The sequence below is a fragment of the Panicum virgatum genome, chromosome 9K, assembly GCF_016808335.1.
Source record: "Panicum virgatum strain AP13 chromosome 9K, P.virgatum_v5, whole genome shotgun sequence".
NCBI lineage: Eukaryota > Viridiplantae > Streptophyta > Magnoliopsida > Poales > Poaceae > Panicum > Panicum virgatum.
In genome coordinates, this window is record NC_053144.1 from 35300380 (window position 1) to 35444558 (window position 144179).

Consider the following 144179-nt stretch of genomic DNA (forward strand, 5'->3'; position numbering starts at 1 on the left):
TCCATCCCGGGCGCGCACGCCAAGGCACCCCGCCGCCCTATAAATAGGAACCCCTGTGCCTTTCCCCGTCCTCCCATCCGCTGCCGCCACCGAGACACCCTAGCTCCGCCCACACCCCTCTGCTCCGCTGCATAGACTTCTCGGCGCCGCCGCGAACCAGCCACGCCACGGCCTCCCAGCCTCGGCCAACCACCGCTGGAGCTCCGCCCCGCGCCCAAGACCAAGCCCGAGCTCATTTGCCTCGATTCGAGTCAGCACCTGCGCCGAATTTCGGCCCGACACCGCCACTGGTAAGATGTTCCGCCGGTGCAATTTCACGCCGCCGTTGAAACTCCGGCCGCCCTGATCCCCGTGTACACCTTCGCAGCGACATCAAGAGCCGACCCGAGGGGACTAGAAGCCTGGGGCACCGCTGCATCGCCTCCGTCCCCGAGCACGGCCACCGCTCCGCCGTCAGTCTGCGTCGCCGGCCGTCCTGCGCTGCGACTCCGCCCAACCAAGACCCTCGGTGAGCACAAGCACGACCCCTTTTCCTTTTGCACTTGTGGTCTTAGACTGTAGGCCGCATCCGAGCCCGGAACACGCCACCCCCGGTGAACGCCATGGCCCAGAGCCGCCACCGCCGTCATATCCTCACCCTAAGCCACCCCGAGCCCAAAAAAGTGCCACGGGCGGATCACGCATGACGCGTGGGTCCTCCCCGACCCAAACCCCGGTCGAAACGACCCCCGGAGCACCGGTTTTGGTGAACTCCAGCGAGTCCTGAGCCGCGCTGCCGCGGGATTCGTCGCCGGTGGTAGCGCGCTGCCGCCCCGCGCGGCCAAAGCCCCAGGACCGTCCGATTTGTTTCGGACGCACGCGATTAGATCCAAAGGCCATCAAACCCGAGCCATCCGATCCAGATCTGAGCGCCCAGATTCAAAGATAATGGTTCGGCCTGACCTTTTTGCTAAAGAACCCCTGCGCTTTATGGAAATTAACCCGCCGTCTTGAGCTGTGTAAAAGTATTTACAGTTCAGTCCTAGTTTTCATGTTTTGAACCCTGAGCTTTTTAGATTTAGAACCCGCCGTCCTGACTTGACGTTTTTGCAAGTTAGACCCTAGAGTTTTAGTTTAATTATGTTTAGGCCCTCGATTTTTGCAGAAAACCCCCTGGAACTTAGTTCTTATCGCAGATAAGCCCCTAGAACTTGTTTTTGGCCTAGAATATGCGTTTTAACTCTGTTTTAGGCGTTCTTTATGTCCACGCGATCGTTGTAACGCGTAGAATAGTCTTAGCTTAGTTTTTCTTGCTGTTTTTATGTATTGATGTACTATTTCTAAGTTTTTGTTAGTGTTTGCTTGTATGCTTATTGTTGTGCATTGTTTTGGCCATGTGTTCGTGAGTAGACGCTGATCCATCTGAGGAGCCCCAGTACCAGTACCCGGAGCAGCCGTATTCCGAGCACTTTGAGCAGCAGCAGGAGCAGTACGAGGAAGGCAAGTATAACATGAACAACCTATCACTTTTAAATACATTTACATACTGCATTTTAATACTGTATGCCTATAAGGATTTCCTAGCCACTTTATATCCTTTATATATATCCTTTGGGTTGCATTTTGGTTAGTTGTGCTAGGTGCCGCGCTATAACACACTCTAGTCCTTTTTAATTAATTTGATTAATGGTTTACTTGAACTTAATTATGAGAGTGGCCCTCTGTGCTTCGTGCTTGGGTGGCTCACGTCTCGTTAAAATATGGTTTTTGTAGAAACATGGTTTAGGGGGCCAGCACGGTGCTTAGTGCTTGGTTGGCCACTCTCCATAAGGACCGGTTCATAGAGCGACAACCTGGGACAACAGCTCTACCACAAGACTGGAATGGGACGGTCTTGGTGTAATAATTAGGTCTTTTTGGTTTGGAGTAACTTACCTGCGGGGCAGGGGTGGTAAGCTTCTATGGCCCTCGTGCTGAGTGGCCTCGTCTGTGCTTCGTGTCTTGACGCCCACTAGACCTGCTCCATAGTCGCCGATCCACCCTCGCGGTTACTCCCTACCAACGAGATTCTTTGTAAAGGCCTCGTAGTGTGCTTGCTAGCCATCTCACCTAAGGAAGTGTGATGAACAACTAGCGTAGCTCACGACTTGTGGATAAAGATGTGCAACCTCTGCAGAGTGTAAAACTGGTATACTAGCCGTGCTCATGGTTATGAGCGGCCCAGATCCTCCTTTTGATTAGTGGGGTTATGTTCCTTTGATGAGGCAGGTTTCCCCGGGTGGCTTGGTTTGGTTTGGTACTCAGTAGTTTCTGAATTAATTCTGATTAATTACTATGTAACTGGGTTAATGGTAATTCATCAACTCGTAGTAAATAGCTTTAATAAAATTTTGCCAACACTTAAAAGCTAATGCAGTTGAGTCAGCCAACCTTAGAGCCTCATAGTTTGTGTTATACTTGTTGAGTACAAGTTGTGTACTCACTCTTGCCTCTTCTCTACTTTTTTCTCTTGGTTACGCTACTGCTGCTTAGTTCCTGCCGACACGAGGGAGTTCGCTCAGCGCTACCAGGACTACGAGGACTTCTAGGCGTTCGTCTCCCAGTCGACGTCCCTGTGGCGCCCTGCTCAGCTTCGGAGAGTTTTATTCGTATTTGTACTTCGCTTCCACTGTATCAGACATTTTTGTCATTAATGTAATAAATAACATTCGTATTTCGATTTATTATGTCTTATTCGTGATATGTGCTGTGATATACTGTTCATTCTGTTGTATATATGTGTGACTTGATCCTGGCACGTATATGATTGCTCGGTTTATGTCCTTTTATAAATCGGGTGTTACATGGACCCACCTCGTGCTGCAAGTGCCTGGCGCGCACCACGCCGACCACCTGCCAGCGCCAGCGCCCTAGTGTGCCACAGCTCGTGGGGGCGGATGTCCTCATCGGAGCGGTACGGGAGCCGGCGGTGTGAGGGTCACCCACGGGGGCCGAGATGTGCCGGGATGAGGCCATGAGGGTGGTGCGGCACCGGGATTGGGGGCACGTCTGGGGCATGAGGGAGCGGCGACGGCTGCCGGGACGGCACGAGGGTCGCCGACGGGAGGCCGAGACGCACCGGGAAGAGGGTGGTGCGACGCCGGGATTAGGGGCGCGTCTAGGCCCTGGGGAGGAGGGATCGGTGACGGCAGAAATTCAAGCTGGGCATGGGGATTGTGGCGCGTCCGGGGAATGGAGCGGCGGCGGCAGGGATCCAATTGGGACAATTTTGGTGGTGCGGCGTGGGGGGCGAGCTGGGCGTCGTGGGATCAGGACGAGGTGGGGCCGTGGGGGCAGAGGGGCGAGGCAAACCGGGGCGGACCGGATGAGGAAGACCGGTTGGAAAAAACCAGGAGGGGCGGATCGGGTGCGCAGGAGTCTCGGGTATGGAATAGCTTATTCCATACGCTAGGTACTCAATAGACCTACTATATATATACATATATATATATAATATTATATATATAATATATATATTATAATATAATATTATATACATATATATGTATATATATAAGGGGGTGTTAAGAATGGAGACACACCACAAGTGCAAAGCTCAAGCTCCTCTCTTGTTTTAGCTCTATATGTTAGTGGAGTCTAGGTGAAGTTTAGTAGTCATCGGGTCCCCGGAATTGCTCAGAAGTTCTGGTATGGGTTCATCTCTAGTTCTCTTTTGTAGTTCTCGGTCGTTTGTAATAGACTTAATCTATGGTTACCGATATCTGCATGATTTATATACTGAATTGTTAGACATATATTTCATGATTTGGTTGCACTATTGCCCTGTGATTGAGATGGTTAATATATTAGCTTTAGAACTCTGGCAACTGCTCCAGTATTTATATGTTTGCTCTAGTATGATGTCTGTCCATCCGGAGTGTGGGGGATCCACGTGGGATACTAGAGTATCATTTATTAATGTAGACGTGGTGTCTAGATCAATCAAGTGTTGCTGAATGTCGCCCATTCTCATAATTTGTAGAGGTAGTCGGCAGGTGGTGACAGCCCTGTCTGTGGTCTAGTAATCCTCCATGTTCGGATTGGGGGTAGGAGGTCCATAAAGAGCCATATGGTTTGGTCGGGCTTCTCCTATCAAGCTAGTAGCGATCTCCTTGTTGTACCAGTTTAATCTAATGTTAATCTGACCATAAGATAGTATAGATATAGCTAACCTAGTACTTAATACCCGAGCTGCTAACTTCTACTTTTCTCCCTGCCTTTAGAATATTTAGTGTTGAGTGCAAACTTGTGTGTCACACTACCTCCTATCCTATCATTTATCTTACCCCTGTTTATGCAATTGAATATCCAATGAAGATTACACTATGTGGTTTCCCCCCTATAGCCACGAAACGTTTAGGCATCACCACTAATTTGGGTGCAATTGGGGGGGGGGGGGGTTCTATGGCACCGAAACAGTGATTCAGTTGTAATATGCATGCCTATTACTACACATAAATTGTGTTACAATATTTATGTTTTGTGTTGCAACAGGGTGACGCTAATGCATCCATTTTTAGGTTTTGTGTTGCAATTGGTTGGGAATACTGCTACACCATTTCCGAGTTGCATTAGCATATCGTGTGTTGCAATAGAAAGGTGCTATGGCGACCATACTAGCGTTGGTTTCTTCTGAACGGCAATATAGCAACGTCTGATTTGGGTTGCAAATTTCTTGGTGCGTTGTTGCAATACATAGGGGGCTATTGCTTCCTTTCTTGTCTCAAGATGCAATAGCATGTACGCATTGCCACAAAATTTTGTGGTTGCACTAGTTGTCGTAGTCGTTGCAACTGTATCAGACTTATTGCAATGAGGTCTTCCTTGGTTGCACTTAAATTTGTCTATCGCCACGCTATTTGTTCCTACAGGAGAGCAACGATCAGATTGGGACTCATCCTTGATCGGGGCCCAATCTAATTCCAAGTCTTCGATCTCCATCGGGGGACAGCGCAGGTCCTCCACGATGTCTAGATCTCTATCTGGATCGGTGACACTAGTACGGTTGTCTTGATCTCGTATATATATCCCCTGCATATATATGCATATTGCTAGATCATGATCTCTAGCTCGTTTCAAACATTCATGCAGATTAACGGCATCACACGAAGATAGGAGTTGGATGTGCTTGCCTCGACATTTAGAGGTGTGGAAGAGGAATTTCCGATCTTTTATTGAAACCTTTGGCACACCATCGCGAGGTCTTCCATCTGTTGCGTGCCCATGTACTACATGTCAATGCATGATCAGATATCATAACGTGTTTGAGATTCAACTTCATTTAGTGAGTAGAGGGTTTGCTGATTGTTTCATCAATAATGAAATCGAAGGCCAAACTAGTTCATCAGCTGAGGGTCGTGTGAATCATGATGTCAGTCCTGATCTCAATAATATTGAACCTGAAGATGCACAACCTACAGCTGATACATCACCTTATTTTGGAGAAGACGATGAAGATGCATGTGATGACCGTGCTGCAACTAATACTCTGATTAGAAACATTATCAGTGGCTCTATACATGGACAAATCATAGATGCTGAGGAGCCCAAAAAGAATGCAGAGATATTTTTGAAACTATTAGAGCAGGCAAAGAAGGAATTGTATCCAGGATGCAAAAATGCAACTAAGGTCTCTTTTATCGTGGAACTTTTTCAGATAAAGTGCTTGTATCGAATTAGTAACGCAGCATTGGAGGCCATACTTAATCTATTTTCAAAGGTTCTCCTTGAAGGCCATTGTCTTCCTGACTCCTTGGATAAAGTGCAAAGGGTGGTTCGAGACCTAGGCTTGGACTATGTCAAGATACACGCATGTAAGAATGATTGTGTGTTATTTTTTAAGGAATACGCAAGTCTGGAGACATGTCCCATTTGTAAGGAGTCAAGGTGGAGAGTTGTAGAGAAAACCTGTGATAATGACAGTGCAGATGGTGCTACTACTGTTAAGAAGCGGTTACCAATTAAGATCCTATGCTACTTTCCTCTTATTCCTCGGCTGCAAAGAATGTATATGTCGAAGCGCACATCAGAGGAAATGCAGTGGCACAAGAAAGAATTGGTCAATGATAGAAAAATGCGTCACCCTGTTGACTCATTGGCATGGAAGCACATGGATAAAGAATATAGCTGGTTTGCAGAGGAAGGTCGTAATATTAGGCTGGGTCTTGCTTCTGATGGCTTCAATCCCCTTGGGATGCAAAATGTTACATACTCCATATGGCTTGTTATCCTAATACCTTACAATTTGCCTCCATGGTTGTGTCAGAAACAATCTAACTGGTTGTTTTCAATGTTGATACCTGGTCCAAAATCTCCTGGAATGGATATTGATGTATATTTGAGGCCCCTTATATTGGAGCTCAAGGAGCTTTGGGGAAAAGGGTGTTACAACATGGGATGCAGGGACTAGGAAGAATTTTAAATTGCATGCTCTTCTTCTTTGGATAATTAATGACTTCCCAGCTTATGCTATGCTTCCTGGTTGGAGCACGAAAGGAAAGTTTGCATGTCCATACTACCACAAAGATACTGAGTATTTGTGGTTGAAACATGGGAGGAAGCACTGTTACATGGGACATCGACGTTTCTTGCCCCCGGACCATCCATGGCGCAACAACAAGGTCAGCTTCAACAACAAGGTTAAAACCAGGGAGGCACCAGTACCACTGACTGGTGCACAGGTACTTGAGCAGTTTGAAAGTTTTGAACAAGTGAAATTTGGAAAGACGACAGCATAAAAAAGGAAGCGTGTCGAAGACAAAAGATGGCACAACTAGAGGAAGAAGAGTATTTTTTTAGCTCCCTTACTGGTCTTCTTTGCTCATCAGGCATAATTTGGACTTCATGCACATTGAGAAAAATATATGTGAGAGCATATTACGCACTCTGCTTGAATTGGAAGATAAATGTAAGGACGAGGAGAAGGCCCGGCTTGACATGGAGCATCTATGGATATGACCAGATCAACATCCTGTGATTAATAATGATGAGTATACCTTGCCACCATCCTTGTACAAGTTAGATAAGGAGGACAAGAAAAGTTTGTGTGCATTTCTATATGGAGTGAAGATGCCTGATGGGGTTTCCTCCAATATAAGAAGATGTGTTGATGTAAAGTCATATAAGGTGTCTGGCTTGAAAACTCATGATTACCATCTAATTCTACAGAAACTGTTACCCTTAGTGGTGCGTAGGATTTTGCCAGAAGCTGTTGTCATCGCATTGATTCAGCTTAGTAATTTCTTCGATGCACTATGTTCCAAGGAGCTGGTGGAAGCAGACTTGAACAGACTTAGCAGTTCAATTAGAGAGGCTGTTTGTCGACTTCGTGTTGATCGACATGAAAGAATTGTTGTGAATGAGCCACCATCTGGATTGCAAGAGGAGAGGACAGACTATCGAGATCATTGAAGGAAATGAGATGCTGAAGATGAGGCACTACATAATTTCTAATTGTGATGAAGCTAGACCATGGATCGAGTAAGATACGTTACTCAACATCATTACTTTAAAATTTATATTTTAAACTAACAGTATTATTCATTTCTACGCAGTGCGCATTTGGAAGAACTGAAGAAATATGGATCACGAAATCTTAATAAGCGACACGAGGATCAATTTATAAGATGGTTCGAAGGCAAGATCAGAGATCTACATGCGAAAGGGGAAGTAAGTTTAGAGATGTTTGCACTTGCTCAAGGACCGGACAGTCGAGCTCGTACATTGCATAGATGTCATATCAACAATTGGCTGTTTCGAACCGTTGACATTGAGAAAAGCCTCGTAACACAAAACAGTGGTGTGCTTGTCAAGGGCGACGGTACTAATGGCAATATGAAGTAGTATGGGGTGATTAAAAGAATGATCTCACTAGAATTTCCAGGACAAAAAGAAGTTATTTTGTTCCAGTGTGACTGGTTTGATGTGCCTGCTGCCACTACCAACAGAGGCAGAGGATACAATAAGGATAAATTTGGGGTTATTGATATCGATACTACTCGATACAGGTATAAGAATAAACCCTATATTCTGGCGGCACAGGCAGAACTTGTGACACTTCAGGTGCCTAGCCTTTAGTGCATAAATGATTGTGTGAAATTAGTGTTTTCTTTGTTTGATAGTTAAAAATTTTCAGTGTGAAACTAGGGGTATAGTTGTAATTATGAAAAATTACAAGTCCCTGTTTGCAAAAGCTTTCAACTTAGGGAGCAAATTCAACTTTACGAAGGGCCTTTTTGCAAATATGCTAGTAATCATTACCTTGGCAGCTTTATTACAAGTCCCAAATTTGTTGGATTTTGCCATCAAAAAGTGTTTTTCTTTTATTAATTCAAGTTCATTCAAACTTTTCAAAATATTTCAAAATCCTTTGATCTAGTGAAAATTTGCACAACATGAAAGTTGTAGATCTTGAAAAACTGAACAACTTTCATTTTGGGCACTTTTACATTTGAGCCCTAAAATAGCAGGAAATTTTATTTTACAATCAAACCCCTAAACCTTTTTATTTTTGCAAACCAGTCCCTGCTGTCGTCTTCTACCTCCAGCTTCACTGGAGTGCTAGCAGGCCACCGCCTCCGTGGATTTCTACCACTATGGTTTAGCCCCGCCGCCTCTGGAGCGCCGCACAGCCTCCTTGCTACCTCCTGGCCCGAATCCCTCCGCTGGCACCCCTCTCCCTTTGCCACGCCGCGCCACCGACCTCGCCGCCCCTGTTTTCTAATTCCAGCGAGCTCACCGCCGCGGGAACTGCCCTTCCCAACCCCCAGCCACCTCCACGTGCCGCACATAACGCTCCGCCGCCCGCGAACCACCTTTGCTGGCGCCAATGCCCCGCGCCACGGCACCCGAGCACCTTTCCTGCTCGCCACATCACCGGCCGCCATGGACACACCAGTGCCATTGACGATTTCGTCCCTCTTCTGGCCAAACTCATCCTTGGGCCTTCCCTCATGCTCATCCCTGCTTTCTGTGCCTATATAAAGCCCAGGCTGAGCTCCTTCGCCGCCCATCATCCCAACTCCGGCGAACCCGGTTCACCGCTGATCCGCCGCTCCAGACCAACTCCGCCCACTAGAAACCTCTAGTTCACTTCACCTTCACCCCGTGAAGCTCCCCAGCCTCCCATCCTCACCGTTCCTCTGCCAGAACACTCTTGCCGCCGTTCAACCTCGCCGCCATGCCCAGCTCCCCGCCGACGAGCCTCCTCCGTTCATTCCCCGTCCCATCCAAACCTACCCAGAGGTTCATCTCGACCTCCTCGTGCTCCCTAGCCCCTTGGCCCTCGCCATCGGTGACCCACGCCGCCGGGATCGGCCGGAACCCCCTCCCTTGCCGTCGGCCATGGGTCAAGGACCCAATTGCATTGATTTCAATCTTTCTAAGGACTTTTCTGCAAAAGAATCTTTCTCTTTTTAGTTCTTTTCTTGTGAACTTTGCAAAATCCTAGAAAAATGTAGAAAATTCCGAAAAATGTGAAATTAATTTTGTTGTGTTCCTTTTAATTAGCTCTATCATCTGAAGTGATGAATTTGAAAAATTCTCTTGTCTTTTTAATTCTAAAAGTAGGATTCATTTAATGTCCTTTTTACTTATTTCATATGTTCCAAAACTTTTCTCTTGTAAGCTTTAAGCTATGTGCTATGTCTAGACCATCTAGCTCTTTATAATTTTTTACAAAACCTTTACCAAACTTTAGCTTATCCTTTAAAAATTTCTTTTAATGTCTTACTTATGTTCTTTAGGATTTCCTTTTAAAAATCCTTTTTATTATTGTGTGGAAATAAAAACCCGCTTTTTCCATGCTATTTTATGGAATTCATTATGTTCACTTTTACTCTATAAACGATTGCCCAATAAAATAAAACTTTCAAGTTTATTTTTAAATGTTTACTTTATTGGTTTAAACCTTTTTAGTGAAGGAAAGCTATACTCAAGCACTTCACTAATTTCCAATCATTGCATTGCATATAGAAACAACATCGTTAGCCGACGGAACTTACGAGATCATCCAGGAACCCGACGGGGATTTCTTTGAAGCTCAGGCCAACGTTGTTGAATTAACTGAAGTCCCGAACTCCGATTCGGAAGAACTCCAACATACTGACTCTATAGACACTTCTACAGGCAAGCCCCGGTGCAGAATCCCAGTATTTTAAATTATGCAATTTATTTATTTGTGCATTGAAGTTATTGGATTTGAATGAAAACCTTAGATGCATAATTTTAGGTACCTATTGATTGAACACTAGAACCTGAGTCTGACTAAATGCTATGCTAATAGGACCGGAAAAAGTTGAGTGATTGCCTGTCACTCGCGAGCTTTATAGGAGTTGATTGTTTACTTACTGCAATCACTATAAGGATCATGGATGGATTTGGTTACAAGCTTCATATTGAAATCTGTCTGTGTTGATAAATTTGATAAGGCCGCAGTGCGTGGTAGTGTTGGTTAAGCATTTGAAAGTACTAGCCACATGCCGTAAATATGGTACGCGGCAAGCCTAGTAACTGATCGGCCCGGCAAGTGGACATACCTTCCACTCTCTCTTAGAGATAGGAAGTTAAATTATAACTAAAGTTTATTTTATGTTGCACAATAAACCATTTGTGCAGAGAAGAGCGGTTCTCTGTAGTCGGGGAGAGTGGCGCTGATCCACGACCTAGAATGAGAAGCAAACGGTTGCTTGGGAGTGACTCAACAGTGCTCCAAGCGTGTGTGTTAGGTTTACCTTGCAAGGATTGAAATTCGGTTCAAACTGTTCCGCCTCTCACGGATATTGAGACTGCTTAATCTGTTTGCCACATAGAGTAAGAAGTGAAACAAAGACGATACTTATTCTTGTTGTATGCAAACATATCCTCTACCATGCTTGTGTAGATAGGTGCTTACCTAGACTAGTTAATTCAACTAGAATCTGAAAGTTAAAATTTGAAGGTAAGGATCTACTCTTTGTTGCTTTTCAGCAAAAGAAACCCCAGAGCCTTCACAAGCTTTGCATGTCTAGTTAAAGGGCTATGTTATTCCCTTAGACGGGTCAGTCTTGCTGAGTATTAGCATACTCAGACTTGCCTATGACTTTGTTTTCAGGAATGTTTTGTGAGGACCAAAACACTAGTATGACTTGGCCTAGTGTTTTACCTACTGGTTGGTCTATGGAATGGGAACCATCCCCAGTCGGTAATAACTCGGATGAATGATGTCGTGATCGGGCTTACCATGACATTTACCACACGACGGTTGTGTATAATTGTGTTTCCCTTTCCACGGCAGAACTTCTCTCTTATAATCTGTTTCTGTAAAACTTCCCTAGTTTCCTTTGGAATAAAACTTGTAAAAGCTAGAGCTTCGGCTTGCTAGCTTCAAAACTCTGATGTAAATTATACTCCTTACCTATGTGATGTAAAATATTGTGGAATTGTTGTATCTCTGACTCGGCTTCGTGCGGGGTGTATACTTGTGTTACGATCCGATATCAAGTGGTTGCATCGGGATATTACCTGACAGACCAATGATTATACCGGTTGAAGTGCGTTGTGCACTCGAACTGGTATATTTCAAACTGCTTCTGCCACAGCTGGTATCAGAGCAGGCAAGTATACTCATGATGGTACAACAAACCTTAGAAAGGTTTTGAATAAAAGATGTGCTCCACAAAGTGTTTACAAAACTGCGTTGGACTCGTTAAGGATTGTACTTAGATCGTAAAGCCCTAGGGTGATATTTATATGGGTATTATAAGGTGGCGACTAGATATATATTCTATGTGTTTTCTACAGGAACACTAACCATGTTTGATAGGTTAAGAGCGGTTAGGATCTGTCGGCTAGATAATATAGGGAGAGACGTATTTATGCCACCGAAATTAACCACGTAAGACCAAAGGTATTTGGCAATTATTTTTGGTTGCGAGGACGATAGGACGTGCATGCATTGCTAAAACTTAAATGATATGCTTGAATATCTTTTAAGGATTTCTAGAGTGCTTGTTTGGTTTAATCTGGTGAGTGCCTTGATCTAAAACCTAGATTTAGTTGACCTTAGGAGAGGTTAACTACTTGAGTCTAGATCAAGTTTTGCACCCTTGATCTTTTGTTTAAGGAAGTTTCAAGTGATCCACTAGTCTTGTTTGTTGTTTGATCATTCCTGGATTCTTATGAAACTTCACATTTCAATGAATCAGAAGCACACCTTTCTGCCTACAACTTGTTATTGCTCTTCAACTCTAACATCATTCTACCCTTGTCCACTACGTCCCGACAATATTATGGACTCCTAAACTAATAAAGAAGCTTGCACACTATAGATGGATCAAGAGACACACAACAGTCTAGAAGGTTTTGGAAATGCTAGTGAGTCGTCAACCCCACCATCGCCAACACTGCACAACCTAGTGGAATTAATAGCTACCCAAAATATTTTGCTTCATCAACTTTTTCAAGGACAACAGACAATTCAGCAGTTACTACAACAACAGCAGCACCACCAATGGAGAGAGTACCCTATCTACCAACCTCAGGTTGTAAACTATCAAGAGCCCGATGAAGAGACAAATGAAGAAAAGGATATTTACTCGGAGTCCCTTTTGCCTCCATCACAACTCCCGATGAAGCCTAGGGAAATGGAGACTCGAAATTCCAACTGTAGTCTAGACCCCATATATTTGACTAGATGGGAAATCACATGCACGGAGTTTCTCCCACGTCGTTAACATCAAGCTGTCAAAACTCCTAACCTTGATACAGTTTTCAGAGCAAGCACTCTTTCGTCTATCAAGGAAAAGATGGACCAAGATCGATACCCTACACACGAAGATGATTCAGTAGGTATGCCAGTAATGTTGCCTTTAGATAACAACCAACCCAGAGGTCTGAGTGACACAAACCACTGCGTCAACTGTGGAAGTCCTAGCCACTTCTTTCGATACTGTTCCCGGGCCAAAACTCAAAATCAAGGTCAAAATCCTATCCAAATTCCTAGGAACAATAGTAAAAAGAAGCAGATAGAGCGCAGAAGACAAAGGAAGGAGCACAAAAGACAGTAGAATGAATACAAGAAGCAAATTGATCTCATCAGACTAGAACAAACCAATTTGATTCCTCTTGCAGAACTTCCTGCCGGTACATTAGTAAGGATAATTGGAAGAAACCTCCTTTGCTTTTCTTGTTCAATTAACTAACCTTGAAGATCGAAAATGGTGTATGGAAACATCACTTGTTGTAGCATAATAGTATGGGAGTAGGTTGTGACTTTTGTAGTATATCCACCACCATGACTATGAAGCTTGGAATAGATGGCAATGTTTTGTGGAAACTTTGTTATGCCTTACATTTTGAGCAGCATGTGAGATGTGCATGTTATTGCAATCAACATCATTCTATTTTCAGCTGTCTTGTTTTGTATTATACCATTTGATAATGGAAGCAAAGTTGAATTATAAATTAATGAATATCTTCCATGATTCAGATGGTAGGCTCAACGCGTGGTACCCCAGAGGGATTTAGCCATGGCCAGGCTAGTGGATCTCAGCAACCTCCACCACCACCTCCTAGTCTGGCAGAAGTCATGGCTTTACAAACCGAGCTGATATGACAACTAGTACAGGTGCAACAAAACCAGCCACGCTCTCAACAACGAGGACGTGACGATTATAATCCCCCGGCTGCTGGATACCAGGAATTCTTTGGTACTCAACCCCCATTGTTCTATCAGATGGATGATCCCCTGGACGCAGATGCATGGCTTCGGACTATGGAGTCAAAGTTCGCTCTACTGCCAGTACCATGCTCCGAAGCTAATAAGACCCTCTTCGCCGCCTAGCAGTTACGTGGCACTGCCCGTATCTGGTGGGACAATTATCGCACCACGCTACCTGTTGACCATGTAGTCCACTAGGACGAATTCAGGACCGCCTTCAGGGCGCATCATATTCCCGAAGGACTCATGGATCGGAAAATGAATGAGTTCTTGGCATTGACACAAGGAACCCGCACGGTGCTGCAATACGCATAGGTTTTCAATCACTTGTGCCAATACGCGGGCTATCATGCCGATAGAGATGCCAAGAAACGGGACCGTTTCCGTCGCGGTCTCAGCACCAAGCTACAGGAGCGCCTCAATCTTGTCTGCCCTGACAGTTTCAATGAGCTAGTGAATCTAGCTATCACTCAGGACGATTGCATAGCAGCGCATCGTGCTGAGAAGAAGCGGAAGGCACCAACCGGACCCTCTGGTGTGAAGCCACCAAGGTATCGCCTAGTGCAGAATACCATTCCCAGGGCCCCACAAAGGAATTCGCCATCAGGCAGATGGGTTTTCAGGCCACTCCAGCAGCAAGGAGCTGTTAGACTTCCTATGCTTCAACAACAACAATCTAGGCCACAGCCAAATAATCAACAGCAACAGTTTGGGCCAAGGTCAAATAATCAACAACCCAACCGTACAAGTGGCGACAATCGTTGCTTCATTTGCGGAAGTTTCACGCACTTCGCCAGGGCTTGTCCTTGAAATTAGAAGCCTGTCCAAGGTCAGAATTCTAAGCAGAACAACCAGGGCAAGGGTAAAAAGCAAGTCATGCAAGTCCGGCAAGGAAAGATTAACTTCACTACTCTTGCTGAACTCCCGGAGGGCAAACCAATTATGACGGGTATATTTTCTATTAATCATAAGCCAACAGTTATACTGTTTGATTTTGGTGCAACGCATAGTTTTATTAGTGATAAATGTGGGGCAAGAGTAGGATTGGAATCTAGTCAAGCCACGGCACAAAACATGATTACCACACCAGGTGGTAAAATAGTTTCCAATCAAATTCTTAGACTTGTGCCAATCCAGATGGGTAGTAAGTTGATTAAGACCAACTTGATTTCTTTAAGTCTAGAAGGTATGGATGTTATCTTGGGTATGGACTAGATGACTCAACATAAGGTACTGTTAGATATCTCTTCCCGAGCTGTTGAGATCAATTCCCCCTCTCAAGGAGCTACTACCCTTTATCTTCCACAACAAGAGTGCATTACTCCTCGTACCTTTGTGATGGAAGGTGTCAAACTAGAAGACATTCCGGTAGTGTGTGAGTATGCAGATGTCTTTCCGGACGGTTTGCCCGGACTACCTCCCGATAGAGATATTGAGTTTGTGATTGAGCTACAACCAGGCACAGTTCCTATCTCTAAATGACCCTACCGAATGCCACCAAAGGAGTTAGCAGAATTGAAGATCCAACTTCAAGATCTCCTGGATAAAGGTTATATTCGACCAAGTGCTTCACCTTGGGGTTGCCAAGCCCTATTCATGAAAAAGAAGAATAACAGCTTGAGGCTATGTGTGGATTATAGACCTCTCAATGAGGTGGCAATTAAGAATAAGTATTCTCTTCCCCGTATTGATATCTTGTTTGATCAGTTAGCCGGAGCCAAAGTTTTCTCCAAGATTGATATTCGTTCTAGTTACCATCAAATCAAAATCAAGCCATCTGACATACCGAAGACGACCTTCTCTACCAGATATGGACTCTATGAGTATCTAGTTATGTCTTTTAGCCTTACCAATGCACCGGCTTATTTCATGTATCTAATGAATTCGGTGTTTATGGCAGAGTTGGACAAGATTGTCGTTGTTTTTATTGACGACATTCTGATCTATTCCAAGGATGAGGAGGAACATGCTAACCACTTGCGAGTTGTTCTTCAATGACTACGGGATCATCGCTTGTATGCTAAATTCTCAAAGTGTGAATTTTGGTTAGATAGTGTGAAATTCCTTGGACATACTATCTCCAGTGAAGGCATATCCGTTGACCCCAGCAAAGTCCAAGAAGTAATGGACTGGAAACCTCCTACTTCAGTCCATCAGATCAGAAGTTTTCTTGGCTTAGCCGGATATTATCGCCATTTCATTCCGGACTTCTACAGAATAGCCAAACCTATGACGGAGTTATTAAGAAAGGAGTGAAGTTTGTTTGGGATGATAAATGTGAAGAAGCATTCCACACTCTTCAAGCGCAATTAACCACTGCTCCAGTGTTAGCTCAACCAGATAACACCAAGCCCTTTGATGTGTATTGTGATGCTTCTGGCATCGGACTTGGATGCGTTCTTGTGCAAAATAACAGGGTAATTGCTTATGCATCACGAGCACTTCAAACTCATGAGAAGAACTATCCTACTCATGACCTTGAGTTAGCGGCAGTGATCCATGCTCTTAAAATTTGGAGACATCATCTTATGGGAACTCATTGCAATATTTACACTGACCATAAGAGTCTCAAGTATATCTTCACACAAGCTGATTTGAATATGAGGCAAAGACGATGGCTAGAGCTCATCAAGGATTATGATATTGAAGTACATTACCATCCTGGTAAAGCAAATGTGGTTGCGGATGCACTCAGCCATAAGTCACATTGTCATTGCTTAGAAGCGGAATCATACAACGAGACTCTATGCAATGAAATGAGGAAGCAGAACCTAGAGATGGTTCCACAAGGAAGCTTGAATGACATAGCTATTCAACCTATGATTCAAGATAGTATTGTCTCGGCGCAACTGCATGATAAAGGTATCCAGATCATTAAACAAGAGTTAGCTCGAGGTGAAGAAAAATACAAGTGTTTTCATCTGGACCACAAGGGAGTTTTATGGTTCGACAATCGCATTGTTGTTCCTAAGGACCATCAACTCCGAAGGCAAATTCTTGATGAAGCACACCTCTCAATGTTCTCCATTCATCCTGGTAGCACAAAGATGTACCAAGATTTTAGACAGAATTACTAGTGGACCAGAATGAAAAGGGAGATAGCTAAGTATGTTTCTGAGTGTGATGTTTGCCAGAGAATTAAAGCCAGCCATCTCAAGGTAGCGGGTACACTTCAACCCTTGCCAATTCCATCTTGGAAATAGGAAGACATTAGTATGGACTTCATTGTTGGCTTACCCAACACATCCCAGAAGCATGACTCTATATGGGTGATCTTTGATAGACTGACCAAGACTGCTCATTTTCTCCCAGTACATACTACATACTCCGCTAAAAAGAATGCAGAAGTCTATCTTGATCAAGTAATTCATCTCCATGGTATACCCAAGACAATCATAGCTGATCGAGGAGCATAATTTGTTGCACGTTTTTGGGAACAGTTACAGGATTCTCTTGGAACTAAGTTGATTCGTAGCTCTGCATATCATCCTCAAACGGATGGACAAACCGAAAGGGTAAACCAAATCCTTGAGGATATGCTTAGAGAATGTGTCATCCAGTATGACAAGAACTGGGATAAATATCTAGCCCTAGCAGAATTCTCATACAATAATAGTTATCAATCCAGTTTGAAGATGGCACCGTTTGAAGCATTGTATGGCCGAAGATGCCGAACTCCTTTGAGTTGGTCACAGACTAGAGAACACAAAATTTTTGGACCCAACCTAGTAACGGAAGCAGAGAACAAAGTGAAAGTTATTCAGGCAAATCTTAAAGCCGCCCAATCCAGACAAAAGAGCTATGCTGATAAAAGAAGAAAGCCATTGCAATTTGAAGTTGGGGATCACGTATATTTACAAGTATCTCCAACTAAAGGTGTTCAACGGTTCGGCTTAAAGGGAAAGTTAGCACCTCGCTACATTAGACCCTTTGAGATCCTTGAAATATATGGACCAATGGCTTACCGAATTCGACTTCCTTCTCGGTTAGCAGCTGTCCATGACGTATTCCACATCTCTCAACTCAAGAAATGTGTTAAAGTTCTTGAGCAACAAGAGCTAGAAATAGAACCGGATCTGTCCTATGTGGAATATCCAATAAAAATCCTCGATAGCAAAGAAAGGAGTACCAGAAGGGAGAAGGTCAAAATGTACAAGATCCAATGGAACCATCACACCGAGAAAGAAGCTACTTGGGAAACCAAGCACTACCTCCAGCAGAATTTCTCTGACTTCCTTAGAACGAATTCATGTACCTAACTCCGAGTCCAATTCTATTCTGGAATCTTGGGACAAGATTCTTTTTAGGTGTCTAGCCTTTAGTGCATACATGATTATGTGAAATTAGTGTTTTCTTTGTTTGATAGTTAAAAATTTTCAGTGTGAAACTAGGGGTATAGTTGTGATTATGAAAAATTACAAGTCCCTGTTTGCAAAAGCTTTCAACTTAGGGAGAAAATTCAACTTTATGAAGGGCCTTTTTGCAAATATGCTAGTAATCATTACCTTGGCAGCTTTATTGCAAATAAGTCCCAAATTTGTTGGATTTTGCCATCAAAAGGTGTTTTTCTTTTATTAATTCAAGTTCATTCAAACTTTTCAAAGTATTTCAAAATGCTTTGATCTAATAAAAATTTGCACAACATGAAAGTTGTAGATCTTGAAAAACTTAACAACTTTCATTTTGGGCACTTTTTCATTTGAGCCTTAGAATAGCGGTAAATTTTATTTTACAATCAAACCCCTAAACTTTTCTATTTTTGCAAACCAGTCCCTGCAGTCGTCTTCTACCTCCAGCTCCATTGGAGTCTTGGCAGGCCGCCGCCGCGGTTTAGCCCCGCCGTCTCTGGAGCGCCACCCAGCCTCCCTGCTACCTCCTGGCCCACATCCCCTCCGCTGGCACCCCTCTCCCTTTGCCACGCCGCACCACCGACCTTGCCGCCACTATTTTCTAATTCCGACGAGATCGCTGCCGTGGGAACTGCCCTTCCCAACCCCCAGCCGCCTCCACGTGCCGCACATAATGCTCCGCCGCCAGCAAACCACCTTTGCTGGCGCCAATGCCTCGCGCCATGGCACCCAAGCACCTTCCCTGCTCGCCACATCGCCGGCCGCCATAGACACACCAGTGCCATCGACGATTTCATCCCGTCTCTTGCCAAACTCATCCTCGGGCCTTCCCTCATGCTCATCCCTCCTTTCTGTGCCTATATAAAGCCCAAGCTGAGCTCCTTCGCCGTTGTACACCATCGCCGCCCATCATCCCAACTCCGGCGAACCCAGTTCACCGCCAATCCACCGCTCTAGACCAACTCCGCCCACCACAACCCTCTAGTTCACTTCACCTTCACCCCATGAAGCTCTCCAACCTCCCATCCTCGCCGTTCCTCTGCCAGAAAACTCTTGCCGCCGTTCAACCTCGCCGCTGTACCCAGCTCCCCGCCGACGAGCCTCCTCCGTTCATTCCCCGTCCCATCCAAATTTTCCCGGATTTGGTTACAAGCTTCATATTGAAATCCGTCTGTGTTGATAAACTTGATAAGGCCGCAGTGTGTAGTAGTGTTGGTTAAGCATTTGAAAGTACTAGCCACATGCCGTAAATATGGTACGCGGCAAGCCTAATAACTGATCGGCCCGGCAAGTGGACATACCTTCCACTCTCTCCTAGAGAGAAGAAGTTAAATTATAACTAAAGTTTATTTTATGTTGCACAATAAACCACGGGTGCAGAGAAGAGTGGTTCTCTGTAGTTGGGGAGAGTGGTGCTGATCCACGACCCGGAATGAGAAGCAAACGGTTGCTTGGGAGTGACTCAACAGTGCTCCAAGCATGTGTGTTAGGTTTACCTTGCAATGATTGAAATTCGGTTCGAACTATTCCGCCTCTCGTGGATATTGAGACTGTTTAATCTCTTTGCCACATAGAGTAAGAAGTGAAACAAAGACGATACTTAATCTTGTTGTATGCAAACATATCCTCTACCATGTTTGTGTAGATAGGTGCTTACCTAGACTAGTTAATTCAACTAGAATCTGAAAGTTAAAATTTGAAAGTAAGGATCTACTCTTTGTTGCTTTTCAGCCAAAGAAACCCCAGAGCCTTCACAAGCTTTGCATGTCTAGTTAAAGGGCTATATTATTCCCTTAGACGGATCAGTCTTGCTGAGTATTAGCATACTCAGACTTGCCTGTGACTTTGTTTTCAGGAATTATTTGTGAGGACCAAAACACTAGTATGACTTGGCCTAGTGTTTTACCTACTGGTTGGTCTATGGAATGGGAACCATCCCCAGTCAGTAATAACTCAAATGATTGATGTCATGATCGGACTTACCATGACATCTACCCCATGATGGTTGTGTATAATTGTTTGATAGTCCAGGTTTTTGGGGTTTAAAATTTTTTGTGTTGTTATAAAATAGTTTTGCAAAAGGCCAAAATTTCAAAATTTATGAGGGGTTAAAATGTATATTTTGTTTTTCACTTTTACCCTCATAAAAAGGTATATTTATACTTAGGGATACCCTTGCAATTTTAAAAATAAAGTTATGTTTATTTACAAATGAAAGTTTTGACGGATTTGAAAATATTTCAAAATCATTTGATCTAGTGAAAATTTGCCCAACAGGAAAGTTGTAGATCTTGAAATGTTACACAACTTTCATGTTGAACACTTTTTCATTTGAGCCCTAGATCAACGGGAAACTTTGTTTTACTGTTAGACCCCTGAGTTTCTGGAAAATTACAAAACCATCCTGCCCACCTTCTTTTACCTCCGCTCTCTGCAGAAACAGGGGCCTCGCCGCCGTTTTGCCATCGCCGACGTTTCCCGCCCACGGGCTCGCCACGCCGCCTCAGGGCACCGCCTTGGCCGCTCCACGCATCGCCTACAAGACCCCGCTGCCCCTGCTGCCCCCTGTGCGTGCGCCATGACCGCCACACCCGCCACCTCGTTGGCCCGCCGGTGGAAAAGCCAGCCCCGCCGCTGAAGCTCGCCCACGACCTGAAGGAGCCTATCCCCTCCCTGGAGTGGCTATCCTTTCCCTTCCCTTGGCTATATATAGCCCGACTGGCTTTGATTTCAACATCCACCACCGCCGGCCACCATGTGCACCGCCACTCGCCGGCCCGCACGCGGATGCGCCTCTCCTCCCTTATGCTATCCAATTTGAGCAGCCCACAAGCTTGTTCTCACCCCATTGAAGCTCCCCAGCCCAACCTTTTCCCTCTGCCCTTCCGGAATACCGCCAACCACCGCTACCCGCCGCTGGTGAGCCCTGGCCGTCGCGGGCAGCTCATCTTGGACCACCCCGAGTCCCAATAACGCCACCCATAGGTGCAGCTCGCCTTTCTCCTCTTTTCCCCCCTCTCCTCCCTCACCACCGGCCCGCCCCTCGCCGGAATCAGACCAGCCAGGAGCTCCCCTGTCGCCGGCCATGGCCAAGGGCCGAATTTCTTAGCCCCAAATCTTTTGAGGGCCCTTTCTGCAAAAGTTACAAAACCCTTTCCTTTCCATTTTTTGAACTTTTGTAACACCCTAATTTAAATTTCAGCATTTATTAATAAATTTAATTGTCTTTATTTAATTTTCTAGAAATTTATTTGCTTAGTCTTGCATTTAATCTAAAATTTTGTTCCTCAAGTAATTAAAATTTTTCCTAGGTTTACTTTTAATGTTGCATTCATGCTGGAGCATTGATTTATTTGTTTGAGTGTTAGAGTTGAATTCAAATTCAATTTTGAATTCAATTAGAATTTGAGTGTTGGTTTTAGAAATAGAATAGAAAAAAAGAATAGAAAACCCAAATCTAGAAAACCAAAACCAAGCCCAACCCAGTTCCCTTGGCCCAACTCGCGGCCCTCTTCTCCCTCTACCCGGCCGCCCCAGTTCCTTCCCCCTCGGCCCGCCCAGCACACGGCCCGCTCCTCCCACCGCAGCAGCCCAAGCCGGCCCACACACCCCCGCTCCACTCATGCTACACGGCCCAGCGCAACCCGCCCGCTTCGCTAGCGCGACCCATCTGAGCCGCCGGCCCCACCTGCCAGCGTCCCACGCCCGCCCCCCGCGTCGCCCGCTCAGCCCGTTCGCAGTGCGCCCCGCCGCTGACCCGTGGGCCCCGCCTGCCAGCTTCGTCTCCCCCGCGCAGCGCTCGCGCAATGGATCCCGTGATCCCCGCCAGGGATCTCGCCGCGCCTTTCACGGGGCACGCACACCCAGAAACCCGGCGCCCTCTTTAAATGCCCCAGGCCGCACCCCCCTGGAACCCTATCCACCCCACGCGCCGCCCAAACCCAAGCATCTCGCCGCTCCGCCACACCATCGCCGTGCAGAGCCCCTGCGCCGCCGTGCCAGCGCTACTCCGCCGCTCCACAGCCAGCCCGAGCCACCGTGGAAGCTTCGCCTGTGCCCCAGGAGCTTCCCTAGGCCCGCAACCGCGACCCCGACCCGTGAAGCCTTTGGATTTGCGCCGGACACCGCCAGAGGTGAGCCGGTCCGCCGCCGCAATCCTACGCCCCTGGTTCCATTCCGTGCCTACTGACCCCCGTGGCTCCCACGCAGGGATCTCGCACACTGATCCGCAGGGCTAGGAAGGCCGAAGACGCACCCCTGCGACCAGTCCGCGACCACCACACCACCGCCGCCGCCGGACCTCGATGTCGACCCCGCTCCGCTACAACTCCGACCCGATTCGAGCCTCGGTCAGCACCAACCCGTCGTCCTCTTCCTTTTACACTAGGTAGCTCGGCCTGTAGGCCGCTCTAGTGCTTAGTACACCGCTCGCCGGCGAGAGCCGCCGTGCCGAGCCGCCGTCGCCCTTGCCCTCCCCACTCCGGGACTTCCCGAGATCCAAAAAGACCCCAGGTGGACTACGCATGGCACGTAGTCCATCCTAGGCCAGACCGCGTGCCAATTAGAGCCCGAGAACATTGGATTCGCTTACTCCGGCGACCCCTCCGCCACGGGAACGCGCCGCCGGCGAGCTCCGCCGCCGCCCGCGCCCCCAATTGTCCTCAGCCATCGGATCCGAAAGCGATGGCCGCGATTAGATCGTTCCCCGTTTAGATTTGAGCCGCCAGATCTGAATCCAATGGATCAGATCTGAAGATACCCCTTCGCCCTGCACGTTTTGCATAAGAGCCCCTATTCTTTCCTGTTATCAACCCGCAGTCTAGCCTTAGTCAAAAATAATTACAGTTAAGTCCCGGTTTTTACCCAAACCCCCCTGACCTTCCTAGTATTAGTACCCGCCATCCAGAGCCGTCGGTTTTGCACGTTAGCCCTTAGATTTAATGGTTAATTATGTTTAGGCCCTCGGTTTTTGCAGAAAACCCCCTGGAACCTTAGTTTTCTTGCAGTTTAGTCCCTGAACCTTGTTTTTAGCCTAGAAAATGCATTTTAGCTCCGAATTAGGTGTTCTTTATGTCCACGCGATCGTTGTAACGCGTAGAATAGTTTTAGACTAGTTTAATGTGCTATTTTTATGTATTGATGTATTGTTTCTTAGTTTTTGTTAGTGTTTGCTTGTATGCTTATTATTGTGCATTGTTTTGGCCATGTGTTCGTGAGTAGACGCTGATCCATCTGAGGAGCCCCAGTACCAGTACCAGGAGTAGCCATCTTCCGAGCACTTTGAGTAGCAGCAGGAGCAGTACGAGGAAGGCAAGTGTAACATGAACAACCTATCACTTTTAAATACATTTTCATACTGCATTTAATACTGTTTGCCTATAAGGATTTCCTAGCCACTTTATATCCTTTATATATTCCTTTGGGTTGCATTTTGTTTAGTTGTGCTAGGTTGCCGTGCTATAACACCTAATGGTCCTTTTTAATTAATTTGATTAATGGTATATACAACTTAATTCTGAGAGTGGCACTCTGTGTGGCTTGAGTGGCTCACTTCTCGTTAAAATTGGTTTTGTTAGAAACCTGGTTTAGGGGGCCCGCACGGTGCTTACTGCCTGGTTGGCCACTCTCCATAAGGACCGGTTCATAGAGCGACAACCTGGGACAACAACGCTACCACAAGACTGGAATGGGACGGTCTTGGCTTACTAATTAGGTCTTTTTGGTTTGGAGTAACTTACCTGCGGGGCAAAGGGTGGTAAGCTTTAATGGTCGCTACTCCTCCGGCTGGTCTGTGCTTGGTTTGCGCACCTGTGCTTCTACCCCTGTGAGGTGGGCCCCATCATCGCCGATCCAACTCTTCGCGGTTACGCCTTACCAACGAGATTCTTTGTAACGGCCTCGTAGAGAGTTCGCTAGTCATCTCACCTAAGGAAGTGTGATGAACAACTAGCGTAGCTCACGACTTGTGGGTAAAGATGTGCAACCTCTGCAGAGTGTAAAACTGGTATACTAGCCGTGCTCACGGTCATGAGCGGCCCAGATCCTCCTTTTGATTAATGGGGTTATCTTCCTTTGACGAGGCAGGTTTCCCCGGGTGGCTTGGTTCGGTTTGGTTCTCAGTAGTATCATATTTAATTTTGATTAATTACTATGTAACTGGGTTTATGGTAATTCATCAACTTGTAGTAAATAGCTTTAATAAAATTTTGCCAAGACTTAAAGCTAATGCAGTCAGTCAGCCAACCTTAGAGCCTCATAGTTTGTGTTATACTTGTTGAGTACAAGTTGTGTACTCACTCTTGCCTCTTCTGTACTTTTTCCTCTTGGCTACGCTACTGCTGCTCAGTTCCTGCCGACACGAGGGAGTTCGCTCAGCGCTACCAGGACTACGAGGACTTCTAGGCGTTCGTCTCCCAGTCGACGTCCCTGTGGCGCCCTGCTCAGCTTCGGAGAGTTTTATTCGTATTTGTACTTCGCTTCCGCTGTATCAGACATTTTTTGTCATTATTGTAATAAATAACATTCGTATTCGCTTTATTATATCTTTTTACGTGATATGTGCTGTGATATACTGTTCATTCTATTATATATACGTGTGACTTGATCTTGGCACGTATATGATTGCTCGGTTATGTTTTTTTATAAACCGGGTGTTACAGAGTGGTATCAGAGCCGTATCGACTGTAGGACGAAGCCTAGATAGAACTGGTCGAGTTGTAGGACTTCTTCTCTCCAATCCTTGCTTGCTGAAACTATTTTACTATTATACCCCATGAATTCTATGACTTTTACCCGTCTTGCCTTGATTTCTCTCTCTGAAGAATAGTTTTCGTAGATTTTGGCCTGAATCAGTCATCTGACCACCATGGGTAAGCTAGGTGACCCTTTTATAATAATACGATAGCACGCTCTGCAACGCGTCGTGTTAGTCGAGTCGTGTGTTAAACTCGGCTAAGTTGTGAAAATTGTCTGCTTGTTATTATGCTACATGTTTGATTTGGATTTTTGAATGATTGCATAGCTTAGTAGTATAAATTTGTTTAAAGAAAATCACTCTTATGTTAAGTTAACTAATTAATAAAATGGATTAGATCGTTGGAGGTAAAACAGTCCACTCTATCTTGTCTACTTTATCATGGCTGAGTCTTTTTCCGCAAAGAGTTATCATATCCATCTGAATTTATTCCTGCAATATCCTTACTCGTGGAATCTTTTGTCCAAAATCAGATGGTGAACACCAGGCATGGTTCTGACCAGCAGGGGCAGAACAACCAGGGTCAGAACACTCAGGGGACCGGGATCCCGATTCCTCCGCCTCTGACTCCGGAGCAGTACTTCCAGCTCCAGATGCAGATGATGGCTATCCTGAACAACACGGTTCAGGCTCTTCAGCAGGCTCACACTCAGCCTCCGCCTCCTCCACCACCGCAGCCTCGCGACAGGCATGCCGAGTTCCTGAGGGGTCACCCGCCGATGTTCTCTCACACGTCCGGCCCTCTTCAGGCTGACGACTGGCTCCGTGCAGTGGAGCGCCAGTTGGACATCGCCCAGTGCGATGATCGTGAGTGCGTCTTGTATGCAGCAGGATTGCTGCGAGGGGCAGCTTTGGACTAGTGGGAGTCCCGCCCAGTTCAGGACCGCGAGGCTCTCACTTGGCTCTAGTTCCGGGAGCGGTTCCGCAGTCACAACGTCCCCGCGGGCGTTATGAAGATGAAGCAGAAGGAATTCCTTGCACTGAAGCAGGTAATCTTAAATATAATCATTCAGCGGTTTCTTTTGAGCTAATGCCCCTTGTTCTATCCTTATGAATCTTGAGTTAATCTTTCGATATCTATCTGTCTTTGTCACTTCAGGGGACTATGTCGGTCACGGAGTATCGTGATCGCTTTCTGCAGCTTGCTCGCTACGCCCCTGCCGATGTTGCGGATGACCGCAAGAAGCAGGAGCACTTCATGGAGGGTCTTGAGGACTACCTCCAGTATGCGCTGCTCAACCTCCGCTTCGACGACTTCAACCATCTGGTTGACAGCGCGCTCAACACTGAGCGCAAGCACATGGAGATGGAGGACAAGAAGAGGAAGATTGTCCCCGTTGCTTCCGGCAGCAACACTCGTCCTCGCCTTCAGCAGCCTCAGCAGTACCAGCATCCTCAGTACCGGCCTCCTCAGTAGTACCAGCAGAGGCCACCGCAGCAGTACTCGCCTCGACAGCAGCAGCAGGCGGGGCAGGGCCAGAGGTTACAGGCACCTCCGGCTCATGCTGCTCCACCGGCACCGCAGGCTCCACGTCCGGCAGCTCCTACCGGACAGCAGGCTCAGGGACCCCCTCGCACCTGCTTTCACTGCGGCCAGCCGGGGCACTACGCCAACGCTTGCCCCCGGAAGGCGCAGGCGGGACAGCAGGAGCACCCAGCTCAGCCCAGGGCGCCACTTCAGGGCAGAGTGAACCACGTGACGGCCGAGTCAGCGGCCGAGGCTCCCAACGTGGTTATTGGTACGTTCATGGTTAATTCATATCCAGCTACACTGCTTTTCGATACTGGTGCTACGCATTCCTTCATTACTCAGTCTTTTGTCAAGCATCATGGTATTCATACTAGCACATTAAAGAGGTGCCTGTTAGTATCTTCACCAGGAGGACAGTTGAGGTCTCACACTTACTGCCCGAGAGTCAAGTGTTTCCTTGAGGGGAGTAGAGTTCTGTACTGATCTGATGGTGCTAGACAGCAAGGGCATTGATGTCATTCTGGGAATGGAGACTCTGGCCAAGTGGGGAGTCCGGATAGATTGTGCTCAGAGGACAGTCTTGCTATCAGCTTCCAGTGGCCAAGAGGTTGTTATCAGTGCAGTGGAGCCTTCGGGATTTCTTCATCAGATGAAGGCTAGACCCACGGACGGTATTCGCGTGGTGTCTGAATTCCCGGATGTCTTTCCGGATGATTTGCCAGGTATGCCGCCTGGATGCGCGATTGAGTTTTGTATTGATCTCTTGCCTGGCACAGCTCCTATTGCAAAGCGGCCCTACCGTATGGCACCTATAGAGCATGAAGAAGTCAAGAAAACTATTGATGAGTTGCTAGCCAAGGGCTATATCTGTCGCAGCTTCTCTCCTTGGGCTTTTCCATTGTTGCTGGTAGATAAGAAGGATGGCTCGAAGCGAATGTGTGTTGATTATCGGGAGCTGAATGCAGTTACTATCAAGAACAAGCATCCACTGCCCCGTATTGAGGATCTCTTCGATCTGCTTCAAGGTGCTCGTATATTCTCGAAGATTGATCTTCGCTCGGGTTATTTTCAGCTGAGGATCCGTCCTGGGGATGTTCCGAAGATGGCATTCACATGCAAGTACGGGCTATATGAGTACACGGTCATGTCCTTCGGCTTGACTAATGCCCCGGCTTTCTTCATGCATCTGATGAACATGGTTTTCATGGATTATCTGGATGTCTTCGTGGTGATCTTCATTGATGATATTCTGATCTTCTCCAAGACAGAAGAAGAGCATGAGGAGCATCTGAGACTCATATTGCAGATACTGAGGGAGCATCAGTTGTATGCCAAGTTCAGCAAGTGCGAGTTCTGGATTGATGAGGTTCCATTCCTCGGTCATGTTATCTCTCAGGGAGGCATTGCTGTTGATCCGAGCAAGGTAAAGGATGTGCTCGAGTGGGAGACACCGCAGACAGTAAAGGAAGTCAGGTCATTCTTGGGCCTAGCTGGATATTATCGGAGGTTCATTGAGAATTTCTCCAAGATCGCGAAGCCTTTGACTTCTTTGCTGGAGAAAAATGTGGCTTTCATGTGGACTGATGAGCATCAGAGGGCCTTTGATGAGCTGAAGAAAAGGTTGACTACGGCGCCAGTCCTGACTCTGCCAGACCAGACGAAGAGGTTCACGGTGTATTGTGATGCTTCGAAGGATGGTCTTGGTTGTGTTCTGATGCAGGAGGGCAGAGTGATTGCTTATGCTTCACGGCAGTTACGTCGGCATGAGCTGAATTATCCCACTCATGATCTTGAGTTAGCCGCAGTTGTGCATGCTCTGAAGATTTGGAGGCACTACTTGTATGGGCAGCGGTGTGATATCTACACTGATCACAAGAGCCTCAAGTACATTTTCACGCAGAATGAGCTGAACATGCGGCATAGAAGATGGCTAGAGTTGGTCAAGGATTATGACCTGGAGATTCACTATCATTCGGGCAAGGCCAATGTTGTAGCAGATGCTCTGAGCAGAAGAAGTTATGTCAACATGGCCGTGGCTTTCCAGATGCCTCCAGAGTTATGCGAGGAGTTCGAGCAGTTGAGTCTGGGCTTCTTGCATCATACTTCCAGTGCATCATTTGAGGCAGTACCGACTCTAGAGGCAGAGATTAGGCAGCATCAGAAAGAAGATGAGAAGCTGCAGGAGATCCGTGAGTTGCTCAAGAAGGGCAAGGCTCCCCATTTCAGAGAGGATGATCAGGGTACCTTGTGGTACAAGAACCGGATCTGTGTGCCAGATGTGAGTGATCTCCGGAAGTTGATTCTGAGTGAGGCCCATGATACAGCTTACTCTATTCATCCGGGCAGCACGAAGATGTACTATGATCTGAAGGAATGTTTTTGGTGGTATGGGATGAAGCGTTCAGTGGCAGAGTACGTGGCTATTTGTGACACCTGTCAGTATGTCAAGGCTGAGCATCAGAGGCCAGCAGGTCTGTTACAGCCTTTGAAGATTCCAGAGTGGAAATGGGAGGAAATCACTATGGACTTCATTGTTGGATTGCCTCGTACTCAGAAAGGGTACAACTCCATTTGGGTAGTAGTGGATCGACTGACGAAAGTTGCTCACTTCATTCCAGTGAACACTACTTACTCCGGTGCTAGACTTGCAGAGTTGTACATCTCTCGGATTGTCTGCTTGCATGGTGTGCCCAAGAAGATCATATCTGACAGAGGGTCTCAGTTCACTTCTCGGTTCTGGGAGCAGCTCCATGATTCGTTGGATACGAAGCTCCATTTCAGTACGGCTTATCACCCTCAGACAGATGGGCAGACAGAGAGAACCAACCAAGTGTTGGAGGATATGCTGAGAGCTTGTGCCATTCAGTACGGTACTAGTTGGGATAAGTGCCTGTCATATGCTGAGTTCTCATATAACAACAGCTATCAGGCCAGTCTGAAGAAGTCCCCCTTCGAGGCATTGTATGGCAGAAAGTGCAGGACTCCTCTCTATTGGGATCAGATTGGTGAGAAGCAGCTCTTTGGCCCTGAGATCATAGATGATGCAGAGCAGATGGTTCAGGCTGTGCGAGAAAATCTGAGGATTGCACAGAGCAGACAAAAGAGCTATGCAGATGGCAAACGGAGAGACCTGACTTTCAGTGTTGGTGATTATGTGTATCTGAAGGTGTCTCCGATGAGAGGAATCCGCAGATTCAATGTCAAAGGGAAGTTAGCACCTCGGTATGTGGGACCATTCAAGGTGCTAGAGCGGAAAGGCGAAGTTGCTTATCGCCTGGAGTTACCTCTCAGCCTCTCAGGAGTTCACGATGTCTTCCATATATCTCAGCTGAAGAGGTGTCGGCGAGTACCCGAGGAGCAGGCACCACTGGATGGAGTAGATGTGCGGGAAGATCTGACTTATACTGAGCATCCGGTGAAGATTCTAGAGACATCAGAAAGGGTTACTCGGAACAAGCGCATCAAGATGTGCAGAGTTCAGTGGAGTCACCACAGTGAAGCTGAGGCTACTTGGGAGCGAGAAGATGAGTTAAAGAAGACATATCCAGATCTCTTCGCTAGCCAGCCCAGCTAAATCTCGGGGACGAGATTTCTTTAAGGGGGTAGGGTCTGTAACACCCTAATTTAAATTTCAGCAGTTATTAATAAATTTAATTGGCTTTATTTAATTTTCTAGGAATTTATTTGCTTAGTCTTGCATTTAATCTAAAATTTTGTTCCTCAAGTAATTAAATTTTTTCCTAGGTTTACTTTTAATGTTGCATTCATGCTGGAGCATTGATTTATTTGTTTGAGTGTTAGAGTTGAATTCAAATTCAATTTTGAATTCAATTAGAATTTGAGTGTTGGTTTTAGAAATAGAATAGAAAAAAGAATAGAAAACCCAAATCCAGAAAACCAAAACCAAGCCCAACCCAGTTCCCTTGGCCCAACTCGCGGCCCTCTTCTCCCTCTACCCGGCCGGCCCAGTTCCTTCCCCCTCGGCAGCCCAGCACACGGCCCCGCTCCTCCCACCGCAGCAGCCCGAGCCGGCCCACACACCCCCGCTCCACTCATGCTACATGGCCCAGCGCACCCCACCCGCTCCGCGCGCGCGACCCATCTGAGCCGCCGGCCCCACCTGCCAGCGTCCTACGCCCGCCCCCCGCGTCGCCCGCTCAGCCCGTTCGCAGTGCATCCCGCCGCTGACCCGTGGGCCCCACCTGCCAGCTTCGTCTCCCCCGCGCAGCGCTCGCGCAACGGATCCCACGATCCCCGCCAGGGATCTCGCCTCGCCTTTCATGGGGCACGCACTCCCAGAAACCCGGCGCCCCCTTTAAAGGCCCCAGGCCGCACCCCCCTAGAACCCTATCCACCCCACGCGCCGCCCAAACCCAAGCATCTCGCCACTCCACCATGCCATTGCCGCGCAGAGCCCCTGCGCCGCCTTGCCAGCGCTGCTCCGCCGCTCCACAGCCAGCCCGAGCTGCCGCGGAAGCTTCGCCTGTGCCCCAGGAGCTTCCCCAGGCACGCAACCGCGACCCCCGACCCGTGAAGCCTTTGGATTTGCGCCGGACGCCGCCGGAGGTGAGCCGGTCCGCCGCCGCAATCCCACACCCCTGGTTCCGCTCCGTGCCCGCTGACCCTCGTGGCTCCCTCGCAGGGACCTCTTACACCGATCCGCAGGGCTAGGAAGGCCGAAGACGACCCCTGCGACCAGTCCGCGACCACCACGCCACCGCCGCCGCCGGACCTCGACGTCGACCCCGCTCCACTATAGCTCCGGCCCGATTCAAGCCTCGGTAGGCACCACCCCATCGTCCTCTGCCTTTGCGCTAGGTAGCTCGGCCTGTAGGCTGCTCTAGTGCTTAGTACACCGCTCGCCGGCGAGAGCCGCCGTGCCGAGCCGCCGTCGCCCTTGCCCTCCCCACTCCGGGACTTCCCGAGATCCAAAAAGACCCCAGGTGGACTACGCATGGCACGTAGTCCATCCTAGGCTAGACCGCGTGCCAATTAGAGCCCGGGAACACTGGATTCGCTTACTCCGGCGACCCCTCCGCCGCGGGAATGCGCAGCCGGCGAGCTCCGCCGCCGCCCGCGCCCCCAATTGTCCTCAGCCATCGAATCCGAAAGCGATGGCCGCGATTAGATCGTTCCCCGTTTAGATCTGAGCCGCCAGATCTGAATCCAACGGATCAGATCTGAAGATACCCCTTCGCCCTGCACGTTTTGCATAAGAGCCCCTGTTCTTTCCTGTTATCAACCCGCGGTCCAGCCTTAGTCAAAAATAATTACAGTTAAGTCCCGGTTTTTACCCAAACCCCCCTGACCTTCCTAGTATTAGTACCCACCATCCAGAGCCGTTGGTTTTGCACATTACCCCTTAGATTTAATGGTTAATTACATTTAGGCCCTCGGTTTTTGCAGAAAACCCCCTGGAACCTTAGTTTTCTTGCAGTTTAGTCCCTGAACCTTGTTTTTAGCCTAGAAAATGCGTTTTAGCTCCGAATTATGCGTTCTTTATGTCCACGCGATCGTTGTAACGCGTAGAATAGTTTTAGACTAGTTTAATGTGCTGTTTTATGTATTGATGTATTGTTTCTTAGTTTTTGTTAGTGTTTGCTTGTATGCTTATTATTGTGCATTGTTTTGGCCATGTGTTCGTGAGTAGACGCTGATCCATCTGAGGAGCCCCAGTACCAGTACCAGGAGCAGCCGTCTTCCGAGCACTTTGAGCAGCAACAAGAGCAGTACGAGGAAGGAAAGTGTAACATGAACAACCTATCACTTTTAAATACATTTTCATACTGCATTTAATACTGTTTGCCTATAAGGATTTCCTAGCCACTTTATATCCTTTATATATTCCTTTGGGTTGCATTTTGTTTAGTTGTGCTAGGTTGCCGCGCTATAACACCTAATGGTCCTTTTTAATTAATTTGATTAATGGTATATGCAACTTAATTCTGAGAGTGGCACTCTGTGTGGCTTGAGTGGCTCACTTCTCGTTAAAATTGGTTTTGTTAGAAACCTGGTTTAGGGGGCCAGCACGGTGCTTACTACCTGGTTGGCCACTCTCCATAAGGACCGGTTCATAGAGCGACAACCTGGGACAAAAACGCTACCACAAGACTGGAATGGGACAGTCTTGGCTTACTAATTAGGTCTTTTTGGTTTGGAGTAACTTACCTGCGGGGCAAAGGGTGGTAAGCTTCAATGGTCCCTGCTCCTCCGGCTGGTCTGTGCTTGGTTTGCGCACCTATGCTTGTACCCCCGTGAGGTGGGCCCCATCGTCGCCGATCGAACTCTTCGCGGTTACGCCTCACCAACGAGATTCTTTGTAACGGCCTCGTAGTGAGTTCGCTAGTCATCTCACCTAAGGAAGTGTGATGAACAACTAGCGTAGCTCACGACTTGTGGGTAAAGATGTGCAACCTCTGCAGAGTGTAAAACTGGTATACTAGCCGTGCTCACGGTCATGAGCGGCCCAGATCCTCCTTTTGATTAGTGGGGTTATCTTCCTTTGACGAGGCAGGTTTCCCCGGGTGGCTTGGTTCGGTTTGGTTCTCAGTAGTATCATATTTAATTTTGATTAATTACTATGTAACTGGGTTTATGGTAATTCATCAACTTGTAGTAAATAGCTTTAATAAAATTTTGCCAAGACTTAAAAGCTAATGCAGTCAGTCAGCCAACCTTAGAGCCTCATAGTTTGTGTTATACTTGTTGAGTACAAGTTGTGTACTCACTCTTGCCTCTTCTCTACTTTTTCCTCTTGGCTACGCTACTGCTGCTCAGTTCCTGCCGACACGAGGGAGTTCGCTCAGCGCTACTAGGACTACGAGGGCTTCTAGGCGTTCGTCTCCCAGTCGACGTCCCTGTGGCACCCTGCTCAGCTTCGGAGAGTTTTATTCGTATTTGTACTTCGCTTCCGCTGTATCAGACATTTTTTGTCATTATTGTAATAAATAACATTCGTATTCGCTTTATTATATCTTTTTACGTGATATGTGCTGTGATATACTATTCATTCTGTTGTATATACGTGTGACTTGATCCTGGCACGTATATGATTGCTCGGTTATGTTATTTTATAAACCGGGTGTTACAACTTTCAAAATTCATAGAAATTAGTAGAAAAATCAACAAAATGTCAAATTAATTTTGTTGTGTTCCTCTTGCCTAGCTTTACAACTTTGGCTAATAAAGTTTGTTTGAAACTTTATTTTGTGTGCTCTAGTTTAATTGTTAGCAAATAATTGTTTTATTTATATCTTTTTAACCATAGCTTTGTTTGGAACCTAGCATCCTTTTGCCATGTATAGTCTTATATAAAATTTGTGGCCCAAATGCTTGACTTTTGCTTGTTATTTCATGTGTTTTAATTTAAATGCTTGGAAATTCAAGCTTTATTTATATCTCATGTTCCAATACTATGTTGTTTGTGATCTTTGGACCATGTTTTGTCCATGCTATGGGTAGGACTGTATAAATTTTGTAGGCCTAATACTAGCCTCTAGCATGAGTTCTTAAATATTTTTGATATATGATGCTTGATTCATGTTTATTTTTTGAGGCTTGTTCCTGTTAGTTTTTGTAGCTGAAATTTTTATGTCAGCCTCTACTAGCCATGTGTAAGCTTTGATAATTTTTGCAATAATAGTAGCTCTGTCTAACTTGAGTTTTGAATTTATTCTTGAGTTCTAGGATTAATTCATGCCTACTAGTGCTATTTCTGTTTCTGTTAGAATAAACTCCATGTTTGAGTTTGATTTATATACATGATCTTTTCTTTGAACCTTGAGTTGATGTTTGATGTTTGAACCCTAGTTAATAAATTTCTTTTGAATTCAACCCACCCCATGTTCCTGATTAGAACTACCCTTGCCTTTCCTTGATTTCAAACCATGCTTTCTTAATGTAACTAATTTTGTTATTTTATAAAATTCCTTGTGTTCCCTTTTGCTCTATAAACGATTGCCCAGTAAAGTAACACTTTTAAGCTTGGTCTTAAACGTTTACTTTATTGGATAACAATTTTTAGTGAAAGAAAGCTATACTTAAGCACTTCACTAATTCCGAATATTGCATTGCATATAGAAATAATGTCGCTAGTCAACGGAACGTACGAACTCATCTAGGAACCAGATGAGAATACTTCTAAAGCCCAAGTCAACATTACGGAAGATAACGAAGACCTGAACGTGAACCCGAAGCCCAATAGTGAACTGCATGAAGTCCGACCAACATCGCAAAATTAACTGAAGTCCTGAACCCAGATTCGGAAGAGATAAAGCTTACTGACTCTATAGACACCACTAAAGCCAAGCCCTGGTGCATAATCCCATTATTTTAAATTATACCACTTATTTACTTTTGCATTTAAGTAGTTGGAGTTGAATGAACACCTTAGATGCATAATTCTAGGTACCTATTGTTTGAACACTAGAAACAGAGTTCGACTAGATGCTATGCTAATAGGACCGGTAAAAGTCGAGTGATTGCTTGTCACTCGCGAGCTTTATAGGAGTTGATTGTTTACTTTCTGCAATCACTATAAGGACCATGGGTGGATTGGGTTACTAGTTTCAACTAGTTTCATGGTGGAAATCCGTCTGTGTTGATAAAATTTTGCTAAGGCCGTAGTGTGTGGTAGTGTTGATTAAGCGTTTGAAAGTACTAGCAACATGCCGTAAATATGGTACGCGGCAAGCCTAGTAATCAATCGGCCCGGCAAGTGGACATACCCCCCACTCTCTCTTAGGGATAGGATGGACAAAATGAATGAGATGGAAATTATGTTAAGTAGCGCTACAACTATGACTATGAGGGACGAGGTGTGGTGCCCTATAGTTGGGGAGAGTGGCGCTGATCCACGAACCGGAATGAAAGGCAAACGGTTGCTTTGGAGTGACTCAATGGTACTCCAAGCGTGTGTGTTAGGCTTTACCTTGCAAGAATTGAAATTTGGTTCGAACTGTTCCGCCTCTCACGGATATTGAGATTGCTTAATCTCTTTGCCACATAGAGTAAGAATTGAAACAAAGATGAGACTTAATCTTATTGGATGCAAATAATTTCTCTACTATGTTTGTATAGATAGGTGCAAACCTAGAATGGTTAATCCAACTAGAATCTGAAAGCTAAAACTTGAAATTAAGGGCCTACTCTTTGTTGCTTTTCAGCAAAAGAAACTCCAGAGCCTTCACAAGCCTTGCATGTCTAGTTAAAGGGATGTTATATACCCTTAGACGGGTCAGCCTTGCTGAGTATTAGTATACTCAGTCTTGCTTTTAACATTATTTTCAGGTAACTCTTGGAATGCTTGGTGAGATTGACGTCACGTACGGACTTCACCATGATGTCATATATTGATGCTAAATATCATTTTCTTTCCGCTATTTAAAAACTCTGAAGAACTTATCTACTTTCCAATCTCTGAGGTATCCTTTTCAAATTCTCAAACTCAGTTTATAACAATATTTACTATTGAAGTTGGTGTTATAAAATTAATGGTTATTGTAATCTCTGGGCTCACTTTCAAGTGAGGTATGTTGTTTCGATCCGAAATACAGTGGTGTTATCGGGATTTTACCCGATAAACTGTCAGATTACTCCGTTGAAGTGCGTGTAGATTTTGGTTAGGGCACTTTAACTGGATTAATTCTGGCGGTTCTACCACAAATTGTGTTTTCCTTTCCGCGGCAGAACTTCTCTCTTATAATCTGTTTCTGTAAACTTCCCAACTTTCCTTTGGAATAAAACTTGTAAAAGCTAGAGCTTCGGCTTGCTAGCTTCAAAATTCTGATGTAAATTATACACCTTATCTATGTGATGTAAAATATTGTGGAATTGTTGTATCTCTGACTCGCCTTCGTGCGGAATGTATACTTGTGTTATGATTTAATATCAAGTGGTTGCATCGGGATATTACACGACAGACCAATGATTATACCGGTTGAAGTGCGTTGTGCACTCGAACTGGTATATTTCAAATTGGTTCTGCCACAGAACTGGTGTTTTATGTGAATCTGGTAAAGAAACCTGGTTGGAGCAGTGTTATTGCATTGAAACCAAGGGACTTGTTCGCCATGCATGAATTAGAACTTGAGGACTCAATTGATGTGGGTATCGAAGGCATTAATTTACTCACTAGATAGTAGGATTTGACAAGTTGGACAAGATCGGACAAGGAAGGCACAATCGGGGATGTCTTAGTTATTAATGAAACAAACCGGGTTCCCGAAATGCGAACCCGACTCGTTGTATTATCGTGATAGTCCCTGGATCAGTAGCTATCACATACAGAACTTATTTCAATCAAATATCACAGACATATCTCATGTTTACAACATCACATGGATTTAATTATTACATAATCCGAAGGATTGAATTACGAAAATCAGAGTACAAGCTCCTTGGGCTAAAAGAAAACAAACAGAAAGCGGAAACGGTATCTAGTCTTCTGGGCAGACTTCATCTTCATGAATTCTTTCCACAGGCAGCTCGGTGAGTAGCTCGGGCCATCCTTCACGTCTTCCTCTATTGTCATCTTGTCGACTCCTTGACTCGGATCCTTCATCTATCAGGCTATCCCCAAGGACGGGATAGGTTCACGTCACCATCCGTATGCAAGCTTTATGTGGATGCAAACGGTAAAGAATAATGCCAAGGATAGTCTATATTTTCCTATGCAAGCAAATATATAAGTCTTCCAAAACACCTTTCAATACGGGCAGCTCCGGCATCCCGGACTCCCGGTATCCTATCTTCCTCTACCAAGTATCTCAACCCTATTTTGGTGCGGGAACTCCCTCTCCCCGCACCTCAGCTGCTATCCGAGCAGGAAAAGTGGTACTAGAGGGAGGTAGAAAAGTGTATGTGGATCTAACTACATTTGTGGGGCCAGATCCAGAGTTGTACATGACCGAGTACGCGGCTATACATATAGTTTTCACCCTGCAGGGGTTGTACACCTGTACCCACTCGCCACGAATCCGGCAAGGAGCGACCCGACCTTCTCCGAGGCACCAGTCAACGAAACTAACGGCTACGGCACCATCCTGCTCCCAGTCTGGGGCGCGTCCTCCCGCAGTAGGTCGCCCGGGGCTATGAAGCAATCTAGAATGGAATCTCCATGAATCCTGCAATCGGGGCGATAGGGTCCTGCCCTCTCCCCCTGACACTAACACTCTATCCTCCTACAGGTATGATGCCGCGCATAGCTAGCTCGGGCTGGGTCCCCCCTCATAAAGGATAAGTGGTGTGCATGTTTGACATAGTTCCATCACTAGGGCCGCAAAGTCAAGTCCTTCATCCAGCCGAGGCGAGCGTCTTCGTCCAAGTTAGCATTCCGTCAATACGGTCTACAATCGATACCCATCACAAGTATCTCCTCTATAACTACACCTCTACTTTGTTCCCACGGGAACGGTCTAGCACCTGCCACAGGTGCCCTTCACACTACTACAAAACGTTGATTTGTCCCGGTTGGGAAACCGCTGTTGTCCCGGTTTCCCAACCGGGAACGCCTGTCCGGGACAAAAGGGGGTGCCCTTTTGTCCCGGGTGTGGCAACCGGGACAAAAGGTCTCTTTTTTTCATGTTTTTCTTTTCTCAATTCTTTTTCTATTTCAATTATACTTTTGCATTTAATTAAACTTATGTATTGGAATTCAGTGTGTATGATCTCCACTAATATATACATATATATAGTTACTTATATAATATTTGTCCTAGATAGTTTTCATATATAAATTAATTCACTTATATATATATATATGTATACACATATCTATACATGTGAATTCCTTTACATATGAAAATGTCTAGGACCAATATTATATAAATATATATACACATATATATTATTGGAGTGCTTATATATATAATACATACATACTCCATCATATTTGCATAGGTATATTCGTTCTTAATTACATAGTAGAATTCGCCTTTCGGAAATTTAATACATACATACATACTCATAAATAGAAATTTAATACATAGACACACATATATATTTACATAGTTATATTTGTTCTTAATTACATATATACGCGTATATTGTCATATTTACTGTGATTGTCAATATTAGATATTCCATCATAGTAGAATTCGTCTTTTGGATCGAGGACTTGCTCAACAATAAATCCGGAGAATTGTTCTTGAATCGCCATAATCTTTTCCTCCGGTATGAGTTTATCGCGCATCTCCCCGACCTATGGAAAAAGGGGATAATTAATTTCGACTAATTAAAATACGAGTTCAAATATTAACAAGTTTTTTTACTTACTTCCTCCTCCCAATCTGTCCAGCCCTTTGGAGGACCTACCAGACCATGGATGTTCTCGCATACATAGTATGCGCACAATACAGTGCCTGGTTTCTGCCTCATACACTTTAAGAGAGAAGAAATTATCAGGTATTTACATGAATATATAATAAAACTAATGAATCGTGCAACGAATCATCCAAGCGCGTACCGGAAAATCTGTCTTGATCTTCAATTCCTTGTCAAATTTGCCTGGATGATTTTTAGCGAATTCTTTCCAAACCCTGTGCATGATTAGAACAATTATAGTCAAGTAACAAAGTGATTCAAATTATCGGTCATGGACGGAGTAGTGGTAGAATTACTTTTTCATCATGTTAAGAAGATTTTCGTATTGTTCTGGAGGTCTCCTCAATGAGTCCATAACCACGAGTAGGCTCTTCTCGGGAATTATGACAATTAGGACAAAGTGTTCACTGCAAGATTATACGGAGGCAGTTCTTGGTAGTTAAGGTTTAAACAATTCGATTATAGAATAGAAAGAGTTAGACGGAAGGAATCACTCACGCAAAGTTGTAAGGAAACAATATCATTTGCTTGTTGTGATGAACGCTTATGTACTTGAACAAGTTTTGGAATATGTCATTGGGATTGTCCCGTAGAAGCCTCCAATTACAAGTAATTGGGTCGATGAAGCCGAGGTGAGAGTATCCCTTTCTTCTGCAAGTATGTATCTCCATTCTACATGATACCGAATAAATCAAGAGATCAGTATGTTGAGATCATGCAAAACAATACGTAAGGAGAGTAAAATACTTACAGAACCCACAAGCCGACCATAGAGATGTCGAGGGCCTCCTGATGGAATAGTTGGTAAATTTCTTCCCAGTTTATCCATATAATGGCCTCCCCCGTAAGAAATCGTCATCTTTAATCTTTGCGCCCTGCATGAAGATGCAATCGGCTATCGCACGCATGTAGTGCTGGTGCAGCTTATACATTTGCGTTGGAAGCACAGACACTACTTCGGGGGGTACAAGAGTTTTGCCGATCTCAAACGTCCATTTGACGACCACATCGGCCTTTGGAATATCTTCTCCCCCTGCAATCTAAGCGGCCGTCAGGTTTGATTCTTTCAGAAATGTAACAAAGTCTTGTTCTTGTGTCGTCTGTCCCACTACGAGAGGCTCTATTGATTGTTTCTTTTGGGCTCCGAGCTGTGGAACGTCAGACGACGACGACTTTGATTGTCTCTTCTTTTTCTCAGTAGTTTTGATAATTGTGCGTTCGTAGTCTGAAGGGGGGGTCTCTCGGAATGAATTTTCTCTTATTTGCTTCGCACATTCCCTTAAAAAATTTCAAATCTATCGGATTTATGACTTTCTCGGGCTCCGGCTTTGGCTTCGGCTTGAAGTGCTCTTTAACTCTTTCTTGAGTTATCCGATCGCATTCTTCAAGGCTCATGTCCCAGGGTTTAATAGGAGCCTCCTTGGTTTTCTTCTTCTTTTCCTTCTTCTTTGGAGGCTCCCTAGCTGGTGCAGCTACCTTCTTTGCCGGCGGCCGTTTCTGCTTCTTTGCCGGCGGCGGAGGGGGTGACCATGGAGGCGACGGTGACGCTTGAGCGTTCATCGGCGCATGAGATGATGGTGATGGAGAATGTGCCGGTGAACCTTGCCGAGACAGTGCTGCCCTTGGGGAGTTTTGCGGAGATGCCGGTCTTGGAGAGGCATGCTGAGATGCCGGTCTTGGTGTTTGATCATCCGACTTTAGGACAATGTAGCGCTTATCCCATAGGATGTAGCCATGAATGGCTTCTGCTAGTGTCCTCTCCCCATCGCCTCCAGGAATATCAAGCTCGAGCGTCTCCCAACCCTGGCACACCTGCTCCACGCCAACTCTTGTGTATCTAGGCGGAATTTGCTGCCCGTGGTACACGTCGCCTGGTTCGGTTGGCATGGCGGTACCGTACGCAACAGTGAACATTAAGTTCTTAACGGCAGTCTGCAGGTCACAAGGTGTCCGGTGGGTGATCTCATCCACTGGAAATCGCTGCGGGGCCGACGCTTCAACTGCGGCCTGGATCCCCGTGAGCTCGGCAGCGGCGACGTCTGTGGAAGCGCAGCTGCTTTTCCGCTGAGACAGGTGATCGGCTGCGACACTAGGCTCTGGAGGCAACATTTGCGCTTGCTGTTGCTGGCTCATTGCTACGGCCACTTGGCGTTGAACCTCTTCTTCCAGTCTTTGATCGTGTGACATGAGCCGTTCCTCTAGCCTTCGCAGGTGCTCCCGCTCATCATTCTTTCTTCTTTGCTGGCTTCTATATGAATCAATGTAATCCCTGAACCCATACTTCCACGGAACCACGCCTTTGCCTCTTGTGCGGCCCGGATGCTCTGGATTCCCAAGGGCGTAAGTCAGCTCGTCCCTCTCTCTATCCGGCTGGAATGTTCCCTCGGCCGCTGCTTGTATGGCCTCCTGTAGTCTCTGGGCTGCTCGCTGGATGTTTGGCCCATAGATGCAGTCACCAGTCAATGGGTCCAAGCTTCCCCCGTGACCATAAAACTAGGTCCTTGTCCTTTCAGGCCAGTTCATGGTCGCAGGTCGGATGCCTCTGTCAAGCAGATCCTGCTCCATCTTCTCCCATTTGGGTACTGGCAAGCTTGTAGCCTCCTTGGCCTAGAGTGTGATGGTACACTTTCTTCGAGGCGTTGTCTTTGGCCTTCTGCACCTTCTGAAGCCCAAGCTCTGAAGACTTGTATTCCACAAATGCATCCCAGTGACCCCTGAGCTTTTCGAGCTCGCCGGTAAATACGGGTGTGGTCCCGGTCTTGATATATTTCTTCGTCAAAATTTTCTTGAATGATCGCAGTTGTTCGGCCATCTTACTCAGGGTCCAGCGCTTGCATATCTCTTCGGATTCAGCTGGAACCGTGAAGTTTTTCTTAAGCTCCCGCCAGCACCATTCTTTTTCTCTTTTGGGTACCGCATCCCGTTCCTCGCTTGGATTGGAAGCTTTCCAGAGCCTAAAGCTGATCGGGATGTGGTCCCTTGACAATACATCCTGGACTTGTCTTATGAATTTTTTGGCGGCAGCTTCTGGAGCGATCGGTTCGCCATCTGGACCAACTTCCGTTATAATGAACCGCCCTTCCAGTTTTTTTGTTGGGCCTCGCTTCGTCTTTTTCTGCTGCGACGATGATCCAGACGGCTATAAAAAAACATTCATAGTATTCATATAGATTCAGATGAAAATATGATTGTCACTACAAATAAGTATAGTTTTGATATGTACATTAGCACTTTGTTCAGCAGCAGCATCATCCTGAATAGATGGTGCCTCAATTCTATCACCGAACATATTCAAATATATGTCGGTATTGCTGCAATCATCAGCTTGTTCAGCGACATCTCCTTGACCTTCGCCAATCATATTCAACAGGAACTAGTTCGTCTTCCGCGTCTGTGTGTCGCAGGGTCCATCGTAACTAAAATATGAATACAAATAAAACCCTTAAAAATTATCTAAATAATCCACTCCAGAAATTTGCGGCTGGGGATAGGCGGAGGGTCGAGGGCCGAAGGCGAAGGGCTCAAAGCCGAGGGCCGGAGGCGCACTAGGGGCGAACGCGGAGCCGGGGGGGACGTGGGCTCAGGGCGAGCTATGAGCAGAGACGGAGAGAATGATTCTTTTGCATTTGGGGCTTCCTTGCTAGGCTTTATTGAATTGGGTCCATAAGTTGTATATGATACTCTCTCCATGTCAAAATAACCAAGAAGGTTGCAAATAACTCAGGAACTTTGTCTAGTTAACCAAGAAGGTTGCAAATAACTATCAAAAAAAGAAGGTTGCAAATACAGATTCATGTACAATATTTGACGTGATCCATCAAAAGATGAGCATACTATTCATGCACATAGAAAAGCAGAGTAGTGTTTTACTTTTTCTGCTTTCAAAACTGTGCCTTTCATAAAAAAAATTCATGAGCGGGATATGTAGAAATATGGACTAATAAGAATTAATAACTCATGATGGTTTACTTACAATTCACAGGTATATGATGCTACCTATTTCCGGTAGTTCTGTTTCTAACAATACCTAATGCCTTGCTAACATTTACTACATTCGACAATTGCCAGAATTCTGGTAAAAATTATCTACATAGTTATTGTTCCACAATGCTAGATCAGTGATCCATCTATTAGTAGTACCTTAATTTCTTCTGGTAGCATGTTACTGCTCAACCTTTAAATAAATTACTTCAAAGCTCAAGACGCTGAAAACAATAATTAGATCCTGATCATAGTCATTCATCAATCGATTCTAACACTATCAGATCCTCCATGTCCAATGCGGTGCGCAATACCAATAATACGACGAAAGACGAATTTTTTTTACAACAGCTTGCTAGTATACCAATGCGCGCGCGGAGTGGAGGCCGGGGGCGGCGAAGACGAGGGCGGCGGACGTCAACGGCGGCGGCGCTCGCAGGGACGACGGCGCTCGGTGACGTGGGCTCGCGCGGCGGGGCTCTGGGCGGCGACGTCGACGGCGGCGGTGCTCGGGGAGCTCGAGCGGTGGGGGGAGCAGGGGAACGGATGGCGGGAGGGAGGAAGGGCGAAGGAGGGAGGAAGCTAGGAAATATATGTGGGGGGGACTTTTGTCCCGGGTGAAGCCACCACCCGGGACAAAAGGGGTTTTTGGGCGGGCCGGGAAAATTCCCAGCCCACGGCCCACCTTTAGTCCCGGGTAGATCTACCACCCGGGACAAAAGGGGCCCGTTTTCCCTCGTTCCCGCCTAATGTTATGTTTGTTTTTGTTTTTTTACTTCTCTTTTAAAATTGGCTTTCATTTGTTAATTCAGTTAATAAAATTATGATTCCAAAAATTATGGAACAAAATTTCTTATCTCTATATAAACTTGATACACGCAACAAAAATAATTAATTTTCATTCAAGTGATTGGGTCAATGAAATATCTAACTTTTTTGAAATCATATTTGTTATTTTGACCATGCAAAAATATATTAGGTGAAATTTTTTTTCAAACTGTTGCTTTTCGATAGAAAGTGGATTCTATCACGATATTAACGTTTAAAAAGTGAATTTTAGATAAAATTAAGCAATTTCATGATATTAATGAGTAGTGTGTGAGTTTGAGAGATAGTGTGTGTTAGTGAGATTGTGTGTGTTAGTGAGAGAGTATAGTGTGTGTAATGTCAATGTAATTTCATGAAATAAATAAAATTAGTTGAGTAATCCATTATTGAATGAAAATTATAATTGAGTCTAGTAATTAAGTGAAAAATATATAAAATAATATAAATAACACATAAAGTATAATTGTACAGTACATATATAATAAAAGTATTCGAATTGCGATTATGTTTTTATACAATAATATAAAATGATTCAAGTACATGAAGGATTAGCGGTAACAGACTTTCTCTTCACAAATGTCCCTTGATTATGATCACGGCGCAAGTATGGAGCATCATCATTGGCTAGCAGGATGCATGGATCAGCATTTACTTCGAAAGGTGGAATGACAACAAAATTATTATATTCTTCTGAAAAGTCTGTCTTGTCCTCCACTCCAACGATGTTTCTCTTTCCTGATAGAACTATGTGGCGCTTAGGCTCATCTTTTGCTTGTTGATCCCCTTCTTTGGCTTGCTGGACATGTCCTTAATGTAGAAAACCTGAGCGACATCCTGGGCTAGGACAAATGGCTCATCTCTATACCCAAGATTGTTGAGATCAACTATTGTCATCCCATACTCATCTTTTGTTACCCCTCCTCCATATAGCTTAACCCATTGGCAACGAAATAGAGGCACCTTGAAATTGGGACCGTAATCCAGCTCCCATATCTCTTCAATGTAGCCGTAATATGTGTCTTTTTTCCATTATTGTCCGTGGCATCCATACGAACACTGCTGTATACAACCTTCTTACAGTGAGTCAACCATATATTATCGGTATCATCTAAACAGTGTGTGCATGCTTTGTATCCCTTGTTCGAATGTCCTGACAAGTTACTAAGAGCAGGCCAGTCATTGATCGTTACGAACAGCAATGCTCGTAGGTTGAAGTTTTCCTGTTTGTATTCATCCCACATCCGTACACCTTCATCGCCCCAGAGCAATAAGAGTTCTTCGACCAATGGTCTTAGGTACACATCAATGTCATTTCCGGGCTGCTTTGGACCCGGGATAAGCACTGGCATCATGATGAACTTTCGTTTCATGCAGAGCCATGGTGGAAGATTGTACAGACAAAGAGTCACAGGCCAAGTGCTATGACCACTGCTCATCTCACCAAAAGGATTCATGCCATCCGTACTCAAACCTGAACCTTATGTTTCTCTCATCCAAATCAAATTTAGGGTACGTTCTATCTATTTTTCTCCACTGCGACCCATCAGCGGGGTGTCTCAACATCGAGTCTTTCTTGCGTTCCTCTTTGTGCCATCGCATCAACTTAGCATTATCTTTATTTCTAAACAGACGCTTCAAACGTGGTATTATAGGCAAATACCACTGTACCTTCGCAGGAACTCTCTTCCGGGGAGGCTCCCCCTCGACATCTCCAGGATCATCTTTTCTAATCTTGTAACGCAATGCACTGCATACGGGACATGCATCCAAATTCTCGTACTCACCTCGGTAGAGGATGCAGTCGTTGGGGCATGCATGTATCTTTTGCACTTCCAGTCCCAAAGGGCAAATAAGTTGTTTGGCTTCATACGTTGTGGCAGGCAATTCATTGTCCTTAGGAAGCATTTTTTTAACAAGTTTGAGTAATTCACCAAATCCCTTGTCGGATACACCATTTGTCGCCTTCCATTGCAGCAACTCCAAGGTGGTGCCAAGTTTCTTAAATCCATTTTGACAATCTGGGTACAACAACTTATGGTGGTCCTCTAACAACTTCTGGAACTTCAACCTCTCCGTTTCACTCTCACAGTCTGCCTGCACATTGTGCAATGCTTGCCCCAGATCGTCGCTGGGATCATTTTCTGCTACATCTACTTCGGGCTCTTCCATGGGAATATCATCATCGAATGCACCGATTCCAGCATTCCCGGGAAAGTGGTCAGTCAAAATCTTCTTCTTCATTGTCTTCCATGGTAACCCCCTGTTCTCCGTGCTTCGTCCAACAAACATACTTTTTCATGAAACCATTTGCGAAAATGTGGCTGTGTAGGATTCTTGAAGATGAGTAATCCTTGTTATTGTTGCAATGAACACACGGGCAGCACATAAAACCATTCTGCTTGTTTGCCTCAGCCACAGACAAAAAATAATGCAGGCCATCAATGAATTCTTTCGAACGTCGGTCAGCATTGTACATCCATTGCCGGTCCATCTGCATTTTAAATAAATCGATTTGAATTCTTTACACGTATCGAATAAATAAAATATATCAAACCTAAATTAAACTAAATGTAACATAACATGAATAATTAAAAGATATGCAATATCCATCATACATCTTGATTAATTAAAAGGGGTACTTAATCCATTACAGAACTTAACAAAGGAGTACTATACATGAAATTTAAAAATTCGGTCAACAACACATAGGTTTTCAACCGTCCTTGCATTGGAACGCAGAATGTTCTAACGGATTTCTTGCTGGCGCAGAATAAGATGGCGGAGCTGAAACCTCCGAGTTTGGTGGTGACGAACCGTAACGCCGCAATAAATCCTCAAGATCAAACAGGAGGTTCCTCGCCCCTTGCCATGCATTCTCTATATTCTTTTTCCAAATAACGTAGCGCTGCCCTATGAAAAGCACTAGGTTTTTTGGACCGACGACCTACTCGAGTTGTGCCCTTCTCTCCAGAAGGACAACGATCACCCCCACCGGCGCCACTCCCTCCAGCTGCTGAAGCCATATTTTACTGAAAAATACCTTTATTTTCCACAAAATTATAAATTCTTACCATTACAAAGCAAAAATTATTTACTATTACAATTACAATGATCAGATTAATAACTCTTGCAAATAACAATGAAATTATATAAAAAAGACGAAATGTATCATTAATCCTCAAGAAATCTCTAATTAATTGAAAGAAATCTCTATAACTTCTAATTACTTTGAAATGAGCTAGCTACACATTTTCTCTATTTCTAAAGTATGAAATGAGCTATACAAGCCAAGGAAGAAGAGAAAAACAAGCCCCAAACCTTTAGAGCAGATGGATGGACGGGGAATCAAAGATCTTCACAAATGTGGTGAAGAAATGAGCAAGAACTCCTCTATCCCGAGCCAAGAACTGCAAGAAAACAAGTGAGCTGAATGGCTCGGGCGGGGGGAGAGGGAAGGGGATAAGGGGTGCAAGGCCTTTTGTCCCGGTTGGAGGCACGAACCGGGACAAAAGGGGGGACTTTTGTCCCGGTTGGTGGTTCCAACCGGGACAAAAGGCTACGCGGGCCTTTTGTCCCGGTTGGAACCACCAACTGGGACAGAAGGCTCCCATTTTGTCCCGGTTGGTGTCTCCAACCGGGACAAAAGGCCCCCGTCCCCCCCGCTGGCCCGGCTAGCCGTTGGACCCGGGAAAAGCCACCTATTGTCCCGGGCCCAAAGGCTGCCGGGACAAATGGCCAGGAACAAAGGCCTGTTTTGTAGTAGTGTCACCCAATTACAGGTGCTGCTCAGGATCACGCCCAACGCACAATCCCCGGCTCCCGATCTGAAGATCAGGGGAAAGGGTCCGCTCGCCCCCACTATAACCTAAGCACCAACTCCCATATATGTGGAGGCAACTTCCAGCAAGCAAGGACTATCACATCATATATTCCCATACCCCAAATCTCACTCATAGTAGGAATAGCATACAACAGCTCACATCTAAGTATGGGAATCAAGGAATACGATAAATAAATGGCCATGCAAGCTCATCTCATCACACACAATTTGGGAGCGTAGCGTATCTAGCAAGCAATGCCTAATAGGTATTCAATCGCGAATGGGCGTGAACCTGATAGGTCTTCGTAGTCTTTCTGGTCCTCTGACATCCTCTGGTCGTCTGGTATGTCCTTTTGGGTCCTCCGGGTGTCGGGGTAGTCCTTCAGGATCCTCTGGTCGTCCGGGACGTCGGTCAACTCCTTCTCATTAGGACCTAGACATAATTACGTATAAATACTGGGGCCAAAGTGCAAGAATGCGCAAAACAGGCTCAAAAGAGATCCAACTCACAACAAAACCTATTATAACACGTAGATCATGATTTTATAAGAATTATGAAACTGGTTTCATATTTTTCGGAGCTCCGGTTGAATTACTATGATTTTTCTAAGATTAAATTATTTTCTAGAATTATTAAACGATTATCGAAAAAGGAAAAACACAGAGGTGACACGTGGCAGCACCAGAGCATGCCATGTGGCATGATGACGTCTGACACCACCAGACAGGTCAGCTCTATTGACATCAATAGTGGGCCCTGCTGACGCTAGAGTTGACCAAGTCAACGTTGACCGTTGACTGGTCAACCGGGTCAGTAGGGTCTGCATGTCAATGGTCCCACAGGTCAGTCTCTCAGCAGAGGCTTACATGTGGGGCCCGCGTGCAAGTGTTAACTCAGGAAAAGAAAAAGAAAAAGGGCTGCTGGTTCACTGGGCTCTAAACATAGTTGGGCCGGCTCGGTGGCCCAACTTGGCTCGGCTCAAGGAGGTGGATCGGCTCGGGTAATGGCTCGAAGGCCGGCTCGGGCTGTGGCTCAGGTGAACAGGACGGCTAAAGAGCAAAAGGGCCGGCTCGGCTTTAGCGGACTGGACCTTCTCCTCTCCTCCCCTTCTTTTCCTTTCTTGGTTCCTTCTTTGGCTGACAGGGATGGCCCACCCATCGGCGTCTCTTCTCTCCCTCCCTCATCTCTTCTCTCCTGGCGGCTTCCTCCCACGTTGGATGGGTTCGCCGGGCTTCGGTGGTGGCGGCGAGGCTGCTCCAGCGCGAGCACGGCGAAGCTGAAGCGGCGATGGATCGTCGGTGGCGGATCGCAGCTCGGGGTTGGTTCGGTCGTGCTAGGGCTTCGCCGGGGTAGGGCAAGGCGGTAGTGGAGCAGAGTAGAGGCGAGGCTTGGTCTGGCGGGTGGCATCTTGCGCGCGTGGAGTTTGGGCATTCCCGGCCCGCGGCAGCGGCGCGAGTACAAGGGCGGCGGCGGCGTGGTCCGGCGGCGCGTTGAGGCAGCAGGGAAGCGACTCGGGCTCGGCGGTGGCGGTCCACTCCAATGGAGCTCGTACTCCTCGGGCGTCATCACCTCCTTCCTCCTTGACTCCCGGTCTCCCCGCGGCGGCGTCCGACGACGGCTCCTCGGCGGTGGCGATGTCGGTCGTCATGGCGGTGACGAGCACGGGCAGAGATGGCGAGGCTGTAGAGCACCGCGGCGGGATCAAGGTGCGGTCGCGGGTTCAGGGAAGCGACAAGGAGAGCAAGGGCCTCCTCACGCGCAGAGTCTGGGTGAGCCAGGACTGCGGTGAGGGTGAACGGCAGAGGGACGTCAAGGTCCCCGGTGGAACAAGGCGGCGAGGCTGGGCAAGGACGAAGGGCTAGGCTTGCGGGTTAGTGCGCATTGTGCTTGGCATGGCCGGGTGGTGTTCCGGGGAGCGCATGCATGCGGTGTGCCCATGATGTCGCGGCGTGGACGCGGCCACGGCTCGATGGCGGTGGTTGGGCAAGGCTAAAGAAAAGAGCGGCCTTTTGGCCGGCGCGGGTACTCGCGCAGGCCGTGGAGGCGAGAACGCGAGCGTGGGTGCATCCCAGGTGCTGTGGGAGCCAAAGGCTCTGCCTTTGGCCGGTACTTGTGTGTGCACGGCCGTGTGTACGCATGCAAGGGTCGTGGCTGTGGCAGAACCACCTGAATTATCCCGACTCAAGTGTGCAGGCCATCACCATAAAGGCAAACATCGGCTCAAATGCACTTCAAACGGAACAATCCTTGGTCTGTTGGGTAACGTCCCGATACAACCACCGGTTCTCGGATCGAACAAGCATACCCCGCACGAAGGCGAGTCCAGAGATATTACAACCACAAGTTTTACATCATAGGCATAAAAGTTATTACAAACCAGTTCTAAAGTATTATTACAAGACCAACCTTAGTAAACAGTTATACAAGCCATAACTTAAGTTCAGAGTTTAGGCAGCGGAAGATAAAACACGACGGCTACAACACGTCGCAAAAGGATACCAGGCTAGCCCAAGCATGGTATCACTCGCCATAGTCATTGCCGGTCGAAGACGTGTCCCACTCTACGGACCAGCTAGGAGGCAACGAGCAAGGGTAGGTCAAGCTAGCGATTTGCTCCTCAAAACTCATACCTGAAAAGGTTTTCAACAGCAAGGCTGAGTATTCTAATACTCAGCAAGACTTAACCGTCAACGGGTCTAAGTAGCCCACTATAGCTAGACTATGCAGGGTTTGTGAGGCTCTGGTTTTCCTTTTTGCTGAACAACAATAAAGAGTAGGTCCTTACTTTCAAGTTTTAGCTTTCAAGGTTCTAGTTGATTAACCATTCTATGTAAGCAACTACTATCCAAACATGGTAGAAAACTAAGCAAACAACAAGATCGATAAATAATATTGTTGCTCTTATTACTCTGTGTGGCAAAGGGATCAAGCAGTCTCATATCATCGTGAGAGGTGGACGATTCTGAATCGAAATTCAACCTTGCAAGGATAAACCTAGCACACACGTCTGGAACACCGTCGGGTCGTTCCCAAACAACCGTTGACCTTTCTTTCCGGCTTGTGGATAGGAACACTCTCCCCGACTACAGGGCTCCAAGGTCCACCCGTGTCCGGTCCACCCTTGTCCCTTGAAGTCGTAGTGTTGCGCAACATAACAATAAAACCTATCCCTAAGAGAGAGTGTCAGGTATATCCACTCCCCGGTCCAATCGGCTACTAGGCTTGCCGCATACAATATTTACGGCATGTGGCTAGTACTTTCAAAAACTTAACCACCGCTACCACACACCGCGACCTTAGCAAGTTCATCAACACAGACGGGGTCTCACATAAAGTCATGATGTCGAACACAACCCCGTCTGTCGTCCTTATATTGATAACAGAAAGGTAAACAATCAATTCCTATAAAACTCGCGAGTGATAGGCAATCACTCGACTTTTACCGGTCCTATAAGCTTAGCAAGTAGTCTAACTCAAGTCTAGTATTCAGTACATAGGTTCCTAGGATCATGCATCTAGGGTTTCAATTCAAATCCTAAGAACTGTAAATGCACAAGTAAATAATACAGTAAATGATAGTAATTTAAAATATAGGTTATGTCCGGGGCTTGCCTTCTCGGTAGTCGCTAGCTAACACAGCCTGGGGTTCTTCCGAACTTTGGTTCGGGGCTTCAGTAAGTTCAGCTGCGTTCACCTGGACTTCTAGATCACCTCCGTCAGACTCCGGGATAAACTCGTACGTCCCGTCCGTCAACGTAGTCGTATCTATATGAAATGCAAAAGGTGACATAATTATAAACATACTCCTGTCATGGTAAAGTTGTAGGCTAACAACTGGCAAACAAGCATAACACATGGGCAATCGTTTATAGAGTAGTTAACTAACAAACCTAACTACACAAGGCATCATGATCAACAGCACAACTGATGTTGACTACTCCATAAACAAGTGGGGGGTGGTTTTCTATAACAAACAAAACATGGTTTGTTAATAAATTAAACACTCAGAGAATAACCAGCAATAAATTCTGCCAAAATTACACTAAATAGAACATGAACAAAGCAATCTACCCTGTAAAAATCATGCCATAACATCTAACCTTTTAATCAGAACAAATCAATCATTCAGACAGCACATAGAACAAACTTGAATTATACAGGTCAAACTAAAACAAAGAAGAAGCTCAAAATTTAACATGAGATCTACACAGAAATTAACTAGCTACTGTGAATTTTTCATGATTTTATCTACAAACAAATAATTATGAGAAAATAAATAAAACAGAACAACAGATTAGCAAGATTCATTTTTAGCTCCTGTTCTAGTAATGAACTGAGGCTCAAACTTCCTGGACAAGCTAAGATACTCAATAAGAACATGCAGAAATATTTTCATGATTTATTACGAACAGAAAGTATTTACCATAAATAAAGTCTACTAAACAAGGATTAAATAAAATAAATAGCTACAGCAGAGAACTGATCAAGAAATATATATAGCAATACTAGTGTTATAAGAAAAAACTACCATAAAAGTTTCAGAGCAATACAAGCTTTCAAACAGTAGCTAAGAAAAAGATAATAACAACTAATATATATGCACTAGTAACACAAATCAAATTTTTCAGCAAAAACTTGCAACTAAAGCCTAACATATTATGGTTCTACTGCATAGAGCTCTTCAAGAGGATTCCAAAACATCAAGATTTTCTATTTTACGAATTTTCTACGAATTGATATTGAATTTCAAAGTTCACTGAAAATCATAACAAAGAAGTCCCTATATGCACTATTCATCTGAGTCTGGGCCTATTCAAATAACACCCTGAGTTTTATTTCCTTTCAACCTGAGGTCCCTGGGCCGGGTCAGAGAGAGGGGGCGGCGGTTGACCGGCCGTTTCCAGGCGAGGGGCCCACCGGCGGCGAGGGGAACAACGCGTGGGAGCTTCACGGGTTCACGGCGCACCACAGGGTGGTCTTGGGGTGCGGAGAGATGCTCGGAGGCGGCGGCTCGACGGAGCAGGGCGGGTCGGCGGCGGAGGCAAACGACAGCGGGGTAGCTCCGGTGAGGTTTGGGCGAAGGGAAGTGGCCTGGGAGCTGCGCGGGGTCGAGGCGGACCTAGTGGTGGGGTCAATTGAGGGCGGGGGAGTGCGGAGGAGGGGGTTCGACGGCGAGCAGCGGCGGCGGAGCTCGGCTACGGTGGCGGAGCTCGAGGGCGAGGGGGTTCCGGTGGGAATTAGTCGACGGGAAGCAGCCAGGAAGTTGTGCGAGGGTGAGGCGGAGCTGTTGGAGTGCTCAGCGTGAGCGGAGCAGCTATGGGGAGGCGGGTCGATAGCGAGATGAGCTCGTCGGCGTTCTGTGGGTGGCGGCGGAGCGTTCTGGGGCGTGGGGGCGAGGAGAGAGCAAAAGAGTGAGGGGATTCGATTCCTGGGGCTTTTGTAGTGCCCGTGCGCGCGATAAGGAAGGGCGGCGGCCTCTGCAGCGGGCGTGCCACCGCGGCGGCGAGGTGGCGGCCGGCGGGCTGCACTGGGCGGCGTGGCAAGGCGAGGAGGCACCAGCGCGGGCAAAGGAGAGCGGCGGGGAGCAATAGGGCGACGCGTGGCCAGAGCAGCAGGCTGAGGTGGCCTCCCGGCCGTTCCACAGCGGTGGGCGCAGCGCCGCTGTCTGCCGGCGGCTTGGAGCAGAGAGCCAGCAGGCTGGAGGAAGGGGATAAGGACCCAAACGTAATTTCTGAAATTCCAGGGACCCCACTGTAAAATAGCGATAACTTTTAAAATAGAGCTCAAATGAAAAAGTGCCCAACATGAAAGTTGTTCCATTTTTCAAGATCTACAACTTTGATGTTGTGCAAAAATTTATTTGACCAAAGATTCAAGAACTAAATTTGAAAACAATGAAGGGATTTTGAATTTAAAGGAAACTTAACTTTTTCAATGAAATTTCACTTCAAACATGGGCTGATTTGAAAAGTTTGCTGCCAAGCAATAAATGCACTGAAATTTGCAAAAGCACCCTGCACAAAAGCTATAATTGCACATCCTATTCAAATAAACTACAGAAAGGACCTTGCCTAAAATCATAATTACACATAGAACCTTTTATATTTACAAAAAGATCCTTTTTCAAGTAATTCAAGCACATGATGCATAAAATGGATACACAACTATTGTGCAGACACCTAGGGTGTCACAGCCTTCCCCCCTAATAGGAATCTCACCCCGAGATTACAGGAAGACTAAGAATGGAAAGGTTTGATACCTGGATTTGTTCTAAGAAAGTCGGGAAAGTTTCTTTGGAGAAAATTTTCAGTCTCCCAAGTAGCTTCTTCCTCGGTATGATGATTCCACTGAATCTTGTACATTTTAACTTTCTCCCTTCTAGTACTTCTTTCTTTGGTGTCAAGAATCTTGATTGGATACTCCGAATAAGATAGATCGGATTCAATCTCGATATCTTATGGTTCAAGGATCTCAGTAGGTAACCTGGTGCACTTCCGGAGTTGTGATACATGGAAGACATCATGAATGGCAGCCAACTGAGAAGGAAGACGAAGTCGGTAGGCAACAGGTCCACAAGTTTTGATAATTTCAAAAGGTCCGATGTATCGGGGTGCTAATTTCCCTTTTACGCCAAAGCGTTGAACACCTCTAGTAGGAGACACTCGCAAATATACGAAATCCCCTACCTCGAATTGTAAAGGATCTCTTCTTTTGTCTACATAGCTTTTCTGTCTTGATTGGGCTGCTTTAAGATTAGTCTGGATAACTTTGACTTTCTCTTCTGCCTCAGAGACTAAATCTGGCCCAAAGATTTTGCGTTCTCCAGCTTGTGACCAACTCAAAGGAGTTCGACAGCTTCGACCGTATAACGCTTCAAATGGTGCCATTTGCAAGCTGGATTGATAACTGTTATTATATGAGAATTCTGCCAGTGCTAGGCATTTGTCCCAGTTCTTGCCATATTGAATAGCACATGCCCTCAACATGTCTTCAAGGATTTGATTGATTCGCTCTGTTTGCCCATCAGTTTGTGGATGATAAGCTGAACTACGAATTAATTTTGTTCCAAGAGATTCTTGCAATTGCTCCCAGAAACGTGCAATAAACTGAGCCCCATGATCAGAAATGATCGTCTTTGGAACTCCATGCAAACGAACAATTTGATCGAGATAAATCTCTGCATACCTCTTGGCAGAATAAGTTGTATGCACTGGAATAAAATGAGCGGTCTTGGTGAGTCTATCAACGATTACCCAAATAGAATCATGCTTCTGCGAAGTGTTGGGTAAACCGACAATAAAATCCATACTGATGTCCTCCCATTTCCAGGATGGAATGGGTAAAGGTTGGAGAGTACCAGCTACTTTCAAGTGACTAGCCTTAACTCTTTGACAGACATCACACTCAGAAACATATCTGGCGATCTCTCTTTTCATTCGAGTCCACCAGAAATTTTGTTTAAGATCTTGGTACATCTTTGTACTACCCGGATGAATCGAAAACTTCGATAGATGGGCTTCGTCAAGAATTTGCTTTCTAAGTTGATGATCCTTGGGTACAACAAGTCGAGATTCAAACCATAAAACTCCTCGATGATCCACTCGGAAACATTTGTACTTTGCTTCACCTTGGGATAACTTTTCCTTGATGACCTTGATACCCTCATCATGTAATTGTGCCATGATGATGCTATCATGAAGTGTAGGCTCAATAGATATATGGTTCAAACTTCCTTGAGGTACCATTTCTAAGTTCAACTTCATCATTTCTTGGCATAGAGTTTCATTGAATGGTTCTACAGGTAGACAATGGCATTGTGACTTGCGGCTGAGTGCATCTGTAACCACATTAGCCTTTCCTGGATGATAGTGCACTTCTAGATCATAATCCTTTATCAACTCTAGCCAGCGTCTCTGTCTCATGTTGAGATCAGCTTGAGTGAATATATATTTAAGGCTCTTATGGTCAGTGTAAATATTACAATGAGTTCCCATAAGATGATGTCTCCAAAGCTTGAGAGCGTGTATAACAGCTGCTAACTCCAGATCATGTGTTGGATAATTCTTCTCATGATTCCGGAGAGCTCTTGATGCATAAGCAATAACACGATTGTCTTGCATAAGCACACAACCAAGTCCTGTACCCGAAGCATCACAATAGACATCAAAAGGTTTAGTACTGTCCGGTGTTGCCAACACTGGAGCAGTAGTTAGCCGAGCTTTGAGAGTTTGAAAGGCTTCTTCACATTTGTCATTCCAAACAAACTTCACTCCCTTCTTTAATAACTCCGTCATAGGCTTGGCTATTCTGGAGAAATCAGGGATGAATCGATGATAGTATCCAGCTAAACCAAGAAAACTGCGAATTTGATGAACTGAAGTTGGAGATTCCCAATCCATCACTTCTTGTACTTTAGTTGGATCAACAGATATTCCATCACTGGAGATAGTGTGGCCTAAGAATTTCACACTGTCCAACCAAAATTCACACTTGGAGAATTTGGCATAAAGCTGATGATCTCGTAATCGTTGAAGAATGATACGCAAATGCTCAGCATGATCTTCTTCATTCTTGGAGTAGATCAAAATATCGTCAATGAATACCACGACGAATTTATCCAGCTCCAGCATGAAGACTGAATTCATCAAGTACATAAAATATGCTGGGGCGTTGGTAAGACCAAAAGACATAACCAGATATTCATAGAGTCCATATCTGGTCGAGAAAGCAGTCTTTGGAATATCACATGGCCTGATCTTTATTTGATGGTAGCCAGAACGAAGGTCAATTTTAGAGAATACCTTGGCTCCAGCTAACTGATCAAACAGTATATCAATGCGGGGAAGAGGATACTTGTTTTTAATAGTGACCGCATTGAGTGGTCGATAATCAACACATAGCCTCAAACTATTGTCTTTCTTCTTCACAAATAGGGCTGGACATCCCCAGGGTGAAGAACTTGGACGAATAAAGCCCTTGTCAAGAAGGTCTTGGAGTTGGACTTTCAATTCTGCTAACTCATTAGGAGGCATTCGGTACGACCTCTTAGATATAGGGGCAGTACCGGGTTGAAGTTCAATAACAAACTCGATATCTCTGTCAGGAGGCATTCCAGGCAAGTCATCTGGAAATACATCCGCATACTCCCACACAACAGGGATATCTTCAAGTTTAATTTCTTTTGTGGCATAGGCACAAGAGTTGAAGCACTCTCGTTGTGGTAGATAGAGTATGGTGGCTCCTTGATGTGGTGAATCTATCTCGACAGCTCGGGAAGAGATATCTAACAGTACTTTATGTTTAGTCATCCAATCCATGCCCAAAATAACATCCATGCCTTCTAAATTCAACAAAATCAAATATGTCTTTATCACTTTACTACCCAACTTAAGGGGTACATGTGTAGTGATTTGATTGGAAGCTATCTTCCCACCAGGGGTTATTATCATAAAAGATCCCTTAGTATGACAAAAATCCAATCCTAATCTTGCTCCAAATTTGGCACTTATAAAACTATGCGTTGCACCAGAATCAAATTATATGACTGTGGGTTTATTGTGGATGGAGAAAGTACCCGTCATAACTGGTGCTCCTTCTGGAAGGTCTGCGAGGGTAGTGAAGTTAACTCGCCCTTGCCGGACTTGCACCATTTGCCTCTTGCCCTTGCCCTTGTTGTTGTTGTTCTAGTTGGAGTTTTGCCCTGGATTATTCTTTCTGGGCTGCGGACAATTCTTGGCAAAGTGATCAGTACTGCCGCAGTTATAGCACCGATTGTTGCCATTCCAACGATTGAACTGTGGGGCATTCGGCCTTGGGCCAAACTACTGCTGTTGATGCTGCTGCTGCTGCTACTACTGCTGAGGCACTGGAGGTCTGAATCCTCCCTGCTGCTGAGGTGGTCTAAACACGAGTTTGCCCATTGGGGCATTTCCCTGTGGAGGTCTGGGTGGAGTATTTTGCACCAAATGATACCTCGGTGGCTGGGCACTCGAGGGTCCTTTGGGTGCCTTCCGCTTCTTCTCAGCACGATGGGCAGTAATACAGTCCTCCTGTGTAATGGCCAGGTTGACCAGCTCATTGTAGGTGTTGGGCTGAACAAGGTTCAGGCATTCCTTGAGCTTGGTAGTGAGGCCACGACTAAAACGATCACGTTTCTTGGCATCCGTATCAGCATGTTGGCCCGCATATTGGCACAGGTGATTGAAAGTCTGTGCATATTGAAGAACAGTGCGGGTTCCTTGATTTAGAGCCAAGAATTCATTCAACTTTCTCTCTATCAGTCCCTCAGGAATATGATGTGATCTAAAGGCAGTTCGGAATTCCAACCAAGAGATGACATGTTCAGCAGGCTGCATCTCACAATAATGATCCCACCATATACGTGCAGGACCACGAAGTTGTTGGGCGGCAAAGTGGGCCTTGTTTGCATCAGCACACGGTACCGCTAACAGAGCAAACTTGGAATTGATAGTACGAAGCCAAGCATCAGCATCCAGTGGGTCATCAGCTCGGCTGAAGAGTGGGGGTTGGGTACCAAAGAACTCCTGGTAACCCGCGGGTTGAACATCCCGACCTCCATGATATTGGCGGGGCTGATTTTGTTGCCCTTGGACCAATTGACGAAGCAGCTCGGTCTGCATGGCCATCAACTCGTGCAGATTCGACGGTGGTGGCGGTGGCTGCTGAGATCCACTGCCACTCTCACGGCCAAAGCCTTCAGGCGTTCCACGAGTTTGACCAACCATCTATAATTATGAAAGACATCCATTAGATACATTTCTCTTGCTCCCAAAATCAATGGTAAATGCAGTGATCAAACATTGGATATCAAAATAAAATCAGAAGAATTTAACTAAATGCGGTGTAGCACAATATGCACAACACATATTTGTACAACCCATAAAACTCAGAATTGGTCAACTGTTAGATGGCTTCATGCTCCATCGTGTTGATACTCAACGCTGAGAGCAAAAGGGTAAAGAAGCTAATCTAGCAATTCATTCTTTGCCGTTCTGTGCTACGCGGCTAATCAACGGAGATCATAGAAGTGATTGGACTAAAATATAGTCTCATAGATTCATAGGCTAAAATTCGATGAGCACACATGCCACAAAACTTGCAACATCAATAGCATTCATCAAACGGCCTAGAAACGCACAAATGAAGTGATTGGCAAATAGGAAGATCATGATTTTCAAACAGGTAGTCGCTACTTATATTACATCCAAAGTAGCCTTTTTCATACAACCTAGCATCATACATCCTTACCACATATAATACAACAAGTGGTACTCCTCCCTAGGGCTATTTTACATCATCTTCTCTATGTACAAATGCTACAATAAGAGAAAACACAACTATCTAGGACAAGTCTAAGATGCCTAGAAGTCGTCGAGGTTGCCCATAGAAGAGGCACTGCCGGAGGAAGAGTCGTCTGGCTGAGGGTTAGGCTCAGCAAGTGTGTGCTCTGAAGCAATCTCTGAAACTCCCTCCATCTACTCTGGATCCTCTTCTGCTGCTGCAGGCGCGGCTGGAACATCTAGTTGCTCCTGGAGCGCACCAATATGGGCTAAAGCATCAACCCAATCTGCTTGAAGCTCATTCACCTGCCCCTGAAGAAAACCAAATAATTGTGTTGCGCTGCTCTATCTCAGCACCATGCTCCAAAGGCTGATGCTCAAACTGTGCAATGGCCTGATCCCTACCAGCAACGGCACCCTGAAGTCCCTGGATCTGAGTATCCCTCAAACGAAGACCTCGCTGTAAGGACTGGGCTAAGTCTAGCACCTGCTCCATGTGTCGCTACTGAAGTATCTGGTAGTGAGACTGCGCATTCATATATCTGACTACTGCCTGAATAGTCTCCACAGCTACATCTCCAATTAAGTGCCCAAAGTGTGTGGTCCTGAAGAGCCACTCTGCATTACCAGCACTGACAGCTGGAAACAAACCAATAGGATATGCAGCTACCTCCTCAGGATGGTGCTCACAAAAAGTAGTAATAGCTCTGAGGGCTGTCGTCTCAAAAGCATCAACCAAACGATATCCCACCACCTCAATATCAATAGGTGGCCAATCCAAAGTGGGGTGCTGAGGAATGGTCATGGTAACTTTGTTCTTCTGAATCCCATCCTCAGAAAACTGGCATCCCGTGTACTGGGGTGGATCTGGGTAGTGGAAGATACGAAGTGAATCCCAAAGAATCCTCGGAAAACCCTCCCAGTACAGACAGTCGGTATGAGCATTTCCCTCCTCATCCCAACACATCTGGGGACAAGCTACCATCTGAATCAAAAAGGATTCAAATGTGAGTAATGTGATTATCTCAAGACTTCTCAAATAAAGCTTTAAGAAGACTGCGGAAAAGTAAATATGATTCTAAATCAAAAGATGATATAGTTCCAACTCAGAAAATAATAAACCACAATTGATACTGGTTCATCATTTGAGATTCCAAGAAATAAAAGATCCTTATAACAACAAAATGGGGCTTAGGATGAAGGCATGACTCAAAACCATATTTTTCATCCAAGGAAACCTAAGCATTTAACAAGCATGCTACTAAAATCAAAATTTAACTCACTCATGATTTAAGCACACTAACACTTATCTATGAGGATTCACACTAGAAATTCCTTAAAGAGCTCATGTAACAACTTCAAACACTAAGAACCAATTCAAACATCATCTAGATATGCATGCATGTCCTGACCGTCCTCACAAGATAAATAATTGCCAACTATCGTTGGGCTTACGTGGTTAGCACGGTGGCATACATAAATATGGCTCTCCCTATATAACTAGTCGATACATTCTAACCGTTCTTAACTTATCGAATGCCGGTTAGTGTACCTGCAGAAGATTGACAGAACAACATATATATATATATATATATATATATATCCAATGAACCTTTCATGCCAGCACTCATGAAAGCGTCCCCAAACATTACCGCTCACTATAGAAGCGGCAGCCATACAATTTCCGTCGTATGGCCAACGTTAACATACGCTACTCAGAAGCGTATTCACAAGTTCCTTTACTCCCAATATAGTCGACCAAGATCGATATATTGGCAGCAGCTCAAGTAGGCCACTGCTTGAGCGCAGCATTCGGTTCGCATCGCCGACGGGAAGGTCAGACTCCCTCAGCTGACTGAGCACACTTTACTTCCAATATAGTCAACTAATAGTCGGTATATTGGAAGCACCTCAAGTAAGCCACTGCTTGAGGGCAGCGTTCGGCTCGCATCACCGACGGGAAGGTCAGACTCCCTCAGCTGACTGAGGATCCTTACCTTCTTACCTCAACGTAGGTGCGTCGTTACAAAAATTAAGAGTTGCTTGTGAGTATGGTTTGACAAAATGTAAAGTGCTGGAAGTCAGATACATAAACCATACACAAATAACCACCTAGTAATTCCCGTAAATTCCCTAGGACTTTACGTTCTATGCACAACCCTTGACGAATCCAACGTAGTTTTCCGAAATCCTTTGTTGTTCCAATTTTATACGGAAACCGATTTTTAAGGTTCCAACACCTCTGGTGTACACTTGTAGCTCGGATACCAGCTGTGGCAGAACCACCTGAATTATCCCGGCTCAAGAGCGCAGGCCATCACCATAAAGGCAACACCGGCTCAAACGCACTTCAAACGGAACAAATCCTTGGTCTGTTGGGTAACGTCCCGATACAACCACCGGTTCTCGGATCGAACAAGCATACCCCGCACGAAGGCGAGTCCAGAGATATTACAACCACAAGTTTTACATCACAGGCATAAAAGTTATTACAAACCAGTTCTAAAGTATTATTACAATACCAACCTTAGTAAACAGTTATACAAGCCATAACTTAAGTTCAGAGTTTAGACAGCGGAAGATAAAACACGACGGCTACAACACATCACAAAAGGATACCAGGCTAGCCCAAGCATGGTATCACTCGCCATAGTCATTGCCGGTCGAAGACGTGTCCCACTCTACGGTCCAGCTAGGAGGCAACGAGCAAGGGTAGGTCAAGCTAGCGATTTGCTCCTCAAAACTCATACCTGAAAAGGTTTTCAACAGCAAGGCTGAGTATTCTAATACTCAGCAAGACTTAACCGTCAACGAGTCTAAGTAGCCCACTATAGCTAGAGTATGCAGGGTTTGTGAGGCTCTGGTTTTCCTTTTTGCTTAAAAGCAATAAAGAGTAGGTCCTTACTTTCAAGTTTTAGCTTTCAAGGTTCTAGTTGATTAACCATTCTATGTAAGCAACTACTATCCAAACATGGTAGAAAACTAAGCAAACAACAAGATTGATAAATAATATTGTTGCTCTTATTACTCTGTGTGGCAAAGGGATCAAGCAGTCTCATATCATCGTGAGAGGCGGACGATTCTGAATCGAAATTCAACCTTGCAAGGATAAACCTAGCACACACGTCTGGAACACCGTCGGGTCATTCCCAAACAACCGTTGACCTTTCTTTCCGGCTTGTGGATAGGAACACTCTCCCCGACTACAGGGCTCCAAGGTCCACCCGTGTCCGGTCCACCCTTGTCCCTTGAAGTCGTAGTGTTGCGCAACATAATAATAAAACCTATCCCTAAGAGAGAGTGTCAGGTATATCCACTCCCCGGTCCAATCGGCTACTACGCTTGCCGCATACCATATTTACGGCATGTAGCTAATACTTTCAAAAACTTAACCACCGCTACCACACACCGCGACCTTAGCAAGTTCATCAACACAGACGGGGTCTCACATAAAGTCATGATGTCGAACACAACCCCGTCTGTCGTCCTTATATTGATAACAGAAAGGTAAACAATCAATTCCTATAAAACTCGCGAGTGACAGGCAATCACTCGACTTTTACCGGTCCTATAAGCTTAGCAAGTAGTCGAACTCAAGTCTAGTATTCAGTACATAGGTTCCTAGGATCATGCATCTAGGGTTTCAATTCAAATCCTAAGAACTGTAAATGCACAAGTAAATAATACAGTAAATGATAGTAATTTAAAATATAGGTTATGTCCGGGGCTTGCCTTCTCGGTAGTCGCTAGCTAACATAGCCTGGGGTTCTTCCGAACTTTGGTTCGGGGCTTCAGTAAGTTCAGCTGCGTTCACCTGGAGTTCTGGATCACCTCCGTCAGACTCCGGGATAAACTCGTACGTCCCGTCCGTCAACGTAGTCGTATCTATATGAAATGCAAAAGGTGACATAATTATAAACATACTCCTGTCATGGTAAAGTTGTAGGCTAACAACTGGCAAACAAGCATAACACATGGGCAATCGTTTATAGAGTAGTTAACTAACAAACCTAACTACACAAGGCATCATGATCAATAGCACAACTGATGTTGACTACTCCATAAACAAGTGGGGGTGGTTTTCTATAACAAACAAAACATGGTTTGTTAATAAATTAAACACTCAGAGCATAACTAGTAATAAATTCTGCCAAAATTACACTAAACAGAACATGAACAAAGTAATCTACCCTGTAAAAATGATGCCATAACATCTAACCATTTAATCAGAACAAATCAATCATTCAGACAGCACATAGAACAAACTTGAATTATACAGGTCAAACTAGAACAAAGAGGAATCTCAAAATTTAACAGGAGATCTACACAGAAATTAACTAGCAACTGTGAATTTTGCATGATTTTATCTACATATAAATAATTATGAGAAAATAAACAAAACAGAACAACATATTAGCAAGATTCATTTTTAGCTCCTGTTCTAGTCATGAACTGAGGCTCAAACTTCCTGGACAAGCTAAGGTACTCAATAAGAACATGCATAAATATTTTCATGATTTATTACGAACAGAAAGTATTTACCATAAATAAAGTCTACTAAAAAAGGATTAAATCAAATAAATAGCTATAACAGAGAACTGATCAAGAAATATTTATAGCAATACTAGTGTTATAAGAACAAACTACCATAAAAGTTTCAGAGCAATACAAGCTTTCAAACAGTAGCTAAGAAAAAGATAAAAACAACTAATATATATGCACTAGTAACACAAATCAAATTTTTCAGCAAAAACTTGCAACTAAAGCCTAACATATTATGGTTCTACTTGCATAGAGCTCTTCAAGATGATTCCAAAACATCAAGATTTTCTATTTTACGAATTTTCTACGAATTGATATTGAATTTCAAAGTTCACTGAAAATCATAACAAAGAAGTCCCTATATGCACTATTCATCTGAGTCTGGGCCTATTCAAATAACACCCTGAGTTTTATTTCCTTTCAACCCGAGGTCCCTGGGCCGGGTCAGAGAGAGAGGGGGCGGCGGTTGACCGGCCGTTTCCCGGCAAGGGGCTCACCGGCGGCGAGGGGAACAAGGCGTGGGAGCTTCACGGGTTCACGGCGCACCACAGGGTGGTCTTGGGGTGTGGGGAGATGCTCGGAGGTGGCGGCTCGACGGAGCAGGGCGGGTCGGCGGCAGAGGCAAACGACGGCGGGGTAGCTCCGGTGAGGTTTGGGCGAAGGGAAGTGGCCTGGGAGCTGCGCGGGGTCGAGGCGGACCTAGTGGCGGGGTCAATTGAGGGCGGGGGAGTGCGGAGGAGGGGGTTCAACGGCGAGCAGCGGTGGCGAAGCTTGGCTACGGTGGCGGAGCTCGAGGGCGAGGGGGTTCCGGTGGAAATTAGTCGACGGGAAGCCGCCAGGAAGTTGTGCGAGGGTGAGGCGGAGCTGTTGTAGTGCTTAACTTGAGTGGAGCAGCTCTGGGGAGGCGGGTCGACAGCGAGATGAGCTCGCCGGCGTTCTGTGGGTGGCGGCGGAGCGTTCTGGGGCGTGGGGGCGAGGAGAGAGCAAAAGAGTGAGGGGATTCGGTTCCTAGGGCTTTTGTTGTGCCCGTGCGCGCGATAAGGAAGGGCGGCGGCCTCTGCAGCGGGCGTGCCACCGCGACGGCGAGGTGGCAGCCGGCGGGCTGCACTGGGCGGCATGGCAAGGCGAGGAGGCACCAGCGCGGGCAAAGGAGAGCGGCGGGGAGCAATAGGGCGACGCGTGGCCAGAGCAGCAGGCGGAGGTGGCCTCCCGGCCGTTCCACAGCGGCGGGCGCAGCGCCGCTGTCTGCCGGCGGCGTGGAGCAGAGAGCCAGCAGGCTGGAGGAAGGGGATAAGGACCCAAATGTAATTTCTAAAATTCTAGGGACCCCACTGTAAAATAGCGATAACTTTTAAAATAGAGCTCAAATGAAAAAGTGCCCAACATGAAAGTTGTTCCATTTTTCAAGATCTACAACTTTGATGTTGTGAAAAAATTTCTTTGACCAAAGATTCAGGAACTAAATTTGAAAACAATGAAGGGATTTTGAATTTAAAGGAAACTTAACTTTTTCAATGAAATTTCACTTCAAACATGGGCTGATTTGAAAAGTTTGCTGCCAAGCAATAAATGCACTGAAATTTGCAAAAGCACCCTGCACAAAAGCTATAATTGCACATCCTATTCAAATAAACTACAGAAAGGACCTTGCCTAAAATCATAATTACACATAGAACCTTTTATATTTACAAAAAGATCCTTTTTCAAGCAATTCAAGCACATGATGCATAAAATGGATACACAACTATTGTGCAGACACCTAGGGTGTCACAGTGGCGTGCGCGCGGACTTCGTGCCGCGATGTCGCAACATGACGACGACGGCGGGGTACGGTCCCCGCACGGCTTACGGGTGGCGTGGCTCAGATCATCGGCACGCAGGTAGGCTACGCGAGAAGACGGCAGGATGGAAGGTCGGCGGCACCTACCAGCAGGGGCAAAGAAGAGAGAGGCGGGGCCATGGCAAGGTGGCGCAGGGGCGAGGCGATGCCGAGCAGTTCAGAGCGGGGACGCCGATGTCGTCGATCGGGGTGCTGGCTCGACAGCGTGCTCCAGCGGTGGCATCCTCCTACCTCTCACAGTGCTCCTCCTCCTCCTCCTCGCAGTGCTCTTCCTCCTCCTCGTAGTGCTCCTCCTTCTTGGTCCCTTCTCCTCTGCTCTCTCTGTTCTGGTCGCTGGAGACGGCGGAAGAAATGAGCTCGGAGCTCTAAGGTTTGCGGCGGCCGCGGGGTTTTGTAGGAGCTCGGCTAGGGTTTGGAGGGCGCGTCTCGGCCCGGACGCTGAGGGCTCAGATGGGATGCGCGCGCAGCGGCAGGGACACGCAGCGGCATCCGTGGGGCACGGCGCTGGGGCTTGTGCATGCGGCGGTCAAAAGCGAGGCTAAGAAAAGAGCTCGGGGCTCTAAGGTTTGCGGCAGCCTCCTCGTGTTGTCGTGAAGCAGACCTGGCTGTAACACCCTAATTTAAATTTCAGCATTTAATAATAAATTTAATTGGTTTTATTTAATTTTCTAGGATTTAAATTGCTTAGCTTGCATTTAATCTAATTTTGTTCCACAAGTAATAAAAAATTTGTCTAAGTTCAACATGCTTGTGCATTCATGCTGGTGCATTGTTTTATTTGGTTGAGTGCTAGGGTTTTGAATTCAAATTTGAATTTGAATACAAATAGTTTTAAGTTGAGAGGGAAAAAGAAAAGAGAAAAGAAATAGGAGAAGGAAACCAGAAACCCAAAACCCGGTTACCAGCCCAACCCAGCAGCCCACCGCTTCCTCCTTCCCGGCCCGCTCGCCCGTTTCCCTTTTCCCGTGCACGGTCTGCTCCCAATCCGCAGTCAGCAGCGCGGCCCGCGTCACATGCTAGTGCGGCTGATAGGGCTGGCCGACCTGTCAGCCGGCGTAGAGCCCAATCGCAGCCGCGCACGTCACAAACGCCTCCACGCCCTCCTCCCGCGCTCCCCCCGGGCCCACTTGTCAGCGGCTCTCTGAGCACACTCGCGCGCGTGTCCACTTTTCCTTGGGCCGCTCCCACACGTCCGGCCCACCTCTCATTTTCCCGCACAGGCCAGCACTTCACACTCCCTGCTCAGCGCGCGGCCCGGCTCCCTCCCTGGCCTGCTCCAGCCCACGCCCGCGCTTCGTCCCTCTCTTTCTCTACCACACGGGGCCCGCGCGTTAGCACCCCCCTTCCTCCCGCTCACCTTTTCCTCTATGTTTCACTCCGCTCGAGCACCTCGCCGCGCTGTGGGCCATCCCGCCCGAGCCCGACCGCCACGAGCCCACCTGCAGGACCCCCCCTCACCGCTCCTCGCGTGCGCATCCTGGACTCTGAGCGGCTCCGCGCTGATTTCGGATCAAGAGCAGGACGAATCACGCGCGCAACGGCCGTGTCGTAATTTTCGTTGGCCCGCATGCCGAGGATTGCTCCCGGCCCTATTTGAGCACAGTCTGCACCCCCGCTAAACCCCTGGATCCACCACAGCCCCCAGCCCTAATCCTAGCCATGCGTCCGCCATCGGAGTTCCACCCGAACGCCGCCGCCGCTCACCTGTGCGCCGAGCCGTGGGATCCAAAAGCCTGGAGTGTCGCTGCAGCACCTACCTCCGCGAGCTCCACCCGTGTGCCGCCGCCGGACCTCGCCGTCGACGACTCTACGCATGACGCCGGCACTACTCGATTCGAACCTCGATGTTGATTCATCTGAGGAGCCCCAGTACCAGTATCAGGAGCCATCTTCTGAGCAGTTCGAGCAGCAGGAGTAGTACGAGGAATGCAAGTTTAACATGAACAACACCTATCACCTTTAAATACAATTTCATACTGCATTTTAATACTGTATGCCTATAAGGACTTTCCTAGCCACTTTGTATCCTTTATATATCCTTGGGTTGCATTTTGGTCAGTTGTGCTAGGTGCCGCGCTACAACACACTTGGTCCTTTTTAATTAATTTGATTAATGGTATATGCAACTTAATTATGAGAGTGGCCCTCTGTGTGGCTTGAGTGGCTCACGTCTTGTTAAAAATTGGTTTTGTTAGAAACATGGTTTAGGGGGCCAGCACGGTGCTTAGTGCTTGGTTGGCCACTCTCCATAAGGACCGGTTCAAAGAGCGACAACCTGGGACAACAGCGCTACCACAAGACTGGAATGGGACGGTCTTGGCTTACTAATTAGGTCTTTCTGGTTTGGAGTAACTTACCTGCGGGGCAAAGGGTGGTAAGCTTCAATGGTCCCTGCTCCTCCAGCTTGGTCTGTGCTTAGGGCTGTGCTCCTGTGCTTGTACCCCTGGAGGTGGGCCCCATCGTTGCCGATCTAACTCCTCGCGGTTACGCCTTACCAACGATATTCTTTGTAACGGCCTCGTAGTGAGTTTGCTAGTCATCTCACCTAAGGAAGTGTGATGAACAACTAGCGTAGCTCACGACTTGTGGGTAAAGATGTGCAACCTCTGCAGAGTGTAAAATTGGTATCCTAGCCGTGCTCACGGTCATGAGCGGCCCAGATCCTCCTTTTGATTAGTGGGGTTATCTTCCTTCGACGAGGCAGGTTTCCCCGGGTGGCTTGGTTCGGTTTGGTGCTCAGTAGTTCTTATTTAATTTTGATTAATTTCTATGTAACTGGGTCTATGGTAATTCATCCACTTGTAGTAAATATCTTTAATAAAATTTTGCCAAGATTAAAAGCTAATGCAGTTGAGTCAGCCAACCTTAGAGCCTCATAGTTTGTGTTATACTTGTTGAGTACAAGTTGTGTACTCACTCTTGCCTACTCTACTCTTTTTCCTCTTGGGGATACTCTACTGCTGCTCAGTTCCTGCCGACGCGAGGGAGTTCACCCGGAGCTACTAGGAGTACGAGGACTTCTAGGCGTTCGTCTCCCAGTCGACGTCCCTGTGGTGCCTAGCTTCCGAGAGGCTTCGTTTATGTTTAAGCTTCCGCATACTCTGTATCAGACATTTTGTCATTATTGTAATAAATAACTTTCGTACTCGCTTTATTATATCTTATTACGTGATATGTGCTGTGATATACTGCTCATTCTGTTGTATATATGTGTGACTTGATCCTGGCACGTATATGATTGCTCGGTTTATGTCCTTTTATAAACCGGGTGTTACAAAGTGGTATCAGATCCGTATCGACTGTAGGATGAAAGCCTAGATAGAACTGGTTGAGTTTTAAGCCTTCTTCTCTCTCAGCCTTGTCTGCTGAAACTATTTTGCTATTATACTCCTTGAATTCTGAATTTCTGACTCGTCCTGCCTTGATTTCTCTCCATAGAATAGTTTCCGTAGATTCTGGCCTGAAGAAAATCATCTGACCATCATTGGTGTAAGCTAGATGACCCCTTTATAATAATACGATAGCACGTTCTGCGACTCGATGTGTTAGTCGAGTCGTATGTTAAACTCGGCTAAGTTGTGAAATTGTATGTTTGTTATTATGCTACATGTTTGATTTGGATTTTTGGTTGATTGCATAGTTTAGTAGTTAAATTTGTTTAATGAAAATCAGTCTTAATTTAAAGTTAATTAATTAATAAAATGAGTTAGATCGTTGGGGGTAAAACCATCCACTCTATCCTCTCTACCTTATCATGCCTTGGGCTTCTGTCTTGCTGAGAAGAAGGATAGCGCAAAGAGGATATGACATTCCAGAATTCACCAACGAGGACGTCGGTTTCTGTAAGGGGGTAGGGATGTGACACCCCGACCTACAAATGGTACCGGAGAATTTGAGAATCTCTCAGACGAGGCAGAAGAGTTATGCTACAGTTCCCTTTTTCTCGGATTTATGTAAACACCTATCTGGAGTTAGCAGCAATGATGCATGAGAAGTGTTGTCTAATAAGATAGAACCTTAAATAGTGGAGTTTTTCTCTCTTCCTTGACCTTACCTGTGTTTCCTTTTATCCCAGCTCAGATGTCGGCAGAACAAAAAGGCCTTGAAGACAGTGCAATGGGTGATGGTGTTCATGCAACAGTTTTCGTGAAGCAGCCGACCACGGTACAAGATCAGTCCTCACAAACAACATACCACCCGATGAATGGTGACAAAGCTTGCCCGTGTTGCCAATTCTATGGTGTCCCTTGTCGTCAAGCTCGAGCGACTGAAGGTGAAGCCACAACTAGGAGGAACCAGAGGTTGTTCTCCAGTACAAAGAGAAAGAGGTCTAGCAGCTAGCAGATGATTCCCTTTTCCTTGACGGTCCATCGGTCGACGAGCTACAGACCATCCAGAAGAGAAAGGATCATGAGTGCTCTGGAGGTACACAGGTCAAGAACCAAGCACTCTATGATTATGTTGATGGGTTGACTATCACTATGAATGTGATTCAGCCACGCAGCCACAAGGAGTCCAAAGAACAAGCAGCAGAAATAATGTAAGATGTGACGTTAAGTTCACAGGGAGGTCAACCAAGTAGCGCCATTCACCACCACCGCATGTGCTACAAATGCGGGCAAAAAGGTCATTATGCTAAAAGTTATCCAGCACCTCAGGCTCCAATGCTGGCAGGACAGCAGGGGCGCCCAGCCCAATCCAGGGCGCCACGACAGGGGAAGGTGAACCACGTGACGGCCGAGTCAGGGGCCGAGGCTCCTAACGTGGTTATTGGTACATTCATGGTCAACTCTTATCCATCTACGGTGCTTTTCGATACCGGTGCTACTCATTTTTTCATTGCCAAGTCATTTGCCGAGCAGCATCGTATACCAGTTTCGTGTATGAGGACAGCTATGGTAGTTACCTCACCTGGGGGCCAGATACACACATGCTCCATATGCTCCAGAGTTAGTATTGTCATAAGGGGGGCAGAATTCCGCACTGGTTTGATCGTCATTGATTCCTTGGGGATAGATGTGATTTTGGGCATGGAGACCCTTACCAGATGGGGAGTCCGTATTGATTGTGCTTAGCGGACAGTTCACTTGTCAGCATCTAATGGCCAAGAGGTGACAGTCAGTGATACAGAGCCTTCTGGTTTTCTTCATCAGATAGAGGCTAGACCCACGGATGGTATTCGCGTGGTGTCTGAATTCCCGGATGTCTTTCCGGAGGACTTGCCAGAAGAAGGAAGAGAAGTTGATGAAGACCTATCCGGATCTCTTTACTAGCCAGCCCAGAATCTCGGGACAAGATTCCTGTAAGGGGGTAGGATTTGTAACACCCTAATTTAAATTTCAGCATTTAATAATAAATTTAATTGGTTTTATTTAATTTTTTAGGATTTAAATTGCTTAGCTTGCATTTAATCTAATTTTGTTCCACAAGTAATTAAAAATTTGTCTAAGTTCAACATGCTTGTGCATTCATGCTGGTGCATTGTTTTATTTGGTTGAGTGCTAGGGTTTTGAATTCAAATTTGAATTTGAATACAAATAGTTTTAAGTTGAGAGGGAAAAAGAAAAGAGAAAAGAAATAGGAGAAGGAAACCAGAAACCCAAAACCCGGTTACCAGCCCAACCCAGCAGCCCACCGCTTCCTCCTTCCCGGCCCGCTCGCCCGTTTCCCTTTTCCCGTGCACGGTCTGCTCCCAATCCGCAGTCAGCAGCGCGGCCCGCGTCACATGCTAGTGCGGCTGATAGGGCTGGCCGACCCGTCAGCCGGCGTAGAGCCCAATCGCAGCCGCGCACGTCACAAACGCCTCCACGCCCTCCTCCCGCGCTCCCCCCGGGCCCACTTGTCAGCGGCTCTCTGAGCACACTCGCGCGCGTGTCCACTTTTCCTTGGGCCGCTCCCACACGTCCGGCCCACCTCTCATTTTCCCGCACAGGCCAGCACTTCACACTCCCTGCTCAGCGCGCGGCCCGGCTCCCTCCCTGGCCTGCTCCAGCCCACGCCCGCGCTTCCTCCCTCTCTTTCTCTACCACACGGGGCCCGCGCGTCAGCGCCTTCCGCTTCCTCCCGCTCACCTTTTCCTCTTTGTTTCGCTCCGCTCGAGCGCCTCGCCGCGCTATGGGCCATCCTGCCCGAGCCCGACCGCCACGAGCCAACCTGCAGGACCCCCCTCACCGCTCCTCACGTGCGCATCCTGGACTCCGAGCGGCTCCGCGCTGATTTCAGATCAAGAACGGGACGAATCACGCACGCAACGGCCGTGCCGTAATTTCTGCTGGCCCGCACGCCGAGGATCGCTCCCGGCCCTATTTGAGCGCAGTCTGCACCCCCCTAAACCCCTGGATCCACCACAGCCCCCAGCCCTAATCCTAGCCGCGCGTCCGCCATCGGAGTTCCACCCGAACGCCGCCGCCGCTCACCTGTGCGCCGAGCCGTGGGATCCAGAAGCCTGGAGCGTCGCTGCAGCACCTACCTCCGTGAGCTCCGCCCATGTGCCGCCGCCGGACCTCGCCATCGACGACTCTACGCGTCACGCCGGCACTGCTCGATTCGAACCTCGACGTTGATTCATCTGATGAGCCCCAATACCAGTACCAGGAGCCATCTTCTGAGCAGTTCGAGCAGTAGGAGCAGTACGAGGAAGGCAAGTATAACATGAACAACACCTATCATCTTTAAATACAATTTCATACTGCATTTTAATACTGTATGCCTATAAGGACTTTCCTAGGCACTTTGTATCCTTTATATATCCTTGGGTTGCATTTTGGTTAGTTGTGCTAGGTGCCGCGCTACAATACACTTGGTCCTTTTTAATTAATTTGATTAATGGTATATGCAACTTAATTCTGAGAGTGGCCCTCTGTGTGGCTTGAGTGGCCCACGTCTCGTTAAAAATTGGTTTTTTTAGAAACATGGTTTAGGGGGCCAGCACGGTGCTTATTGCTTGGTTGGCCACTCTCCATAAGGACCGGTTCATAGAGCGACAACCTGGGACAACAACGCTACCACAAGAATGGAATGGGACGGTCTTGGCTTACTAATTTGGTCTTTTTGGTTTGGAGTAACTTACCTGCGGGGCAAAGGGTGGTAAGCTTCAATGGTCCCTGCTCCTCCAGCTTGGTCTGTGCTTGGGGCTGTGCTCCTGTGCTTGTACCCCTGGAGGTGGGCCCCATCGTCGCCGATCTAACTCTTCGCGGTTACGCCTTACCAACGAGATTCTTTGTAACGGCCTCGTAGTGAGTTTGCTAGTCATCTCACCTAAGGAAGTGTGATGAACAACTAGCGTAGCTCACGACTCGTGGGTAAAGATGTGCAACCTCTGCAGAGTGTAAAACTGGTATACTAGCCGTGCTCACAGTCATGAGCGGCCCAGATCCTCCTTTTGATTAGTGGGGTTATCTTCCTTCGACGAGGCAGGTTTCCCTGGGTGGCTTGGTTCGGTTTGGTGCTCAGTAGTTCTTATTTAATTTTGATTAATTTCTATGTAACTGGGTCTATGGTAATTCATCCACTTGTAGTAAATATCTTTAATAAAATTTTGCAAAGATTAAAAGCTAATGCAGTTGAGTCAGCCAACCTTAGAGCCTCATAGTTTGTGTTATACTTGTTGAGTACAAGTTGTGTACTCACTCTTGCCTACTCTACTCTTTTTCCTCTTGGGGATACTCTACTGCTGCTCAGTTCCTGCCGACGCGAGGGAGTTCCCCCGGAGCTACCAGGAGTACGAGGACTTCTAGGCATTCGTCTCCCAGTCGACGTCCCTGTGGTGCCCAGCTTCCGAGAGGCTTCGTTTATGTTTACGCTTCCGCATACTCTGTATCAGACATTTTGTCATTATTGTAATAAATATCTTTCGTACTCGCTTTATTATATCTTATTACGTGATATGTGCTGTGATATACTGTTCATTCTGTTGTATATACGTGTGACTTGGTCCTGGCACGTATATGATTGCTCGGTTTATGTCCTTTTATAAACCGGGTGTTACACTGGCGCAGTGACGCAAGCGGCATGCGTCACCGGCGGCGAGAGCAAAAGGGCACGGGGCGGTCAAAAGCGAAAAGCAGAGCAGAGCGGGCAGGCGGCGTCCGCGCAGGCTGGTGCGGACGGCAAAGTGGTGTGGCTGTTTCGCTGTGCCATCGCGGAGCGGAGGCGCGCGCTGCACGGGATGCCAGCGGGCTGCATGAAAGCAGAGCAGGGGAATCGGCGTTGCCGATTTGTGGAAGAAAAGGAAACAGTTTTTCCCCTCCCGACAGGCGGGCCCGGGCGGCAGAGAGACAGGCTGGGCATCGCGGCTGGTCCGCTCGTCCGCGCGGTCGAGCAGGGCCACGCGCGTGAACGGGCGAGGGCGTGCTTGTGGAGGCTGGCGCGGGCGGAACGGGCCAGGCCGGTGTGCGTTGGGTTGGACCGGTGAGCGGGCTGGCGAGCTAGGCCAAGGCGTGGGGAAACGGGCCGTGGCAGCAAGCCGCAAAGGCTGCACTGGCTGTCTGCTGGGTTTTGGGTTTGAACTCAGGCTGGGTTGGGGTTTACATTACGGGCTAGACTGAGCCAACAGGTTTGGTCTGGGTTAGGGTTAGATATGGTTAGCGGGTTGTTAGAGTTTGGATTTAATTTGAATTGGCTCGATTCAAATTAAATCCCACACAGATGTTAGAAGATGAAATTAAATTGAGGGGCACACCTCGATTTAATTTCCACTCAATTTCACACAATAAAGTAAATCCAAATCAAATTCGAATTAAACAAGATAGAGCCAAATAAATCCAGTAACTCCACATATTCCCACACTAGCAATACTTTATCCTTAATTAGGAAGAAAGTTTTAATTTACTAGGAATTTTGGAAGGCAGAAATCCTACTTATGTTGATATTTACAACATTGCCACGAAATTTTTTTAAAACTCACATTTTTCGACTTTATAACATTCCGGAAAAATCCGGGATGTTACAGTCTCCCCCCCTCACGAGAATCTCGTCCCCGAGATTAAGGGCTTCCTAGGGTTCCGTAAGGGTAAAAGATCACTGACACAGTCGGTTCTGCAGGTCATACACGCTGATCGTGGTTTTCTTTTTGTCCATATTTGTGTCTTGTATTTCCTCCTGGTTTTCTGGGCGGGTATTTGGTCCTCCCACTAAGTCCGGGAGCGTACTTGACGCTCCAAAGGTCCTGTGTTTGCTCCTCCTACGAATCCCTTGATCGGTTACTTGGTTCTTCCACGAAACTTGGGGAGGGTACACGACATGCTCCAATACTTCACAGAATGGCCATTCTTGAAGGTTTCTATGTCGATTCTGAGGTGAGGCTCTCATCCCTCATAGTAGTCGTATTTCTTACCTTTGAAATCTGACTTATGGCTTGGTCATGGTTGAACAGTTACTTTTACCAGTGTTTACACTCTCTCATCCATTCTTTTGTGAGTGTATCATTCTCTCTATTTAACACCATCTGGTAGTATCTTTCATCGCCGGGGTTGGTTGGCTTCCTGAATTTCCAACTGAAAACTTGGTTGGCTTTATTATTATAGTACTTGCGTACCCTGCTTGGAATTCCGACTATTTCTTGAGACATCAACTAAAAACTACTAAAAGTAACTGAAAGCTTGAGTTCTATTAAAAACCTTCTTCCCTTTGTTTGATATCCTCCGTTGAGGTGGTTGTATTTCCTCGGGGTACTTCCCCCGGGGTTCTTGCACTGTAGATGCATCTTCGGTGTACAAGATTATCCTTGGAAAATGGTTGATAGTGCTTTCTGCACTCTTTCAGTGGTTGTGCTAGTTTCCCGCCCGGGAATGTATAGCAACTAATGTCCACTAAACTCATCCGAAGTTGTTGGCTATCCATCGGGTATTACTCGAACTCTCTCTTTGTCTATTATTAGATACCAACTGAAATAGTAGTTCAACTGAATTAGTGGAGTCAACCAACTGAAAAATTGTGATTTTGTCATAATTCCAACCGAAACTTCTGCTGGTAACTTTTTAGATGTCATCCAAGATTACCGGTAGTTTTCTCGTGGCGTGATGTAACACCCGGTTTATAAAAGGACATAAACCGAGCAATCATATATGTGCCAGGATCAAGTCACACATATATACAACAGAATGAACAATATATCACAGCACATATCACGTAAAAAGATATAATAAAGCGAATACGAATGTTATTTACTACATTAATGACAAAATGTCTGATACAGAGTATGCGGAAGCGTAAAACATATACGATAACTCTCGTCGGAAGCTGAGTAGGGCGCCATAGGGACGTCGACTGGGAGACGAACACCTAGAAGTCCTCGTACTCCTGGTAGCTCTGGGTGAAGTCCCTCGCGTCGGCAGGAACTGAGCTGCTGTAGAGTGCCCCCAAAAGAACAAGAAGAAAATAGTAGAGAAGGCAAGTGTGAGTACACAACTTGTACTCAACAAGTATAACACAAACTATGAGGCTCTAAGGTTGGCTGACTCAACTGCATTAGCTTTTAATCTTGGCAAAATTTTATTAAAGCTAATTACTACTAGTGGATGAATTACCATAAACCCAGTTACATAGAAATTAATCAAAATTAATTATGATACTGCTGAGAACCGAACCAAAACCACCAAGGTAACCCCACTAATCAAAAGGAGGATCCAGGCCGCTCATGACCGTGAGCACGGCTAGTATACCAGTTTTACACTCTGCAGAGGTTGCACATCTTTACCCACAAGTCGTGAGCTACGCTAGTTGTTCATCACACTTCCTTAGGTGAGATGGCTAGCTAACTCACTACGAGGCCTTTACAAAGAATCTCGTTGGTAAGGAGTAACCGCGAGGGTTGGATTGGCGACTATGGAGCAGGTCTAGTGGGCGTCAAGAATACCACAGATGAGGCCACTCAGTAGGAGGGCCATAGAAGCTTACCACCCTTGCCCCGTCGGTAAGTTACTCCAAACCAAAAAGAAATAATTATTACACCAAGACCGTCCCATTCCAGTCTTGTGGTAGCGCTGTTGTCCCAGGTTGTCGCTCTATGAACCGGTCCTTATGGAGAGTGGCCAACCCAGCAGTAAGCACCGTGCTGGCCCCCTAAACCATGTTTCTAACAAAAACCATTTTACAACGAGACGTGAGCCACTCAAACGGGCCACTCCCAGAATTAAGTTGCATATACCATTAATCAAATTAATTAAAAAGGACCAAGTGTGTTATAGCGTGGCACCTAGCACAACTAACCTAAATGCAACCCAAGGGATATATATAAGGTAATAAAGTGGCTAGGAAAATCCTTATAGGCATACAATATTAAAATGCAGTATGAAATTGTATTTAAAGGTGATAGGTGTTGTTCATGTTATACTTGCCTTCCTCAAACTATTCCTACTGCTCAAACTGCTCACAGGAAGGTGGCTGCTCCGTGTACTGGTGCTCCTCCGGTAGTTCAACATCTACTCACGAACACATGGCCAATAACAAGGCAACAACATAAACATACAAGCAAACAAGAGCACACACTAAGAAACAGTACAACAATACATAAAAACAGCAAACAAAACAAAACTAGAACTATTCTACACATTACAACGATTGCGTGGATAGAAAGAACGCCTAAAACGGAGCTAGAACGCGAAAACTAGGCCTAAAACAAGGTCCAGGGGCTTAACTGTAAGAAAAATAGAGTTTCTGGGGGTTTTCTGCAAAAACCAGGGACTAAAATGTAAAAACCGAAAAGATCCAGGGGCTAACGCGTGAAAATGTCAGGGGTGGACGGCGGGTTCTAAAAGGGAAAAGTGCAGGGGCCTAAGTGCTAAAAACAGGGCTTAACTAGAAATATTTTTGAAGGCGCATGGACTGCGGGTTGATTCTAAAGAAATGGAGGGGCTCTTTAGAAAAAAGGTTGGCGCTGACCGGTATCTGGTATGTTTGCTCGGGCTCGGGTTGACTCGGGCCGTCCAATCTGGATCGTGCGGCCTGGGAGGGACTCGGCGCGCGGGCGGCGGCGTAGGGTCACCAGAGCTGAGTCTCCGCGGCGGCACGCGGCTGGAAGCTCGCCGGCGTTTGCCGATCTAGTGATCCAGAGCTTGGTTCGGCCTGTGGTTTGGCTCAGAAGCACGAGAACGACACATGTGGTCCACCTGAGGTGACATTTGGGCACGAGATGGCTCGGAGCGGGGTGTTCGGCGGTGAGGGCGGCTCGTCCTGGCGGCGCATCGCCGGCGCAAGGTGTTCGAGGGGTTCCAGTGTGGGAACCGGGGTGCAGGGGGGTCGTGGGGGAACAGGGGAACTGGTGGGTGCTCACCGGGCCCTAGAAAACGGGAGGAGCGTCGATGCAGAGGGGTCGACGGCGAGGATCGGCGATGAGTTACGGGCGGCGCTCGGGGACGGGCCGCTGTAGAGGTCGGAGCAGAGAGCAGCGGGCTTGGGGAAGTTCCAGGCGTCGAGGCGGAGCCATGGCATCAACTTGCGGTGGCGAAGCGGCAGTGGAGCAGTGGGACTACGGCAGCGTGGAGCTTGGGGCCAGCAATGGCGAGGCGGAGGTGGCTCTGGGGCGCAGAGGCGGCGGTGGAACGGCGTGGGAGTGCACAGGGATGGTCGCGGGGGCTAATTAAGGGTGGAGCCGGGATCTGGGCGTGCGTGCCCGGTGCGAGCACGATGGCAATTACGGCCGAGGATCACAGGCGGGTTGTTCTACGCGGGCACGGAGGTTGCGCGGCTCGGCATGATCCCGAGCGGGCGTCTAGAAGGAGGAAACTCGGGTGAGGCTGGCTAGCGGGCCCTTGCGCGAGCGCGGGGTTCATCGGGGCCATGGGGCGGCGAGCTGCGCAGCGCGGCGGCAGCGGACAGAGGAGCTCGGCGCGAGGAGAAGGAAGAAAGGAAGGTGGGGGGGGGGAGACGCTGACGAGGGGGCCCGGCTATCAGTGGCGGGGGCGTCGCGCTGGGCCGCGGTGCTGGAGAGGCTGGCGCGCTGTAAGGATCACCAGGGTGTCCGACCCTAGAGGGGGAGGGGGTGAATAGGGTCGCTAATCGCTTTTCTATCCTATGGCTCAATCTAATTGCATAAGATAAACCTAACACGTCCTACACATGCTAGTTATGACTAAGGTTTATCTATGCTACCCTCTACTTACCCCAAAAGACTTGCCACCTATAGCCAATCCTAATCAAACTAACTAGGAAAGTAAAGGTAAGCAAGAAAGAGTAAATGCGGAAACATAATGCGGTAAGTAAAGCGGTAAGGGAGAGGATATGCAAACTCCTGTGAAGACACCAAGACACACGATTTAACGTGGTTCGGTTAGGACACCAAAGTCCCTCCCTACGTCCACGGCCACTTGCTCACAAAGAACAAGTGTGATGTCGAGTCTCTTCGCTTGATCACCGTCTTGCCACGCCTCCAAGGCTCCCGACAAGCAAAGGCTAAGTGACACCAAGTCACAAAGACGAGGTCACCGCCACCGTCTATCTCGAAGCGTCACCACGGTCTTCACTATCTTGGAGCTTTAACACCAAGTAGGGGCCTCCTTCCCCGCACAAAGTGTCGTTGCCACTCCACACCAAGTCGGAGGGTCACACGACGAGTACACAAGGTGCTTGCCGCAGCAAGGCTTTCTCTCAAGCTAGTTCTCTCAAGAACTAAGCCTAAATAAGCACTAAGCACTCTCACAAGTGTGCTTGAGCCTATATGATGTACAATGAAGCTCTATGGTGGTAGGAGATGATTTTTAGCTCTTGTATACTTCCTTGAACTCCAGCACCTTCAAATGACACGGCTTTGGGGGTATATATAGGCAGCCCAAGCAAATGTAGCCGTTGGAGAAAAGCTGCCAAAAAACTGCGTAACGCCGGTTAAACCGACGTACCCCAAAAGCCATCATCGGTTTAACCGGTGTATGTAAACTGCTACTTGAAAAACTAGCCGTTAGCAATTAACCGGTGTATCGCCGGTTTAACCGATGCAATCAACCGGTGTATGTAAAATTAACGTCGGTTTAACCGGTGATTGTAACTTCTTCACATTCCTCCAAAAACCACCTCTCTGGACAACTAAACTGATGCAATTGACCGATGTATCGTCGGTTCAACCGGTGTATGTATTTTCATCGGTCTTCGTTTGGCAATGCACCGACGTATGCATTTTCTTCAACGTCGGTTAATCCGGTGAGTGTATCTTCAGTTTCCAGCTTCTGGACAATTACACCGGCGTGTGTCATTTCCTTAACATCGGTTCAACCGGTGTATTGAATTTCTTCACAGTTGTAACACCCTAATTTTAAATTTCAGTATTTATTAATAAATTTAATTGACTTATTTAATTTTTTCTAAGGTTTATTGTGTTTAGTTGGCATTTAATTTAATTTTGTTTCATAAGTAATTAAAATTTATCATAAGTTTAAATTTTGTGTTGCATTCATGCCGGTGCATAGTCTTTTTTTAATTGTTTGAGTGTGGGTGAATTCAAATTTTATTTGAATTCAAACTTTGATTGGTTTAGAAATAGAAAACAAAACCCTCAACCAAACCCAAACCCCACTCTAACCCGGCCCAAAAACCCACCAGCCCAAGCCCACTCCTCCCTCTCCCTTCCCGCGTGTAACACCCTAATTTTAAATTTCAGTATTTATTAATAAATTAATTGGCTTTAGTTAAATTTTCTAAGGTTTATTGTGTTTAGTTGGCATTTAAATCTAATTTTTGTTCCTAATTAATTAAAATTTATCATAGGTTTAAATTTTTGTTGCATTCATGCTGGTGCATACTTTTATTTGAGTGTGGTTTGAATTCAAATTTGAATTTGAATTCAAACTTTGTTTGATTTAGATTTAGAAAAGTAAGAGAAATAGAAAGGGAAAATAGAAAACAAACCCAAAACCCAACACCCAGCCTGGCCCGCGGCCCATCCTATCTCCCTCTTCCCACTCGGCCCAGCCCAACCCGCAAAGGTCCGCGCCCCCCAGCCCAGCCAGCCCGACCCAGCGCCGCACTCCGCTTCGGCCTGCTTGGCCCACAGCAGCCCGACTCGCTCCCCGCACTCGGCCCATGCCGCGGCCTGCCCCGCCCGCTCGCCTCGCGCCCACAGAGCGCGCCGCCCCGCTGCAACCTGGACCCACCCGTCGGATGTTTCCCCTTCCTCCGCCCGCGAACGTCGCACCTGCTCTGTTTTGCTTCCAACCCGGACGCCCGCTGCGCCGTGGACCGCCGGCCCCGTAGGACCCATTGAGCAGCCTCCCGAGAGCGTCCTCCTTCTAGAAACCCCATCCCGAGCCTGAATCCCGCAGAACCGCGCCGAATTCCGTTTTCTCCGCGCGTACGGATCCGAGCGCAATCCCCGCGATGGCCACGGCGGGCACGCGTTTCCAAGATCTCCGGACCCTTCTTAAGTGGCCGTGACCCCCTCCTGCGCCCCATCCCCACATCACAGCGCCGCCCTGCTAACCCTAGCCGCCGCTTCCGCGTAGCACCGCCCGCCGCTTTGCGCCGCCGTGCCGAGCCGCGGCGCCGTCACTACTCCGCTGCACCAGGGCCCCGTCCAAGGAGCGCTCCGGCTCCGCCTCGACCTCTGGAGTTTCCCCGGGCCCGCTGCACTCTGCTCCGACCCCTGCATCAACCTCGACGCCGATCTCCGCCACACGCCGCCGCGGAACCCCTTCGCCGGCGCCGCTACATCACTTCTCCGTCCGCTACAGCCCCTCGGTGAGCATCCCAGAGCTCCACGCCTCCGTTTGCGCCACTCCAATTAGACCGTAGGCTGCTCTGGCACGCCGAGCACCCCGCGCGCCGGCGATGCTCCGCCGCGCGCACCCTGCACCGTCGCGCACGCCGCCCGAGCCCCTGTCGAGCCCCGCTCGGAGCCCCAGTAGACTACGCATGCCACGTACAAGCCCCAGGGCCAAGCCGCTGTCCAAACCTGCCACGGGAACGCCGGATTTGGGCGTCTCCGGCGAGGCGCCGCCGCGGGAAAGGCTTCCCGGCAACCAGCGCCGCCGCCGTCGCCCCCTTTCGCCCTGAGCCGTTAGATCCCGAATCAACGGCCCCGATTAGATTGAGGGCCGATCCGATCTGATCCGCCAGATCGCGATCTGATGGCCCAGAATCAAAGATACCGGTTCGGCCGGTACTTTTTGCTAAAGAGCCCTTTAGTTTTCCGAGATTCAACCCGCAGTCCTAGCACGTTGAAAATATTTATGTCCAGGTCCAGTTTTTTTAGCACTTAACACCCTGAGCTTTCCAGATTTCAAACCCGCCGTCCAGAGCCGTTGGTTTTGCACGATAGCCCTTAGATTTAATGTTTATTTACGTTTTAGTCCTCGGTTTTAGCAGAAAAGCCCCTGAAACTTCAGTTTTATTACAAATAAGCCCCTAGAACTTGTTTTTAGCCCAGAAAATGCGTTTTAGCTCAGTTTTTAGCGTTCTTTATATCCACGCGATCGTTGTAACGCGTAGAATAGTTTTAGAGTAGTTTAGTGTGCTGTTTTTATGTATTGATGTACTGTTTCTTAGTTTTTGTTAATGTTTGCTTGTATGCTTATTTTCGTGCATTGTTTTGGCCATGTGTTCGTGAGTAGACGCTGATCCAGTTGAGGAGCCCCAGTACCAGTACCCGGAGCAGCCGTCTTCCGAGCACTTTGAGCAGCAGCAGGAGCAGTACGAGGAAGGCAAGTATAACATGAACAACCTATCACCTTTAAATACAATTTCATACTGCATTTTAATACTGTATGCCTTTAAGGATTTCCTAGCCACTTGATATCCTTTATATATACCTTTGGGTTGCATTATGGTTAGTTGTGCTAGGTTGCTGCGCTATAACACACTTTGGTCCTTTGTAATTAAATTGATTAATGTTTTACTTGAACTTAATTCTGAGAGTGGCACTCTGTGTGGCTTGAGTGGCTCACGTCTCGTTAAAATTGGCTTTTGTTAGAAACATGGTTTAGGGGGCCAGCACGGTGCTTAGTGCTTGGTTGGCCACTCTCCATAAGGACCGGTTCATAGAGCGACAACCTGGGACAACAGCGCTACCACAAGGCTAGAATGGGATAGACTTGGCGTAATAATTAGATCTTTTTGGTTTGGAGTAACTTACCTGCGGGGCAAGAGTAGTAAGCTTCAATGGTCCCTGCTCCTCCGGCTTGGTCTGTGCTTGGATTGCGCTCCTGTGCTTGTACCCCCGGAGGTGGGCCCCATCGTCGCCGACCTAACTCTCGCGGTTACGCCTTACCAACGAGATTCTTTTTAAAGGCCTCGTAGTGAGTCGCTGGCCATCTCACCTAAGGAAGTGTGATGAACAACTGGCGTAGCTCACGACTTGTGGGTAAAGATGTGCAACCTCTGCAGAGTGTAAAACTGGTATACTAGCCGTGCTCACGGTTATGAGCGGCCCAGATCCTCCTTTTGATTAGTGAAGTTATCTCCTTCCGACGAGGGAGGTGCTTCTCGGGGTTACCTTGGTGGCTTGGTCTTGGTTTGGTTCTCAGTAGTAGTATGATTAAACTTGATTAATTACTATGTAACTGGGTTAATGGTAATTCATCAACTAGTAGTAAATAGCTTAAATAAAATCTGCCAACACTTAAAAGCTAATGCAGTTGAGTCAGCCAGCCTAGAGCCTCATAGTTTGTGTTATACTTGTTGAGTACAAGTTGTGTACTCACTCTTGCCTCTTCTCTACTTTTTCCTCTTGGCAACGCTACTGCTGCTCAGTTCCTGCCGACACGAGGGAGTTCATCCAGCGCTACCAGGACTACGAGGACTTCTAGGTGTTCGTCTCCCAGTCGACGTCCCTGTGGCGCCCTGCTTCAGCTTCGGAGAGCTTTTATCGTATTTTGTACTTCGCTTCCGCTGTATCAGACATTTTTGTCATTATTGTAATAAATAACATTCGTATTCGCTTTATTATGTCTTTTACGTGATATGTGCTATGATATACTGTTCATTCTGTTGTATATACGTGTGACTTGATCCTGGCACGTATATGATTGCTCGGTTTATGTTCTTTTATAAACCGGGTGTTACAGAGTGGTATCAGAGCCATATCGACTGTAGGACGAAGCCTAGATAGAACTGGTCGAGTTTTAGGACTTCTTCTCACCAATCCTTGCCTGCTGAAACTATTTTACTATTATACCCCTTGACTTCTTTGACTTTTTACCCTTCTTGCCTTGATTTCTCTCTCTGAAGAATAGTTTTCGTAGATTTTGGCCTGAATCAGTCATCTGACCACCATGAGCATAGCTAGGTGACCTTTTTAATAATAATACGATAGCACGTTCTGCGACGCGTTGTGTTAGTCGAGTCTTTTGCTAAACTCGGCTAGGTTGTGAAAATTGTCTGCTTGTTATTATGCTACATGTTTGATTTGGATTTTTGAATGATTGCATAGCTTAGTAGTTTAAATTTGTTCAAAGAAAATCACTCAGATGTTAAAGCTAACTAATTAATAAAATGAGTTAGATCGTTGGGGGTAAAACAGTCAACTCTATCCTGTCTACTTTATCATGGCTGAGTCTTTTTCCGCAAAGAGTTATCATATCCATCTGAATTTATTCCTGCAATATCCTTACTCGTGAAATCTTTTGTTCAAATCAGATGGTGAACACCAGGAGCACCGGTTCCGGTTCTGGCCAGCAGCAGGGTCAGAACAACCAGGGTACTGGGATCCCGATGCCTCCGCCTTTGACTCCGGAGCAGTACTTCCAGCTCCAGATGCAGATGATGGCCACCCTGAACAACACTGTTCAGGCTCTTCAGCACGCTCACACTCAGCCTCCGCCTCCTCCACCGCCGCAGCCTCGCGACAGGCGTGCTGAGTTCCTGAGGGGTCACCCGCCGACGTTTTCTCACACGTCCGACCCTCTTCAGGCTGACGACTGGCTCCGTGCAGTGGAGCGTCAGCTGGACATCGCCCAGTGCGATGATCGTGAGCGCGTCTTGTACGCAGCAGGACTGCTGCGAGGGGCAGCTTTGGACTGGTGGGAGTCCCACCCAGTCCATGACCGCGAGGCTCTCACCTGGCTCCAGTTCAGGGAGCGTTTTCGCAGCCACAACGTCCCCGCGGGCGTTATGAAGATGAAACAGAAGGAGTTCCTTGCACTGAAGCAGGTAATCTTAAATATAATCATTCAGCGGTTTCTTTTGAGCTAATGCCCCTTGTTCTATCCTTATGAATCTTGAGTTAATCTTCCGATATCCATCTATCTTTGTGAATTCAGGGGACTATGTCGGTCACGGAGTATCGTGATCGCTTTCTTCAGCTGGCACGCTACGCCCCTGCCGAGGTTGCGGATGACCGCAAGAAGCAGGAGCACTTCATGGAGGGTCTTGAGGACTACCTCCAGTACGCGCTGCTCAACCTCCGCTTCGACGACTTCAACCATCTGGTTGACAGTGCGCTCAACACTGAGCGTAAGCACCTGGAGATGGAGGACAAGAAGAGGAAGGTTGTCCCCGTTGCTTCCGGCAGCAACACTCGTCCTCGACTCCAGCCGCCCCAGCAGTACCAGCAGCAGTACCGGCCTCCTCAGCAGTACCAGCAGAGGCCACCGCAGCAGTACCCGCCTCGACAGCAGCAAGCAGGTCAGGGCCAGAGGTTACCAGCACCTCCGGCTCGTACTGCTCTACCAGCTCCACCGGCACCGCAGGCTCCACGTCCGGCAGCTCCTACCGGACAGCAGGCTCAGGGACCTCCTCGCACCTGCTTTCACTGCGGCCAGCCGGGGCACTACGCCAACGCTTGCCCCCGAAAGGCGCAGGCGGGACAGCAGGGGCGCCCAGCTCAGCCCAGGGCGCCAGCACAGGGAAGGGTGAACCACGTGACGGCCGAGTCAGCGGCCGAGGCTCCCAACGTGGTTATTGGTACGTTCATGGTTAATTCATATCCAGCTACAGTGCTTTTTGATACTGGTGCTACGCATTCCTTCATTACTCAGTCTTTTGTCGAGCATCATGGTATTCATACTAGCACATTAAAGAGGTGCCTGTTAGTATCTTCACCGGGAGGACAGTTGAGGTCTCACACTTACTGCCCGAGAGTCAGTGTTTCTTTGAGGGGAGTAGAGTTCTGTACTGATCTGATGGTGCTAGACACCAAGGGCATTGATGTCATTCTGGGAATGGAAACTCTGGCCAAATGGGGAGTTCGTATAGATTGTGCTCAGAGGACAGTCCTGTTATCAGCTTCCAGTGGCCAAGAGGTTGTTATCAGTGCAGTAGAGCCTTCGGGATTTCTTCATCAGATGGAGGCTAGACCCACGGACGGTATTCGCGTGGTGTCTGAATTCCCGGATGTCTTTCCGGATGATCTGCCAGGTATGCCGCCTGAACGCGCCATTGAGTTTTGTATTGATCTCTTGCCTGGCACAGCTCCTATTGCAAAGAGGCCCTACCGTATGGCGCCTATAGAGCATGAAGAAGTTAAGAAGACTATTGATGAGTTGCTAGCCAAGGGTTATATCCGTCGCAGCTTCTCTCCTTGGGCTTTTCCGTTGTTGCTGGTAGATAAGAAGGATGGCTCGAAGAGGATGTGTGTGGATTATCGTGAGCTGAATGCAGTCACTATCAAGAACAAGCATCCACTGCCCCGTATTGAGGATCTCTTCGATTTGCTTCGAGGTGCTCGTATATTCTCGAAGATTGATCTTCGTTCGGGTTATTTTCAGCTGAGGATCCGTCCTGGGGATATTCCGAAGACGGCATTCACCTGCAAGTACGGGCTATATGAGTATACAGTCATGTCCTTCGGCTTGACTAATGCCCCGGCTTTCTTCATGCATCTGATGAACATGGTCTTCATGGATTATCTGGATGTCTTCGTGGTGATTTTCATTGATGATATTCTGATCTTTTCCAAGACAGAAGAAGAGCATGAGGAGCATCTGAGACTCGTATTGCAGAGATTGAGGGAGCATCAGCTGTATGCCAAGTTCAGCAAGTGCGAGTTCTGGATTGACGAGGTGCCATTCCTCGGTCATGTTATCTCTCAGGGAGGCATTGCTGTTGATCCGAGCAAGGTGAAAGATGTGCTCGAGTGGGAGACACCACAGACAGTGAAGGAAGTCAGGTCTTTCTTGGGCTTAGCAGGATATTATCGGAGGTTCATCGAGAATTTCTCCAAGATCGCGAAGCCTTTGACTTCCTTGCTAGAGAAGAATGTGGCTTTCGTATGGACTGATGAGCGTCAGATGGCCTTTGATGAGCTGAAGAAAAGGTTGACTACGGCGCCAGTCCTCACTCTGCCAGACCAGACGAAGAGGTTCACGGTATATTGTGATGCTTCGAAGGATGGTCTTGGGTGTGTTCTGATGCAGGAGGGCAGAGTGATAGCTTATGCTTCACGGCAGCTACGCCGGCATGAGCTGAATTATCCTACTCATGATCTTGAGTTAGCCGCAGTTGTGCATGCTCTGAAAATTTGGAGGCATTACTTGTATGGGCAGCGGTGTGATATCTACACTGATCACAAGAGCCTCAAGTATATTTTCACGCAGAATGAGCTGAACATGCGGCAGAGAAGATGGCTAGAGTTGGTCAAGGACTATGATCTGGAGATTCACTATCATCCGGGCAAGGCCAATGTTGTAGCAGATGCTTTGAGCAGAAGAAGTTATGTCAACATGGCCGTGGCTTTCCAGATGCCTCCAGAGTTATGCGAGGAGTTCGAGCAGCTGAGTCTGGGTTTCTTGCATCATACCTCCAGTGCAGCATTTGAGGCAGTACCGACTCTAGAGTCAGAGATCAGGCAGCATCAGAAAGATGATGAGAAGCTGCAGGAGATCCGTGAGTTGCTCAAGAAGGGCAAGGCTCCTCATTTTAGAGAGGATGATCAGGGTACCTTGTGGTACAAGAACCGGATTTGCGTGCCTGATGTGCATGATCTCCGGAAGTTGATTCTGAGTGAGGCCCATGATACAGCATACTCTATTCATCCGGGCAGCACGAAGATGTACTATGATCTGAAGGAACGTTTCTGGTGGTATGGGATGAAGCGTTCGGTGGCAGAGTACGTGGCTATTTGTGACACCTGTCAGCGTGTCAAGGCTGAGCATCAGAGGCCAGCAGGTCTATTGCAGCCTTTGAAGATTCCGGAGTGGAAATGGGAGGAGATCACTATGGACTTCATTGTTGGATTGCCTCGTACTCAGAAAGGGTACAACTCTATTTGGGTAGTAGTGGATCGCCTGACGAAGGTTGCTCACTTCATTCCAGTGAACACTACTTACTCCGGTGCTAGACTTGCAGAGTTGTACATCTCTCGGATTGTCTGCTTACATGGTGTGCCCAAGAAGATCATATCTGACAGAGGGTCTCAGTTCACTTCTCGGTTCTGGGAGCAGCTCCATGACTCGTTGGATACGAAGCTGCGTTTCAGTACGGCTTATCACCCTCAGACAGATGGGCAGACAGAGAGAACCAACCAAGTGTTGGAGGATATGCTGAGAGCTTGTGCCATCCAGTACGGCACTAGTTGGGATAAGTGCCTGTCTTTTGCCGAGTTCTCATATAACAACAGCTATCAGGCCAGTCTAAAGAAGTCCCCATTCGAGGCATTGTATGGCAGAAAGTGCAGGACTCCTCTCTATTGGGATCAGATTGGTGAAAAGCAGCTCTTCGGTCCTGAGATCATCGATGATGCAGAGCAGATGGTTCAGGCTGTGCGAGAGAATCTGAGGGTTGCCCAGAGCAGACAGAAGAGCTATGCTGATGGCAAACGGAGAGACCTGACTTTCAGTGTCGGTGATTATGTGTATCTGAAGGTGTCTCCGATGAGAGGAATCCGCAGATTTAATGTCAAAGGGAAGTTAGCACCTCGTTATGTGGGGCCATTCAAGGTGCTAGAGCGGAAAGGCGAAGTTGCTTATCGCCTGGAGTTACCTCTCAGTCTCTCGGGAGTTCATGATGTCTTCCATATATCTCAGCTGAAGAGGTGTCTGCGAGTACCCGAGGAGCAGGCACCCCTGGATGGAGTAGATGTCCAGGAGGACCTGACTTATACTGAGCATCCGGTGAAGATTCTGAAGACATCAGAGAGGATTACTCGGAACAAGCGCATCAGGATGTGCAGAGTTCAGTGGAGTCACCACAGTGAAGCTGAGGCTACTTGGGAGCGAGAAGATGAGCTGATGAAGACATATCCAGATCTCTTTGCTAGCCAGCCCAGCTAAATCTCGGGACGAGATTTCTTTAAGGGGGTAGGGTCTGTAACACCCTAATTTTAAATTTCAGTATTTATTAATAAATTAATTGGCTTTAGTTAAATTTTCTAAGGTTTATTGTGTTTAGTTGGCATTTAAATCTAATTTTTGTTCCTAATTAATTAAAATTTATCATAGGTTTAAATTTTTGTTGCATTCATGCTGGTGCATACTTTTATTTGAGTGTGGTTTGAATTCAAATTTGAATTTGAATTCAAACTTTGTTTGATTTAGATTTAGAAAAGTAAGAGAAATAGAAAGGGAAAATAGAAAACAAACCCAAAACCCAACACCCAGCCTGGCCCGCGGCCCATCCTATCTCCCTCTTCCCACTCGGCCCAGCCCAACCCGCAAAGGTCCGCGCCCCCCAGCCCAGCCAGCCCGACCCAGCGCCGCACTCCGCTTCGGCCTGCTTGGCCCACAGCAGCCCGACTCGCTCCCCGCACTCGGCCCATGCCGCGGCCTGCCCCGCCCGCTCGCCTCGCGCCCACAGAGCGCGCCGCCCCGCTGCAACCTGGACCCACCCGTCGGATGTTTCCCCTTCCTCCGCCCGCGAACGTCGCACCTGCTCTGTTTTGCTTCCAACCCGGACGCCCGCTGCGCCGTGGACCGCCGGCCCCGTAGGACCCATTGAGCAGCCTCCCGAGAGCGTCCTCCTTCTAGAAACCCCATCCCGAGCCTGAATCCCGCAGAACCGCGCCGAATTCCGTTTTCTCCGCGCGTACGGATCCGAGCGCAATCCCCGCGATGGCCACGGCGGGCACGCGTTTCCAAGATCTCCGGACCCTTCTTAAGTGGCCGTGACCCCCTCCTGCGCCCCATCCCCACATCACAGCGCCGCCCTGCTAACCCTAGCCGCCGCTTCCGCGTAGCACCGCCCGCCGCTTTGCGCCGCCGTGCCGAGCCGCGGCGCCGTCACTACTCCGCTGCACCAGGGCCCCGTCCAAGGAGCGCTCCGGCTCCGCCTCGACCTCTGGAGTTTCCCCGGGCCCGCTGCACTCTGCTCCGACCCCTGCATCAACCTCGACGCCGATCTCCGCCACACGCCGCCGCGGAACCCCTTCGCCGGCGCCGCTACATCACTTCTCCGTCCGCTACAGCCCCTCGGTGAGCATCCCAGAGCTCCACGCCTCCGTTTGCGCCACTCCAATTAGACCGTAGGCTGCTCTGGCACGCCGAGCACCCCGCGCGCCGGCGATGCTCCGCCGCGCGCACCCTGCACCGTCGCGCACGCCGCCCGAGCCCCTGTCGAGCCCCGCTCGGAGCCCCAGTAGACTACGCATGCCACGTACAAGCCCCAGGGCCAAGCCGCTGTCCAAACCTGCCACGGGAACGCCGGATTTGGGCGTCTCCGGCGAGGCGCCGCCGCGGGAAAGGCTTCCCGGCAACCAGCGCCGCCGCCGTCGCCCCCTTTCGCCCTGAGCCGTTAGATCCCGAATCAACGGCCCCGATTAGATTGAGGGCCGATCCGATCTGATCCGCCAGATCGCGATCTGATGGCCCAGAATCAAAGATACCGGTTCGGCCGGTACTTTTTGCTAAAGAGCCCTTTAGTTTTCCGAGATTCAACCCGCAGTCCTAGCACGTTGAAAATATTTATGTCCAGGTCCAGTTTTTTTAGCACTTAACACCCTGAGCTTTCCAGATTTCAAACCCGCCGTCCAGAGCCGTTGGTTTTGCACGATAGCCCTTAGATTTAATGTTTATTTACGTTTTAGTCCTCGGTTTTAGCAGAAAAGCCCCTGAAACTTCAGTTTTATTACAAATAAGCCCCTAGAACTTGTTTTTAGCCCAGAAAATGCGTTTTAGCTCAGTTTTTAGCGTTCTTTATATCCACGCGATCGTTGTAACGCGTAGAATAGTTTTAGAGTAGTTTAGTGTGCTGTTTTTATGTATTGATGTACTGTTTCTTAGTTTTTGTTAATGTTTGCTTGTATGCTTATTTTCGTGCATTGTTTTGGCCATGTGTTCGTGAGTAGACGCTGATCCAGTTGAGGAGCCCCAGTACCAGTACCCGGAGCAGCCGTCTTCCGAGCACTTTGAGCAGCAGCAGGAGCAGTACGAGGAAGGCAAGTATAACATGAACAACCTATCACCTTTAAATACAATTTCATACTGCATTTTAATACTGTATGCCTTTAAGGATTTCCTAGCCACTTGATATCCTTTATATATACCTTTGGGTTGCATTATGGTTAGTTGTGCTAGGTTGCTGCGCTATAACACACTTTGGTCCTTTGTAATTAAATTGATTAATGTTTTACTTGAACTTAATTCTGAGAGTGGCACTCTGTGTGGCTTGAGTGGCTCACGTCTCATTAAAATTGGCTTTTGTTAGAAACATGGTTTAGGGGGCCAGCACGGTGCTTAGTGCTTGGTTGGCCACTCTCCATAAGGACCGGTTCATAGAGCGACAACCTGGGACAACAGCGCTACCACAAGGCTAGAATGGGATAGACTTGGCGTAATAATTAGATCTTTTTGGTTTGGAGTAACTTACCTGCGGGGCAAGAGTAGTAAGCTTCAATGGTCCCTGCTCCTCCGGCTTGGTCTGTGCTTGGATTGCGCTCCTGTGCTTGTACCCCCGGAGGTGGGCCCCATCGTCGCCGACCTAACTCTCGCGGTTACGCCTTACCAACGAGATTCTTTTTAAAGGCCTCGTAGTGAGTCGCTGGCCATCTCACCTAAGGAAGTGTGATGAACAACTGGCGTAGCTCACGACTTGTGGGTAAAGATGTGCAACCTCTGCAGAGTGTAAAACTGGTATACTAGCCGTGCTCACGGTTATGAGCGGCCCAGATCCTCCTTTTGATTAGTGAAGTTATCTCCTTCCGACGAGGGAGGTGCTTCTCGGGGTTACCTTGGTGGCTTGGTCTTGGTTTGGTTCTCAGTAGTAGTATGATTAAACTTGATTAATTACTATGTAACTGGGTTAATGGTAATTCATCAACTAGTAGTAAATAGCTTAAATAAAATCTGCCAACACTTAAAAGCTAATGCAGTTGAGTCAGCCAGCCTAGAGCCTCATAGTTTGTGTTATACTTGTTGAGTACAAGTTGTGTACTCACTCTTGCCTCTTCTCTACTTTTTCCTCTTGGCAACGCTACTGCTGCTCAGTTCCTGCCGACACGAGGGAGTTCATCCAGCGCTACCAGGACTACGAGGACTTCTAGGTGTTCGTCTCCCAGTCGACGTCCCTGTGGCGCCCTGCTTCAGCTTCGGAGAGCTTTTATCGTATTTTGTACTTCGCTTCCGCTGTATCAGACATTTTTGTCATTATTGTAATAAATAACATTCGTATTCGCTTTATTATGTCTTTTACATGATATGTGCTATGATATACTGTTCATTCTGTTGTATATACGTGTGACTTGATCCTGGCACGTATATGATTGCTCGGTTTATGTTCTTTTATAAACCGGGTGTTACACCGCGGGCCCACTTCGGCCCAGACTCCCGCGTCAGCCCGCTCTCCGGCCCGCTACGCCACTCCCCCGCACGGCCCGCCCCACGGCCTGCCTTCGCGCTCGGCCCAGCTCGGCCCGCGGACTTTTCCCTCCAGCACGGCCTGACCCCGCCGAGACCCAGCCTCCCGCAGTGCCCCCAAACCGCGCCCAGCCCAGCAGGCCTGGCCCGCTCCCCCCTCCGCGCGCACAGCTCGCCCGCGTCCCCGCTTCAGCCGCTGACCAGCGGGGCCCGCTGTCAGAGCCTCCTTCCTCCTTCAGCGCGCGCCCAACAGACCGGCCGAGATCCCCGGCCGAAACCACCGCGGCCTTCCTTCCCGAGCCGGACCCCGAGATCTCCGGTCGTCCCCCTTTAAACCGCCCGCGGACCCCCAGCTTCCCATCCCACGCGCTAGCGCCGCCTCCAACCCTAGCCGCCACCCCACGCCGCTCTGCTCCGCCGCTCCGCTCCGCCGCGCCCTGCTCTGCCGCGGACCGGCCACACCACGGCACCCCAGGCCCTGCCGACCGCCGCAGACGCTCCGCATCGGCCCTGGGAGGCTTCCTGAGCCGTCTACGCTCCAATTCTTGGACCGCATCACCGGAATCACGCCGAGCTCCCCAACCCCGGTAAACTCCGATCTCTGGCCGTTTGCTCATCTCCGACGATCCCCGGACCTCCCTGACCCTTGTGCATCTCCGCAGTACCGCCGCGAGTCGAAGTCCTGCAGCCCGACGCCCGGAGGACCGCCGCAGCGCCCCTGTCCACGGACTCCGACCCTCCGCCGCCGCTAACCTTCACCGACGGCTCGCCTACGCCGCGACTCCGGTCACCACAACCTCTCGGTGAGGACACCCCCCGCCGCGCTCCCTTTTTGGCGTGTTAGCGTAGCCCGTAGGCCTTGGCATCGCCCAGAGCGCTCGCTCCGGCGAGCGTCTTCGCCGCAGCGCCGCCCCTCGCCATGGAGAACCCCGCAAACCCTCCCCTCGAACCTAGCTAGCCGCCCCAGTGAACTACGCGTTCCCTGGTGAACCTCCACGGCCAAACCACAGTCCAAACCGAGCACCGTAGCCCCGGTTTTGCTTTCTCCGGCGATCCCCCGCCGCGGATTCGCCGCCGGCGGTCAAGCGCCGCCGCCTCCCACACCCGCTTAACCCTGGCCGCCCGATCTGGTTTCGACGCTCGAGATTAGATCGGAGTTGCATTAGATCTAAGCCACCAGATCTCAATCCGACGGCTGAGATCCAAAGATACCGGTTCGGCTTGGTATTTTTGTTAAAGGGACCCTCGGTTTATTAGAAATCAACCCGCAGTACATCTCTGGTGAAAAGTAATTACAGATCTGCCCTTACTTTTACGTTTTAGACCCTGAGCTCTTTAAAATTTGAACCCGCAGTCCACCCTTGATGTTTTTGCACGTTAGACACCAGAATTAATGTTTATTTACGTCCAGGCCCTCGGTTTTAGCAGAAAAGTCCCTGGAACCCTGTTTTTCTTACAAATAAGCCCCTAGAACTTGTTTCTAGCCTAGAAAATGCGTTTTAGCTCCGTTTTTAGCGTTCTTTATATCCACGCGATCGTTGTAACGCGTAGAATAGTTCTAGAGTAGTCTTGTGCGCTGTTTTTATGTATTGATGTATTGTTTCTTAGTTTTTGTTAATGTTTGCCTATATGCTTATTTTCGTGCATTGTTTTGGCCGTGTGTTCGTGAGTAGACGTTGATCCATCTGAGGAGCCTCAGTACCAGTACCCGGAGCAGCCGTCTTCCGAGCACTTTGAGCAGCAGCCAGAGCAGTACGAGGAAGGCAAGTATAACATGAACAACCCATCACCTTTAAATACATTTTCATACTGCATTTTAATACTGTATGCCTATAAGGATTTCCTAGCCACTTTATATCCTTTATATATATCCTTTGGGTTGCATTTTGGTTAGACGTGCTAGGTTGCTGCGCTATAACACACTCTGGTCCTTTTTAATTAAATTGATTAATGTTTTACTTGAACTTAATTCTGAGAGTGGCACTCTGTGTGGCTTGAGTGGCTCACTTCTCGTTAAAAGATGTTTTTTTAGAAACATGGTTTAGGGGGCCAGCACGGTGCTTACTGCCTGGTTGGCCACTCTCCATAAGGACCGGTTCATAGAGCGACAACCTGGGACAACAGCGCTACCACAAGGCTAGAATGGGATAGACTTGGCGTAATAACTAGATCTTTTTGGTTTGGAGTAACTTACCTGCGGGGCAAGAGTAGTAAGCTTCAATGGTCCCTGCTCCTCCGGCTTGGTCTGTGCTTGGATTGCGCTCCTGTGCTTGTACCCCCGGAGGTGGGCCCCATCGTCGCCGACCTAACTCTCGCGGTTACGCCTTACCAATGAGATTCTTTTTAAAGGCTTCGTAGTGAGTCGCTGGCCATCTCACCTAAGGAAGTGTGATGAACAACTGGCGTAGCTCACGACTTGTGGGTAAAGATGTGCAACCTCTGCAGAGTGTAAAACTGGTATACTAGCCGTGCTCACGGTTATGAGCGGCCCAGATCCTCCTTTTGATTAGTGAAGTTATCTCCTTCCGACGAGGGAGGTGCTTCTCGGGGTTACCTTGGTGGCTTGGTTTTGGTTTGGTTCTCAGTAGTAGTATAATTAATTCTGATTAATTACTATGTAACTGGGTCAATGGTAATTCATCAACTCATAGTAAATAGCTTTAATAAAATTTTGCCAACACTTAAAAGCTAATGCAGTTGAGTCAGCCAGCCTAGAGCCTCATAGTTTGTGTTATACTTGTTGAGTACAAGTTGTGTACTCACTCTTGCCTCTTCTCTACTTTTTCCTCTTGGCTACGCTACTGCTGCTCAGTTCCTGCCGACACGAGGGAGTTCGTCCAGCGCTACCAGGACTACGAGGACTTCTAGGTGCTTCGTCTCCCAGTCGACGTCCCTGTGGCGCCCTGCTTCAGCTTCGGAGAGCTTTTATCGTATTTTGTACTTCGCTTCCGCTGTATCAGACATTTTGTCATTATTGTAATAAATAACATTCATATTCGCTTTATTATGTCTTTTTACGTGATATGTGCTATGATATACTGTTCATTCTGTTGTATATACGTGTGACTTGATCCTGGCACGTATATGATTGCTCGGTTTATGTTCTTTTATAAACCGGGTGTTACAACAGTCTCTTCGATTCTTGTCCTTTGGACCGTAGGGGTGGCCCTTCGGGCCTTGCTACGCCTCTCTTCTCTTTGTCATCACTTGAACCTAAAAGCCTGAGAATAGTCATCTTAACAATCACATTAGTCCAAGTGTTGTGTGTGTCATCAATCGCCAAAACATTATATTGAAATATGGCATGAGAGGCCATTTTCGCTACACGCGCTTTGCTGGGCGCGGGAGCAGACGTGAGCGGAGAGCGGGGAGCGACTGGGCTGCGGGGAAAGGAGAGATGGGGATGGGCTGCTGGGCCGCGGGTGGAAAGAAAAGGAGGTGACGGCTGGGCCATCTGGGCTGGTTTTCGGGGTTGGGCTGGAAACTGGGTTTGGGTTTCTTTCTCTTCTTTTCCTTCCTCTTTTCTTTTTAAAACAACACTCAACTCTATTTGAACTCAAATTTAAAATTTGAATTCAAACCCTACCACTCAACCAAAATAAAGCCATGCACCAGCATGAATTGACAAACATGTTTAACCTAAAAAAGATTTTTAATTACTTGCGAAAGAAAATTAAATTAAATGCAAGGCTAAGCATATAAACCTTAGAAAATTAAACAAAGCCAATTAAATTTATTATTAAATGCTGAAATTTAAATTAGGGTGTTACAAACCCTACCCCTTATAGGAATCTCGTCCCCGAGATTCAGCTGGACTGGCTAGCAAAGAGATCTAGATATGTCTTCCTCAGCTCATCTTCTCGCTTCCAGGTAGTCTCAGCTTCACTGTGATGACTCCACTGAACTCTGCACATCTTGATGCGCTTGTTCTGGGTAACCCTCTCTGATGTCTCCAGAATCTTCACCGGATGCTCAATATAGGTCAGATCTTCCTGCACATCTAACCCATCCAGTGGTACCAGCTCCTCAGGTACTCGCAGACACTTCTTCAGCTGAGAAATATGGAAGACATCATGAACTCCGGAGAGGTTAGCAGACAACTCCAGGCGATAAGCAACTTCGCCTTTCCTCTCTAGCACCTTGAATGGACCAATATACTGAGGTGCTAGCTTCCCCTTGATGTTGAATCTGTGGATTCCTCTCATCGGTGAGACCTTCAGATATACATAATCATCAACACTAAAAGTCATGTCCCTCCGTTTGCCATCTGCATAACTCTTTTGCCTACTCTGTGCATGTAACACCCTAACTTAATTTTCCTAGTTAATAATAAATTTATTTGGCTTTATTTAATTTCCTAAGGTTTATTGTGTTAGACTTGCATTTAATCTAAAATTTTGTTCCATTAAGTAATTAAAATTTATCATAGGGTTAAAATCTTTGTGCATACATGCTGGTGCATAGTTTTATTTGATTGAGTGTGGTTTGAATTCAAATTCAAATTTGAATTCAAATAAGTTTAGTTTGGTTTGAATTAGAATTAGAAAAGGAAAAGAAAAGAAGAAAACCCAAAACCCAAACTCAAACCCAATCCCGTGGCCCACTTCTCTCACTCAGCCCAGGCCCCCACACCCCGCGCGAGGCCCAGTTCCTCCCCACGCGGCCTGCCCCGCACGGCCCGCGCTCAGCGGCCCACTCCCTCTCGCCTCAACCCACGTGACCCAGCAGCGCGCGCTTCCCTCTCTCACCAGCGACCCCGGGCCCGCCTGCTAGCGACCCTCACTCGTGCCCAGGCCCACGCATCGGCGCCCCACTCCCACGTCCGGCTCCACCAGCCAGCGCCCCGCTCCAGCTCAACCCCGCCTCATGCGCACAACACAGCGTCCGGCCCAGCTCGCCTCAGCCCGCGCGAACGCGCTCGCCCGGCCCACACGCGCGGCCCAGCAAACACCCCGCCCAGCGCTCAGCGCCCTCACCGCGCTAGCGCGTCATCGCCCCGACCCGCCGGTCCCACCTGCCAGCGCTCACGCGCGTCGCCCGCGCGCCGCTGTGCCTCTGCCAACCCGGGCCCGCTGGTCAGCCCCGTCCCCTTCCTCCGGATCCCGCTCGCACAACGTCCGCGCCCGAAATCCTCGGCGCAGCGGCAGGGGATTTCCCTCCTCGACTGCACTCCGTGATCCCCGGCGTCCGCCTTTAATTGGCCCGTGAAGCCTTCCCCTCTTCCTTCCCCCACGGCCTGCGTTCCCTTGCACCACGCAGTGCCGCCGCCATAGCCCGACTAGCAGAGGAGCACTTCGCCGTCGATTCCGCTGCCGCCGGTGCCGCTCCGGCCGCGCCGATCCATCCACCAGCATCACCGAAGCCTGCAACGTTCGGCCATCAGGTCCAGAAGCCCCGAGGCATCTCCTGGCGACATCTCCACGAGCGCCGTCCGCCTCGACCGTTGATCCCCGCCGCCGACCACGCCGCACGGCATCCCCGACCCGAAGCATACCCCGGTGAGCACCAGCGCGGTTCCCTCTGTTGTTTTTCGCTAGCTTGGACAGGCCGTAGCCCCTAGAACCCCCGGACCACACGCACGCCGGCGAGTCATGCCGTGCAGACCCACCGCCGCCCTTGCACTCGCCACCCAGAGCCTCGGCGAGCCCCGCAGTAACCCTAGGTGGGTTACGCGTGTTGCGCCGAACCCGCCTGACCCAAGCACGGGTCGATTTGAGGCCTGGAGCATCTAACTCGGTGAAGTCCGGCGCAAGCACCGCTGCCCGCCGCCGTAGATGCTCGCCGCCGGTGGCCAACGCCGCCGCCGGCGCGCCCAAACGCCCTGATCCGTCCGATCGATGCCCAGCGGTCACGATTAGAACCCGAGCCCAGCAGATCTGAGCCGCCGGATCGAGATTCAGCGGATCAGATCTAAACATACCCCTCCGCGCTGCTACTTTTGCTAAAGAGCCCCTTAGCGTTTCGAGATTCAACCCGCGGTCCATCATAAGTCAAAACTAATTACGGTTTGGCCCTGTTTTATTCACTTAAGCCCCTGACCTTCCTGGTTTTAGCGCCCGCCGTCCAGAGCCATCAGTTTTGCTTGTTAGCCCTTAGATTTAATGGTTATTTATGTTTAGGCCCTCGGTTTTTGCAGAAAACCCCCTGGAACCTTAGATTTCTTGCAGTTTAGTCCCTGAACCTTGTTTTTGGCCTAGATTATGCGTTTTAGCTCTGTTTTAGGCATTCTTTATGTCCACGCGATCGTTGTAACGCGTAGAATAGTTTTAGACTAGTTTAGTGTGCTGTTTTTATGTATTTATGTATTGTTTCTTAGTTTTTGCTAGTGTTTGCTTGTATGCTTATTGTTGTGCCTTGTTTTGGCCATGTGTTCGTGAGTAGACGTTGATCCATCTGAGGAGCCCCAGTACCAGTACCCGGAGTAGCCGTCTTCTGAGCACTTTGAGCAGCAGCAGGAGCAGTACGAGGAAGGCAAGTATAACATGAACAACCTATCACTTTTAAATACATTTTCATACTGCATTTTAATACTGTATGCCTATAAGGATTTCCTAGCCACTTTATATCCTTTATATATATCCTTTGGGTTGCATTTTGGTTAGTTGTGCTAGGTTGCTGCGCTATAACACATTCTGGTCCTTTTTAATTAATTTGATTAATGGTTTACTTGAACTTAATTCTGAGAGTGGCCCTCTGTGTGGATGAGTGGCTCACGTCTCGTTAAAAGATGGTTTTTATAGAAACATGGTTTAGGGGGCCAGCACGGTGCTTAGTGCTTGGTTGGCCACTCTCCAATAGGACCGGTTCATAGAGCGACAACCTGGGACAACAGCGCTACCACAAGGCTAGAATGGGATAGACTTGGCTTACTAATTAGGTCTTTTTGGTTTGGAGTAACTTACCTGCGGGGCAAGAGTAGTAAGCTTCAATGGTCCCTGCTCCTCCGGCTGGTCTGTGCTTGGATTGCGCTCCTGTGCTTGTACCCCTGTGAGGTGGGCCCCATCGTCGCTGACCTAACTCTCGCGGTTACGCCTTACCAACGAGATTCTTTGTAACGGCCTCGTAGTGAGTCGCTAGTCATCTCACCTAAGGAAGTGTGATGAACCTCTAGCGTAGCTCACGACTTGTGGGTAAAGATGTGCAACCTCTGCAGAGTGTAAAACTGGTATACTAGCCGTGCTCATGGTTATGAGCGGCCCAGATCCTCCTTTTGGTTAGTGAAGTTATCTCTTTCCGACGAGGGAGGTGCTTCTCGGGGTTACCTTGGTGGCTTGGTTTTAGTTTGGTTCCCAGTAGTAACATGTTTAATCTTGATTAATTACTATGTAACTGGGTTAATGGTAATTCATCAAACTGTAGTAAATAGCTTCAATAAAATTTTGCCAAGATTAAAAGCTAATGCAGTTGAGTCAGCCAACCTTAGAGCCTCATAGTTTGTGTTATACTTGTTGAGTACAAGTTGTGTACTCACTCTTGCCTCTTCTCTACTTTTTTCTCTTGGCTACGCTACTGCTGCTCAGTTTCTGCCGACACGAGGGAGTTCGTCCAGCGCTACCAGGACTACAAGGACTTCTAGGTGTTCGCCTCCCAGTCGACGTCCCTGTGGCGCCCTGCTTCAGCTTCGGAGAGCTTTATCGTATTTTGTACTTCGCTTCCGCTGTATCAGACTTTTATGTCATTATTGTAATAAATAACATTCGTACTTCGATTTATTATATCTTTTTACGTGATATGTGCTATGATATACTGTTCATTCTGTTGTATATACGTGTGACTTGATCCTGGCACGTATATGATTGCTCGGTTTATGTTCTTTTATAAACCGGGTGTTACAGAGTGGTATCAAAGATTTCACGGGTAAGGATATTGCAGGAATAAATTCAGATGGATATGATAACTCTTTGCGGAAAGACTCAGCCATGATAAAGTAGACAGGATAGAGTGGACTGTTTTACCCCCAACGATCTAACTCATTTTATTAATTAATTAACTTTAACATCAGAGTGATTTTCTTTAAACAAATTTAAACTACTAAGCTATGCAATCATTCAAAAATCCAAATCAAGCATGTAGCATAATAACAAGCAAACAATTTTCACAACTTAGCCGAGTTTAACATACAACTCGACTAACACAACGCGTTGCGGATCGTGCTATCGTATTATTATGAAAGGGTCACCTAGCTAATACTCATGGTGGTCAGATGACTGATTCAGGCCAAAACCTACGAAAGCTATTCTTCAGAGAGAGAAATCAAGGCAAGAAGGGTAAAAGTCATAGAAGTCAAGGGGTACAATAGTAAAAATAGTTTCAGCAGGCAAGGATTGGTGAGAAGAAGTCCTAAAACTCGACCAGTTCTGTCTAGACTTCGTCCTACCGTCGATACGGCTCTGATACCACTCTGAAACACCCGGTTTATAAAAGAACATAAACCGAGCAATCATATACGTGCCAGGATCAAGTCACACGTATATACAACAGAATGAATAGTATATCATAGCACATATCACGTAAAAGGATATAATAAATCGAAGTACGAATGTTATTTATTACAATAATGACATAAATGTCTGATACAGCAGAAGCGAAGTACAAATACGATAAAAGAACTCTCCGAAGCTGAGCAGGGCGCCACAGGGACGTCAACTGGGAGACGAACGCCTAGAAGTCCTCGTAGTCCTGGAAGCGCTGGACGAACTCCCTCGTGTCGGCAGGAACTGAGCAGCAGTAGCGTAGCCAAGAGGAAAAAGTAGAGAAGAGGCAAGAGTGAGTACACAACTTGTACTCAACAAGTATAACACAAACTATGAGGCTCTAAGGTTGGTAGACTCAACTGCATTAGCTTTTAAGTGTTGGCAAAGTTTTTTTAAAGCTATTTACTACGAGTTGATGAATTACCATTAACCCAGTTACATAGTAATTAATCAAGTTTAAACATGTTACTACTGAGAACCAAACCGAAACCAAGCCACCAAGGTAAACCCCGAGAAGCACCTCCCTCGTCGGAAGGAGATAACTCCACTAATCAAAAGGAGGATCTGGGCCGCTCATAACCGTGAGCACGGCTAGTATACCAGTTTTACACTCTGCAGAGGTTGCACATCTTTACCCACAAGTGGTGAGCTACGCTAGAGGTTCATCACACTTCCTTAGGTGAGATGACTAGCGACTCACTACGAGGCCGTTACAAAGAATCTCGTTGGTAAGGCGTAACCGCGAGAGTCAGGTCAGCGACGATGGGGCCCACCTCCGGGGGTACAAGCACAGGAGCGCAATCCAAGCACAGACCAAGCCGGAGGAGCAGGGACCATTGGAGCTTACTACTCTTGCCCCGCAGGTAAGTTACTCCAAACCAAAAAGACCTAATTAGTAAGCCAACTCTATCTCATTCTAGCCTTGTGGTAGCGCTGTTGTCCCAGGTTATCGCTCTATGAACCGGTCCTTATGGAGAGTGGCCAACCAAGCACTAAGCACCGTGCTGGCCCCCTAAACCATGTTTCTACAAAAACATCTTTTAACGAGACGTGAGCCACTCATCCACACAGAGGGCCACTCTCAGAATTAAGTTCAAGTAAACCATTAATCAATTTAATTAAAAAGGACCAGAGTGTGTTATAGCGCAGCAACCTAGCACAACTAACCAAAATGCAACCCAAAGGATATATATAAAGGATATAAAGTGGCTAGGAAAGTCCTTATAGGCATACAGTATTAAAATGCAGTATGAAATTGTAATTAAAAGTTATAGGTTGTTCATGTTATACTTGCCTTCCTCGTACTGCTCCTGCTACTGCTCAAAGTGCTCGGAAGACGGCTGCTCCTGGTACTGGTACTGGGGCTCCTCAGATGGATCAACGTCTACTCACGAACACATGGCCAAAACAATGCACAATAATAAGCATACAAGCAAACACTAATAAAAACTAAGAAACAGTATATCAATACATAAAAATAGCACACTAAACTAGTCTAAAACTATTCTACGCGTTACAACGATCGCGTGGACATAAAGAACGCCTAAAACGGAGCTAAAACACATTTTCTAGGCTAAAAACAAGGTTCAGGGACTTATTTGTAATAAAAACAGGGTTCCAGGGACTTTTCTGCTAAAACCGAGGACTAAAACATAAATAAACATTAGATTCAGGGGCTAACTCGCAAAAACACTAAGGCTGGACGGCGGCCACTATATTTAGAAAGCTCAGGGGGCTGGGCGTCAAATTTTGGACTAAAAAGGAAATATTTTTGAACAGATTGGGAGTGCGGGTTGAATAACAAAAAGTGCAGGGGCTCTTTAGCAATTAAACCAGGCCGAACCGGTATCTTTGAATTAGGCCCGTTGGATGGAGATCTAGTGATTCAGATCTAACTGGCTCACGATCTAATCTAGGCCGCTGCTTACAGATCGGGCGGTCCAGGGTAAAAGGGGCACTGGGCGGCGGCGCTCAGCCGCCGGAGCAGAGCTCCGCGGCGGCGAGCTCGCCGGAGCTGGCCGTTCGGCCGCTACAGGGGCTCGTTTGGGTCGAGGTTTGGTGCAAAAGGACGAGCTCGGCACGTGTAGTCCACTGGGGCTCATAGCGGGGCTCGACGGGGGTTCGGGCGGCGTGCGCGACGGCGCAGGCGGCGGGCCTCGCCGGAGTGCAGTGCCCTAAGCACTAGAGCGCGCCAAGGTCCAATTTAACCAACGCAAAAGGAGTAGGGGTCTGGGAGATGCTCACCGAGGGTTTGTGGTGGTCGGATTTGCGGCGCAGGGCGGCCGGCGTCGAGGATGGGCGGCGGCGAAGGCGGAGTTCGGTGGCGAGGTCGGCGCAGGGCTCCTCCTGGCCTTCTGATGGCACGGCTTGACCCAAGGCGATCCTGCGGGAAGGATACGGGGGTCAGGGGGGCTCTGGGTCGCCGGCGGCGGAGAAATGCGGTGGCGGAGACGCTTACCGGCGGCGTGGGGACTCTGCTCCACTCGGAGCTCGGAGGGGCGATGCGCTAGGGTTGCGGGCGGCGAGGGGAGTGGATGGGGTGCAAGGGGGATCACAGGGCGGTTTAAAAGGAGGGGCGCCGGTGATTTCGGGGTTCGGCTTGGGAAGGAAATCCGCGAGAATCTCGGGCGGGCGCCGCGGCCGTTGCGCGGGCGAGCGCTGCGGGGACGACGGGTCTGACCCGTGGGGTCGGTCTGTCAGCGGGTGAGCGCGGCGCAACGCGGGGCGGACCGGGCCGAGTGGCGCGCTGGCGGGCCGAGTGCGGGGTAGGCCGGGGGAGGGGAGGGAGACCTGGGCCGTGCTGGGGAGAGAGTGAACTCGGGCCGTGCCGGCCGTGAGGGTTGCTGGGCCCGCGGGGTTGGATGCTGGGCTGGGTTGCTTGCGGTCGGGCCGGGAAGGGGTTTTGGGTTTTCTTTTCTATTTCTATTTTCTCTCTCTTTTCTATTTCTAATCCAAACTAGATGAATTCAAATTAAATTTTGAATTCCACAACCTAAAGCACACAAGCAAAAATAAAAACATCCAGCATGAATGCAACATTAAAAGTAGATCTATGATGGATTTTAATTACTTGTGAAACAAAAACTAGATTAAATGCAAGGCTAACACAATAAACCTTAGAAAATTAAATAAAGCCAATTAAATTTATTGCTAAATGCTGAAATTTAAATTAGGGTGTTACAGACCAAGTCGTGAGCTATGCTAGTTGTTCATCACACTTCCTTAGGTGAGATGACTAGCAAACTCACTACGAGGCCTTTACAAAGAATCTCGTTGGTAAGGAATAACCGCGAGGGTTGGATCGGCGACTATGTAGCAGGTCTAGTGGCATCAAGAATACCACAGACGAGGCCACTCAGTATGAGGGACATAGAAGCTTACCACCCTTGCCCTACAGGTAAGTTACTCCAAACCAAAAAGACCTAATTATTACGCCAAAACCGTCCCATTCCAGTCTTGTGGTAGCGCTGTTGTCCCAGGTTGTCGCTCTATGAACCGGTCCTTATGGAGAGTGGCAAACCCAGCAGTAAGCGCCGTGCTGGCCCTCTAGACCATGTTTCTATCAAAACCAATTTTAACGAGACGTGAGCCACTCAAGCCACACAAAGGGTCACTCTCAGAATTAAGTTGCATATACCATTAATCAAATTAATTAAAAAGGACCATTATGTGTTATAGTGCGGCACCTAGCACAACTAACCAAAATGCAACCCAAAGGATATATATAAAGGATATAAAGTGGCTAGGAAAGTCCTTATAGGCATACAGTATTAAAATGCAGTATGAAAGTGTATTTAAAAGTGATAGGTTGTTCATGTTATACTTGCCTTCCTCAAAAGTTCTCCTACTACTCAAACTGCTCTGAAGATGGCTCTTGGCACTGGTACTGATGCTCCTCCGGTAGCTCAACGTCTACTCACGAACACATGGCCAAAAGCAAGGCACACAATAAGCATACAAGCAAACACTAACAAAAGCTAAGAAACAGGACATCAATACATAAAAACAGCACACTAAACTAGTCTAAAACTATTCTATGTGTTACACCGATCGCGTGGACATAAAGAACGCCTAAAACGGAGCTAAAACGCAAAAACTAGAGCAAAAACAAGGTCTAGGGGCTTTTCTGCAAAAACCGAGGGTCTAAACGTAATTAACACGTTGCTGCAGGGGCTATCACATAAAAAGGCAGGACCTGGACTGCGGGTTCTAAAAAAGAAAAGTGCAGGGGCTAAAACATTAAAAACAGGACCCACGTGCGAATACTTTTGCACGCGACTGGATGGCGGCTTGTTTTTGGAAACACACAGTGGCTATTTTGCATAAACGCCAGCGCTGACCGTTTTTGGTCTGGTTGACCTCGGGCTAGATCTATTCTGGGCCGTGGATCTGCGATCGGACGGTCTTGGGAGAAGGGGCACGCGGGACGGCGGCGGGACTCGCCGGTGACTTGCTTCCGCGGCGGGGGCTCACCGGACTTGGCCAAACTTGGCCGTCCGGGGGTCAAATCGACCCGGGCCTGGGTCTGGGGTGATCAGCACTTCATGCGTGATCCACCTGTGGCCTAAGCTGGGCTCGGGGAGGCCTAGAGCGGTGGTTGCGACGGCGGCGGCGGCTCTGCGCGGCGGTGCTCGCCGGCGGGTGCGCGTTTGCGTGATTCCGGGAGTAACTCAGGGCGTAAACTGGGCAGGGACCGTGTGCAAGGCAAGGTACCGCTATTGGGAACTCTGCACGGGGCTGAGGCACAGAGGAACGGGCGCGCCACGGCGGCGGAGGCCCTACGCACGGCGGCGCTACACCGAACGGGCGTACTAGCCCCCCCTGGAACGTGCTACGACTACGATAGCTAGCCTAAAAGGAAGGACATGCTGAGGCGGTGCTCACCGAGGATTCAGATTGGCCGGAGGTGTAGGGCAGCGTGGTCGACGGCGGGACCTGGCGGCGGTGCACAGGCAGCGCTCGGGGTCGGGGCTGTTGCAGGGCGTCTCCGGGCCTTCTGATCCACCACGAGGATGCTGAAAGGTGCTGCGAGCAAGGACCGGGGGTCAGGGAGGTTTGGAATCCACTGGCGGCGAGCAATTGCCACGGTGGAGCGGCTCACCTGAGACGATGTCCGGGTGCAAAACTGGCGAAACGCAGGCCGAACTTGAGGGCAAAGGGGGCACTGCGCTTCTGGACGTCGAGGCGGAGCGGATGCGCTGCTTGTCCGGGGCCCCGGTGCGGTGGAGCGATGGAATCACAGCGGTACAGGGGTGGCTTCCGCTCCGAGCTCCAAGAGGCGGTGGCGGCTAGGGTTTGAGGCTGCGCTGGAATAGGAGATGGGGCGCAGGGGATCGCGGTGGAGGTTTAAAAGCAGGAAGGCCGGTGATTGCGGGAGTAGGGCGAGGAAAGGGATCACCAGAGATTTCGGCGTGACGGTTGCAAGCGCTGCGAAGGAGGAAGGAGGAGCTGACCAGCGGGCCCGGGCTGGCAGCGAGAGGAGAGGGATGCAGGCGACGCGGGGCGAGCGGCTGCAGGCGCTGATGTGCGGGCCCAGGAGCACAGCGAGAGAGGCGGGGATGCGGGCGACGCGCGTGACGCGGAAGAGGGAGGAGCGGGCCGGTGCACTGCGCGGGTGGAGTCGGCCCAGGAGAGAGGGAGCGCGGGAGCAGGCCCGGCTGGGCCGTGTGCTGGGGAGGGAAGGAGGAAGTTGGGCCGAGACGCCTTGGCCGGTGCGGGGTCGGGCTGCTGGCCCCTGGTGTGGGCTGGGGTGCTGCTGATTTGGGTTTGGGCTGAGTTATGGGTTGGGTCCTCTTTTCTTTTCTATTTCTTTTTCTTTTGCAAACTCACACAAACTAGTTTGAATTCAAACAAATTTGAATTCAAACTCCCTAGCACTCAACCAAAATAAACAAAATATGCACCAGCATGAATGCACAAACAAATTGAACCTAAGAAAATTTTTAAATTACTTGTGAAACAAAATTAGATTAAATGTAAGACTAAGCAAATTAAATCCTAGAAAATTGAATAAAGCCAATTAAAATTATTATTAATTACTGAAATTTAAATTAGGGTGTTACACTAGGGTTCTGGAGTGGCGGCGGAGGTGGATAGGGTGCAGGGAGGGTCTCAAGGCTAAATAAAGGAGGGCACGGGGATCTTGGGCGTGCGTGCCCGGCTGGCACAGCGCGGAGATCGCGGCGGCAGTTGCAGCGCGGGGAAGACGGATCTCGTCCCATGATTTGGGATGATCCGAGCTCGGGAGAAGCTTCCTGAACGGGTGCGCGGGCTGACGAGTGGCCCTGCGAGGTCCGGGATGGCCCACGGGGCAGCGGGGCGCGGTGTGGGTGGAGCAGAGAGTCCGGCGAGGAATTCGGGTGGGGGAAGAGGAAGGAGCTGACAGCGGGCCCGGCTGGTCAGAGAAACGGGGAGGGCGATGTGCGCGAGCTAAGCGGAGACGGGCCGCGCGTGCTAAGCGGCCAAGCGCGTGCAGGGGGAAAGGCGAGCGGGGCCACGGTGTGCTGGGCCGGGCGAGCGGTGCTGCCGGGCCGCGTGGGGTGGAAGTAAGCCTGGGAGGGAAAGGGCCGAGCGGGAGGCGGGTTGGGCTCAGGAAAAGAAACGGGCCTTGAAGAGAGGGAGAACTGGACCGTGGGTTGGGTTGCTTTTGGGTTTTTTTCCTTTTCTATTCTCCATTCTATTTCTAATACAAACCACTCAAATTCTAATTGAATTCAAAACCAAATTTAAATTCAAACCCTATACACTCAACCAAATAAAAGAGATGCTCCAGCATGAATACACAAACATATTTATCCTAGAAAAATTTTAATTCCTTGTGAAACAAAAATTAGATTAAATGCAAGACTAATCACAATAAACCTTAGAAAATTAAATAAAGCTAATTAAATTTATTAATAAAAGCTGAAATTTAAATTAGGGTGTTACAGACCCTACCCCCTTAAAGAAATCTCGTCCCCGAGATTTAGCTGGGCTGGCTAGCAAAGAGATCTGGATATGTCTTCCTCAGTTCATCTTCTCGCTCCCATGTAGCCTCAGCTTCACTGTGGTGACTCCACTGAACTCTGCACATCTTGATGCGCTTGTTCCGAGTAACCCTTTCTGATGTCTCCAGAATCTTCACCGGATGCTCAGTATAAGTCAGATCTTTCTGCACATCTACTCCATCCAGTGGTGCCTGCTCCTCATGTACTCGCAGACACTTCTTCAGCTGAGAAATATGGAAGACATCATGAACTCCTGAGAGGCTGGTGGGCAACTCCAGGCGATAAGCAACTTCGCCTTTCCTCTCTAGCACCTTGAATGGACCAATGTACCGAGGTGCTAACTTCCCCTTGACATTAAACCTGCGGATTCCCCTCATCGAAGACACCTTCAGGTATACATGATCACCAATACTGAAAGTCAGGTCTCTCCGTTTGCCATCTGCATAGCTCTTTTGCCTACTCTGTGCAACCCTCAGATTTTCCTGCACAACTTGTACCATCTGCTCTGCATCTTCTATAATGTCAGGGCCAAAGAGCTGCTTCTCACCAATATGATCCCAATAGAGAGGAGTCCTGCACTTTCTCCCATACAATGCCTCAAAGGGGGACTTCTTCAAACTGGTCTTGTAGCTGTTGTTATAGGAGAACTCAGCATACGACAGGCACTTATCCCAACTAGTACCATACTGAATAGCACAGGCTCTCAGCATATCTTCCAACACTTGGTTGGTTCTCTCTGTCTGCCCATCTGTCTAAGGGTGATAAGCCATACTGAAATGCAACTTCGTATCCAACGAATCATGGAGCTGCTCCCAGAATCGTGAAGTGAACTGAGACCCTCTGTCAGATATGATCTTCTTGGGCACACCTTGCAAACAGACAATCCGAGAGATGTACAACTCTGCAAGCCTAGCACTGGAGTAAGTAGTGTTCACTGGAATGAAGTGAGCAACCTTCGTCAGACGATCCACTACTACCCATATAGAGTTGTACCCTTTCTGAGTACGAGGCAATCCAACAATGAAGTCCATAGTGATTTCCTCCCATTTCCACTCTGAAATCTTCAAAGGCTGTAACAGACCTACTGGCCTCTGATGCTCAGCCTTGACACGCTGACAGGTGTCACAAATAGCCACGTACTCTGCCACTGAACGCTTCATCCCATACCACCAGAAACGTTCCTTCAGATCATAGTACATCTTCGTGCTGCCCGGATGAATAGAATAAGTTGTATCATGAGCCTCACTCAGAATCAGCTTCCGGAGATCCTTCACATCTGGCACATAGATCCAATTCTTGAACCACAAGGTACCCTGATCATCTTCTCTGAAATGAGGAGCCTTGCCCTTCTTGAGCAACTCACGGATCTCCTGCAGCTTCTCATCTTCCTTCTGATGCTGCCAGATCTCTGCCTCTAGAGTGGGTACTGCCTCGAATGTCGCACATGAAGTATGATGCAAGAAACCCAAACTCAACTGCTCAAACTCCTCACATAACTCCTGAGGCATCTGGAAAGCCACGGCCATGTTGGCATAGCTTCTTCTACTCAAAGCGTCTGCTACAACATTGGCCTTCCCCGGATGATAGTGAATCTCTAGGTCATAATCCTTGACTAGCTCTAACCATCTTCTCTGCCGCATGTTCAGCTCATTCTGTGTGAAAATATACTTGAGGCTCTTGTGATCAATGTACATATCACACTGCTGCCCATACAAGTAATGCCTCCAAATCTTCAGAGCATGCACAACTGCGGCTAACTCAAGATCATGAGTGGGATAGTTCAGCTCATGCCGACGTAACTGCCGTGAAGCATAAGCAATCACTCTGCCCTCCTGCATCAGAACACAACCAAGACCATCCATCGAAGCATCACAGTACACCGTTAACCTCTTGCTCTGGTTTGGCAGAGTAAGGACTGGTGCCGTAGTAAGCCTCTTCTTCAACTCATCAAAGGCCATCTGACGCTCATCTGTCCATATGAATGCCGCATTCTTCTCTAGCAAGGAAGTTAAGGGCTTCGCGATCTTGGAGAAATTCTCAATGAACCTCCGATAATATCCTGCTAAGCCCAAGAATGACCGGACTTCCTTCACTGTCTGCGGTGTCTCCCACTCGAGCACATCCTTCACCTTGCTCGGATCAACTACAATACCTCCCTTGGAGATGACATGACCGAGGAATGGAACCTCGTCAATCCAGAACTCGCACTTGCTGAACTTAGCATACAGCTGATGCTCTCTCAATCTCTGCAACACGAGCCTTAGATGTTCTTCATGCTCTTCCTCTGTCTTGGAGAAGATCAGAATATCATCAATGAAGATCACCACGAAGACATCCAAATAATCCATGAAAACCATGTTCATCAGATGCATGAAGAAAGCCGGGGCATTAGTCAAGCCGAAGGACATGACCGTGTACTCATATAGCCCATACTTGCAAGTGAATGCTGTCTTCGGAATATCCCAGGACGGATCCTTAGCTGAAAATAACCCGAACGCAAATCAATCTTCGAGAATATACGAGCACCTCGAAGCAGATCAAAGAGATCCTCAATACGGGGCAGTGGATGCTTGTTCTTGATAGTAACTGCATTCAGCTCCCGATAATCGACACACATCCTCTTCGAGCCATCCTTCTTATCTACTAGCAACAATGGAAAAGCCCAAGGAGAGAAGCTGCGACGGATATAGCCCTTGGCTAGCAACTCATCAATAGTCTTCTTGACTTCTTCATGCTCTATAGGTGACATGCGGTAGGGCCGCTTTGCAATAGGAGCAGTGCCAGGCAAGAGATCAATAGAAAACTCGATGTCGCGTTCAGGCGGCATACCTGGCAAATCATCCGGAAAGACATCCGGGAATTCAGACACCATGCGAATACCGTCCGTGGGTCTAGCCTCCATCTGATGAAGAAATCCAGAGGGCTCTGAAGCATTGACTGTCACCTCTTGGCCATCAGATGCTTACAAGTGAACTATCCGCTGAGCACAATCAATACGGACTCCCCATCTGGTAAGGGTCTCCATGCCCAAAATCACATCTATCCCCGAGGAATCAATGACGATCAAACCAGTGCGGAATTCTACCCCCTTTATGACCATACTAACTCTGGAGCATATAGAACATGTATGTATCTGACCCCCAGGTGAGGTAACTACCATAGCTGTCCTTATACAAGAAACTGGTATACCATGCTTCTCGGCAAATGACTTGGAAATGAAAGAATGAGTAGCACCGGTATTGAAAAGCACTATAGTGGGGTGAGAGTTGACCATGAACATACCAATAACCACGTTAGGAGCCTCGGCCGCTGACTCGGCCGTCACGTGGTTCACCCGACCCTGTGCTGGCGCCCTGGGCTGAGCTGGGCACCCCTGCTGTCCCTCCTGCGCCTTCTGGGGGCAAGAGTTGGCGTAGTGCCCCGGCTAGCCGCAGTGATAGCAGGTGGGAGGAGGTCCCTGAGCCTGCTGTCCGGCAGGAGGAGCTGCCTGCCATGGAGCCTGAGGTGCTGGCGGAGCTGGTGGAGCACGAGCCGGAGGTGCCGGTAACCTCGAGCCCTGACCTGCCTGCTGCTGATGTCGAGGCGGGTACTGCTGTGGCCTCTGCTGGTACGGCTGGGGAGGCCGGTACTGCTGCTGTTGGTACTGCTGAGGCGGCTGGAGGCGAGGACGGGTGTTGCTGCCGGAAGCAACGGGGACAATCTTCCTCTTCTTGTCCTCCATCTCCAAGTGCTTGCGCTCAGTGTTGAGCGCGCTGTCAACCAGATGGTTGAAGTCGTCGAAGCGGAGGTTGAGCAGCGCGTACTAGAGGTAGTCCTCAAGACCCTCCATGAAGTGCTCCTGCTTCTTGCGGTCATCCGCAACCTCGGCAGGGGCGTAGCGAGCAAGCTGCAGAAAACGATCACGATACTCCGTGACCGTCATAGTCCCCTGAAGTGAAAAAGACAGATATATATATATCGAAGGATTAATTCATGATTCAGACGGATAGAACAAGGGGGTATTAGCTCAAAAGGAAACGCTGAATCATTATATCTGAGATTACCTGCTTCAGAGCAAGGAACTCCTTCTGCTTCATCTTCATAACGCCCGCGGGGACATTGTGGTTGCGGGACCGCTCCCGGAACTGGAGCCAGGTGAGAGCCTCGCGGTCCTGAACTGGATGGGACTCCCACTAGTCCAAAGCTGCCCCTCGCAGCTGTCCTGCTGTGTACAGGACTCGCTCCCGATCATCGCACTGGGCGATGTCCAGCTGGCGCTCCACTGCATGGAGCCAGTCGTCAGCCTAAAGAGGGTCGGATGTGTGAGAGAACGTCGGCGGGTGACCCCTCAGGAACTTAGCACGCCTGTGGCGGGGCTGTGGCGGTGGAGGAGGTAGAGGCTGAGTGTGAGCCTGCTGAAGTGCCTAAACAGTGTTGTTCAGGGTAGCCATCATCTGCATCTGGAGCTGGAAGTACTGCTCCGGGGTCAGAGGCGGAGGCATCGGGATCCCAGTACCCTGGTTGTTCTGCCCCTGGTTGTTCTGCCCCTACTGGTCAGAACCACGCCTGGTGTTCACCATCTGATTTTGGACAAAAGATTTCATGAGTGAGGATATTGCAGAAATAAATTCAGATGGAAACGATATTTTTCTGCGAGAAAGACTTAGACATGATAAAGTAGACAGGATAGAGTGGACGGTTTTACCCCCAACGTTCTAACTCATTTTATTAATTAGTTAACTTTAACTTAAAACTGATTTTCATTAAACAAATTTAAACTACTAAGCTATGCAATCATTCAAAAATCCAAATCAAACATGTAGCATAATAACAAGCAGACAATTTTCACAACTTAGCCGAGTTTAACACACGACTCGACTAACACATTGCGTCGTAGAACGTGCTATCGTATTATTATAAAAGGGTCACCTAGCTGATACTTATGGTGGTCAGATGACTGATTCAGGCCCAAAATCTACGGAAACTATTCTATAGAGAGAAATCAAGGCAAGACGAGTAAGAATCTTGGAATTCATGGAGTATAATAGCAAAATAGTTTCAGCAGACAAGGCTGAGAGAGAAGAAGACTTAAAACTCGACTATTTCTATCTAGGCTTTCGTCCTACAGTCGATATGGCTCTGATACCACTCTGTAACACCCGGTTTATAAAAGGACATAAACCGAGCAATCATATACGTGCCAGGATCAAGTCACACGTATATACAATAGAATGAACAGTATATCATAGCACATATCACGTAAAAAGATATAGTAAAGCGAATACGAATGTTATTTATTACATTAATGACAAAAATGTCTGATACAGCGGAAGTGAAGTACAAATATGATAAAAACTCTCCGAAGCTGAGCAGGGCGCCACAAGGACGTCGACTGGGAGACGAACGCCTAGATGTCCTCGTAGTCCTGGTAGCGCTGAGCGAACTCCCTCGCATCGGCAGGAACTGAGCAGCAGTAGAGTATCCAAGAGGAAAAAGTAGAGAAGAGGCAAGAGTGAGTACACAACTTGTACTCAATAGGTATAACACAAACTATGAGGCTCTAAGGTTGGCTGACTCAAATGCATTAGCTTTTAAGTCTTGGCAAAATTTTATTAAAGCTATTTACTACAAGTTGATGATTTACCATAAACCCAGTTACATAATAATTAATCAAGATTAATCATTTTACTACTGAGAACCAAACCGAAACCACCAAGGTAACCCCGAGAGGGACCTCCCTCGTCGGAAGGAGATAACCCCGCTAATCAAAAGGAGGATCTGGGCCGCTCATGAGCATGAGCACGGCTAGTATACCAGTTTTACACTCTGCAGAGGTTGCACATATTTACCCACAAGTCGTGAGCTACGCTAGTTGTTCATCACACTTCCTTAGGTGAGATGACTAGCGACTCACTACGAGGCCTTTACAAAGAATCTCATTGGTAAGGAGTAACCGCGAGGGTTGGATCGGCAACCATGGAGCAGGTCTAGTGGGCGTCAAGACACGAAGCACAGACGAGGCCACTCAGCACGAGGGCCATAGAAGCTTACCACCCTTTCCCCGCAGGTAAGTTACTCCATACCAAAAAGGCCTAATTATTACGTCAAGTCTATCCCATTCTAGCCTTGTGGTAGCGCTGTTGTCCCAGGTTGTCGCTCTATGAACCGGTCCTTATGGAGAGTGGCCAACCAAGCACTAAGCACCGTGCTGGCCCCCTAAACCAAGTTTCTAACAAAACATATTTTAACGAGACGTGAGCCACCCAAGCATGAAGCACAGAGGGCCACTCCCAGAATTAAGTTGCATAAACCATTAATCAAATTAATTAAAAAGGACCAAGTGTGTTATAGCGCGGCACCTAGCACAACTAACCAAAATGCAACCCAAAGGATATATAAAAGATATAAAGTGGCTAGGAAAGTCCTTATAGGCATACAGTATTAAAATGCAGTGTGAAAGTGTATTTAAAAGTGATAGGTTGTTCATGTTATACTTGCCTTCATCGTACTGCTCCTGCTGCTGCTCAAACTGGTCGGAAGACAGCTGCTCCGGGTACTAGTACTGGGGCTCCTCAGATGGATCAACTTCTACTCACGAACACATGGCCAAAATAATGCACAACAATAAGCATACAAGCAAACACTAACAAAAGCTAAGAAATAGTACATCAGTACAAAAAAATAGCACACTAAACTAGTCTAAAACTATTCTACGCATTGCAACGATCCCGTGGATATAAAGAATGCCTAAAACGGAGCTAAAACGCATAATCTAGGCCAAAAACAAGATCCAAGCATCGCCGGCGAACAGGGTTCTGGGGGGCGCTAGGGCTACGGATCACCAAGAACTAGCACCAAAAGATAGAATAGACCGAGACGTGGCTCACCGAGGGCGCAGGGCGGACGGACTTGCAGTGTTCGTGGTCCGGGCGACGCAGGGCTCCTCCAGGCGCCTGGATTCCTTGGGTCGACGCGTGGCGGCTCTGTGACGCAAGGTCGGGGGTCAGCGAGGCACGGAAAACGCCGGCGGTGTGAAATCAAGCGGGCGGCGCAACTCACCGTCGAGCGATTCGGGCGCGAATTCCGGCGAGGTGGGGCCTGGTCTCCGGGGCAAAGAACTTGGGGAGCTTCTGGGTCCACGGCGGTGCTCTTGCGAGGATCTGCCGGGGTGGAGGGGCAGCGGGGTGGCGTGAGCGCGGCAGCGCAGAGGAGCGGCGGCACGGCGGAGCAAGGCGCGCGGCTTGCTAGGGTTCTGGAGTGGCGGTGGAGGTGGATAGGGTGCAGGGAGGGTCTCAAGGCTAAATAAAGGAGGGCATGGGGATCTTGGGCGTGCGTGCCCGGTTGGCGCAACGCGGAGATCGCGGCGGCGGTTGCCGCGCGGGGAAGGCGGATCTCGTCCCACGATTTGGGATGATCCGAGCTCGGGAGAAGCTTCTAGAAGGGGTGCGCAGGCTGGCGAGTGGCCCTACGAGGTCCGGGATGGCCCACGGGGCAGCGAGGCACGACGCGGGCGGAGCAGAGAGTCCGGCGAGGAATTCGGGCGGGGGAAGAGGAAGGAGCTGACAGCGGGCCCGGCTGGTCAGAGAAACGAGGAGGGCGACACGCGCGAGCTGAGCGGAGATGGGCCGCACATGCTAAGCGGCCAGCGCGTGCAGGGGGAAAGGCGAGCTGGGCCGCGGTGTGCTGGGCCGGGCGAGCGGTGCTGCCGGGCCGCGTGGGGTGGAAGCAAGCCTGGGAGGGAAAGGGCCGAGCGGGAGGCGGGCTGGGCTCAGGAAAAGAAACGGGCCTTGAAGAGAGGGAGAACGGGCCGTGGGTTGCGTTGCCTTTGGGTTTTTTTCCTTTTCTATTCTCTATTCTATTTCTAATACAAACCACTGAAATTCTAATTGAATTCAAAACCAAATTTGAATTCAAACCCTATACACTCAACCAAATAAAAGAGATGCTCCAGCATGAATGCACAAACATATTTATCCTAGAAAAATTTTAATTCCTTGTGAAACAAAAATTAGATTAAATGCAAGACTAATCACAATAAACCTTAGAAAATTAAATAAAGCTTATTAAATTTATTAATAAAAGATGAAATTTAAATTAGGGTGTTATAGTGGGGCGAGTTGGCAGCCACAATAAGACAAGATCCTGAAACCCTAGTGATGAGCTGCTCAATCTTTGATTATGAATTTGATCACGCCCTTTGTGACCTTGGAGCCAGCGTTAACATCATGCCCAAAGTGACATTCGAGAAGCTAGGCTATCCATCAATTTCCCCTACCACTAGGTGTGTTCAGCTGGCAGATTCCATGATAAGATATCCAGAAGGAGTTGTGGAAACGTTAATGGTAAAAGTCAAGAATACCTACATATTGGTGGACTTCGTAGTCCTTGATATGGAAGGAGATCTTGGAATTCCGCTCATACTTGGGCGACCATTCCTCAAGGATGCAAATGCCAGAATTGATGCGGAGAGATGAAGAATCAGCCTCTGCATTAGGGGAAGGACCATGAAATTTAAATTCCAAAACAAGAAAGAGGTATTTCTGATTCATGAGGATATTGAGAAACATAGGCTATGGGCAGAGCCCGGTTGGGATGATCAAGACTATTACCCCTCTTCCAAGCCAGCTTGGGAGGATTGGGAAATTCATACTCCACCAACCGAGCCAGTGGAAGATGATCAGAAGATCCCTAATTTCATCACCAATACAGTATGGGAAGATCTGGAAATCATCTATCCACATCCGAGGATCCTATTCCTGTGCCGCCTACACCACCAAAGAAGACCATGAAGGTGTGGCGCAAGAAGAACAAGACGTCATCGACCGCTACTACTTCTCTAGGTACGGACGAAACGACCTCAACCTGATCAGGTATGGAGAAAGGTCCTTCTTTCTGACCCTAAACTAAGAGCTAGCTTGGGGGAGGTTCCCTCCCCTAAGTCAACTGTATCCCTTTATTTGCTTTCAATAAAAATTGATAAAAACTTCCAAAAACAAAATAAAAATTTACTATTTTATTTCCCTTTTCCATGATGCGCGGTAAGAATGTTTTAACTCTCTTTTGATAAGTTGAAAGGATGAGTTTTGCTTTGCTCTATCATGTCTGTTGTGTCTAGTTTGAAAATAAGAGTTATCTTGAGTTTATGTTCGTTGGTTATACAAATATGTTGCCAATAAACCTGAAAGTTCTGTGGGTTGCATATGCTTGATCCGAGTCTAAGTTGTTGTGAGTTTAGATATGGTAAATAAGGTTATGCAAGCTTGTTCTAGTGATACTTGAAGTCTGGAGTTGTTTTTGAAAAAAGAAAATTTAAAAATGGGGCAAGTTTCCCAGCGATATGCAATGTCCTACCAGAGCCATATGTCATATTCCATGAAAAACCCTTATACATATGCTGCTTGATATTCTTTTGAGTTTTGTCAAATTGGGTGACTCTAGTAAGATGCTCTTCATGTTTTCTCGATCATAAGCATGTACACATCCCATCCATTTATTATATTCCTACACTGGGAATTAGCACCACCATCCACTTCACATCTATAAATGCTCCTTGTCTTGGTGATCTCTCTCGTAGAACATTCTTGAAATAAAATAAAGTCAGATTATGGTTGCCGTAAAAAGAAGAGAAAAGATGGCATGTCAAAGAAGCATGACTCAAAAAAAAGGAGAGAAAAAGGGGGTAACCATGTCTCAAAAAAAAAGAAAAAGAGAGAAAGACAGGGATGATACGAGAGAGAAAAGCCATTACCTCAAGGAGTAAGCCATATTCATCCATCTATCCATCCATTCATACACTTGCACCTTTTGATCGAGATTGCATGACTTGTTTCTCTATGGATCCTCTCTTTGACTTTACAATAATTAGAATACAAGTGTGCTCTGTTCTTATCCTACCTTGAGCTCCACAAAGGCTTGTAGTAGTAGGGAAGATCAAAGGCAAACACTGCTCTGGTAAGGAAATACAAGATGAGTGCCTCGAGAGAGTTATCCTGGAGCTTTTCCATGTTTTCAAAAAAGTGTCTCCAGATGGATTGAGGATCTATGAATAAGTAAGTACTGCTTTATGCACCATTCTAACTCTCAACAGCCCAAGACAAGGAGACAGCTAAAAAGCCCATGAGGGAGTAAGGTAATTAAGCAAAGGTATGATAACCAACTTATTTAAGCTTATAGATGAATCTCTTTGCTTCAGACTATGACATGACATGTAAGGTACGAGTCAAAGTGATTTTCTGATCAACAACCTGATTTGTCCTACTTTGCTCGGGACGAACAAAGGACAGCTTGGGGGATCTTGTTGACGCTCACTAACGACCATTTCCAAACGTCAACTTGATCAGAAAATTATGAGAGTTTGTATTTCTTACACGCACCCTTATCCAATAAAGTTCCTAAGTCACACTTTACCTTTTAGAATATGCAAGTTGTGTTTTCAAGCTAATATGCAGGTTACAAGCACACTTTGGCTCGACACAAAATCACAGAAAATATCAGAGTACCGATTCAGGCTCAAATGGACCAAGTGAAGCCCAAGAACTGAAGCAAACCCAGCTGGGGCAGGCTGTGCCTCAACTTTAGGACAAGGGGAGACCAAGACAAGCCCACTCCAGGAAGTTGGGGGCGGTTGGCGGCCCGGGCAGGCCGACCGACCTACCTGGTCGGCCGGCCAGGCCCGTGGGCCCCACCGCCTCAACCAAGGCATGTGGCGCTTCTCTGTTGGCTCACAACAACGGTTTGGGGTGCTGCGGCTGGTGGCTCCCTACTATAATAGAAGGAGGGGTAGACAATAGAACACACACACAAACCACACACCTCTTCCTCTCTTGCATTCCTTGCATAGTCTTTAGGCTTAGTGGAGTTTAGGAGAAGTCTAGGAGTCATCGAGTCGCCGGAGTTGCTCGAGAGTCTGGTATTGGTTCATCTCTAGCTCTCTCTTGTAATATTCGGTCGATTGTAATAGAATTAGGCTATGGTTACCGATATATGCTTGAAGTATATTCTGAGTTATCGAGTATATGCTTCTTGTCATGGTTGCGTTATTATTCAATGCTTGCATTGCATGATCGCCCTGTGCTAGGGGTGGTTAGTCTTTTGTTCTTAGAACTCTATCAACTGCTCCAGTATTCGTATGATTGCTCTAGTGTGATGTCTGTCCATCCGAAGGGCGGGGGCTCCGCATGGGACACTTGAGTATTCCTTACTAGTGTAGACATGGTGTCTAGATTAGATAAGAGTTGCTGGATGTCAACTATACCCACGGTTTGTAGAGGTAGCCGGCAGGTGGTGACAGCCCTGTCCGTGCCTTTTAGTAATCCTCCACGTTCGGTATGGGGATTAGGAGATACATAAAGTCGCCGAGGTGTATGGGCTCCTCCCGTTACTTCGATAGCGATCTCCCTATTGTGTAGTTTAATCTCTGAAGAGCTAACTAATGAGAAAGTGTAGATATAGCTAGCCTAGCATAGCTGACTCGAGCTCTAACTTTTACCTTGCTCCCGGCCTAAAGTAACCTTTATTCTTTTATCCAAGAGAGTAGTTTGTGTGTGTGTCACACTACCTCCTACCATGTTATTATCTTACCCCTTTTTATGCATGAGAATATCCAATCTAGATAGAGCTCACCAACTGATCTATATATTCTCTCACTCATCGCCTTCCCTGCGGAAATATAAATGACACCCCGGTATACTCCCGGGTAAAATGCTACAGCGGTATTCCGTGCGCTAGCTGTAACACCCGGTTTATAAAAGAACATAAACCGAGCAATCATATACGTGCCAGGATCAAGTCACACGTATATACAACAGAATGAACAGTATATCATAGCACATATCACGTAAAAAGATATAATAAAGCGAATACGAATGTTATTTATTACAATAATGACGAAAATGTCTGATACAGCGGAAGCGAAATACAAAATACGATAAAGCTCTCCGAAGCTGAAGCAGGGCGCCACAGGGACGTCGACTGGGAGACGAAGCACCTAGAAGTCCTCGTAGTCCTGGTAGCGCTGGACGAACTCCCTCGTGTCGGCAGGTACTGAGCAGCAGTAGCGTAACCAAGAGGAAAAAGTAGAGAAGAGGCAAGGGTGAGTACACAACTTGTACTCAACAAGTATAACACAAACTATGAGGCTCTAGGCTGGCTAACTCAACTGCATTAGCTTTTAAGTGTTGGCAAGATTTTATTTAAGCTATTTACTACTAGTTGATGAATTACCATTAACCCAGTTACATAGTAATTAATCAAGTTTAAACATGATACTACTGAGAACCAAACCAAGACCAAGCCACCAAGGTAAACCCCGAGAAGCACCTCCCTCGTCGGAAGGAGATAACTTCACTAATCAAAAGGAGGATCTGGGCCGCTCATAACCGTGAGCACGGCTAGTATACCAGTTTTACACTCTGCAGAGGTTGCACATCTTTACCCACAAGTCGTGAGCTACGCCAGTTGTTCATCACACTTCCTTAGGTGAGATGGCTAGCGACTCACTACGAGGCCTTTACAAAGAATCTCGTTGGTAGGGAGTAACCGCGAGAGTTAGGTCGGCGACGATGGGGCCCACCTCCGGGGGTACAAGCACAGGAGCGCAATCCAAGCACAGACCAAGCCGGAGGAGCAGGGACCATTGAAGCTTACTACTCTTGCCCCGCAAGTAAGTTACTCCAAACCAAAAAGACCTAATTAGTAAGCCAAGTCTATCCCATTCTAGCCTTGTGGTAGCGCTGTTGTCCCAGGTTGTCGCTCTATGAACCGGTCCTTATGGAGAGTGGCCAACCAGGCAGTAAGCACCGTGCTGGCCCCCTAAACCATGTTTCTAAAAAAACATCTTTTAACGAGAAGTGAGCCACTCAAGCCACACAGAGTGCCACTCTCAGAATTAAGTTCGAGTAAACCATTAATCAATTTAATTAAAAAGGACCAAAGTGTGTTATAGCGCAGCAACCTAGCACAACTAACCAAAATGCAACCCAAAGGATATATATAAAGGATATAAACTGGCTAGGAAATCCTTAAAGGCATACAGTATTAAAATGCAGTATGAAATTGTAATTAAAGTGATAGGTTGTTCATGTTATACTTGCCTTCCTCGTACTGCTCCTGCTGCTGCTCAAACTGATCCGAAGACGGCTGCTCCGGGTACTGGTACTGAGGCTCCTCAGATGGATCAACGTCTACTCACGAACACATGGCCAAAACAATGCACAATAATAAGCATACAAGCAAACATTAACAAAAACTAAGAAACAGTACATCAATACATAAAAACAGCACACTAAACTAGTCTAATACTGTTCTACGCGTTACAACGATCGCGTGGATATAAAGAACGCTAAAAACGGAGCTAAAACGCATTTTCTGGGCTAAAAACAAGTTCTAGGGGCTTATTTGTAATAAAACTGAAGTTCCAGGGGGCTTTCTGCTAAAACCGAGGGCTAAAACGAAAATAAACTAAAACTCTGGGGTCTAACTCGCAAAAAGAACTAACCTGGACGGCGGGTTCAAAATCTACAAAGCTCAGGGGCTAAAGTGCTAAATTATGGGCCTGACTGTAAATACTTTTGAAAGGCATAGGACTGCGGGTTGATTACTCAGAACTCGGGGGGCTCTTTAGCAAAAGGGTAAAGCCGAACCGGTATCTACGCTTATGGGCCGTTAGATCGGAATCGGGCGGTTTGGATCTAAACGTGGGGCGATCTAATCTAGTGCGTCCATTGTGGATCGGGCGGCTGGGGTTCAATCCGCGCGGGGAAGCGGCGGCGCCCGACCGCCGGCGGTTCTGTCCGCGGCGGCGCAGCGCCAGGCTCGCTGGAGCTCATCGAAAACGAAGGCCCGGGGTCAAATCGACCCGGTTTTGGATCGGATGGCATCTAAGCGACAAGGGTATTCTACTGGGGCCAAAATCGGGGCTCTGCAGTGGTCAGGGCGGCGCTGGGCTCGGCGGCGGCGGGTTGGCGCGACGAAACACGCCGGCGAGCGGCGTTCTGGGCTCGAGAAGAAACTACTGGCCATGACAGCTAGTGCGAAAAGACGAGAAGGGGGTACTGATGCTCACCACGGCTTGGAATTGAGCAGACGGGCTGTGCAGGGCGGTGGCGTCGCGGACCGGCGGCGAGTCGCGGGCGGCCTTCGGGGAAGTCGCTGCAGAGGGGAGGTCCGGGCTCCTGGGCTCCACTGACCGGCGCGCGGTGAAGCTGCGAAGGAGATGCGGGGTTCAGGGCGGCCGGAGTACCAATGGAGTTGAATAATTTCGACGGCGGAGGTGCTCACCGGAGGGCGGACCGTGGAAGAAATTCCGGCGAGGGGCGGACTGGAAATCGAAGGCTGCGGGCTTGGGAAGATCCCAGGGAACGAGGCGGAGCTTTTGCGCGGCCCTGCGGAGGCTTGAAGGCGGCGGAGCGGCGAGTCCACGGTGGTGCAGGCTCTGTTCCGGCGCGGGGGTTGCGGGGTTGGCACTAGGGTTTGAAGGTGGCGGCGCTGGACGGGATGAGACGCAGGGAGGTGCGGGGCGCCGTTTATAAAGCGGCCCGGTGATCTTGGGAAAGCGTGCCCCAGAGGGAAGCCTCACCGGGGATCACGGAGCGGAGGTTACGGCCGGACGCGGGGGAGGCGGAGGAGGGAGACGGGGCTGACAGGGTGGCCCGGTCTGTCAGCGGCGCAAGCGCGCGGCGGGCGGGGCTGAGCGGCCGTGCGGGTTGGGCCGCTGCGAAGCGGGGCGCGGGGCTGGCGTCGCTTGGGCCGTGAAAGCTGGGCTGAGCGGGAAAGAGGGAGGCGGGCTGGAGCTGGGCTTCGGCGCCTGGGGTCTAGCTGGGCCGGGCGCTGCTGGGCCGCGCGGGGTTCGCCTGGGCCGAGCGAACCGGGCCGGGGGAGTGTGGGTTTGGGCCGGACTAGGGAGAGAGGCTGGGTCTTGGGCTTTGGTTTGCTATGGGTTTGGGTTTTGGGTTTTGTTTTCTATTTCTATTTTCTCTTTCTTTTCTATTGCTAAACCAATCAAAGTTTGAATTCAAAGTTGAATTTGAATTCAAACCACACTCAAACAATTAAAAACTATGCACCGGCATGAATGCAACACAAAATTTAAACCTATGATAAATTTTAATTAATTAGGAACAAAAATTAGATTAAATGCCAACTAAACACAATAAACCTTAGAAAATTTAACTAAAGCCAATTAAATTTATTGATAAATACTGAAATTTAAATTAGGGTGTTACATACCCTACCCCCTTAAAGAAATCTCGTCCCGAGATTTAGCTGGGCTGGCTAGCAAAGAGATCTGGATAGGTCTTCTTCAACTCATCTTCTCGCTCCCATGTAGCCTCAGCTTCACTGTGATGACTCCACTGAACTCTGCACATCTTGATGCGCTTGTTCCGAGTAACCCTCTCTGATGTCTCCAGAATCTTCACCGGATGCTCGGTATAAGTCAGATCCTCCTGGACATCGACTCCATCCAGGGGTGCCTGCTCCTCGGGTACTCGCAGACATCTCTTCAGCTGAGATATATGGAAGACATCATGAACTCCTGAGAGGCTGAGAGGTAACTCCAGGCGATAAGCAACTTCGCCTTTCCGTTCTAGCACCTTGAATGGCCCCACATACCGAGGTGCTAACTTCCCTTTGACATTAAATCTGCGGATTCCTCTCATCGGAGACACCTTCAGATACACATAATCACCGACACTGAAAGTCAGGTCTCTCCGTTTGCCATCTGCATAGCTCTTCTGCCTGCTCTGTGCAATCCTCAGATTTTCTCGCACAGCCTGAACCATCTGCTCTGCATCATCTATGATCTCAGGACCAAAGAGCTGCTTCTCACCGATCTGATCCCAATAGAGAGGAGTCCTGCACTTTCTGCCATACAATGCCTCAAATGGTGACTTCTTCAGACTGGCCTGATAGCTGTTGTTATATGAAAACTCAGCAAATGACAGGCACTTATCCCAACTAGTACCATACTGAATAGCACAAGCTCTCAGCATATCCTCCAACACTTGGTTGGTTCTCTCTGTCTGCCCATCTGTCTGAGGGTGATAAGCCGTACTGAAGCGCAGCTTCGTATCCAACGAATCATGGAGCTGCTCCCAGAAACGAGAAGTGAACTGAGACCCTCTGTCAGATATAATCTTCTTCGGCACACCATGCAAGCAGACAATCCGAGAGATGTACAACTCTGCAAGTCTAGCACCGGAGTAAGTAGTGTTCACTGGAATGAAGTGAGCAACCTTCGTCAATCGATCCACTACTACCCAAATGGAGTTGTACCCTTTCTGAGTACGAGGCAATCCAACAATGAAATCCATCGTGATCTCCTCCCATTTCCACTCTGGAATCTTCAAAGGTTGTAACAGACCTGCTGGCCTCTGATGCTCAGCCTTGACACGCTGGCAGGTGTCACAAATAGCCACGTACTCTGCCACTGAACGCTTCATCCCATACCACCAGAAACGTTCCTTCAGATCGTAATACATCTTCGTGCTGCCCGGATGAATAGAGTAAGCTGTATCATGGGCCTCACTCAGAATCAACTTCCGGAGATCCTTCACATCTGGAACACAGATCCGGTTCTTGTACCACAAGGTACCCTGTTCATCCTCTCTGAAATGAGGAGCCTTGCCCTTCTTGAGCAACTCACGAATCTCCTGTAGCTTCTCATCGTCTTTCTGATGATGCCTGATCTCTGACTCTAGAGTCGGTACTGCCTCAAATGCTGCACTGGAAGTATGATGCAAGAAACCCAGACTCAACTGCTCAAACTCCTCGCATAACTCTGGAGGCATCTGGAAAGCAACGGCCATGTTGACATAACTCCTTCTGCTCAAAGCATCTGCTACAACATTGGCCTTGCCCGGATGATAGTGAATCTCCAGATCATAGTCCTTGACCAACTCTAGCCATCTTCTCTGCCGCATATTCAGCTCATTCTGCGTGAAAATGTACTTGAGGCTCTTGTGATCAGTGTAGATATCACACCGCTGCCCATACAAGTAATGCCTCCAAATCTTCAGAGCATGCACAACTGCGGCTAACTCAAGATCATGAGTAGGATAATTCAGCTCATGCCGACGTAACTGCCGTGAAGCATAAGCTATCACTCTGCCCTCCTGCATCAGAACACACCCAAGACCATCCTTCGAAGCATCACAATATACCGTGAACCTCTTCGTCTGGTCTGGCAGAGTCAAGACTGGCGCCGTAGTCAACCTCTTCTTCAGCTCATCAAAGGCCATCTGACGCTCATCAGTCCATACGAAAGCCACATTCTTCTCCAGCAAAGAAGTCAAAGGCTTCGCGATCTTGGAGAAATTCTCAATGAACCTCCGATAATATCCAGCTAAGCCCAAGAATGATCTGACTTCCTTCACCGTCTGCGGTGTCTCCCACTCGAGCACATCCTTCACCTTGCTCGGATCAACAGCAATACCTCCCTGAGAGATAACATGACCGAGGAATGGAACCTCGTCAATCCAGAACTCGCACTTGCTGAACTTGGCATACAGCTGATGCTCTCTCAATCTCTGCAATACGAGTCTCAAATGCTCCTCATGCTCTTCTTCTGTCTTGGAGAAGATCAGAATATCATCAATGAAAATCACCACGAAGACATCCAGATAGTCCATGAAGACCATGTTCATCAGATGCATGAAGTAAGCCGGAGCATTAGTCAAGCCGAAGGACATGACCGTATACTCATATAGCCCGTACTTGCAGGTGAATGCCGTCTTCGGAATATCCCCAGGACGGATCCTCAGCTGAAAATATCCCGAACGAAGATCAATCTTCGAGAATATACGAGCACCTCGAAGCAGATCGAAGAGATCCTCAATACGGGGCAGCGGATGCTTGTTCTTGATAGTAACTGCATTCAGCTCACGATAATCCACACACATCCTCTTCGAGCCATCCTTCTTATCTACCAGCAATAATGGAAAAGCCCAAGGAGAGAAGCTGCGACGGATATAGCCCTTGGCTAGCAACTCATCAATAGTCTTCTTAACTTCTTCATGCTCTATAGGCGCCATACGGTAGGGCCGCTTTGCAATAGGAGCTGTGCCAGGCAAGAGATCAATGCAAAACTCAATGGCGCGTTCAGGCGGCATACCTGGCAGATCATCCGGAAAGACATCCGGGAATTCAGACACCACGCGAATACCGTCCGTGGGTCTAGCCTCCATCTGATGAAGAAATCCAGAAGGCTCTACTGCACTGATAACAACCTCTTGGCCACTGGAAGCTGATAACAAGACTGTCCTCTGAGCACAATCTATACGAACTCCCCATTTGGCCAGAGTCTCCATTCCCAGAATGACATCAATACCCTTGGTGTCTAGCACCATCAGATCAGTACAGAACTCTACTCCCCTCAAGGAAATACTGACTCTCGGGCAGTAAGTGTGAGACCTCAACTGTCCTCCCGGTGAAGATACTAACAGGCACCTCTTTAATGTGCTAGTATGAATACCATGATGCTCGACAAAAGACTGAGTAATGAAGGAATGCGTAGCACCAGTATCAAAAAGCACTGTAGCTGGATATGAATTAACCATGAACGTACCAATAACCACGTTGGGAGCCTCGGCCGCTGACTCGGCCGTCACGTGGTTCACCCTGCCCTGTGCTGGCGCCCTGGGCTGAGCTGGGCGCCCCTGCTGTCCCGCCTGCGCCTTCCGGGGGCAAGCGTTGGCGTAGTGCCCCGGCTGGCCGCAGTGAAAGCAGGTGCGAGGAGGTCCCTGAGCCTGCTGTCCGGTAGGAGCTGCCGGACGTGGAGCCTGCGGTGCCGGTGGAGCTGGTAGAGCAGTACGAGCCGGAGGTGCCGGTAACCTCGGGCCCTGACCTGCCTGCTGCTGTCGAGGCGGGTACTGCTGCGGTGGCCTCTGCTGGTACTGCTGAGGAGGCCGGTACTGCTGCTGGTACTGCTGGGGCGGCTGGAGTCGAGGGCGAGTGTTGCTGCCGGAAGCAACGGGGACAACCTTCCTCTTCTTGTCCTCCATCTCCAAGTGCTTACGCTCAGTGTTGAGCGCACTGTCAACCAGATGGTTGAAGTCGTCGAAGCGGAGGTTGAGCAGCGCGTACTGGAGGTAGTCCTCAAGACCCTCCATGAAGTGCTCCTGCTTCTTGCGGTCATCCGCAACCTCGGCAGGGGCGTAGCGTGCCAGCTGAAGAAAACGATCACGATACTCCGTGACCGACATAGTCCCCTGAATTCACAAAGACAGATAGATATCGGAAGATTAACTCAAGATTCATAAGGATGGAACAAGGGGTATTAGCTCAAAAGAAACCGCTGAATGATTATATTTAAGATTACCTGCTTCAGTGCAAGGAACTCCTTCTGCTTCATCTTCATAACGCCCGCGGGGACGTTGTGGCTGCGAAAGCGCTCCCTGAACTGGAGCCAGGTGAGAGCCTCGCGGTCGTGAACTGGGTGGGACTCCCACCAGTCCAAAGCTGCCCCTCGCAGCTGTCCTGCTGCGTACAAGACGCGCTCACGATCATCGCACTGGGCGATGTCCAGCTGACGCTCCACTGCACGGAGCCAGTCGTCAGCCTGAAGAGGGTCGGACGTGTGAGAGAACGTCGGCGGGTGACCCCTCAGGAACTCAGCACGCCTGTCGCGAGGCTGCGGCGGTGGAGGAGGCGGAGGCTGAGTGTGAGCGTGCTGAAGAGCCTGAACAGTGTTGTTCAGGGTAGCCATCATCTGCATCTGGAGCTGGAAGTACTGCTCCGGAGTCAAAGGCGGAGGCATCGGGATCCCAGTACCCTGGTTGTTCTGACCCTGCTGCTGGCCAGAACCTGAACCGGTGCTCCTGGTGTTCACCATCTGATTGGAACAAAAGATTTCACGAGTAAGGATATTGTAGGAATAAGTTCAGATGGATATGATAACTCTTTGCGGAAAAAGATTCAGCCATGATAAAGTAGACAGGATAGAGTTGACTGTTTTACCCCCAACGATCTAACTCATTTTATTAATTAGTTAACTTTAACATCCGAGTGATTTTCTTTAAACAAATTTAAGCTACTAAGCTATGCAATCAGTCAAAAATCCAAATCAACCATGAAGCATAATAACAAGCAGACAATTTTCACAACTTAGCCGAGTTTAGCAAAAGACTCGACTAACACAACGCGTCGCAGAACGTGCTATCGTATTATTATAAAAGGGTCACCTAGCTATGCTCATGGAGGTCAGATGACTGATTCAGGCCAAAATCTACGAAACTATTCTTCAGAGAGAGAAATCAAGGCAAGAAGGGTAAAAAGTCAAAGAAGTCAAGGGGTATAATAGTAAAATAGTTTCAGCAGGCAAGGATTGGTGAGAAGAAGTCCTGAAACTCGACCAGTTCTATCTAGGCTTCGTCCTACAGTCGATATGGCTCTGATACCACTCTGTAACACCCGGTTTATAAAAGAACATAAACCGAGCAATCATATACGTGCCAGGATCAAGTCACACGTATATACAACAGAATGAACAGTATATCATAGCACATATCACGTAAAAAGATATAATAAAGCGAATACGAATGTTATTTATTACAATAATGACGAAAATGTCTGATACAGCGGAAGCGAAATACAAAATACGATAAAGCTCTCCGAAGCTGAAGCAGGGCGCCACAGGGACGTCGACTGGGAGACGAAGCACCTAGAAGTCCTCGTAGTCCTGGTAGCGCTGGACGAACTCCCTCGTGTCGGCAGGTACTGAGCAGCAGTAGCGTAACCAAGAGGAAAAAGTAGAGAAGAGGCAAGGGTGAGTACACAACTTGTACTCAACAAGTATAACACAAACTATGAGGCTCTAGGCTGGCTAACTCAACTGCATTAGCTTTTAAGTGTTGGCAAGATTTTATTTAAGCTATTTACTACTAGTTGATGAATTACCATTAACCCAGTTACATAGTAATTAATCAAGTTTAAACATGATACTACTGAGAACCAAACCAAGACCAAGCCACCAAGGTAAACCCCGAGAAGCACCTCCCTCGTCGGAAGGAGATAACTTCACTAATCAAAAGGAGGATCTGGGCCGCTCATAACCGTGAGCACGGCTAGTATACCAGTTTTACACTCTGCAGAGGTTGCACATCTTTACCCACAAGTCGTGAGCTACGCCAGTTGTTCATCACACTTCCTTAGGTGAGATGGCTAGCGACTCACTACGAGGCCTTTACAAAGAATCTCGTTGGTAGGGAGTAACCGCGAGAGTTAGGTCGGCGACGATGGGGCCCACCTCCGGGGGTACAAGCACAGGAGCGCAATCCAAGCACAGACCAAGCCGGAGGAGCAGGGACCATTGAAGCTTACTACTCTTGCCCCGCAAGTAAGTTACTCCAAACCAAAAAGACCTAATTAGTAAGCCAAGTCTATCCCATTCTAGCCTTGTGGTAGCGCTGTTGTCCCAGGTTGTCGCTCTATGAACCGGTCCTTATGGAGAGTGGCCAACCAGGCAGTAAGCACCGTGCTGGCCCCCTAAACCATGTTTCTAAAAAAACATCTTTTAACGAGAAGTGAGCCACTCAAGCCACACAGAGTGCCACTCTCAGAATTAAGTTCGAGTAAACCATTAATCAATTTAATTAAAAAGGACCAAAGTGTGTTATAGCGCAGCAACCTAGCACAACTAACCAAAATGCAACCCAAAGGATATATATAAAGGATATAAACTGGCTAGGAAATCCTTAAAGGCATACAGTATTAAAATGCAGTATGAAATTGTAATTAAAGTGATAGGTTGTTCATGTTATACTTGCCTTCCTCGTACTGCTCCTGCTGCTGCTCAAACTGATCCGAAGACGGCTGCTCCGGGTACTGGTACTGAGGCTCCTCAGATGGATCAACGTCTACTCACGAACACATGGCCAAAACAATGCACAATAATAAGCATACAAGCAAACATTAACAAAAACTAAGAAACAGTACATCAATACATAAAAACAGCACACTAAACTAGTCTAATACTGTTCTACGCGTTACAACGATCGCGTGGATATAAAGAACGCTAAAAACGGAGCTAAAACGCATTTTCTGGGCTAAAAACAAGTTCTAGGGGCTTATTTGTAATAAAACTGAAGTTCCAGGGGGCTTTCTGCTAAAACCGAGGGCTAAAACGAAAATAAACTAAAACTCTGGGGTCTAACTCGCAAAAAGAACTAACCTGGACGGCGGGTTCAAAATCTACAAAGCTCAGGGGCTAAAGTGCTAAATTATGGGCCTGACTGTAAATACTTTTGAAAGGCATAGGACTGCGGGTTGATTACTCAGAACTCGGGGGGCTCTTTAGCAAAAGGGTAAAGCCGAACCGGTATCTACGCTTATGGGCCGTTAGATCGGAATCGGGCGGTTTGGATCTAAACGTGGGGCGATCTAATCTAGTGCGTCCATTGTGGATCGGGCGGCTGGGGTTCAATCCGCGCGGGGGAAGCGGCGGCGCCCGACCGCCGGCGGTTCTGTCCGCGGCGGCGCAGCGCCAGGCTCGCTGGAGCTCGTCGAAAACGAAGGCCCGGGGTCAAATCGACCCGGTTTTGGATCGGATGGCATCTAAGCGACAAGGGTATTCTACTGGGGCCAAAATCGGGGCTCTGCAGTGGTCAGGGCGGCGCTGGGCTCGGCGGCGGCGGGTTGGCGCGACGAAACACGCCGGCGAGCGGCGTTCTGGGCTCGAGAAGAAACTACTGGCCATGACAGCTAGTGCGAAAAGACGAGAAGGGGGTACTGATGCTCACCACGGCTTGGAATTGAGCAGACGGGCTGTGCAGGGCGGTGGCGTCGCGGACCGGCGGCGAGTCGCGGGCGGCCTTCGGGGAAGTCGCTGCAGAGGGGAGGTCCGGGCTCCTGGGCTCCACTGACCGGCGCGCGGTGAAGCTGCGAAGGAGATGCGGGGTTCAGGGCGGCCGGAGTACCAATGGAGTTGAATAATTTCGACGGCGGAGGTGCTCACCGGAGGGCGGACCGTGGAAGAAATTCCGGCGAGGGGCGGACTGGAAATCGAAGGCTGCGGGCTTGGGAAGATCCCAGGGAACGAGGCGGAGCTTTTGCGCGGCCCTGCGGAGGCTTGAAGGCGGCGGAGCGGCGAGTCCACGGTGGTGCAGGCTCTGTTCCGGCGCGGGGGTTGCGGGGTTGGCACTAGGGTTTGAAGGTGGCGGCGCTGGACGGGATGAGACGCAGGGAGGTGCGGGGCGCCGTTTATAAAGCGGCCCGGTGATCTTGGGAAAGCGTGCCCCAGAGGGAAGCCTCACCGGGGATCACGGAGCGGAGGTTACGGCCGGACGCGGGGGAGGCGGAGGAGGGAGACGGGGCTGACAGGGTGGCCCGGTCTGTCAGCGGCGCAAGCGCGCGGCGGGCGGGGCTGAGCGGCCGTGCGGGTTGGGCCGCTGCGAAGCGGGGCGCGGGGCTGGCGTCGCTTGGGCCGTGAAAGCTGGGCTGAGCGGGAAAGAGGGAGGCGGGCTGGAGCTGGGCTTCGGCGCCTGGGGTCTAGCTGGGCCGGGCGCTGCTGGGCCGCGCGGGGTTCGCCTGGGCCGAGCGAACCGGGCCGGGGGAGTGTGGGTTTGGGCCGGACTAGGGAGAGAGGCTGGGTCTTGGGCTTTGGTTTGCTATGGGTTTGGGTTTTGGGTTTTGTTTTCTATTTCTATTTTCTCTTTCTTTTCTATTGCTAAACCAATCAAAGTTTGAATTCAAAGTTGAATTTGAATTCAAACCACACTCAAACAATTAAAAACTATGCACCGGCATGAATGCAACACAAAATTTAAACCTATGATAAATTTTAATTAATTAGGAACAAAAATTAGATTAAATGCCAACTAAACACAATAAACCTTAGAAAATTTAACTAAAGCCAATTAAATTTATTGATAAATACTGAAATTTAAATTAGGGTGTTACACTAGCGGATCTATTCGTGGTTCATGAAATAATGCCGTCCCAAATTGGCGTCTACGGGCGTCATCGCTAGGTGACGTCGGTAGGCGCCAACAGAGTCTGCACACCATCTCGATCTTACTTCTAGAGGATCTTTTGCTCATCTTACCCCATCCGAAGGCAAAGAAGTCCTTAATAAAATTATGGACAGAACCTCTTTTGTTTGTATCCTCGAGCCAGTTCCGACAGAACTCAAGATGCATCAAGAGGAACCTTCGGAGATCGAATCAGAACCTCTAGAAAGCCAATCAGTGGATTCGACCATCGAACCCTCTCCTGAACTTAAACCCGAAACACCAGAGGAAGAGGATCCTCTACCTCTGGAGTTGAAGTATCGAGTCCGATCTCTTTGAAGATTTTGGCAACACTTCAAGATACTTATGTCAGAGGCGACCATCGATCTCTGTCACCCCTACGGATCTCTTAGAAGAGAACTATCTTCGGGAGATGATTCAAGAGTTGACAGTATTGATGAGTAACAAATGGCTGTAGGAAGGAGAGTCGTCCTTGAACCCAATTCAGCTTAACTCCCCTTCCTTGTCACTCTGTTGTCGTTTGCGATATCAAAATGTGGATGCCCTCTATAATCCCACTGTCAGAGCCAATCTTATGTCGGATTAGTTTGCTTTATCCTTTTTGGGCAACTACAAGTTTACCCCGACAGATAGACAGCTCAAGAGAACCTTAGGTACAAGCAATTATGGGATACTCACAGACGTGTTGTTTTGGCACGATGATGTTAGGTACGACTGAACTTTCATGTCTTCAAAGATCTCAACTTCGATTTCCTGATAGAACATCCCTTAAGGCTCTCCTTAAGGATGTTCCTAAATACATGTGTCTAAACATCAAGTTAGGGAAGGACACTCTCCACATCCCAGTGGATCAAGCATTAAAATGCTCAGTGGAGGATCTCCCTACTCTCGAGCCGATCGAGGAAATAATGGCCACTTCCATTCTTGAGTCTTTTGACTCAGATCTCGAGGAGGATATCTAGGAAAATCTGGAAGAAGTCATCGAGGCAGATGAAGACTCCAATGAGACCTTTGAACTGCAGAGACCGAAAGCCATCACGACACTCGATTGAGCTAAAGCCTTTTACCTTCTAGGCTTAGATACACTTTCCTAAATAGCGATGTAGAGTCTCCTGTGATCATTAGTGATAAACTCCTAGAGGAGGAGACACACAAGCTCATCACTATCCTACAAAAGCACCGATGAGTCTTAGTCTATACACTACAGGATCTCAAGGGCATCAGTCCCGCTCTTTGCACTCATCGAATTCCTCTGGATCCTGAAATAGCACCTTTTAGGGAACACCAAACAATATTGAATAATGCTATGAGAGAGGTAGCGAAGAAAGAGGTCCTCAAACTCCTAGATGCCGGAATCATCTATCTTGTTCCGCATAGTGAGTGGGTAAGCCCTGTTCAGGTCGTGCCCAAGAAAGGAGGCATGATGGTAGTGGAAAATAGCAAGAACGAGCTAATTCCACAATGAACCGTCATGGGATGGAGGATGTGTATAGATTACAGAAAACTCAACAAGGACACAAAGAAGGATCACTTCCTGCTGCCTTTCATCGACAAGATGTTAGAACGGTTGGCAAAGCACTCCTACTTCTGTTTTATTGATGGTTATTCTAGTTACCATCAAATACCCATCTATCCTGAAGACCAGAACAAGACTATGTTCACATGCCCTTATGGAACGTACGCCTACTGACAAATGTCGTTTGGCCTATGCAAAACACTTGCATCGTTCCAAAGGTGCATGATGTCCATTTTCTCAGATATGATTGAGAAAATTATGGAAGTCCTCATGGATGATTTCTCGGTCTATTGAACGACCTTCGATCACTGTCTAGAAATTTGGACAAGGACTTGCAGAGATGCCAAGAAAAGGACCTAATCCTCAACTGGGAGAAATGTCATTTTATGGTCTGTGAAGGCATCATCTTAGGACACTTGGTGTCCGAAAGAGTGACACAGGTGGATAAGGTGAAAATTTAAGTCATTGAGAGACTTCCGCCTCCCACCAATGTGAAAGGAATCTGAAGCTTCCTAGGCCATACGAGATTCTATCGACGGTTCATCGCGAATTTCTCTCAGATCGCTAGACCCCTCACAAGCCTTCTAGCTAAGGATGTTCCTTTCCAATTCACCGACGAGTGCCACAAGGCCTTTGAAACTCTCAAAAAGGCACTCATCTTAACTCCAATCATACAACCCCCAGATTGGAAGCTCCCGTTCGAGATCATGTGTGATGCTAGTGACTATGCGGTGGGGGCCGTGCTTGGTCAACCAAGGATAAGAACCATCACGCGATCACGTACGCTAGCAAGACACTCATAGGAGCCCAGGTCAACTACGCCACAATAGAAAAAGAGCTCCTAGCAGTTGTCTTTGCCATCGACAAGTTTAGATCCTTTCTAGTGGGGGCAAAGGTCATAGTCTACACCGACCACGCAACACTCAAGTACCTCCTCACTAAGAAGTATGCTAAACCAAGGCTCATTAGATGGACTCTCCTACTCCAAGAAATTGATCTAGAAATTAAGGATATGAAAGGAGTAGAGAATTTAGTGGCGGATCATTTGTCGCGCATGCCCATTACCAGCACTCAAGACCCGCCGATAAATGACTTCCTATGGGATGATATGCTTCTCAAGGTAACTGCTTCGCACCCCTGGTATGCGAATATCATGAACTTCATGGTTTCCGGGTATGTACCCTCGGGGGAGAACAAAAAGAAATTGATCTATGAGAGCAGACGCCACTTATGGGATGCTCCATATCTGTACCGAGTACATGCAGATGGGTTTCTCAGACATTGTGTACCTACGACAAAAGAACACAAGATCATAGTAAAATGCCATGCAGCACCTTATGGAGGACAATATGGTGTATTTCGCACTCAGGAGAAAATCTAGCAAAGTGGATTTTATTGGCCATCTATGTATGAAGACACTAGGAACTTCATTCGAAGATGCCCAAATTGCTAGAGGCATGGAGGGATCACGGCTCGCAATGCGATGCCCCTAACTTATAACCTTCAAGTTGAACTATTCGACGTTTGGGGCGTCGACTATATGGGACCCTTTGTAAAATCCCAAGGTTGCAAGTATATCTTGGTGGCCGTAGCCAAATGGGTTGAAGCCATGCTATGCAGGGCCGCAGATGCAAAGCATGCCCGTAAGATGTTCCACGAAATTATCTTCCTAAGGTCTGGCACACCAAGGATGGTAATTAGTGATGGAGGGTCACATTTCATTGACTCGGCCTTCCAAAAATTTCTCGAGGAACTAGGGACAAGGCACAACATCGCGACCCCATATCTGTTGACACCTTTTTTTGACACATGTCAAGGGAGGTGATTTGGTGAAGGAAGGGTAGCCGATTTGAAAGAAACCAAAAGATGTACAGGATCAGTACTGGCCGATCAAGCACAGCCGATGGGCCAGGAGAATATTCCATGAAGATGCTAATTCACACGGTTTGGTGATCGGCCGACGAAGAGATGCCGATGAGTCAGAAAGGAGAAAGGAAGTTCGAGTTTTGCGAGGATTCTAGCGATTTGGTTGTAATATTTTATTATAGTATAAATTAGGGAGTTTCTATCTTTTAGGTCAAGTAATATGTTTGCCATAATCGGTTAGGATTTGTTAGCGTAGACTATAAATATCAGTTGTACGGGACCGGAAAAAGTTGATACACATCCAATACAACAAACCCTTTACAATTTCCTTGCACTTTACTTTTTGGCGACTTCGCCACTTTTCTTTTTCGGCGAGTTCTTTCAAGTTGGCCAAGGACGTCTCACATTCGAGCGACTTGGTTTGCTGGTAAGTTTTTGTTTTACCAAGTACATTTGAGCTTTAGCTACCGGGCGTATCGCTGTGGCTTCGTTCAAATCTATTAAAAAGTTATCGAGTGTATCTAGGCTTTGATCTCAGGTGCATCGTTATTTTCTCGTCTAGATTTATTCACAATTTATCGATATCGGCTAGATTTGTAGGTTTTTCCTATGTTTTTGGCCATTATCACATCAATTTGCTTAGAAGCATATTAGATCGGATTTAGAATTTGTAATAACAAATCGTTATCATAAAAGCCGGTTTAGATCTGTTTCGAGCCGCATCATCTAAGTTACACATTCATAGCTTAGATCTTGCTATACACGTGCAATCGGCTGCTTTAAGCCAGTTATGTCATTTTCCGCATCGGCTGAACCTGCCGACGTGCTCGTTTACTACGCACCCGCATTTATTATCTTTTGTCGTTTTCTCTATCAGCAGAGCTTGCTGATACGTCTGTGTGAGAGATGTTCGAAATCCCAGCCGGTATGCTCTCGAATTTTAATTTTGTTTATCCCTTGTCAATTACAGGTCAAATTGACTGGCACGCTTGGTTGACTTTTTGGAGCTTGGAGAACACTTGCCCTCGGATTCTAGTGTGTTGATTTTTGCGTCAACAGTATCACCCCTAGACCAGCAGTCAGGCAGAAACATCCAACAAACAAATCAAGAAATATTCTGCAAAAGACTGTGAAAGAGATGGGGAAGGGATGGAAGCTGAAGCTGCCGGATGCTCTATGGGCATACCCCCATTGGAATGCCACCCTACCAGATCGTCTACGGGAAAACTTGCCATTTACTCATAGAGCTGGAGCATAGAGCACACTGGGCCATCCGAAAATGGATAACGGTGCCTTGGCATCTCCTTAATAGAGCATCCTTGATGTGGCAAGTGATTTTAAGCTAATTTCAGGGATGTTACCGAGCTAGCTTGAAATGGATAATGTGTGCTAGTGATTGTAAGCTAATTTTGCAACATAACGGTGTGGCAGGATCCAAGACACGATGTTCCGACGAATCAGAGCACGATACATGTCATAATATGGATTAGAGGGCCCACCAGAGCCAGAAACCGACATGACCAAAGCCAAATCACAGGCCATTGACAAGTGGGCCCAGAGATCAGCCCACCAGAAGGAGCAAGGTCGGTGGTCCCACTGGGTGGCCGTCCGACCACCCTGGTCGGCTGATGGCCTAGTGGGCCCCACCACCTTCATGCTTCATGTGGCACTCCCTGGTTGGCTCCTTAAGTCGGTTCATCAAGGAATAGCTGTAGATGAAGCTTCCCTCGGCCATGGCTCCCTCCTATAAATACAAGGGGGGTGAAGGAATGGAACACACACCACACAACTCACCTTCTTCCTCTCTTCCTTTAGAGCTTGAAGATCTTCATCCTAGATGCTTTAGGCAGCCTAGGAGTGGAAGAAGATTAGGAGGAGAGTGAGGAAGAGTCGGGGGAAGTGCTGGGTTTGTCGGCACTCTTCTCCACTTATACCTTGACAGATACTTATTCGGTTGTAAATGTTCGAGACTTTCTTGTTTAGATTTAGAGTTTCGTTGCAAGTTATTTCTTCTGCCTTTTATTAATTGAGTGTATGCTTAGAGTAGCATCTGATCCAAGCTTAAGACTCTAGATAAAGAAGGATAATCTTGGCCAGGGTTAGGATTAGTACGGAATAGCGTAGACGTGGTGTCTAGGCTAGACTTTACCACTCAGTTGTTCTATATTCCCACGGATTGAGAACTAGCCGGCAGGTGGTGAAAGCCCTATTCGAGCCCTAGTGACCCTCCACACTTGGTTATAGGATAGAGCATTATTACCAGAGCAACTGGCTTGTTTAAGCCAGGGGAAACCAATAGCTTGAAGTAGAAGGCGAAGTTATCTCTTCTTCTAAGCTTAGATTCTAGATCTTAGAAAGCCCTCTCTGTTCTATCCCTCCTACACAAGTGTGTGTGTTCTTGGATGAGACTGAACCCATAGATAGTGTACTCGCATTTCTCAGTGGATACAATACCCTAGAATAAAGCTAGAACGGTATCCGTGCGCTTGCGGATTTTATTTGTGACGTTACAAAGTACCAACACTCCCAACATCGGTTCTCCAAGGTTAAGCTTCTGCACACCCCGTGGCTCCCACATATAAATATGAGAGGGCGATGAGATTAAGGACACACCTCAAGTTGAAGTTCATGCTCACTCTCTTTTTTAGCTCTATAGGTTAGTGGAGTTTAGGTGAAGTTTAGTAGTCATCGAGTCCTCGGAGTTGCTTAGGAGTTCTGGTATGGGTTCTTCTCTAGTTCTCTTGTGTAATTCTCGGTGGTTTGTAATAGAATTAAACTATGGTTACTGGTATCTGTATGATTTATATTCTGAGTTATCAGACATATGTTTTATGATCTGATTGCATTATTGCCATGTGCTTGCGATGGTTAACATATTAGCTTTAGAACTCTGGCAATTGCTCTAGTATTTATATGTTTGCTCTAGTATGATGTTTGTCCATCCAGAGGGTGGAGGCTCCACGCGGGATACTAGAGTATCCTTTATTAATGTAGACATGGTGTCTAGATTAGTCAAGTGTTGTTGGATGCCGCCCTTTCCCATAGTTTGTAGGGGTAGCCAGGTGGTGACAGCCCTGTCCGTGCCTAGTAATCCTCCACGTTCAAATTGGGGGGTAGGAGGTCCATAAAGAGTCGTATGGTTTGGTGGGGTTTCTTCCATCTAGCTAGTAGTGGTCTCCCTATATTGTACTAGTTTAATCTGTTGTTAGTCTAACAAGAAGATAGTATAGATATAGCTAACCTAGTGCTAACTTCTTCCTTTCTCCATGCCTTTAGAATATATAGAGCTAAGTGTATACTTGGGTGTCATACTACCTCCTATCCTACCATTTATCTTACCCCTTTTTATGCATTTGAATATCCAATCTAGATTAGTTCATTAACTAGCTCTATGTACTTTCAACCGCAGCCTTCCCTGCGGAAATATAAATGCACCCCGGTATACTCCCAGGTAAAATGCTACAGCGGTATTCCGTGCGCTTACAGATTTATTCGTGGTTCATGAAATACCTGCCACCCCCTTGGCATCTGTGGGCGTCGTCGTTCGAGATCACATGATCCTAGCATTTGTTGACGCTCGCTAACGACTCATTTCAAGCGTCACCTAGAGTCTGAAATCATGAGAATAAAGTCTCATACCTGTCTATGTTATTCAAAAAGAGACAGTTCCACGTTTCCTCTTAGAAATATTACTATATTGGAATTCGGGCAGAAATGCAGGTAAAACAGGCTTCAAGCGGCAAGATCCCAACCCGACCATCAGAGCAAGCTATCAGCTCCTGCATGAGCATATAAAAGACGAGTGTCAACACTAGTGGTAGGAGTTACTGCTAATGAATTCCACAAAGTGTTGGTGTACATTTGTGTGCAGGTTGCTTATGCTTGGAAATGAGAAGAGAATACAGCCCATGAGCAAGGTGAAACGCCATCGATCCGAAGTAAAATCTTCTCGATGAATCAGATGCTCACCAGAGCTACCAAACCAACTTAAGACAAGCCCAAACCCATATACATGACATGAGGGCCCACCAAGCAGCTTTCAGACCAAGAACCGGGCCGAACGGGCGCAGCCCATGGCCGGCCGACCATGTGGTGGCAGCCTACGGGCCCCCACCGACTCTCAATGACACATGGCAAGGTGTTATTGGTCCCCAATGGCAGTTTGGCTTCATTCCCGAGTGAGATGAGGGTGGTTCCCTCCTATAAATACAAGGGGAGGGGCTCCAAATGAAGACACAACACCACACACCACACCATCTTCTCTTGAGTTCTCACTTGAGTGAGAGTTGTCTTAGGGAGTTTAGGAGTAGAGGTACTCAGGAGGGGCGCCGGTAATGATGCACTTCTCCAAATTGTACCTCTACAAGAGAGTGAGGGAGAGTCAGGGGATGTGCTGGGCTTGTCGACGCTCTTCTCCGCTTGTACCTCGACGGATGCTTATTCGGTTGTAAGTGTTCGGGACCTTCTCTTTTAGAATTAGTGTTTCGATTACAAGTTATCATCTCTGCCTTATATAAGTTGAGTTTATGCTTAGAGAGTAGCATTTGACTCTAGAGTTGGGCTCCGGATAGAAAAGGATAACCCTGGTCGCCTCTAGAGTTAGTAGGGAATAGCGTAGACGTGGTGTCTAGGCTGGACTATACCACTCAGTTGTCTGATAGTCCCACGGTTTGTAGAGGAAGCCGGCAGGTGGTGACAGCCCTGTTCGAGCCCTAGTAATCCTCCACGTTCGGATATTGGATAGAGCACATATTATTGGAGCTATCGGCTTGTATAAGCCGGTCGAAACCAGTAGCTCGAAGTATAACGACGACGTGATCTCTTCTTCTAAACATAGATTCTAAAGGAAGTCCTCTCTGTCCTAGTCTTCCCACACTAGTGTGTGTGTCCCTGGATGAGCCTAAACCCGTAGATAGTGCACTCACGTTCCCCAGTGGATATGATACCCTGAAATACTCTTGGGTGAAAGCGACAACGGTATCCGTGCGCTTGCGGATTTTATTCATGATGTTACAAAGTACCAACAGCGGTTACGTTGGTAGGCACCAACATGGAGTTACGAGTCAAGTGGTGTGCTTGAATCCCCTAGTGATAAAGAAGACCGTGGAAGAAGTCGGAAGTGGGAATTGCGAAACCACAATCGATGAAAGGGGGTAAAGGCATCTATTTCGCCTGTTTCATCAAAAGGATGACTATGACCCAAAGCTGGTCGCCACTTGATGATTGATTAGCGTTGCAGAAGGCACTCATCAACAAGGGACAAAATCATCGGAACAGTTACTTGTCAACCATCCATCATCCATCGAGGGGTCGTTGCTCGCCATTTTCTTCTCCTTTCCCTTGCTGATGGATTTCTTGGGTGCCATGCGGAAATCCACGAGTCGCTTAACGCACATGCACTTGGGAGCTCCGAATTGGAGGATGAGGACGAAAGGCTCAGAGTTGGGGATTCAGGAGATGGGTTGGATAAGAGATTGAATAAAGCTCAAGAACAGATCTACTACTAGTGATGGAGGAAGCAAGAACACTAGAAGCGGCCAGAGCAGTGGAGACTTAACCCTAAGTCACCGCTTGGTTAAATAACTAGTGGTGGTGGCAATTTGGTAAATTATTAGAAGACTAAGCGGCCCTCCGCGTGTGATTTATTTCTAAGCGGCTAGAGCGTGTAATACCATTTTCTCTTGGATTTTATCAAGATAAAAAAGGGCTTTCTGATCGCAGAATTCAATCTACCGGTCTATACCATCAAGATAGATTCAATGCCACGATTTTGGATCATTAATTCCAAATCTTGGGATACGTGTCATTAATGGGTAATTTTTTCAAAATTCTGGAAGACAAGAAGAAAATACAGATTTAACCCTCAGCCAGATTTTGGGTTACTCCATATAAAACACGAGTTCATTGTGCACCATATAAAAGAAGATTTCGGGGCTTGAGCACCTCACAGCCTCGATGCAACCAAGCAAGTACTCGGAAGACCTCGAAGTACTCGACGAATGACTCAGAGCATCACAAGTACTTGATGGATTACTTGGAGCACTCGAAGCACTCGAAGATGTCTTCGGAAGCACTCGACACCTGCAGGACTCGGCTATGAAGAGTTCGGGGGCTTGTCAGACCCGGGGCAGCGGGACTCCTTACAGGCGTAGAATATTATAGAGTAAGGGAAGCACATGAGATGTACCTTACCATATTGTAACTACTCGTACAGAAGTAGGACTAGTCGAATAGAGAGAAACTATCAATAGTCATTGGGAAGGACTATAGTACTCGACTAGGACTTTTCACGTAACCCTGTCCCCTAAGATTATACAAGCGCGGGCAGGGACCCCCTCAAAATATACACAACAATAATCAACCCTCAAGGCAATACAAACAACTACACAGGACATGGTATTATGCTCTCGGCGGCCCCAATCTTTATAAATTTTTGTGTTACTTGTCCCATCGCGTTTCAGATCTTGGCGAATCTCTGCCTACAATCAACCACCTCGGGGTATTTCTTCGGGGTATCCCTCGGTGGGCTTGGCGGTGAAACACTGACCGATATCTATATATTTGACCTTCTGGATGAGGCCAATGCAACGGTGAACTCCAATTTTCAGGTTGACCTCATCACAAAACGGGGTGGTCTGACTCCGAAAATAGCTAGGTGCAGGTCAACCCGAATCAGAATAAAGGCTCGCATATATAAACAATGCATGCTGATCTGACATGCGGTTTCCAGTTCATGGATTCGATGAGGACGTTGCTATGTAGGAGTACAAATAAGGAGGTCAGCCTAACAAAGCGAGGGCGGCAGCTCTCATATCTGATCTCTCATTGGGTTTTCAGGGCAAAGAGCTTAGCTTTAAGTGCATCTATTCTCACCCACGATTTGGAAACTCGAATCATTCTCTCTACCTTTTTGCCCTGGAATGGATGGATGCCATTTTTCTCGCGAATAATTAAGGCCGCTGTTGAAGTGATTCAAATGTAAATAACATGTAAATGCATGTGTATGGTGCGCAATGAACTAGTGAGATATGAATGCTCTTGATGTCAAAAAGACAAGGGAAGTGCTAGTAGCGTGCAGAGGCCGGAACATTTTTTTTCTTTATCTAACAAAACTAAGCTGTTTATTCGCTGTCATGATTGAAACCTAACATCTGTGGTAATTAAATATAGTTAATCAGATGAGTGGCGCATCATCTTAGCTTTCCTTTTGGATTTATTCTTTTGTTTACACGAATTTCCTTTTGGATTTTCGAGTACTGCCAGTATGCATGCAGGTGACATGGATTTGGATTCTAGTTGTCTTTGTGCGCTTTTATTTGCATCGCTCCGTCCAGTTGACATTCTTCTACCAAAACAAAGCCCTATATATCTTCTCGAGAACAAAAAAAATGAGGAGGCAAGAACTTTCGGACTTAGGATTTCGGAATACACAGAAAAAATTGATTTTGCTGATGGTTTAGGAGGCAATGCAAAAAAGTTTGAAAGAACCTGAACCTCGCTAATCTTGTTAGTCAACTGTCTAGCTAGCAGCGCTGCGTGTTGCTTTTGGAGGGCCTCTCTCGCGGTCCTAGTGTTGCTTTGGTGAATATTATTTTTGTGGTTTAGCTCGCTGCGGCATGTAATTATGGACTGTGTATCCTAGCTATTCAGACACTGGGAGTATCCTTAATTTCTGGAAGGCCTCTCAAGCTCTGTAAGACAAAATTGATAATATCACAATACAACTCACTTCATTTTGTAAATACCCCGTATAAGTAAAGAAACATATATCAGGTGCAAACCAACTTATCCGTAAAAACTATGCAAACTTTAATCTGGGCCACCGGATCAACATTCAAGGGGAGGACGCTGGTCACATGCCCTTAGATGTTGATCTGGTGGCCCAGATTGAAGTTTGCATAGTTTCCATGGAGAAGTTTGTTTGCACCTAATACGGGAAGGCGTAGGGGGAGTGGGAGGGGGGATTTGCAAAAGTATGATTACCTAATCCAAGAGCGGACAGTTAACTATAAAATTACCCACATCCACATGCCTTTGGATGTTGATCCAGTGGACCAGATTGAAGTTTGCATAGTTGCCACGGAGAAGTTGGTTTGCACATGATACGTTCCCTGTAAGTAAACTACTTGCAGCATTGCCTGGATGGAATGCGAGTGATTAGCCTGGATGGAATGCGAGTTATGACTCCAAGTGCTTTGCCTGGATGGAATGCGAGTGATTAGCAGCATACCCATATGCATAAGAGCAAGTATTACAGATCGAAGACAGCAAGCAGGCTAAATCCTACTTGGAGGAGTGTGAAGAAAGGAGAGAGAAGAAAACGGGCGTTCCGCTTGCCACCGGCTCAAGCAGGAGTTCTAATCCCTGCGTGCATGCAGCTAGCCGCGGGTGCCGAAGCTGGCACATGGCCGCACATGTTTAGCCCTGCTCTAAGGTTAGTCTCAATGGGGTTTGATGGAGATTTTTTATTGGTATTAAATTCTATGGGACATCATCAATTTTTCTAGCAGGATGAGAAGAGAGGAGAGAGTTTCATAGGATGAGAGAGGAGTTAGTTTCATCTTTATGAAAATCAGCCGGCACAGTTCCCAGTTCTCAGTCTTGATAACTATGTACTAAGACTCACCTAAGCAGTCTCATTTGATTTCATTTGCGGAGGGAATAACAACAGCAAATTTGACCAAGACACCAAAACATATTTATAACCCTCTATCATTTCTTTCCTTTGGGGTACCACAATATTTATAGACGACAGAAAGTTATTTATAGGGTGATATTTACAATTTCACTTATAATATGATGAATGAATGTTCACATTGTTAGAGAGAAGCAATCTTTATTTCATTATATATGAATTGCATGTTTGTACCCACTGCTTTCACTCTCTTAGACCTCACATGTAAGGCCTTGTTTAGTTCGCTAAAAAGTTTGGATTTTGGTACTATAGCATATTTTATTGTTATTTGACAATTAATGTTCAATTACGAACTAATTAGGTTTAAAAGATGGACCCGACTAACTTACGGCCGGCCGTAAGTTTAGCCCTCCGTACGGCCCTACCTAATCTGGCAATTTCTATCTAATCTAGCAATTTCAGATTCCCTCCCACGTGCTTTTGGCGCCATCCATCAGTGGTCTCCTCCTCCAATAAAAAAAATAATTTCTGGGAGTCCACTTTCTTTGTGCCCCCCCCCCTTCTTCACCCCGTTAAAAATTACTTACCCCCACACGCCACCTCCAGACACCAAAAAGTAGATCCTCCCCACTGCTCATCGACACCAGACGAGAATGACGGCAACAAAATCAAAATTGCCCAACTAGATATGAACAGCAGCAAGAAAGATTGATCGGCAAACAAAGAGAAGAAAAACAGAAAACAAAAAAAGGCTATGTATGCATAGATTTACTTAAGTTGTTGTATCTTGGGTTTAGGGTTCCTGCATAGATCTTGGTACATCTGCATAGATCTGTATGCACTAAAAATTTCCTGCAACTACAAGAATTTACTTCAGTTGCCCCGCGTTTCCAATCTGCTTGATGTTGTTGCCAAGTGCCCTGACCATCTGCAGTTACTTTCTTCCCCAACCCAGCAAGTTAGCTTTGTGTTTACAGTAGAATTGACTGCAAGAAAAACAAAATTGAGAACATCAGCATGTTAGCTTTGTTACAGTAGATTAGCTTACTCATTGGGAAAAAAATGTGATTGCAACTCAATTTTGTCCTTAATGTACTCAAGCAGATTAGCATATTGTAACACCCTAATTTAAATTCCAACATTTTATAATAAATTTATTTGGCTTTGTTTAATTTCTAGGGTTTATTGTGTTTA